This window comes from Cyprinus carpio, chromosome B6 (genome assembly GCF_018340385.1).
Source record: "Cyprinus carpio isolate SPL01 chromosome B6, ASM1834038v1, whole genome shotgun sequence".
Taxonomy (NCBI): Eukaryota; Metazoa; Chordata; class Actinopteri; order Cypriniformes; family Cyprinidae; genus Cyprinus; species Cyprinus carpio.
In genome coordinates this window covers 4293986-4438164 of record NC_056602.1, presented here as the reverse complement: position 1 = coordinate 4438164, position 144179 = coordinate 4293986, and the positions used below count along the sequence as shown (strand labels likewise).

The 144179-nt window shown below is 36.4% G+C and overlaps 5 protein-coding genes across 14 annotated transcripts; 1 reads left to right on the top strand and 4 right to left on the bottom strand.

Moving 5' to 3' along the window:
* Positions 1 to 27426: 27426 nt before the first annotated feature.
* On the bottom strand, positions 27427 to 39080 carry rbm26 (RNA binding motif protein 26). Its single transcript, XM_042725385.1, has 22 exons — positions 39016 to 39080; positions 38571 to 38689; positions 38257 to 38393; positions 37819 to 37907; positions 37453 to 37688; positions 36117 to 36380; positions 35779 to 36018; positions 35562 to 35702; positions 34532 to 34666; positions 34285 to 34396; positions 33840 to 33999; positions 33604 to 33756; positions 32669 to 32779; positions 32500 to 32565; positions 32153 to 32278; positions 31974 to 32048; positions 30710 to 30877; positions 30522 to 30626; positions 29310 to 29498; positions 29138 to 29224; positions 28954 to 29067; positions 27427 to 28208 (listed from the first exon to the last, which is right to left on the bottom strand). The coding sequence occupies exons 1-22, from the start codon at positions 39072 to 39074 to the stop codon at positions 28119 to 28121; spliced, it is 2976 nt and encodes a 991-aa protein (XP_042581319.1). The 5' UTR covers positions 39075 to 39080; the 3' UTR covers positions 27427 to 28118.
* Positions 39081 to 40382: 1302 nt separating this feature from the next.
* On the bottom strand, positions 40383 to 93313 carry nbeal1 (neurobeachin-like 1). Of its 4 annotated transcripts, XM_042725381.1 has the most exons (54): positions 92999 to 93313; positions 92040 to 92408; positions 83280 to 83371; positions 79389 to 79550; positions 78029 to 78110; positions 77673 to 77800; positions 76126 to 76208; positions 75630 to 75715; positions 74006 to 74348; positions 73818 to 73924; positions 72190 to 72273; positions 70432 to 70515; positions 69244 to 69342; positions 67746 to 68320; positions 66532 to 66664; positions 66322 to 66441; positions 65831 to 66217; positions 64664 to 64753; positions 64389 to 64563; positions 63530 to 63663; positions 63279 to 63438; positions 62180 to 62282; positions 61940 to 62096; positions 61155 to 61313; positions 60640 to 60799; positions 59609 to 59697; positions 58779 to 59315; positions 57825 to 58000; positions 57341 to 57629; positions 56288 to 56599; positions 55956 to 56105; positions 55304 to 55461; positions 55023 to 55147; positions 54803 to 54926; positions 53637 to 53785; positions 53416 to 53549; positions 52965 to 53066; positions 52785 to 52880; positions 52571 to 52695; positions 51868 to 52008; positions 51092 to 51222; positions 50096 to 50205; positions 49648 to 49765; positions 49117 to 49214; positions 48891 to 49007; positions 48718 to 48811; positions 48165 to 48270; positions 47872 to 48044; positions 47572 to 47666; positions 46554 to 46670; positions 46166 to 46327; positions 45931 to 46079; positions 44696 to 44831; positions 40383 to 42542 (listed from the first exon to the last, which is right to left on the bottom strand). In XM_042725381.1, exons 2-54 carry the CDS (start codon positions 92088 to 92090, stop codon positions 42441 to 42443), a joined length of 8169 nt encoding a protein of 2722 aa, XP_042581315.1. In that variant the 5' UTR covers positions 92091 to 92408; positions 92999 to 93313; the 3' UTR covers positions 40383 to 42440. The 4 variants fall into 4 exon arrangements, with proteins under 4 accessions (XP_042581315.1, XP_042581314.1, XP_042581318.1 ...); XM_042725380.1 differs by having other exon boundaries at positions 40383 to 44831; XM_042725384.1 differs by lacking the exon at positions 72190 to 72273.
* A 2249-nt stretch (positions 93314 to 95562) lies between these two features.
* Positions 95563 to 106885, bottom strand: stradb (STE20 related adaptor beta). The gene is given in 13 exon segments (XM_042725379.1): positions 95563 to 96252; positions 96338 to 96380; positions 98204 to 98451; positions 98542 to 98646; positions 99145 to 99316; positions 99386 to 99509; positions 99596 to 99704; positions 101043 to 101164; positions 101291 to 101387; positions 104002 to 104085; positions 105473 to 105525; positions 105660 to 105723; positions 106659 to 106885. Coding segments are annotated over 11 exon segments (1278 nt in total). The 5' UTR covers positions 105485 to 105525; positions 105660 to 105723; positions 106659 to 106885; the 3' UTR covers positions 95563 to 96090.
* Positions 106886 to 107648: 763 nt separating this feature from the next.
* trak2 (trafficking protein, kinesin binding 2) lies at positions 107649 to 129923 on the top strand. 4 transcript variants are annotated; one of them, XM_042725376.1, is made up of 17 exons: positions 107649 to 107800; positions 111252 to 111446; positions 112892 to 113050; positions 119698 to 119754; positions 120764 to 120840; positions 120931 to 121047; positions 121131 to 121340; positions 121415 to 121493; positions 122270 to 122400; positions 122879 to 122953; positions 124470 to 124607; positions 125408 to 125487; positions 125584 to 125763; positions 125841 to 126139; positions 127030 to 127515; positions 127609 to 127708; positions 128012 to 129923. In XM_042725376.1, the coding sequence occupies exons 2-17, from the start codon at positions 111392 to 111394 to the stop codon at positions 128817 to 128819; spliced, it is 3051 nt and encodes a 1016-aa protein (XP_042581310.1). In that variant the 5' UTR covers positions 107649 to 107800; positions 111252 to 111391; the 3' UTR covers positions 128820 to 129923. The 4 variants fall into 4 exon arrangements, with proteins under 4 accessions (XP_042581310.1, XP_018935880.2, XP_042581311.1 ...); XM_019080335.2 differs by lacking the exon at positions 119698 to 119754; XM_042725377.1 differs by lacking the exons at positions 107649 to 107800; positions 111252 to 111446; positions 112892 to 113050 and adding an exon at positions 114234 to 114303.
* A 460-nt stretch (positions 129924 to 130383) lies between these two features.
* Positions 130384 to 141438, bottom strand: trim25l (tripartite motif containing 25, like). 4 transcript variants are annotated; one of them, XM_042725370.1, is made up of 20 exons: positions 140668 to 141438; positions 138945 to 139040; positions 137837 to 138070; positions 137571 to 137730; positions 137416 to 137481; positions 136996 to 137034; positions 136875 to 136913; positions 136659 to 136700; positions 136476 to 136538; positions 136322 to 136402; positions 136173 to 136238; positions 135189 to 135257; positions 134975 to 135034; positions 134814 to 134888; positions 134660 to 134719; positions 134182 to 134253; positions 133579 to 133596; positions 133404 to 133469; positions 132420 to 132485; positions 130384 to 132340 (listed from the first exon to the last, which is right to left on the bottom strand). In XM_042725370.1, exons 1-20 carry the CDS (start codon positions 141319 to 141321, stop codon positions 131766 to 131768), a joined length of 2601 nt encoding a protein of 866 aa, XP_042581304.1. In that variant the 5' UTR covers positions 141322 to 141438; the 3' UTR covers positions 130384 to 131765. The 4 variants fall into 4 exon arrangements, with proteins under 4 accessions (XP_042581304.1, XP_042581305.1, XP_042581309.1 ...); XM_042725371.1 differs by having other exon boundaries at positions 136173 to 136235; XM_042725375.1 differs by having other exon boundaries at positions 136173 to 136235; positions 136322 to 136387.
* Positions 141439 to 144179: the final 2741 nt, after the last annotated feature.

Genomic DNA, 144179 nt, shown 5'->3' with positions numbered 1-144179 from the left:
TTAGGTGTCCAGATCCACTGTATGGGCATTTGCGCATGAGATGTGTCTCATCTGAAATCTTCAGATGCTGAAGTGCATTTCCATCCTCTGACATATCTATCCCTCTGTACCTTCTGCTATTTACGCTCTCTCTCTCTCTCTGACTCTCTCTTGCAAAGGAGAGCATTTGTTTCTTTTTTGAGTCTGTAGGGATGTGGTAGTGTTTGGCGAGCTGTAAGGTGAAGGGTTTAGATTGAGGGCAGATTTTGGCCAGTTCTGTGCGTGTTTGATACGGTCTGTTATCGATACCAGGCCTGGATGTAGTCCAAATTGTTTGCCAAGTTAATAGCGGTGTGATGATGTCAATGTCAGTGACCTGGGGAAAAATTGACCCCCGTGCGGCAAGAATCGCTAAAATGCCACCCGCGCAATTACGAGCTACAGGCCCCAGCGGTCCGCTGTGTTTTGTTTTATGTCCTTCAGAGACACACTCGCACATAAGCTCTTACGCATGGATAAAGACTCAATCCTTCGCCGTCTCTCTCCCACACACACACACACACACACACATGCATGCATCTCCTAACACACTTACTGCAATCAGAAACACAAATACTGGCAATGTGCATGCAGTCTGATTAAGCCATACATTTTGGGTTTGATCGGTGACCTGCATTTGAGTGTGTGCATGCAACAGAAATGAGGCAGTTACTATGACGATGAAATTTCAGGCGCATCATTTATTCATTAAGAGTAAGACAGCATTACATCACCTCGCACTCACTGTTTTCAAAATTTAGTGGCTCTTTTTCCTTTTTTCATGTCTGTTAATGTGGCTTTTGATAGGCCTGCTTGGAAACAGGAAGCTTTTTTGGTTAGAATGGGTTAAATATTGACAATCAGTGGGAGTTTTTATGATGGCGTTTTGCGGCACCTGCCTGCATTTGTAATGCTAACAAATCTTATGATCTGGAAACCACACAAACGATTCTAATGACGCTTCTAGGGTGTTTGCGAGCACATCCCTCTTCAACGTAACAGTCCAAATAGGCTTGTAGCGTATCTATTTGTTTTATCTGTGTATTGTTATTTTTTCTATCCCTTTCTGTCCTTTAAAAAGAAAAGACGGAAGCAGGAGCGGAAAGAGAAAATCCTCAGGAGGCATCTATAATTCATGGCTGGGAAAGAGCGCCATACTGCTGTTCTGAGCTTTATTTGCTGATACCCCCCTTTTCTCCACACGCTTCCACTCACTGGCTTTACACGGCCGTGGATTGAGTAAGGTCAGCACAGGTGCAGGGTTCAGGACACGCGGAAAACATTTGCATTTCCTTCTTTCTGCAGATTTTTATTCATTTGCCTGTTTGTGTTTTCTTAATCATTCTTATAAAACTGTTGTAACTAGTGAGTCAAGACCCCAAATTGGGTCACTGTTTTCTTCTGAATTGTTATAACTGATTAAAAACAATTTTTCTCCTGTTAGAGTTTGTACGATCAAAATAAAAAAAATGAAAATAACAGGACAAACATTTGAAAACTTAAACCAAATAAGCTATCCATATAAACATTTTTCATAAAAATGAATAACAAAATGTTGATTAATAAACTCTTAAGTGTCAGTGCTTGCTCAGAGAAGTCAGTTCTGTCAGTTTACTGAAATTTTGAAAGACTGACTCAATTTTTAGGAAAAATAAAAATTCAGAAAAGCTTGAATTGGAGTTTTATTTAATTTGAAGTGAATTATACATTTACATTGTTATATGCATGCAAAACTGTTTCATACAATGCAACGGGTGATCCCAGGTCTGTTTTGATCGGAGCGAAGACTAATGCTTAATGCAACTAAACATTAAAGTTAGCATAGTTAAATAAACACTTCCCACATTATGTTTTGGATACCAGTTTGAGGCAATGCATCAAACTTGATCCTGTTTTGGTGCAAATTATGTCACCCGGATAATGAAATTTTCTGTTTTCCTATTCATGGTAATAATTTTGCATATTGGTGGGAGTGTGCAGTTGAAGGTAAATGTGTTGACTTGCAAAGCTTGATTTGAAAGACATTTTTGGTTTACTTTTTATGATAAACAGCTGTGTTGGGTCACCACTTGATGTGAAGCTCTGGTTTAGTGTTCTGTTCCCTCTCTGTTTGGATTGCTGTCCTGCTGTCATGAATAATAGAGTTGAGGAGTCCCGTGCGTGTGCCATGGCATTGTTCACAGTTTGTGTCACACCAGCGCATGGTTAACTAGGCAAAACAAAAGCTTTTCAATATTTCAGTGTGTTAGGGACGCCGCTGCTGCACACGGGCCTGAGAGAGAAACTCACTCACACACACTGAGAGATGCAGAGCTTTGACAAATGAATACACTCATATACACATTAAACACATCCAGCTTTAGAATTTCGTTCTTGATTTGATTTGGATTAAGAATGAAAAGTATTTTATCAGTGTGCTTTAATTTTAAAATCCGATGGATGATCATCAAATTATAAACTATTTCTGGAAAGCTGACACTGCCATTCATTGTAGGACATAATTAGCATTTTCAGCAAAACTATGTAATGAAAGCTTAGATTAGAAAATAATATGGAATATTTTGAATATATGATACAACACATAAATTGGCTACAAAATAAATGCATTATTTGCTCAAGCATTCTGACTTGTAGCTGGTTAGTAGTGACAGAACTGAAGAAGACATTTGTTTTGATGTCAAAAAAACAAGGTTTGCATGCCAGTATCAGCATAAAATGGTGTGTCCTAAAAGCCTGATGTCTTTGTTTTGGCTCTTTAGTCTTACTGTTCATCAGGCTGGAGCTGTAGTGCTGTAATGCAGGTGTCTCTGATTCTGCATGGACCCATTGGCCATCTATGATTTCAATACTCAGTCCAGTCAGAACTCTGAAGGATGTGTTCTGTGGCTTCTCTCAGCGCTGATTATGGCTCATGTTATGCAAATGGTGCTTTGCATTATTGAGCTGAAAGACTGTCAGAGTGCAACACAGCCAAAAACTAACAAAACGTGTGGTGAAACATATAGACACACACTATAAACACACACATTCTGGAGATTTTATGTTGGTCAGTAAAGCAGAAATGTGTGTGTCAGTCAGTGCAGAGAGACAGATTCAGATCTAACCACGGGCCCTTAATGGCCCTCACAGAGCGCAGGGGCCTCCCGCTGAGTTCCCAGCTAATTACGCACTGCTTAAATGAGCCTGACTCAACATGCCTTGAATCAAACTCAACCAGATCTCATCCAATTCAAATTAAATGATGAAACTATGTGTGTTGTAAACTCTCAGAAAAAAAAAGGTACGAAACTGTTACTAGGGCGCTTCCGTTTCAAAAAGTACTAATATGTACACATTAGATACTATGTAATTGTAAAGTACTAATGATATATGTATCTTTAAGGTACTAATATCCCAGTTAACAGGAACATTTTCAGAACTGACCTTCAAACAAGGTTCTCTCAAAGTTATAAACAAACATTCCACCTGTAACTTTCATAGAGTTATCTGGTCTTTAATTCTGTTCTCAAAAAATTAGCAAAAAAACATTATTTATACATCATTCATGGAATGTTTTTTTTTTCTGAAACATTTTAGTCACATGTTCATGTAAGGTTTTTTTTTTAAATTATGCTACTTGTTTCAGATTGTTCAGTGAACATTCAAAAGTAACATTTGCAAAATGATCAAATGGAATGTTTCCTTAACATTAGCTTAAACAAGAGAAAACATTTCCAAAACATAAAAAAAAAAGTTTACATTAGTGCTGTCAAAGGATTAATCGCGAGTAATCGCATTCAAAATAAGTTTTTGTTTGCGTAATATATGAGTGTGTACTGGTACTGTGTATATTTATTATGTATATATAAATACAAAAACATGCATGTATATATTTAAGAAAATATGTTATGTTTATATATTAAATATATTTATATATAATATAATAATATAAAAAAATAAAAAAATATATACTGCATGTGTGTGACTTTATATACACCATATATGTGTGTGTATTTATATACGCATAATAAATAAACACAGTACACACACATATATTATGCAAATAAAAACTTTTTTTGTATGTGATTAATCATGATTAATCACTTGACAGCATTAGTTTACATACAACTTTATAACTTAATAGGAATATAAGCAAAATGTATTAAGAGCATACTTTTGTTAGCTGGACTGTAGCATTTAAGGGTAAATAAGGTACCTTTTTTATCTTTCTTTCTGAGAGTGTAATATATTTATTGTATTTATAACATATACTTCAGTTCTCACTGTTTTTTCCAGTGAGCGATTGTACACTAAACAGTAAGCTGTTGAAACATTTTGACATACAGTATGTTGACTGTAATAAGGCATGTTTGGAGGCTCAGGTCAGAATGACATCACCCCCTCACCCCTCATGAGATGACCATATTAAATCAATGTATGGATCCTGCCACCTACTGCCAATACTGAAAATGACATCTAAGAGCTATTAAGTGAAAAGCAATGTTATTCATCAATACACTGCATGGGCTTGAGAGATAATGAGCCAATCTACCTGAGGATTGTTGGACAGGGATTAGTTTGTGCTTTATAATACTTAAGGATTTCAAAGATATTTAATGTTTTTGTAATATTGAAGCTTACATCTTGCTTCTAAAATTTCAAACGCCAAAATTTGTTGCATATAATTTATTTTTTCAAACAGATTATTTGTAGGATACTTCATTACAGCTTAGGTTTTATAACACCTCTTTCAATGAATTTAGACGTGTTTGTGCAAAACAAATGTTAGATGACCCATTGTAAGTTTTGTGTTTTAAAACAGAATATTACTTATGATTCACTGTATAACTACAGTAAATGCTAAATAATTAAATCATTAATGAGTATTACCACAAAAAAAGATAAATGGACCTTAAATGCTTAATATTTTGTTTTAATAATGTATTATGCATGTTAATATATAATATCCTTATGATTATATAAATAAAACATTAACAAAAAAATCAAATAAACAAAAAAAAAAAAAAAATTTAAAATTCTTAAAAAACTTCAACAATAAACAAAACTGTTTCGTAAAAAGCTTGTTAATGTTTTTAAAGTCTCTTCTGCTCACCAAACCTGCATTTATTTAATAATGGAATATATCTTAAAGTGAAATTCATTCCTGTAATGGCAAAGCTGTTTTGTTTTAAGCATTTTCAACCATTACTGAAATGATTCTTATTATGATCATATCAATATCTCTGCGGAAACAGTGATTCATATTTTTTTCAGGACTGTTTGATGAATAGAAAGTTCAAAAGAACAGCATTTATTTTGTCTTTGCTGTGAATTTTGATCAATTTACTATGTTCTTGCTGAATTAAAGTATTTTTAAAAAATCTTACTAACCCCTAACTTTTGAACAGTAGTGTATTTATTAATGCTACTATTATGTTTACTGCTCATATGCACTTATACAGAGAGACTGGCCTCTATTGGACATCATCTGCTATTGCAGCTATATTCACACATGCAATGGCTATAATCTATATGATTCATATTTGTATCTCATTCAGACATTTCTAATCTGAATCCTCAATGTAAAGACACACACACTAGATCACGTGCAAAGTTCATTAGTAGCTTTGGTGACATTATTGACAGGTTTAAAAGCATACAGTCTCTCCATGTAAGATCCAGCACAGTGGGTTAACAAGCTCTTTGATCCTTAAAATCTCAATATTGCTCATGAAAGCATAAAATGTATTTCTGATCAATGTATTTGATTCATTCGGTTTGACTGTGGCCTCGTAAACCAACCAGGATTGAGCTCAGCTGCTGTACGATTGCAGAGCAGTGTTGTGTTTTTCTCTAAACAGCAGTTAATAACTGCACTCGAGAACAAAAACACACACAAGTACAACTCCACATTACACACCAGGGAACCTTTGCAGACACTTAAGTTACACTAAAGTCTCAAAATGAAAGAAACGACTAGCCGTTATTCAGTGCTAAATGATCTCATATCAGAGTGTGTGTGTGTGTGTTTGTGTTTATTTGAAATAAAGACACGGCGTTCATCCACAGGGGTTGATCTTTACGGCTCTCAAACCACACAGTTTTAGGATCCACATTTACATCCACATCCACATCCACATCTGGTTTAGCACCCAGACTTGTTATAGCAAGTGAACGTACTAGCTGCTTTTATGCTTTTGTATCAGTGGAGGTTTTGTCAGGTTTGTTGGCCATGTAGACATCCCTGAGGAACACTGTATTGCTCAGATGTTGCTCTTTCTTAGTTCAGGAGATTTAATGGAGCTCTCAGTTTTGTGTCATGTGTCAACTCTGCTTTAAATGCCTTGTAAAATTCTGTCCGGAAAATAAAAAGTGTGACAATTGTTGGTTGCTGTGAAATTAGCAAGAATGGCATAGATGAGATATGATCAGGGAGAATTTGATGTGAAATATGTGTTTATATTAAGAGCTCTCACTTTTGATAACAGAGATGGGCAAAATATGATTTAGGACATTTTTGAGGTCTCATCTGAAACTCTGAAACATCTGATAAGCAGCAGACTTCAACAAAAGTGTTGGTTTTGGTCACTTTTTATGTTTTTGCTTTCTTGGAGGAGCAATTGAAATATTAAAAAAAATCTTATTCGTGATTTTTACAAGGAATTCTCAGTTTTATTAAATGTAACTATTTATTTAGTCTCAGATGATTCTCCTGAAAAGCAAGCGTAAACAAAACTCTCCAATTCCTCTACATTAATTTTATATTTAAATACAACTTTATTTCTTAAAAACATGAGTAAATTAGTGATTTTTCTTTCTGATAGGAAGAATAAATGCTGCCCAGTATAGTTTCTTTGTCTCTGAATCTTGCTGTAGCGATTCTCTTTTTGTGTCGTCTAATAGCCAAACAAAGGCATTGAGGCGTCTCATTCAGCTCCCTGGAAACTCTTTATTGCAAGGCTTCATTCAGGTCAGCCTGTTAAGTGGCTAATTACACAAGCAAGCACAATAACGGCGGCCACAGGACACTTGTGAGGGAAGACGTTACATTTTAATAAAAGATTACGAAGACAAATATTTTTCCCGTTTTATAATACAGGCAAAATAATCATGCACATTAAGCACATAATCATGCAATAAAAATAAAAAATTTCAATAAGGGTCCATTTTAATTTCATGTTGCCTTTAAATCAATACTGCTATTAAAACTCAGTCCTTCCCTGTGTTGTGAAACTAGCCTAATCACATGACGTCCAGGAAATTTAACAGCCAAATAAAAAGTGCATTAAAACTGTCACTTCATTGTGTATCACCAGTGATATCATTGTGAATATTCATTATATCACCAGGCCCAGGATGAGAGCATTTCAACCTTACAAAATCTAAACCGATTCATTTGTCTCAGATGAAATATAACCAAATCTGAGGCGAGACACCCAGCATCCCCTACATACACAAATAGCCTACTGCCTCCAGACCACATCTGCATTAATCATAACAACGGCATGAAAACCACTGCTTATTGACACCGAGAGAGAAAGAGAGAGAGTGAAAGTGAGTGAAGTGACATTCAGCCAGGAGGACAGGAGCATCTGCAGATGGGAGAGGCTCTGGTCTGCCTGGCCATGTTCCTCTGTTGACAAAGTTGGGTAATTAGGGGCAAGAGCCCATTAAAGGAGAATATTCAAAGGGTGATAAATGGCTTTAATAAAGGAGCAGTGTATCCCTTTAACAGAGACAAATCCTCCCCATCTTTCTGGTGTGCTGATAAAACACGCCACACAGACATCTCTTTCATCTCACCTGCTCTGGACCTAAAGCGCTCCCCGTGTCCCTTCCTCTGCTGATTATGTGTGTTTCTGTTTTTTACAGTAATATCATAACCATGATGTGCTTTTCTCAGATCTTACACAGAGACATTAATTAGGTCCATAAAAGCCTCTGTTTGCCTGCTGGGTAGAAATCTGACAAGCCAAACGCTTTAAAGTTTTGTGAATCGTCTCTTGCAAATTGGGTGGAGGGGAAGCTTGCAGGTGGAGAGGAAACATCTCTCGTGTTGAGAGCGAAGAGCAGCTCTTGATGAGTCCAGCAGGTGACCGGAGTGTAATAGTACACATGCATGCTGTCCTCGTGTGTAGCATTTTCTGCATGCATGCTTTCTATATTTGTGGAAATGTGCAGTATAGAACAGAACATATTGAAAATGTAAGGTCAAGTAGTGTTCGGTGCATTAATCTATTCATTGTGCTTTCCAGTTGACTTTGGTAAATCATAATTATGACATAAAAAGTTACAATTTTAAATTGAAATGATGAGATAAAAGGTTGAAATTTCGACAAAGTTATAATTTTGCAACAAAAAGTCAATTATGAGGATGATTTTTATTATGAGATACTAAATCATAATTATTAGATAAAAGTCTAAACTTGGACAACAACTGTGAGATAAAATGAAATGATGACAATTCAAAATCATGAGATACTAAATCAGTTGCGAGATTAAAAGTTGAAAATTATGATGTGAAAAGCCAAAATGAAGGTGATTAAATTTCGAAACTATGAGACAAAGTTTGGAATTCTGATAAATCTCATAATTTCAACTTTTTTTCTAAGAAATAGGACGTCAAAATTCTAAAATAAAAATGTGCAATTATGAAATAGAAAGTCAAAATTATGAAATACTAAGTCATAAGACATTTTTGACACCGAGTCCCAATTATAAAATTAAAGTTGAAATTACGTAAGTTCAAAATTATGATAAAGCTGAAATATAAACATTAAAAATTAATTCATAAATAAAAAATAAATTACAAACCCATAAAAATTTAAATAACTAAATCAAAATAAAAAAAAAGTTGAAATAGATTTAGTTTAATAACTAAGTCATAATTCTGATAAAGTTGAAATTATGAGAGTCAAAAGGATGAGATACTAACTCATAATTATTAGATAAAAAGTCTAAACTTTGACAGTAAATTGTGAGGTAAAATTAAATTAATAGAAGTTAAAATCATGAGATACTAAATTATAATTATGAGATTTAAAAGTTGTAAATTATGATGTGAAAATTCAAAATGAAGTCAATTTCGATTTTTATTTAGTATATGAATTTCAACTTGCATCATAATTTTGACTTTTTATGTTGTAATATTGTCATTTATTTCACAATTATGATTTACTAAAGCATGATTTTTTTCCTATGTGGCAGAAGAGAGGTGAGCTGTTCTGTATTCAGTGTGTGAGGAGCAGGTGTCTGCGAGGTCTCCATCAAAGCAGCGGCCTCACACACTCTTCCACTCGGCCCTTTCTCTGCGTGTCATCCGGTGACAGCTCTCCCGTTCCTGCTCCCTCAGACCATCTCCAGGGCACGGAGGACCATGACACACCACAGAGATCACATCACCTTCCTACAAACAGACAGAGCCAATTAAAAACCTATCAAACACTAATGAACCTCCACCTCTCTCTCTCTCTGTCTATCTTCTATCCTCAGGTTCTTCTTAAAGAGTGTCAGACCCTATTGTTCAGTGATGATTGACAGGAGTTGATCTTCTCAAGGTTCAACCCATCAACTGAATGACAGCTACAGATCATAAATTATATGAAGGGTAAGATAATATGGTCTTTTTTAATCAAATTACACATGATGGCCAAGAATTGGAAACTTTTATCATTTGTTAGAACTAAAATTGTATTAAGAATCAGAGTTATTATTTTATATTATAATAATAGTTATGCTAGTTATAATACAGGTCCTTCTCAAAAAATTAGCATATTGTGAAAAAGTTCATTATTTTCCATAATGTAATGATAAAAATTAAACTTTCATATATTTTAGATTCATTGCACACCAACTGAAATATTTCAGGTCTTTTATTGTTTTAATACTGATGATTTTGGCATACAGCTCATGAAAACCCAAAATTCCTATCTCAAAAAATTAGCATATTTCATCCGACCAATAAAAGAAAAGTGTTTTTAAATACAAAAAAAGTCGACCTTCAAATAATTATGTTCAGTTATGCACTCAATACTTGGTCGGGAATCCTTTTGCAGAAATGACTGCTTCAATGCGGCGTGGCATGGAGGCAATCAGCCTGTGGCACTGCTGAGGCCCAGGATCCTTCGATAGCGGCCTTAAGCTCATCCAGAGTGTTGGGTCTTGCGTCTCTCAACTTTCTCTTCACAATATCCCACAGATTCTCTATGGGGTTCAGGTCAGGAGAGTTGGCAGGCCAATTGAGCACAGTAATACCATGGTCAGTAAACCATTTACCAGTGGTTTTGGCACTGTGAGCAGGTGCCAGGTCGTGCTGAAAAACGAAATCTTCATCTCCATAAAGCTTTTCAGCAGATGGAAGCATGAATTGCTCCAAAATCTCCTGATAGCTAGCTGCATTTACCCTGCCCTTGATAAAACACAGTGGACCAACACCAGCAGCTGACATGGCACCCCAGACCATCACTGACTGTGGGTACTTGACACTGGACTTCAGGCATTTGGCATTTCCTTCTCCCCAGTCTTCCTCCAGACTCTGGCACCTTGATTTCCGAATGACATGCAAAATTTGCTTTCATCCGAAAAAAGTACTTTGGACCACTGAGCAACAGTCCAGTGCTGCTTCTCTGTAGCCCAGGTCAGGCGCTTCTGCCGCTGTTTCTGGTTCAAAAGCACACGCCTGTGCACGGTGGCTCTGGATGTTTCTACTCCAGACTCAGTCCACTGCTTCCGCAGGTCCCCCCAAGGCCTGGAATCGGCCCTTCTCCACAATCTTCCTCAGGGTCCGGTCACCTCTTCTCGTTGTGCAGCGTTTTTTGCCACACCTTTTCCTTCCCACAGACTTCCCACTGAGGTGCCTTGATACAGCACTCTGGGAACAGCCTATTCGTTCAGAAATTTCTTTCTGTGTCTTACCCTCTCGCTTGAGGGTGTCAATGATGGCCTTCTGGACAGCAGTCAGGTCGGCAGTCTTAACCATGATTGCAGTTTTGAGTAATGAACCAGGCTGGGAGTTTTTAAAAGCCTCAGGAATCTTTTGCAGTGTGTTAAGAAGTTAATTAGTTGGATTCAGTTGATTAGGTTAATAGCTCATTTAGAGAACCTTTTCATGACATGCTAATTTTTTGAGATAGGAATTTTGGGTTTTCATGAGCTGTATGCCAAATCATCAGTATTAAAACAATAAAAGACCTGAAATATTTCAGTTGGTGTGCAATGAATCTAAAATATATGAAAGTTTAATTTTTATCATTACATTATGGAAAATAATGAACTTTTTCACAATATGCTAATTTTTTGAGAAGGACCTGTAATAATGGATATAATAATGACTATAATATCCTTATTATATAAAGGTTATTATAACTAAAACTAAAATAATACTAAACATTTTCATTACTCTAAATAAAATAAATGCTACCCAAAATAATAAGAAAAGAAAAAAAAAAAAATATATATATATTTCAGCTAGTTGCCTATGCAACATTTCTAATTTTCATTTAGTTTAATTAGACATAGTAAAAAAACTAAAACCAATAAATAAATAATAATAAAAATTCAGCATTTTTGTGTTTTTGTCATGCGATATATAAAGACAAAAACACAAAAGAGATTGAAACTTCACAAAAATTCAAATGAAAAAAGCAAAATATGAATAATAATAATAAATTATATAGACAATTAATTTACTTTAATTCAGTCATTTTTTGTTTTTGTCATGCAATATATATAAATGACATACACACACAAAATACTGAAACTTTACAAAAATTAAAATGAAAGAAGATTAATATTAATAAAAACTATAATAGTGTCCAAATAATACTAAAATAACTGTTGTAAATGCCATTTTACACAGGTCAATATTTAGTATTAAGTCCATTTATAGGTAAAATGTATGTTTTAATTAAAAGAATACATATTAAGTATTTTATAGTATTAAAATACCATTTTAACTCAAAATGTCACAGTGGTCTATAATCTTAACCTACAGCTAAAGTAGAACTGCAGGTTAACAACTGGTACATTTTGTTTTTATAATTATCAGCTCATTTGAGTGTCCTTTTGCTTCTTCCCCACCAACAGGCTGCTTCAGAATGAATAATTCAGTTTAATAATCAAGTCCCATTAGTGGCAGTAATACTTTTGGGTCTTTAAACTGTGGCCATCATGACTCCAGCGCTCCTGTGAATCACTACAGAGTGATGACTTACACAACCTTTATTAGTCAGAAACCGAGTCAGATACCTTTATGAAATGATGGCAAGCATGATAAGTGACACAGTATTATCAGGGATCCTTAATGTAGGACACTTAGCATAATGTCCCATGATTGCCTTCTAACTCTATGGCATGAAATGGTCCTCTCAATAATGACAAGAGTAATGAAACGCATCATGTTTTGAAAGCTTGCAGCATCTGTTTTCCGCATGTTAGCGACCTCCTCTTCCAGCGAGAGTCGTAATTAACCTTGCTTATAGAAAGGTTGCCTATTTGAATTACTGCGTTTTTGTTATTTAGGAAGAAAATCATTTTCTCGGCTTCATATTGGATGAAATATTGCCCGAGACATAATTTTTATTCGGAAGCAGCTCCGCGCGAGATATTATTTAAATTACCTCTCCTTGGGCTAAATTCTGCAGAAATATCTCTGGTTTGATTTATCATGCAGTCACAGTGAGAGAATGAAGCATATGAGGGTTTTATTACGAAGAGAAAAACCTCCTGCATAAAATGAGTCTGACTAAATCCTGCAGTCACATTTGGATGTGAAGTATTACAGACACAAGCATGTCCACCTGCCAATTAGAGACGCTTCATAATTCAAGCTGATTTAAATATTGTGATTTGTCTCTCTGCTCGGCTCCTCACTGCGCTGTCAGCTATAAATTTGTAGATAATGCATTTTGTTGTTGTGTTTTAAGAGGAAACCTGCACTTTATTGTCTAAAGGCTTTTATACAAATATAAATTGTAAAAAAAAAAATGTAGCAACTAAAAAGTAGCAGAAAACTAAAAAATAAATAATTAATAAAAAATAATTTAAAAAAAAAATTGTTTAACAAAATTTAAACTCTCTCTCGATTTATAATAGCTTCCCCCAAAATATGAAGCACCAAATTATAATAATAGATATTATAACAATGATAAAAATTATGTTCACAATAACACTGATAATACTTTATCTTGCAGAGCAAATCAGTATATTAGAATGATTTCTGAAGGATCATATGACTCTGAAGACTCTGGAGTAATGATGCTGAAAATTCAGCTTTAAACACAGAAATAAATTTCATTTTACAATAAATTCACATGGAAAACAGTTCTTTTAAATTGTAATAATATTTCTGTTTTTACGTTTTTTTGATCAAATAAATTTTACTTTACTGGCCCCAATTTTTTAACAATAATGTAAGTCTCCCTGTATTTCTGCTACATGAATCAGTCAAAGCTGTCTTCCTGTATCATCTTATTTTTAATCCAACTCTTAGTTGTCTATTTCAGTGCGGCGAGAATTACAACTGTATTTTACGAGCTGATAAGCAATAAGCAAACATTTCAGACTTTGTGAAAACTCAATTTCCCATTATTCAATTTTAACACGAGGCCATAAAGCAGCAGAATCCATTGTGACATGTTGCCCTTTAACGCTGTCATGTTATATTACCTTGCAGATCTTTCATGAGTGTCTCATTAAAATAAACCCAGTGTGTTTTACACGCACGCAACAGACAGATGTTGAGCTTTTAAAGTCTGATGATGTCTCAGACGCTCCTCCAGGACATGTCAGAGGACACTTGTGTCTGGACTGTCATACTCAGGGTCCAAATGAAACCAATTCACGTCGTTTGTGTTTGTCCTAATTTGCTTGTTTTAAATGATTAAATAATAGATATACTATATTCAAAATGAAGACCAAAGATGTGGTTTTGTGTTTGTTAATCATTAGTGGATCATCATTAATGGGATCCTTTACATCTGTGGACACCTGTGTGAACTGACTTCATACATTCACTAGAAATCACCATTAAGTCGAGTCAGTGATTTATATAGCGATTTACACAGTGTACATAATTTCAAAGCAGATTTACAAAAAAATAATACATTAACAATATGTTAATTCCACAGGTCACTGTTTAGCCGTTTAATTTGCAGCTTCATAGAAAAGTATACCAAGATATGCCATTATACCCCTAACTAACAACTGTAATTGTAATTATCAAAAACGATTTTTAAGTTACAATTAAGCTGAAAAAAAAAGAAATCTTAGAAGAAAAACTTAAAACTGTAAAAATGCAAATGGTAAAAACTTAAAAATTAGAAATGTTGCCTTTGTAACTACATGCAAGCACTAAGTTGAAGTACTAGAATTATTAAAACCTGGAATAAAAATAAATTAAAACTAAATAAAAATATGAAAATTACTAATAAAAAAAAGCGCATAATAAAATTACTAAAACAGACTAAAAACAAAAATGAAAACAGAGTAATTACAATAAATAGTATGAGCCACCAATGTCATAAAAAATGAACAAAGAAATAAACAATATAATTCATATAATTCACTTTTTTTCAATTAAAAACAAATTGATTGATTACTGAAGCTTTATATATATATTTATATTAAGCACAAAATTACTAAGTACAAGAAAAATTTAGTATGACAACATCATCATCATAAAAGACATCTAACAAACAAACAGCTTAATAGAAAAAAAAACAACAAACATAAAATTACTAAAACAAACTAAAAGTAATATGAAATGTAAAAAATAAAAGCAAATTCAAAATATGATTAAATACTGTAATAATATCATTAATAATGTCAAATGTGATTGGTAAGTAATAAAAAAGGTTTTTGAATAATAGTCTTTGAGCAAAAACAAAGTATAAAAAACATGAGAAAAGCTTAAGTTGCTTTTTTTTATCACTGGGTGTGATATCTCTGGTGCATTGAAATTCAAATATTTTTAAGCGTGACAAAGTGTACAAATACTTTCCGAGTTCCACCTGCCTCTCAGAAATCCAGTCAAGCCACCATAGTTTTTCCCTTCTAAAGCCCCTCCCAAAAACACAGCCGAGCAGGATATCCCGAAGCCCGGACCCTCAGCAATGAATTGATTGAGCGTGTGCTGGAGGATCTGGCATCACTGCGGTCCACACAATCAACTACAATGTGAATCCTGCTCTAATTATGACTCTCTCAGACGGCTGACAGGGGAAAATTGAGCCTGAATATTTCATAATCTGCATCTCCTCTTCAAATGAGAGATCATTATGGAATCGCATGCTAATTTTTGTCACGGCCCAGAGTTCCCAATAACAGTAATTGGAAAAGTCTCTGAAGGAGCGCTGAAAATGAGAGATGAAATAAGCGATAACGCAAACTACCAAACACCGCCACTTTACCAGCTGTTTCTACTCCATTACTGAATCGATTTCTGTTGATAAACACAGGCCTCTCAATATTTTGAGTATGTCAATAATACAAGTTAATATTCTGAGATTGGCAAATGCCTGTATATGAAAATGTTTGAAAACGGACACAAATTGTCAATTAAGTACATTTCAGAGCATATTTAGCTACTGTATAATATAATAAAATAATATTGTATGTATATTATATGGTATGTTTATATAACATCATATTAAAAAGAATTTAAATAATTTAGTCATTGATTATTTTAATTTTCATAATAATAATTTAGATAAATGATATTGTATTTATTCTTTTCATTTACTTTTTTATTTTAAATTGCATTTATTCAAATAAATCTGTTCATTGAATATATATATATATACATATATACATATATATATATACATTGTATATATTATATATATATATATATATATATACATATACACACATACATATATACATATACACACATACATATATACATATACACACATACATATATACATATACATATATACATATACACACACACATATATACATATACATATATACATATATACATACATATATATACATATATATATATATATACATATATATACATATATATATATATATATATATTTCAGTTAAAAGTATATACATATAAATTATGCAAGTATAAACATGGTTAAAATATGGTTGCTGTGAACCAAGCAATATTCAATAAGTTAAAATGTGTGATATTGGAAGAAATTGGCATTATTGATGATTCATATATAAACCTGGCTATTTTAATAGTACAACAATTGCACCTGTTTCTTACAGTTTTAATTCATGTATGACTGATGAACACATATGAATGCTGTATTTTAATAAGTTTATAATGTTAAAACTGTGTAATCACAATTTTAAATGCATTTTAAATACATTTTAAATTTAGGCTTACATATTTTTCTTAGGTTTATTGAATTTTTGTTGGAGTAACAATAACTGCAAGGATGTAGTAAGTTTTCATATTTGAATTAGTTAGAGATTGTTGAATATTCAAATGTGCTCTCAATTGAAATAACTGATTTAATAAATAATAAGTAATACTTTAAAATCAATTCAGTCTTGAATCTTTGTCATATTTGTTGGCATGTTCACAATGCATTTAGTATTTTGATACGGTTTCAAACTGTTATGACTATCAATATAATGTGATTAGATTTTTCCTTGTTGTTTTGTCAGACTAATAAAGTTATTTCCCGTCTGTTAACTGTGAGTACTGCTCTCCCCGGTGTATTGTTGTGTTTGTGATGAGAGCGAGAGGTTACAGTGAAGGTCACTGTTAAAGCTCACGGGACACCACAAATAAACCAACTGGAGCCAGAACAAGGTGCGTGTCTAAATTTTACATGTTGTGGGATGTCAAAGCCATGAATTAATAAAGATCAGATAAAACCCGTCTGTGTGTCCAGTATCTCGAGTGTGTGTGTGTGTGTGTGTGTGTGTGAGAGAGAGAGTCAGTCTTTTAACCCCAGTCAGAGATGTCAGAGCTCCTCAACAAAGTCAAGCAGCGAGGTCAGAGCGACATGAAAGATCTTCTGTTCGCAAGCAAGGATGAGTAGATTGAAAGAGGCCTTCAGATACCAGAAATCTTGTAAAAAAAAATATAGTTTACAATGTATTATTTGGAAAAAGCTTATTTGTGAATTCCTAACTATTTAACACACTTAAACCTTGTGTAAACATCAGATATTATTGTCATTATCTTAATCATTATTTTCCAAAATGTGGTTAAACGCACTACTGTTTGAAAGTCTGGTATATTATTATTATTATTATATATATATATATATATATATATATATATATATATATATATATATAATATATATATATATATATATATATATATATATATATATATATATACAAGAATATCTTAAATTATTTTTCATGTTTTTGAAAGAAGTGTCTAATGCTTACACAGCCTGTATTTATTCAATAAAAATACAGTCAAAATAATATTGTAAAATATTATTACAATTTTAAATAAAGCCTTTCTTTTGAAGAATATCTTAAAATGTAATAAATAAAATGTAATAAAAATCTTAATAAAAATATTATTTTTTAATCTTATGTGAAAATAAAAAAAAAAACAAAATAAAAACATAAATACATAATCCTAACCAACTTTTGGGGATTTTTTTTTTTTTTTTTTGACAAGAATAAGAATAAGAATAAAAACAGACAGACAGACAGATGTCTTAAATGATTTACCAGACTCAAGTTTTTTAAAAGAAAATACATACAGCCTTCACCTTCAATATTAAAACAGTTCATTTAGTGAATTTTGGTACTTTAATTTTCTTCTAAAGAACTTGAGTCTGGAGAATCATTTAAGACATCTATCTATCTGTCTGTCTGTCTGTCAGTCTGTTCTTATTCTTATTCTTGTCAAAAAATAAAAATAAAAAATCCCCAACAGTTTGGATAAGATTAAAAAATAATATTTTTATTAAGATTTTTATTACATTTTATTAACACACCAATTTATGGCTGCTGAAAATTCTGCTTTGTCATAACAGGAATATATTACATTTTAAGATATTCTTCAAAAGAAAGGCTTTATTTGTTTTACAATATTATTTTGACTCTACTAAAGCATAAAAACACCACAATATGTTTGCAGATTTTTAAGAAACACGCTAAGTTAACATACTTGTTTATCTGAAAAACAATACTCAGTCAGTTATTCTCATTTGAAAATGTGTGTTCCGGCCCAGAATGTCGGCCTTTGTTTTGGTTTGTGAAACCCACCCACTGCTAGTTTACCCAATTGTATTTCGGCACCCCGGGTTATTTCATTATTTTGAATTTGGACTGCAATACCTAGTTAAACCACTCGGTCTCAATCCTACATACAGCACCTTTAAAGTAACCACATAATAATATATTTTTTTACTTTATAATAAATATTTGAAAAATAGGAGAAATCAGTAAAGTTGTACTTTGCACTTTCCCCCAAAAAATTATTTGTGATGAACTTTTTAACATGGATACCATAGTTTGAATACTTCAAGTAGCCAAAAGCCACTAGTTGAAGATTCAATCTAATATGACTAAACACCATCACGATATAGTCTACAGACCATCTAGTGCTCGCTGACGCTCCGCTGCAGTGAGAAATGCTTCTTGATAAGAAGAGCGTGGAGCACACACTCATTCAGCATTCTCCCATCGACCTCTTCTCTCCTTCACCATGCAAATCAGACAGGAACAAATGTCCTGACTCAGTAGGGACCCTCGACCCCAAGTGTTTAACTCGGCAGCCTCCCATCTCACTCGTTCCCATCTCTTTGATGTTCTTTAAATGAGCTTTCCAACTCCACTTCAATTTTACAAGGCCATTATGGGGAGATATAATGTGAGGGTTAAATATATCGGGGCAGACATTATGTGAAAATAATTAGTGCTGATGAATAATGCACTAATTCAGCTGATGAGGGATGGTTAGCAGAGTAATGGAGTGTGGGGAAGGTGGCGGCTTGACAAATGAAATTAAAATATTTAAACACTGCTTTATGATATTACGGGAGATCATCATCATCATCGAATCCCTCTCACCTCCGGCACGGAGCGCACGGCTATTACGGCTGACGCTTCTATTCGACTGACACGCTCACGGTAATGTGATGCCCATAAGTCACACGGCCCATCCGTCAACCTGAACACAGACGGCATCAGAGCAAGGACAAAAGCTTCTGAAGACTCACAGTCACATGAACCTGCAGCAGTGCTGCCGTAGAAGAACCATGCTTGGTTCTCCAAAGAAGCTTTCAGTGATCAGATCTTAAAAGAACCATTTTTCCATTTAAACCATTTAAAAAGTCTACAGAATTTTTTTTCCACTCTAAAGAACTGCAATGAAAGTTCCATTGATGTTAAAGAGATATTCAATCCCAAATGAAAATCTTACCCCCATGTCGTTCCAAACCCGTAAAAGCTTAGTTCGTCAGATGTGCAATCTGGGTTATATGAAGCGACGGGAACACTTTTTGTAAGCGAAGAAAACAAAAATGACGACTTTATTTAATAATTCCTTTGTCAACAGTCTCCTCTGTGTCTCTCCATATCACCATATGCTCTTCTGTATCATCCGTGCAACAAGGATGCGCTATTTCTACGTGTATTTAGCTTTGATTTGAAATAAAACAGCACATCCTTGTGGCGCGGATGACACAGAAGAGCATACACAGCATATGGTGATATGGAGAGACACAGAGGAGACCGTTGCCAAAGGAATTATTGAATGAAGTCGTTATTTTTGTTTTCTTCACTTCACCTCACAAAGTGTTCCCGTCGCTTCATATAACCCAGAATTCACGTCTGATGGCAGATGGAGTATTCTGAAGATGACTTTCACACCTTTTATGGACCTTGACACTGTTATTTATTTGGCAGTCTATGGGACAGTCACAAGCCTCCCAGTTTTCATCCAAAATATCTTATATTGTGTTCCGAAGACGAACAAAGCTTTTACGGGTTTGGAACGACGTGGGGGTAAGTGATTAATGATAACATTTTCATTTTGGGGTAGAATATCACTTTAAAGGCTCTTCATGGAACCATCAATGGCAAAAAAAACAAAAAAAAAAACACAAAAAAACTTTGTTTTAAGAGTGTAGCATAGACTGGCATGAACCCATACTCCTGTAGGACGATTTATGATTTATTTATTTAAGTTGGAGGAGAAAATGTGATGGGAGTTTTTCTACATACCCTAACTGTCATTAACCAGAAAAAAACAGCTCACGTAGAGCTAGACAAGACAAGCGTTTGAGGTTTAAAAGTATTTTTTAAAAAAGTATATAAAAAAACTGTATTTTGAAAGTTCAAACTCGGGGGCACCATAGATGTCCATTATATGTAGAGAAAACCTGAAATGTTTTCCTCCAAAGACATAATTTCTTTACAACTGAAGAAAGGCAGACATGAACATCTTGGATTAAATTATCTGTAAATTTTTATTCTGGAAGTGAACTACTTCTTTAAAGCAGGTTATAGTCTGATAAGTTATGATATATTTTAGAAATAGCCCTATAGCACTTCACTTGATATGTATTTCCCCTTAGGGCTAACTTAAGCATACCTGTCTACAGTGGATCGCGACAGAGGTGAATTTGACATTAGATCTGTGTCTCTTTAAATACTCATCCGTCTCTGTACCGGAGAACAGAGTTATTTATGTCGGGACAGCGCCCCACCTCATTCCCCTCGTTACGATCACATTTTACACCCATCATCTGACAATGAAGTGGCTGCACAATAAATCCCTGCTTCACTGCCATTTCCCAGTAAATTGCCTCTACAGAATCAATATGGCGGCCGAGGCTGCCGCGTCCTGATAAATGACAAGAGTATCGATAGATGAGAGGAGACTCAGACACATCTACAGGAGCAGAGTTAAGGATACAGACAATGAACTCTGCATTACTGAAGAAAGTAAAAGGGACTTTTCTGAAAGCCTTTTATGAAAATACCTTCATTTTTAAAAATAACACTGTAGAGTTCAAAAGGTGCTACAAGAACAGGCCGATAACAGATATTTTATGGTAATTCATAGATTTTCAAAAGTTCACCAGGTCTCCTTTAACTTCCTGAACAACTCGAACTGTATCAACTAACAAATCAGTCTAACTGTATCAAACCAATTTCCATTGGGTTAGAATGAATGTGTAGTAATCAAGTGCCAATGTCTGCTACCAATATGGCTTCCGGCATTTCCAGATATATGAGCGTTGTGCTCTGATAATCTTAATATCTGGGAGATGTGGTTGGCCGTATATTAGAATGAACAATTGCAGTATATGTGAAGTCAGAAAGAATCATTACTGGCCTTGAGCTGACTTTACACTGGAGCTGATATTTCTGAGGCAGAGAGACAGAGAAAAAGACGAGGACGGAGGCAGAGGGACGGGGGAAGCATTGTCTCAGCTGGAACTTTTTATTAAGCTCATATTTTGTGACTGTCATTGGCGCTGCATTTGACTTGTAAAACAGACCTAATTACAGGCCCCAAATATGCGATTCGCACATCAAATGCTAAGCTACAGTAACGGCCTCCTCTGTCCTGGCTCTCCTCTCACTCCCGCGCCTCCTGCTGCACTAAAACCTCTGATTATGAGAGAAACATTACTGCAAAACAATTTACTCTTAATGTAGCAGTCATATCTGCACAGGGACAGGAAAAACGACTCAAATATAGCCGGATTAATAATACATGCTTTAATTAAACAGCTTGAAGGAGCCTATAACAGGGACAGGAGATGCCAAGATTGAATCTCCTCGCCACAAATAAATATGCACCCATGAGCAGTCAAAGAAATCATGAGAATCTACAAGATAAAAGTCATTCCATACATGATCTAAGAGACATGATGAAATGCCTGCGATGATTATATATCCAGGACAGGAAATGACAATTATACTGAACTGCGCTGCATGTTGCACATCAGAGTAAAGCAGAAAATCCATTTAAAAATTTTGTCTTTTAATACTTTTGCAAGAATTTACTAGCTAACCCATTAGGAGTGGTAAATATTTTCTCTCATAATAAATCCATTCTTAATTAAATACGACATTTTATAATATTAAATTGACTCAGTTTCAGTTTGTTTGTTCGAAAGCGTTAATTTTCAAATAAATGCTGAAGACACATGTAATGGAAAGAGTCAGACTGGACTTCTACAGTTGGTCAGTTTTTGTTTTTTTATACAGTATGGGTGTTTATAATGCATTAATAAACTATACAGTAAACTGCCAGATTTATATTGTCTTAATGCACTGACACTTGTTACACCCCTACTAAGCACAATGGCTGTTGTCTGTCACAATGTCATACTTGATAATGTAATTGTTTAAGAAATGAATGTGGTCCCCATCAAAAAGTTTTTAGAATCTGTCCAATTTTTTTATTCTTTTTTTTATATATATGGGTTAAAACTATGCTAACCAGGGTAAATTACTGAAGTATGTAATTAATAACTACACACACACACTCACACAAAATAGGCAGATTTTAACACTGAAGAAAACAAGTGTACTCGCTCATATTAGTGATTATATTATATTCTGGGTAAATTAAAAATAATAATAATAATAATAAAAATCTCTTTTTTGTAATGTCACAGAAATGCCATTGGATCAAATGCAAAAATTATATTGGTTATAGATTTTGTTCATCACTATAGAAGTTACTCAAATATGACAAATTACGCTTGTGAGAACCCCTGAATTGTGCAAAGGGTCCATCAGATTCACTTTGACCAGAAACACAACAATCATGGGGGTTCTGGAGGGTTAGTCAGGACAGTCCACCAAAGACTATATTATAAATTCCAATCCCTAAAAAAAACTAACAGCACACATCTCCACAACAAGCTACATGATTTGAGGTATCATTCATGTTCATCATACAAAAGTTACAGGGTTAGAGGTTTGTTCAGATCATTAATCCTATAAGAGCACCAGAAATACTGACACTTGACAAACTTTTTGTATTATAGGCACCTATAGCTTGTGAAAGAAAGATGGAAATAGAGGTCTGGTGTGTCTACCATGTGCTCACAGGTCTGTACAGTGTTTAGAAATGCTCAGAGCAGACTCTAAAACACAGGCATTAGAGCACGTCTTCTGAAATCCTTCGTCTCTAATTACTGTGTAAGGTGTGAGACTCCACACACTCGCCCTGTGTGTGTGTGCAGTTATTGCATGGGATAATAAATTGTGTGCTACATTGATAAACTAATGCAATTACAGGCAGGGTCACAAAGTCAGCTAATTTACAGATAGCAGTGTTTGGGGTGGAGGGGATGTTGAATGGCCCCTGGGGTCCTGATGCAGTCTCTTTATTTCCACTCGGAGTTTAAAGCAGACGAATGTAGCAGGATTGATCCTCTGAACTACGTCGTACTGACCGTGTCTTATAACAACACAGAGCTCTTTAACACAGGGCATTTATTTCTGCAGATAGCATCCAGACTAAAAAGAAAAACAGGCTTAGTAATCAAAGCAAGTGATTGAAATCCGTAAAAATGATTCCAAAAGGATTTTTTTTTCCACAGTGATGCCATAGAACCATCATTCGGGTTCCAAAAAGAATCTTTCAGTGAGGAGTTGCTAAAATTACCTTTATGAAGAACATTCTAAATAATCCAAAGAAGCTTTTTGTGCAATGGAAAGATTGCGTGGATGTTAAAGGTTCTCCACTGAACTACTGATGCCAATAAAGAACGTTTATTTTAAGTATGTTAACATAAGTTACCTAAATGACTTGAGATCTTTCTAATCTGCCATCTTGGCTCCAGGATGTGTTCGCAAAATAATGTGACCTTTGACCCATAATTAAATTGACATCTTTAACCTTTGTTACAGCCTGTCACATCACATCTGTGCAAATCAGAATGTCAATACATCATTGGGTTTACATTAACTGCACGACACACATGCTTAAAAGTAAAGCACACATATATAGAAGCAATATAGTTAAAAATAAAGCTTCTTTATTGACATGGAACATCCATGTAACCTTTCCTTTACACGAAAGTGTCTTTATAGTGAAAAAAAGTTCTTTATATTATGGAAATGCTCTTCACAGTGAGAAAAAAAAAATAGTACTTACGTACTGTTCACTGAAAGGTTCTTTGGGGAAACAAAACCGGTTCTTCTGTGGCATCACTGCAAAAATCCCCTTTTGGAAACTTTATTTTTAAGAGTTTATATTATGTGGTAAAGAAATTATCCTAATGTGTGATGATGGAAACACAACTACATTATATTTAACTATACAGGGGTTGGATAAAAGTAAAAGAAAAAAAACGCCAAAATCACCTCCAAAAATTTTATATTAAACTGTAAAATAGTGCAATAATAATGAAGAATTATGCAATGAGCGAGAAAGTAACTGACAAAACATCCTGGCTGAAACATCATCATACAATATATTACACACTTGTTCTAAGTCATGGTAAAATAATGATGTGCTGAATATATTTGCAGCACACTGCCATGCAGTGATCAGTCACAGAACTAGAAAAAAACAATTAAAACTGAACTGCAAAGTCATAATATTATCTAGGAAAAAATGACGTCACACACTAGCCGATACAAATAAAAAAAACGAAAGAGGGCTTTGTGTGTACATTCACACCGACAGACACTTCTGGCAGCTCCTGCTCGTGTGTTTCTTCACAGGAGTATTTTTAACACGAGTGATGGCTGGATCTGCCCGTGGTCTCGCGTCCTGTGGCACAGAGATTCGCGTTAGTATCTGGGATGATCCATTGCCCCTGGCAACACAGGGCCTATTCCCAGAAGCCCCTCTGATTTATGGAGGTAATTTTGCGGTGTTGCTGGGGAACCTGGGATTTGTGGTTCAGCTGAGGGCAGTTGTCTGCATGACAAGGCCACTGTAAAGTTCAAACAGCCAAAGCTTCTGTCAGCACCTTCACCGACGCCGCAGAGTGAGACGGATGGAGCGACTTTTGACAACTCACCCAGAGATGAAAACAACTACATCGAAAAAACAACAACTAATCGGTCATTAAAAGCGCTGTACTGAAATCCCTCATACTTTCGTTTTTTTCCTCTGTAAAATTGCAATTTATTCATCCACTTATGGTTCTCTGGAACTCAAAAACTGACTTCCAATAATATGCATGCAAATGTGGCAGACTGCAAACACAAGCTCATGCTGATTTTTTTCCAAGAAGCAGGGCTGTGTAATGTATTATAAACAGAAACCCTACAGTAGTGTGTGACAATCTACATTTTGCATGCTCAAAGTCCACAATGTGACCACTGCTTTAACATACAGAACAACATTTCCACTGTTTCGCAGTCATTTAAAGGGACAGGTCACGCAATGATGAACATTCTCTCATCGATTACTCACCCTCATGTTGCTCCAAATTCATATGGATTTCTTTTATAACCTCTTTATGAACTTGCTTAAGTGTCAACATTTTGGTGGAATGGAAATCTCTCAGGTTTTATTAAAAACAATGTTTTTGGCAGATCAACAAAAGTCTGATGGGTTTGGAAGGCCATGAGGGTGAGTCATTTATGATGCTGGGTGAAAAAACTCTTTAAGCTATAGGAAGACTATGTATTCTTGGTTATAATTTCAGTATATAATCTTATTTTTAAAAGCGATAAGGTCACGATGAGGTCACATCTGCATATGACAGATGAGACCACCATTGATCTTACTTTACTGGATCATTTTACCAAAACAAAAAATAAAAGCAAATGTAGAACAAACAAATAAAAAATAAATAAAAATTCTTCTGCTCTCTTGCAAGCAGTAAGATTTGCTCAGTCTATATTGACCGCTGCACAGCGGTATAAAACCCAGTTCAAAGAAGCCCAGTCTTCCTCTTTCTCAGATATCCAAGTAAGAAACTGTGGCCCAAGCAAAGATTCCTCCCCAGGCCTGTATTATGATGTAGAGTTAGAGATTTAGTCTCAAACTGAGCTCTGCACGTCTGGCCGAGGGGGTTTTGTTTTTAAAGGATGTCGGGGATAAACACTAAATTAATCATGTTTTGGCTGAACTTGCCGGGGACTGAAATTTGCTTATAGAGGCCTGTGATCACATAAAATATTAAAGACTTTTTCTCGGCCTTAGCAGGAGGCTACGAAAAACACCAGGCACCGTCATCATCGCAGATTTGGAGATCGTTTTAATGAAACAAACATAAATAAATCCCCATTTGGTCAAAACTGAATGTGGATTACACTGAAATTTATATAAGCAGGACGAATTATGATTTTGCATTCATTAATGACCCAAATCAGAATAAAGTGATGATGCTTGATACCAACTTAACACCTTATTTTCGATTCTAAATTTCGGAGTCAAACATCATTCACTTCACCGGTTAAGAAATAAACCCATTTATCTTACTGACACAAATTACAGATTAAAGAGTCTTTACAAATGACTGGGCCACTGTAAACGCGTTATCTGAAGCGCTCCGACATGCTCTAAACTAGTTAGCCCACGTTTTTTGCAGTAAACGCATTACGCAGTTTATTCCGCCGGAAATGCATTGGCCTCATGGACTCGCAGCTCACGATGAGTCTGAGTTTAACAAATACATCACTTCATTACGGAGTAGTCGGGCTGCAGGGGTCCCTCAGATTAAATAGGCCTATTTAAGAACCGAGATTTACATTCCTCACACACCGCGACAATCTCCATAGTAACCACACACTACCTGACCCAACAAAGCTTATTAAAATGTTATATTACACTGAGAGAGAGGTCAAAGGTGGAATTTTAACTAGGGGAGGAATGGGACAAACACACACACACACACACACACACACACGGAGGAATCGTACGAAAATACCCTAACTGAGCGTCCACTTAAAGGCCCCCTTGCTGGGCCGGGCGAGGTTTAGTTGGTGGGGGTACAGCCGAGCTTCATGGCACACTCCAAGAGCAAATCAAATTCTTCACAATTAGCTGAGCTTCCACGACAGGCACCAAGGTGAGAGAGCCACATCCCGACTGCTACAGCTCTGATTGGGTCATTCGTTCTCCACTATGCAAATGAGATGCTCAGAGGTTGTATGGGGGCCGGATGCACGTCGTCAGGATGGTGCGATGGCGTCAAGGGTCAACAAATATTGTAAAAACAGGTTTTAGTGTCCTGCGGGAAAAGAGCTGGGCGGTTTCATCACAAGTTGACGTTAACGAAAATTGGAAAAGGCCATAAAGAATGTGAATGAAGACCATACCGATTCGTAATGGGACATGTTTGGTGATCTGATGTAGTTCAAGCTTCATCCATAAACACATGACCTAATGGACAAAAATGCACAACAGTTAGTTACAGTTAATCACCTGAAAAGAAAAAACAGATGTATAAAACACGTTGCTTACCTCATTTTATGCTATTTGTGCTCCATACTTACTTGCTGGTTCTGTGTGTGCATGATGAATTTAGGAAATTTGCTCTTTTTGTGAGGATTGGGGGGGTGGGGGTTGAAATGGTCTTTATTCAGCTGTTCAGATGTTTTTGTTTTCAATGCTGCTTTTGCAGCAGAGCGCTCAATATTTTTTTTCTTTTTTTTTTTTTTTTTGCAGCTGATATTTTTTCTAGACCATTTCAATTCTTTATTTTTTTTACATTTCAAAATTAAAGCCAGGAGATGAATCCAGAAGCAAAAAATTCATACAAACCATTAAAATTGATACATAAAATATGTACACAGAAAGCTACATCCTCATCAGGCTGATTATACTAAGGAAAGCATACAACATGTCTTATAACAGTGCTTCAAAAATGCTCTACTGTTGTCTTTGAAATCCAAACATTTCCCATATTTGACTCAAACTGTAACATTTTGAAAAGAAAAGAAATTGTTGAAAAGAAATTTAGGTAAAAAAAAACAATGCAGCCAGCAAAAGTTAGTCAATGTTTTGACACGATACGAAACAAAAGGATGGCAGCGAGAAATCAAATGTTATCATGTTATCTTACATCTCAGTAATTGAAATTCACAGCCTTTTAAGTAAACTGCTCAGGTTTGATAAGTAAAATTAAAAGCCAATGAAATGTAAATCGGATTTTTAAAAACAACCCTTTCAAAAACACAGAACTCAAGATCCGATGCGCTCGAGTGGTGCAGTGCAGCAGGACTGGACACATGACTTCATCTTCATCTGCGCCATGAGCGCGGCTCGTTATCATCTTCCTCTTCATCATCGTCCTGCAGCAGTGAATCGTCCACGAGCGAACCCTCTGGAAACTGCAGCCAATCAGAAAACAGACACTCAGAATCAAACAAATGCACAATGACAGTACAAATGTTTTGTGCTAACACCATGGTACATTCAGACTGGTTTATGTTACTTATACACAACAACAAGGAAGAAACAGTAATATAAATTGGGACGTATCCAACATTAATTAAGGTATGTTATAAGACACAATGCAAAATTATTTACACTTGCTCGGCAACATCACAACAGAAAAATGAAATGTAATGTTTGCATTAGTGTGTGGCTCATTTAAATAGAACTTACAGAAAGAAATGCGATATTGCAAACTCAAATTAAGTGTTTGTTTTTAATGTAAGTGGTACATTAAGTTGTTTTAGGGTTGGTATATTTTTATATTGTTTTTGTCACTTATGCGCACCAAAGCACATATTTTTAAAATGCAATTTATTCCTATGATTCAAAGCTGAATTTTCAGCATTATCACTCCAGTCTTCAGTCACATGACCCTTCAGAACTCATTCTAATATACTGATTTAGAAATATTTCTTATTATCATTACTGAAAATAGTTTAATTTAGAAAAATAGGAATGTCAAAAAGAACAGCATTTATGTTTTGTAACAAAATGTCATTTTTGATCAATTTAATGCACACTTTCTTTTGTTCTCCAGCCAAAATAAATATATTGTAATGTCTACAAACGTTAAAATGACTTGAATACCTAATAAAAGTAGTGCAAATTGAACAGAGTAAACCGTGATGAAGGGCGTACCTCCTCATCCTCAGGTTCAACCTCATCCGGGTCTGTTGTGTTGAGGGAAGCCGTGGACTTGTGCCAGGCCAAGCGCAGCTCCTGATTATTTAACCGAACGCCGTGGACGGCCGCCTGAGGGACAGAGTTGAAGTTTAGACTCTGCATGTATGTGTCTACTGATGTTTATGGGTTATGTCAGTACCTGTTCTGCCTCTGCACGGGTTTTGTATGTAATGATGGCACTAAGACTAGAATCCTCCATCTGGCAATCTTCAATCTCCCCATATTGCTGGAGGTTAGTGGGAGAACCAGTTAGGACTCAAAGACATACCTCATAACAGTGTGATGCAACATGCGCTTTAAAAGTTACTCACTGCGAAGTGTGGCAGCAGGTCGACTCGATCCGCCTCAGTGAAACCACTGATCTCTAAAGCTCGGGTTCGATGATCCACCACAGAGTGAGTTGGGACTCCTCTCCCGCGTCCTCGGCTCCTCAGGGCCCCCCGACCCCTGCCGTGGGCCCCCCTCCCACGTCCTGGGGCCAGCAGCCCCCTTTTGGCAGCCTGAATGAAAACAGCTCATATAGGCTTACAGAGTTTAAGTAGCATTACAGTGCCACTCAGTGGAAGGACTGAGAATGAGTTTCCTGTTTCTAACCCATTCACTCCTAGAATAAAAGCTTCATTTCTCACGCTACTAGCACTGCATAATTTCTGGATTGACAATCGTATTTAAATGCGGGTAATGTGTGATGTTTTTATTTCTTGAAAGAACTCGCTTAGAGGCACCATTTTGTTTAATTATCCTTTTTTTATATATATATTTCATATTTTTATACTGGTTTAATGGTGCTTATAGGTAAATAATATTAAAAATCTCTCTTTTCGTTCATTCAGTTAAGTGGTCACTAACTATATATATACTTCCTTTTTTTTTTTTAGAGCAGTGTTATTTCAGCATAATCGAGATACTAGTACAGTTTTTATTAATATTTTGAATGTTTTGTTACATTTAACTTTAGCTAAATTTTAGAAATTTTGTTGTGTGCTTTTGTAAATTATATTATATAATTTTTTTAATGTATTTATTATAAATTTATTTTAGCTTTAGTTGGTTATTTTAGAAATATTGCCTCAGCAACTAGCTGAAATAAGTATTTTATGTATTATTTTTTATTTATTTTTTGGTTTTAATTTTAGTTTCATTCAGATAACTATAATGTTTTGTAGTAAACAATTGTACAGAATTTACTTTGTAACAATAGCTTTTCTTTCCAGTCCATTATATATATATATATAAATAAATGTGCCATATTCTAGCAATAAGAAATAAAGTAAAAGCAAAAAAAAAAAAAAAAAAAAAAAAAAAAAAAAAAAATATAATAATAATAATAATAATAATAATAATAATAATAATAATATATATATATATATATATATATATATATATATATATATATATATATATATATATATATATATATATATATATATATATATAAATGTGCCATATTCTAGCAATAAGAAATAAAGTAAAAGCAAAAATGTGCTCAAGAACAGAGCTTTTTGTCTCTTTGTGAAATATACCTCCAACTGCAGCTGAGTGTATTTGATCTTGAGTTCAGCAGTGTCCTCTCCTGCCTGCATTTTCTTATAAAGGTCCAACTCTGTGTCCAGGAGCTCCTTTTGAGCCTGAAAACGGAGAGGCATCATATAGGCTACACATGCAGAAAAATTCATTTGTTGATTATGGTGCTTTGGGACTGTGTGTGTACCTGAGCTTTGCTCTTGAGTGTGGTCCTGAGGGCATTAGCACCGGACAGTCCTTTCATCTCCTCCTGCAGTTTGGTGATGCTGTTGGTGAAGGTGGTGAGGGTCTGCATGATCAGAGCTTTATCCTCCGCCTTCATGGACCTGTTCTTCTCCAGCTTAGATATCAGCAGCTGAAGACACACACAGGTCTGTCACCTTATGTACAAAGTCATTCATTTCTCTATCCCTAAATCAAACCCTCACAGAAGCCTGCTGATATCAGAAGTAAAGTGAAACTTTGATTTATGAGCTTGTCACACAGCACAGATCAATGAATGTGCTCTCACAAGACTGACTACCAAATACTTGTTTCTATCACTAGTTAGCAAGCTGTGATAACAACAAAAAGCTATTTTTCTAGACTTTTTATAACCAAGTTCATGCACAATTTTAAACATTTTATCTAGTGCTGTCAAATGATTAATCGCGATTAATCGCATCCAAAATAACAGTTTTTGTTTACATAATATATGTATGTGTACTGTCTATATTTATTATGTAAAAGACAAACACATAACACATATTTTGAAAATATTTACATGTATATATTTATATTCATATAAATTATATCATACATAAATATATTTAATATATAAACATAACATATTTTTTCTTAAATATATACATACATGTGTGTGTATTTACATATCCATAATAAATATATACAGTACACACACATATTATGTAAACAAAAAAAATTGTGATTAATTGTTTAGCAAAACACTAATTTTATCACACTTTTGAGGTAATGCAGTCAGTGCCAGCCTAGTACTATGTTGCAGCTACATATAAAATACATAAAAACATATACATTTTTACTAGTACTTGAGATAAATTTATTCTCTATTTGAATATATTTCTTGTTTGTAACAATCTTTTTAATACGAGGAATAGGTGCTTAAAATAAACTTTATATAAACAGTTGTGCTGCTTCACATTTTTTGGAAGCAGTTGAACTTTTTTTTTCAGGATTCTTTGATAAATAGAAAATCCAAAAGAATAGCATTTTTCCGCAAAAGAAATCTTTTGCAACATTATAAATGTCTTGACTGAATAAAAGCTTTATTTTTTTAAAATCCCAAACGTTTAAACGGTAGTGTACTTTTTAACTTTAACTCATTCAAATACACCTGGTTACCAGATAGCGTCACCTAGGAAACAACGAGCATCTTTCTAATTAACATAAAATATATGAACAAGACAAAAGGACAACAATTAATGCCGCACCTTCTGAGTCTGAATGTGCTTCTCCAAAATCTCCTGCTTCTTTTTCCGAACGTCCTGCTGAAGCTTCAGCGCCTCCTGGTGGAGAATGACAGGACCACATTTACAGTAGTTCAACACTGCTAACACCAGCATAAAATGTGTGACTTCCAGGTTGCTTTTTCCAGCATATTAACACAAACCTGTTTCCTTTTCAGGACATCTTCTGCGCTGACAGTGGCGCTCCCAAATGGCGCTCCCTTCTGGCCAGCTTTCAGTGCAGCTGGGTTATAAACAGTCTTAGTCAGGCCAGTAGATGTGGAAAAGACCTATAAAAAAAAAAAAGTAACGATTTTACATTATGTATTAATGTAAAAGGGTCTCAAAAGAAGCCAGTGGGCCACAACAAGACGGCACTACTGAACGCATACTCTACACAAACAAGTAATTAGGCCCTTAAAGTGGAAGTGGGAGGTTTATAAGCTGCAACATGGACTAGACTTTCTGATAACGGTATAATGGCTCACTATGCAAAAGCATGAAAACCAACCTTTCCTCCAAGGCCAGCTGGTTTAGAGAGGCCCAGACGCTCCTTCACTGAAGCCTTGACTGTATTCTGTAGAGAACAGAAACCCCGAGACATGCTGAGATCTGAGACGAAAAGACAAAGCACAAATACAAGCACACATGAGCAGGAAGAGTTCGAGCCACACATTCACCTGTGGAGCGCCGCCGGGGTTGTGTGAGGGTTCAGGGTGGGCTGTGGGCAGGGGTCCGAGCCGGTCTTTCACTGACTGTTTCGGTGTGGTCACCGCAGGCTCCTGGGCTGACTCCATACAAACAACAAAAAAAACACAGACAATAAAATCATACATCTACAACCATAACCATCTGATATATGAAACTGTTTATGCACTGATCATGATGTTTGCTTAATACACTCAGCAGTCAGATCATGCACAATAAAATGACTCAATATTGTAAGAATTTGCCCTAAAAAGGAATGTGCACTGAATGTGTATCAGCCAAGGTTGATTAACAAGTGAACTGTTCATTGTAGTGTTCAATTTGTTTTCTGTTCATGAGTGATTACATTTTTTATTTCTAAAACATTATAAAAGGAGCACAGAACAATTTATAAATTAATTTTCAAATGAATTATTTTAATGTTATATAAAATAAATATGAATTGTATTGCTGTGACCGCATTGTGCATGTGAAATAAAAAAATTATAAATCTGTTATCTATTATATACTAAATTATGATAAGCAATGGGATGAATGTTAGTTGAAATTAAAGTGTTAATATAAACATTTTGATAAGTTTATAATTACATTAAATTGATTAACACAATAGTGATAAATATAAAAATGTATTATTTTATATAAAAAATGGATTTAATCTTATAATATTAAATCGTGATAAATCGATAAAAACAGTGATGTTATTTTATTTAAAAAAACATCTTATTTACCATCTTTAAATTGTAATAAATGTGTTAAAAAAAAACAAAAAATAAAAAAAAATACAAAAAAATACAATATAATATGTATTTAACCACAATTAAATTTTAATATACATTTTTAGTGCCATCGGCCACTAAGAAAATATTGTTTGACCGCTATTTGTTCAGTTTCCTGGAGGATTTGATACCGGATGTGGAGTGGTGTGTGTGTCCTCTCTGTGCCAGTGTACTCTGATGAAGCGGTTGTTGAGCACTGCCTCTGTGCTCTGCATGGCCCGTCTGGCTTCTTCAGGAGAGGCAAACTGGATCAGCGCCCCCTCTGGGTCATTATTATACGCCACCTAAAACAGAGGAAATGTGCTCATAAGATCTTTACTATCACAAACATCATATCACAAATGTTGACTTTCAAGCATCACAGTACCTGTAGATTGACGATGGTGCCAAACTTGCTGAAGTGCTCGTTGAGTTTGCTGATGTTGTTGAGTTCAGGAGGAATCTGACGGATGGCCAGTTTGGTGTTTGCTGAACAGTAGGGCACTTTCCTGTGAAAGCCGTGGTGGTTGGGTTTGTTGAAGTTTGGTCTGTAGAGAGAACAGATACATGGACATTGAGGTCAAGTGTAAGTAATGAAACAAGCAAAGGCATGTGGCACCAAATAAAGGATTACTTTGTTTATGTGCACTCAAGCATTTGAAAAGATAGTTTTATTTTATATAGAACATTTCAATAAACCTCTTTAGAAAGACTGCATTCATATTCAACTATATGCACCCTCTTATGTATCCATTTCACCAGAAAATTATAATTAAATATAATTTTATTTCTAAATTTCGTAATTTTAAAATATTTGAATGACTCTGTCTTACTTGTCAAACCAGGGTTTCTTTGCAGGAATCGCTCCATCATGCAGTCCTGCTCCTCTCTTCCTGGAGTCCGATTCTAAAACGATCCGAGCGCTGTTGCTGTTCGACATTTTCTCTAAAAGAATTACACACACACAAAGGGAAGTAAAGGACAAGAAAATGTGTTAATGATGTATTTCGATTCCACAGGAAGACAAAAAGGCAAATGCATAAAGAGCTGGTTTAGCAGGAGGCCAGAGCTCATGGTTACCTCTAGGGGGCAGATCCACTTCTCCCATGGTCAGACCAATCAGATTGGGCCGCTGAGCGTTGACTCGGTGTCTGTACATGGGCCGTGAGGTCATGCTGGGGGCTTCAGGATTATACACCTCTGGCTCAAACGAATCTATATATTACAAAAACAATGACAGTTGTAATTCCATAATTATAAAAATTAATAGCAGCATTTTTATTTGGTATATATACTAGCATTCAAAAATTTCAGAATGGGGTTAGAATGATTTTTTGTTTTAAAGAAAGAAATGTATACTTTTATTCACCTAGGACGCATTAAATTGATCAAAAGTTGAGTATAAAGACAATTATGATGTTACAAAATATATCTATTTCAAATAAATGCTGTTCTTTTGCACTTTGTATTCATTAAAGATTCCTGAATCATGGCTTCAACAAAACATGTAATAGCACAACTGTTTTCATTATTAGAAATGTTTCTAAACCAGAAATCCAAATGATTTCTGAAGGATCATGTGACACTGAAGATGCTGAAAATTTTGTTTTGTCATCACAGGAATAAATTACATTTTTAAATATATTCGAATAGAAAACTTATTTTAAATTGTAATAACATTTCCCAGTTATTATTGTTAATTTTGATCAAATAAATTCAGTCTCAGTGAGCATAAGAGACTTCTTTCTGAATCCATTTAGAAAAATCTTATCAACCCCAAATCTTTGAACCTTAGTGTAGTTGTGTAATAAGTGAGATCATTAATGCAAAATAAATCCCTAAAGTATGCAATAAGTCCTATTCACCAGAATGTATTTTAAGACCTTTGCTGGTAGATTGTACATTGTTCCCTGACATATTCCACACTTTTTTAATGCTTTGATTTCCCCTATTCACTTGTGTAATCAAAAGCTCTTGCACCAAAACTAGTCATAATTTACATGAATCCTCACATGAGTCAGTTAGAATATGTCCAGGTTCGAGATATGACAGTCCAGTTGAGTCATCGCTACAATACTGTATTAGACGTGATGCATTCATAAGCACTTACCTGAAGTGAAGAGAGGTGGTGGAGGCTGGGTGATCGGAGGCCGGACACCTGACGTCACTATAGTGGGCACAGAGCTGGTGATGGAGTTGGGTGGAGCATCCATACCAGAGGGCTGCAGAGCAGGAAGTGGAGGAGGAGGACCTGAAAGAGAGAGGAACAGAGCATTTATAACATTTAAACGAAAAAAGTCTAGACCTAGGAAATATGCTTTTCATACCTGCTACAGGTGGCAGGCTGGGTGGCATGGTGCCCGGTGGGGGCACAGGTGGTCTGAGGTTCACTGGAGGAGTCAGGAGTGAGTGGGGGGGCGGCAGGCCCGGAGGAGGTGGGCAGTCTACTCCAGGAAGAGGCGGTGGCTGGAAAGGAAGTATGCTGGGAAGATTAACGTCCTCCACCACCACTGGATCACTTCCGTGATCGAAAGGGCACATGTCTCCTCGCATACAGAAGCCTTTTTCTGTCAAGACAACCAAATCAGGACGTTACCGACTTAAAGATTAAAGGTTAGTCTGTAACATACATTGTTCACTGATTAGAGAGTGAAACATTCTGTACCATCATAGTCACGACAGCGTTTCCTCGGTGGGCCGCCTCTGCCGAAGGGCGTGTGGTCCTGTGGGAATTCTGACCAGCTCTCACTGGTGTTGTTCCCATGGTGGGTGGGGGCGATGACAGTGATGGTGCTACTGAGGGTGGGCACAGGGAACAGAGCAGAGGAGCTGCCGGGTGTGAGAGGCGTAGCGGTGTAGCCATCAGTGGTCACAGCCTCCTGACGTTCTGGACGACTGTGCTCGTACTTTGGCTTTCCAGAATCTCGCTCTAGGATGGCAAAAAAAGCATTCAGCAGGAGCATGACAAAGTGAGCACTGTTAATGTTTGTGAAAATGTGCGGGGCTTTTTTTATTTCAATGCAAGTAAGTATACTACAGTTAAAAAGGGGTCATTAGTTTTTTGGTACAATTAACACTTTTATTTAGCAAGGATGCTTTATACCGATCAAAAGTGACAAACACATTTACAATGTTACAAAAGATTTACATTTAAAATAAATACTTTTTTTTTTATTATTTCTTTAAAGAATACTGTAAATAATTTCTGTTTCCACGAAAATACTAAGCATATGTTCAACATATGAGAATGATTTCAGAAGAATCATGTGACTGAATAAATTACATTTCAAATTTATAAAATAAAAAATATGAATAAATTAACATTTATTTTACAGCATTACTGTTTTAATATGTGTCCCTGGACAACTGATGTAGGGTTTGTGAGGATAAGACAATATTTGGCCGAGATACAACTATTTGAAAATCTTGAATCTGAGGGTGCACAAAAAAAAAATCTAAATATTGAGAAAATCGTCTTAAAGTCCTTAGCAATGCATATCACTAATCAAAAATGAAGTTTTGATATATTTAAAGTAGGAAATTTACAAAATATCTTCATGGAACATGATCTTAATATCCTAATAATTTTTTGGCATAAAAGAAAAATCTATAATTTTGACTCATACAATGTATTTTTGGCTATTGCTACAAATATAACTGTACTACTTATGACTGCTTTTGTGCTCCAGGGTCACATATATTTTCGATCAAATAAATGCAGCCTTGTTGAATATGAGACACTTCTTTCAAAAAAAAAATAAAAAATCCTACATTCCTCAAATTTTTTTTTTACTTAAAAATGAAAGAATGAAAACTACTAGTTTTGGCTGAAGTATGTTAGGTAGAAATATTTCATGCTGTCTCTAATAATAATAAGTTATGAGCACTTACATAAATCTGTTTTAGACAAAGCATAGCAAAAAGTATTTCATGTCAGCTTACACGCATAAAAATTCAAATATGTGAATAAAGCACATCACTAAAGTAAAGTGGCGTCTCACCTCTGCTTCTGCTTCTAGAGCGACTGCGTGTGCGAGACCGTGATCGTGTGCGGTCCCGCTCTCTGTCCCGCTCTCGGTCTCTGTCCCGGTCACGAGCGCGCTCCTTACTCCAGCTGCGACTGCGGCTGCGTTCTCTCCTGCGGTTATACCGTTCCCTGTACGAGTCCCTTCTGGGAGGGTTTCGGTCATACTCTCGCTTCCTGGAGCGGTCATCTTTCTTGTGGTCGTCTACTCTCCTGTAATTTCATTCGAATAGAAGAGAAAATACGAGGATCGTTAACAAGGTGGCTTAAGAGATGTGTGTATGTGGCATTTTGGGAAAGTTAAAAAATAATAATCTTATGCTATGTTTAATGTTCTGCTCACCTGCTGTCTCGGCTGTATCTGGAGCTAGACGGAGGACTGTGGTTTATTCTCCTGGAGAATTTCTTTTCCCGATCCTCGTCTCGGCTGGGCTGCTTATGCAAAACCAACCACAGAAATCATTACTCCATTACTCCAGTCTTCAGTGTCACGTGATCCTTCAGAAATCATTCTAATATGCAGATTCGCTTCTCAAGAAACATGCTTTATTATTATCATGTTGTGCTGCTTGACATGAAAATAAACTCCAAAAGAACAGCATTTCTTTAAAATAGAAATCATATTTTAGCATTATAAATGTCTTTAGTGTCACTTTTGATCATTTTAATGTGCACTCGCTGCAGAAGAGCATTAATTTCTTTATTAATACGGACCTCACATGTGTAAACGGTAGTGTAGGATTATTCAAAAGGCTGCTCTTATGTGCTCGTTTTGTGTTACCTCCTCTCTCTTTGCTTCATCTTTCTCCGTGCGCTGGTGAGTTTCAGCTCTGTTTGCGGGAGTCGCCTGCTCCGGTTGAGGTAGGTAACTCTTTGCGTTCACAGCTTCAAAAAGTTTGTCCACAAATGTCTGCGTTTCTGCAAGCAAAAGCACTGGATTGTGAACAGCTTCAGAGATTCGGTTCTGACAGCGTAGCAATACATGCATATATGAACCAGCTGTTATGCAAATCACGTCTAAAATCATCCTACAAGTTAGTGACCTTCATGTGGTTTGTGGCATATATTCAGAGCATTAATAGAATTGAATTATACCTTTCTGAAGGAATACATCCAGCTGGTCAATGCATAGTGCTTTCAGCTCCTTCTCGGATTTATCTTTCTTCACCAATGCAACCACATATTTCGCCAGAGCAGAAGGGTCAGCATCACATCTGCAGGACAGACATAAACACTTCAGACACATTAAACCCAAATGATGTTCAGCCAGACGTAAGGATCTGTTCTCAAACCCACAACATCTGTACAGCGAGATTAGATCATCTGTATAATAGATACAACTGGTAACTCCTGATTACTAAGATAACTAAGTACAAGCAGCATTATAGTCAATAGAATATAAAACCAATATACAAAAAGAGTAAATTCATTTGTTAATAATAATAAAGTCGTATGAAACTAAAGCCATTGATATTCAGGGAGCTCTGAATCAGTTTGCTAGCATCATCTCAACGCACTGGGCAGCAGCAGAAACACTTACATGGGTTCAAGAGTCTTTGAGAGCCACGTCTTCAAGGCATCGATGTTTTCAATCATCATTTTTCAGAGGAGGGGTGTCTGTTCTGCAGTTATGCCCCTGTGAGAGACCAACAGCAGTGAGTTTACAGTCTGCTCAGGACGGAACGGAACGTAACTGTCAGGCCTCAATCACTCAATCACTCACTCACCGCCCTCATAAACTCCGACTGGAGTATCACATCTAATTGTACACCGGCCAGGGAAGAAGCAGATAACGGGAAGCTGGGATGTGGTCTTTACTTTAGGAGTTGTCGGGGATGGTTTCTGTGCGCATGTGAACGAACCGTCCGCCACACTTCCAGCTCTTTCTTACTTTCGAGAAATGGCGACTGTTTACTCTCGCGGGCAAATCTCGCGAGAGTCCGCCGATGAACACAGTCACTTCCAGAGAGTTTCTTAAAGCGCCCGCTGCGGTATGAAGGCAGCATCATCATCACATTTGACAAAACTGATACTATATGACCCTGGAGCACAAGAGCAGTCATAAGGAGCACAGCTATAGTTGTAGCAATAGGGTCAAAATGATCGATTTTTCTTTTATGCCAAAAATCATTAGGATATTAAGATAATGTTTCATGATATTTTGTAAATTTCTTACAATACATAAATAAAATCTTCATTTTTGCTTAGTAATATGCATTGCTAAGGGCTTCATTTGGACAACTTTAAAGGTGATTTTCTTAGTATTTAGATTTTTTTGCACCCTCAGATTCCAGATTTTTAAATAGTTGTATCTCTTGAAAAATTGACACTTAACTGGTTTTGTTCATAAAGGTTTAGCGTTTGGAGTGTAAGAAAGGTGCATTACAAATAAAATGTATTATTATTATTTTGTGGTCCATGCATGGTCAGTTGTGTTTTATTTTTTTAAAAAAAAATCAACTTTTGAGTTAATTTAATATATTCGATCATTACATTTGCTTGAAATATATATTGACAAATAACAAAACTGAGCAATACTAACACACTATTTGCTTCCTAATTTCTTTTATAATGTAATTAGTCTAATTTTTCATGGCATATACCTTCGTAGTTTTCTAATGTTCTTTATTAATTTTACTATTGTCTGTTATTTTACAAAATACAAATAAATACTTCATATCATGGATTTGTATCAGACATGGTTCTGTTTCACACTAAAATATATTTGTCATATTTTTTTTTAATTAAAACAAATCTAACGATGCACACAGATGCATACACTGACTCCTAAATAAAATGATACATGATAGTGTAAATATTCACTGATTTATTTGAATGTTATAACATTACACATTTTTATTGATTTATTTAGTTGAAAAACAGACAAACAACTTAAACACGTCACTGTGACTTTTCAACAGGGCTTTATTAATGATAAATTTTCACGTATAACAAATCAGTTTCTCTGTACAGATCAAGGAGACATTTAAAACAATCTCTTACAATTTGTCGTACCTGGAAAGTGCAAAAAAATACAATTCATAAACAGAAATAAAAATCATGCTGTACATTTCATACTGGATTCATAAATAAGCACAGATATACACACACATCCATTAGTGACGACTAAATCAAAAGCAGCTCAGTAAGTCACAGGTCTGATATGACGGAGGAGTCGCTGCTGAAGTTTGTCTGGCTGTCCACAGGGGTCACGAAAGGTCACGCTGTAGAGTTCAGATCACGGAGACTAATTTGCATGACGACAGAATAAAAAAGGCACTCCATTCATTTAATTAAAGGAAGAAAAACACATACATACAAACAGACATGTGAATAAAAACAGCCACTTCAGACATTACTTGGACAGTCTAAAAAATAGAATAAATGCAAAGAAATCAAAGCATTCATTGAGATCTCTTGGTATAACTTATTTCCAAAGCAACCAGCAGATGCAGGGAGCACTTAGGAAATGAACATAACTCATAACCCCGATTCAGACTTCAAATCTAAACTTCAGCACCAAAGCAAACTAAAGCACATATATGGAAGAACACACAACACACAAAACATCTTGATGAAGACATCAGCATTTTGGTATGAGTATCTTCACTAACATCTTCATATCGCTTATAAGTTTCCAAACAACCGTCCTTTAGTAAAGGAGTGAATGACATTAGTGTAAGAAAATGAGGATTAAAACAAATGCAAACTAAATCCTGGTAATTATAGTTTCCACCAAAATACCAGTTATTATCACTATACTAAGTCTAGTGATTTAGTACAGACAAATGCAAAAACTTTTTTTCACACACTTTCTTATATTTTGCTGGAAACTATGATTACTATGGTACATTCTTGTAAAGGAAACGCATACATCGCCAGCCTACGGTGAAGAAATTAAATCTGCATATGATGGAGCAGAATTCAGATGTCGATCAGTAACTGTGAATTCTTTAGAAGGCCTGCTGCATAGTAAACGAAGACTGCATGGCTTAGAAATATAAAAGAGGAGGGGAAACAGCGTCTCACCTGACTATCACATTATGCTGCATTGGTTCTAGCTGTTCCACAAGTACCTCCTCTCTCTATGTAGTGCTCGGTTTGGATACTAGGAAGACTGCGGAGCATCGGTTAGCCAGTGGAATGATTCAGAGGGATGAACTGTATTGCTTATTATCGTGTCTCACAAAGCCCTTCGAAACATCTCCCCCTTTGTATCTGTAGTGTTTCAGATGCAACAAATCTATAAATCAAACTAGAATGGTTATAAAACTATTTGCATGTACATCCACGACAGCATTAAATCTTGCATTCTTCATTGAAATAACTACATCACAATTCAAGTAATGAATGACAACATTCAACATTCAGCGTTCGCACCCACAGATGTCAGTTTTGCTATAAAATGTGTTGGTCTATTGAAATATGTCATGCGTATTTTGAATTATACTGGTGTACAATATCATCCACTTTTCGAGGTCTGTGCAAGAGCAAGACTGTGCAAATAAATAATGCCTGTGTCCACTAATGAAACAACCTATGAATTATGACAAGGCCACTAAAGAAACAAATAACCGGACACGTACTCGACACGTAAAACCTGATGCATATGTGAATGCAGACATGACAAAAACATGTTGTAGTGATGCTGATGATGATACTAAATGGGCGTGGCACATGTGGTGGAAAACGACAGAGAGGGAGGAGTCAGGAGGGTCAACATTAGGGTTTTCACAGAATTCAGACACATGTAGTTAGATGGTGCCTGCACCAGTCCAACTGCACGAGGGAGCACGCATCCGTTTGGCTCAACACACACACAGATTTGCATACAGGTGCTAAAAAAAGTCCTTCATATTGTCTCAGCAAGAGGAGAGACCCATCCTCCCATTTGAAACAATGGATTTGGGTGATTGACAGGGCAGTGGGCCAATCAGACAGGAGGGCTGTGATTTGGGGGCGGGGTCAGGGCTGCTCTTGGGTGTGATACTCTGTTTCTCCAGACGAGATCTGAGTGAGACGCTTACTGGAGCCCCAGAGTTTCCTCGTAATCTGGCCAGAACGCATCTGAGGAGCGGAGAGGAGAGGGAAGTGAAGGATAAAAGTAAAGAGGAGGTGAACAGTGGGGGGAAAAAAGATGATTGATGAGTGCATGAGAGATCATCTGTGCTGGATTCATTTTGAGGTTAGTGCAAAATCAAAAATGTGCATTTCAAGTGAGGTAACTCAAAAAAAGAAGATAATGATAACACCGTCCTGCATCTTAATTGCTGAATGAAATCCAATACTAAGACGTTTCTCTTACTAACTGGGCTGCTGATTCCAGTAACAGTGCCTGTTTTGCTTAAGCACGTCACTTTGCATTTTGACAACCATTTGTAAGGTGAAGAAGTCTTGTATTATCCCTTAAAAATGCCACAAAGACATGATAAGATCTTCCTTTGAGCCAGGTTATGACTATCTGTTCAATTCTCAGCCAATTTTCTCATGTATGAATGATTCTGAAGGCATTATTTTATGCCAGATCCTGATTTCAAGATATAGTAAATGTAACCTATGGGTGTTATACTACATCCACAAAGTGGAAGAAAAGTACACATTTTGTGAAGAAAGCTTATTTTGTAAAGTTCTTTGACATTAAATGGAGTATTATGTTAAATGAAACATTTTGAATAGGTTTTGTCATTAAATCCGAAACCTTTGACACTTTGAGCATTATTTTGATAATGTATTAAAGCTGATAAATGCATAATTTGAAAAATTATCACTCTTATTTTGTGGAAAAACTGTACATGATAGAAAGTTGTTATTGATGTTTTTGAACTCAGCATAATCCAATCACATAATATTATGCCTTTTTTGCAATTAAAGATGCAGGGCTGTGTAATTGTACTGTATGTAATGACTGTAAAGTCTGAACTGATATTTTATGTCAGAAACATACTCTACACAAGCATGCAAAACACAGATTGCTTGGAAAAACGCATTGTAAGCTCGTGGTCCCATTGCAGAAATGTGTGGAAGGTTGAAATCAGCAAACTGAGTCAGTGTTTTCCATTCTTCCATCAGAGGCAGAGACTACGTTCACTTTAACTAATCTCAGAACTCAAGGGGGCGATAGAGGTCACATCAAACAATGTGTGATAATTTAAGGAATTAGCTACATTACAGCACCCCTTATGGCAATGTGGTGAATGAAAAATACAGTATGTTCTCTGAGTAAATGTATCGCAATATACTGGTACTGACAATAACCATGATATTTTAAAAATGAAATACTGATATAATATCAATAGCATCAGTTACTATTTTGCAAAACACTGATGTGTAATATTGAGTTTCTGTAGCTGGAAGCGTGTTCACATACTCATGTAGAGTATTTTTCATGCTGTGGTTTCCATATTAATTCATCTAATGTAGAAACCCAAATGTTGCTATGCAAGCTAGTGATATTTAGGAAAAAATCCTTGAGAACATTTGTTGCACTGTTTGGAATATAAAAAAATAGCTTCAGTGTTTGGCATGAATACCTGTGCATTCAGTCACATCGATTTTTTATTTTTTTTTTTAAACCATCAAAACCCTCTAACGATTTCACAGTTTTACAATTATTCTAGAATGAGTGTAACACTACGAGTTTATTTTATTCTATTATTACTATCGTTATTATACTATCGTTATATCGTATTATTACTAGCGTTGTTAGTAGTATCATGAGGGTTTGCTTAGGTTACAACTCCAACTGCTAAGAGAAAACTGAAACCAACAGCAAACTTATTTAAAAACATTTACACTTCACACAATCACCACTGATCACACCACAGATGCTCAAGATAAAAATGCATTGTTATGTCATTACTGTGTTCATGAGTGTACTGTTTATTATGTTTACGTTTATGTTATTGACTGACTGATAGTTTGGGGACAAAATTGATGAAAAGTGTCCTCAGAAGTTAGCTTAATCTGATAATACCACTTTGGGCTTGTCTTCAAAAAATAAATGATTAATAAATAAATAAAGTGTTTTTTTAGGGGAAGAGTTATGGTTTTGGGTTTGGATAGTCCCCAACGTGTGTGTATTTCTTTCAGATGATGTCGGGGCTGAACGTGTTCTGGTCTCTGAGATGCAGCAGGCGTGCGGGCGATCGCACACGCAGCGTGTTCATCAGAGGCGAGCCCTCCATCCTCTGGGTGATGTAGTTCCTGAAGGAGTTTTTTACCTCGGCGGGTTTCCCGACGCCCACCACGATCAGCTTGCCGTCATCGAGGCCCACCAGAACGTGAGACTGCTCCTTGGTCACGGACACGCACCGGATGGGCACCCGCATCGCCATCGGCGACACGCACAGAGCCAGGCTGCCATGGTAACCAAGAGAGAGGGCGTGTTAGGATCAAGCTCAAGGAACAGACATTCTAACAATCCGACCCAAGAAGATATTCTGAAGAATGACCAAACAGTTTCAGGTCCCCAATGACTTCCACAGTATTTATTTATTTTTTTCCATTACCAACATTCTTCAAAGTATCGTCGTTTGTGATCAGCATGCTTTTGTTAAGGCCATCAGCCCACATTATTCAACTTATTGTTTAAATAACTGTGTTTAACAGTGGAATTCCTGGTGAGATTCCAATTCTGCAAGGAAATCTTCACCAATCAGAATCACAACAAGCAAATTGCATCAAAACTCACAAAAATCAGCACATTAGAATGATTTCTGAAGAATCATGTGATACTGAAGACTGGAGTAATGATGCTGAAAATTCAGCTTTGCATTCATTGAATAATATACATTTTAAAATACATTCTAATAGAAAATTATTTTAAATATAAAAAACATAACAAAATAATAAAAAACTAAAAAAATTAATAAAAACTCAAAAACAGCTTTGATGAGCAGAAGAGACTAAAAACATAAAAAAACACTGTTTCCAAACTTTTGATAAGTACTTTATGTATGTACTGTATATATATGTTTTGCAATAAATACAAAATATATTGTTTGTATATATGTAATCGAAAGAAAACACTTTAGTGCCAATGAAGCACAGTAAATCATGCTCTAATCATACTTAAACAACTATGTATTATGCAATTAATAAATTAGATTGTTTCAGCATTTAATCAGTAGTTTTTAAATTAGATTAATTGATTCCTCTCACAGCTGGTTGGTTTAGTTCATGGCGCAAAGCATTTAAATGAAGACTATTTAAAATCCTAACAGGAGTAATTCATGGAAAAAAACACTTCCGGAACCAAAGCAGCTGGGAAAAGTTAGTACTGCTGCAATATCTAGATATGACTCGGTTACCTCAGTGCATGCGTGCTCTTTCAAACGTTTCATCATTCACCAGTCACACATTGTAATAATGACACTCAAGAATTTAACTGCAGAAACTATTGTTTCTATGCGTGTTAAAATATGAGAAAGCAGCAGATTATGGTTTACAGGTTTACCTGTACAGGTCTCTGACAGACAGGAACCCCTGCTCGCTGCCGATGACCACATGTTCTCCTGAAACACACATATCTGTCACCTGCTCCTTCAGAGGAGCGCTGCACAGGTGCTTCCCGTTCACAGAGTACAGGTGCAGGGCGTTCTTATCCTGAACACACAAAACACACACAGAGGATCGGTTTACACAGGCACAGAAACATGTGGAGAAGGGGATCTGAACTGTGTGTTTGATACCTTCAGTGTGGATTTGCCCTCTATACAGGTGTGCACCACTAGATGTCCCTCCCAGGACACAGCCAGGTGCATGATGGACACGGGCAGAGAGCTCTCACACGGCGGCCGCAGAGAGCGCATGTACTGACCCCTCCGAACAGTGTGAATGATCACCGTCCCATCCTGTGGCACACACAAACTGCTATTTACATTTTTGCAAAACCTCTTACCCTCCATGAAATCCACCCAGTTCAATCTTTAAAAATTCATTATGTGAATGAGCTACATTATGATTGGCTAACCTTTTTGTATTTGAAATAAGGCACAATGCCAGTGTGAAGTTGCTGAATACAGTAGTATTGAGTAGTAGACAGTGTTTTTGAGTGATTTTGAGAGAGGCGATTCTCACCCGTGATCCAGAAACCGCCATGTCCAGCTCTGTACTGATAGACACACTCACAACTTCATCTGTGTGTCCGTACAATACCTGCACTGGCTTATGGGACAGACCCACCGGAGCACCACCCTACAAAAACAGACCAAGTTTAAACTCCAGCACTGTGTTGGAAATAAAAACCTCCTCTTTATATGAGTAGAGAATAAAAACTTTATTCATTTTATTATTTCAAAGTGCAGTACGAGATCTTTAACAAGCGATGAGGTAGTAAAAAAAAAAAAAAAAACAATTAAAAAAAACATTACCAATTAAAACTAAATTCCTAAGAATTATAAATTAAGGAAGAAACTTCTGAAATATTTATTTTAAAATTCCCAACTTATAAGAAATATCCACTCAACCTATTATACTAATGCAATCTATATCTTTAAATCTTGAATTTTATTCTTAATGCAAATGAATGAGTCATCAAATATACATACAGAAACTCTGGGGTCAGTAAGTTTTTTTTTTTTTTTTTTTGCATTAAATGCATTACATTGGTCACATACATTTCAAATAAATGCTGTTCTTTTGAATTTTTAACTCAAAGAATCCTGAAAATCACAGTTTCTACAAAAATATGAAGCAGCACAACTGTTTTAAACATTGATAATCAGCATATTAGAATGATTTCTGAAGGATCATGTGACACTGAATACTGGAGTAATGATGCTGAAAATACAGCTTTGATTACAGGAATAAATTACATTTAAAAAAAAAAAAAATTTGTTTTAAATTGCAATAACATTTCATAATATTACTGTTTTGACTATATTAAATAAATGCAGCCTTGGTGAGCATAAGACACTTCTTTCAAAAACATTTTTAACAGTATCTTTAACATTTTTTTGAACAGTAATGTATCATTATACACAATAAACACGATTAAGACAATAAAATACTTCATATTTAAGAATGAAGGTTCTATAGGAAGTCATTTGAAGATGGCTGATCGTGTGGCTTTTTCCAAGAGAACAGAACATACTACCTGCTGAAGCACCTGCCACACCATACAGGTGGTGTCTCTAGAGCCTGAGATCAGGTGAATCCCAAAGTGATCTGTGGCCAGGCACGTTACGATGTCTGCCGGGACAGAAAAATATAGACACACACACACACACACACACACACACACACACACACATTTCCAAAGTTAGCAGATTTGTTTCCTGCAATTCAAGGTTAAAGTTAGAACATACAGTACACTCTGGATGTGCCTATTCATGAGAAAGAATGAAGGAAAAAAAACAGCAGAGGAAGAGAAGTCAAGAGAAGCAGTTTCCATTACCCATGTGGCGGATGTGCTGCCCCACTGTTTTGCCCTTTACGAGTGACGTCACTCTCAGGCTGTTGTCCCAGTGGCCCCCACTGAAGAGCAGCTTCCCGTCATGAGACACAACAAACAGGTGAGCTGTGACTTCAACCCCTGGAGAGAACGGCCCTGCTAGAAACCTCTGAGTCCTACAGAGAGAGAGAGAGAGAGAGAGTGTTGGTTGCTGATGTGTTGGTTATTTTCAAGAAAGTGCAGGGCAGCTACAGTACAAACAGGACGTGAGGACGTTAACCGTCAGAGAGACTCACTTTACACCGGCTACGGTGGGGTCTTTGATGAAGGTGAAATAGTTGGATATGTTCTTGTCGTAGGGCAGCCAGCCGTGAGTTCCCATCAAGCAGTTCTGGCTCAGAGTTACTGATAACCCAAAAACACATTATTTTTGAGGGTATCAAAGATTTCATAACCAAAACTTCAGAAGGCATTAAAGACAATATCGAATGGCATGTGTATTTATAATGCATTTATTTATAATTTAAGTCATAAAAATAAACTCTGTTAGGGTGATCTTAAAATAATTTGAGTCAAAATTATTTTAAATTTATATAAACATTATTATTTTATATTTATGTGTTTCATTAGACTGTGCACATTAAGACCAGTGTCTTAAGAAAAGAAAGAAAAAAATATATTTATTTATCTAAATATTATTTTATAGAATTTTATCACAATTTACACTGATTGATTTTGCACAGTAAGGGACCAGGTACATTAGTAGTAATAATAAAAAAAACAAATAAATAAATAAAATAGAACCTATTCTGATGTCACGTGTTTAAACCTAGTTAATCAAGCCCAGACTTACCAGAGTATCTGGACTCCCCTGTGAGATAAAAGAATGTGATTGGTTCTTAGGGACAACAGCTTTAACCAGTGGCACATTATCACTGATGCCCTAAAACACAGAGATGAAACTCCATCAGTCCACAGAACAACATCTACACAAACACATAAAGCACTGCTAATCCAGTCACCTCAATGAAGAAGGATTTGAGTTCAGTGAGGTGCTCGAATATGTTGAGAGGACAGGAGTCCAGACGGGTTCTCCTCTTCTCCAGCTCCTCCAGAGAGAGACGCATGGGATGGGGCTCCTAAAAGCACATTAACACACACACCGTCATGTTAATGCCATCTTATGATCTCCACTGAAGCTTCTTTTAATACTGTCTGTTTGTGTGCAGAAGCATTAGAGTGCCGTACCTTCAGTAACTGGCACGGTGTCTGTCCAAAATTACTGATCATGCCTTCTAGAGCCTTCCTCTCCTTCTCATCTGTGATGGCATCCAGATCAACAGCCCCTAAAACAACCACAGACAGTTTGATTTTAATGTATACAAAAAAAAACATTAAAAACTAATATACAATTTATAAACAACATACCAAATACAGTCTAAATAAACTCCAACAGGGTGACAAAAAATACTGATTTCAGATGAAATTTTCATTATGGGAGAACAAAGAGAGATCACAAAAACTGCATGAATGCATATGTATGAATGCATACATGCTTAAAACAGCCTTATAGCCTTATTATTGTATTTATACAAATTTTTGGCTTTATTATTATATTTATATCACTTTTTTACAATGAAAACACAGTTTAATTATTGTCAATTATTAATAAGTCTCAGTAATAAAATGAAGTCTTCATAAAAGAACAACATATCCACCAAAACACCTAATTAATGTTTGAAGTATGGTAGCAAAGGATATCAGCCACATCATGACTACCTTCATATGTGCAGTAGTAGAAGACATTAAGGGCCTCCACTGCAGCCGGGCCCCTCTGTTTATAGCCGAAGATCAGATCGATCCATTCATGCAGGTGGGCCGACACATACTCAGATTCCTGAGCACAGACAAATATCATCCACATCAACAAAATGGTCACATGATATGCTTCCAAACCTGCATTTCTCTAAGGATAGACCCGAGGCCATCAGTCATAATGAGAGGAATCTGCCAGGAGGAGACTGTGCTGTTCTAGTTTTGTAACCTTTCACGAAGCCATTTCTCACTGCTTCAGGCTTTAATAGGACAGAAGTGGCAAAGGAATTGAGAAGAAGTACAGAAACAGATACTGAGAGCGGGCCGTATTCAATTACACATCCCTCCCTGGAGGCTCTCTATTGAGGTCAGCGGGGAAGAGCTGTGATGAGGTCATCAGAAATGGGCTCACCAAGGCTTTGCGGTGCTTGTAGATGAAATCCTCGGGGGATTTGGCCCATTTAGGCAGGATGACATCATTTACCCTCTCTTTAGAGATCTGTAAGCGACCCAGGTCAAACCCTACAACAGTGAGAGAGAGAACGAGATGATACGATATAAAGGAGTCTGAGTGGAAGGGAATGTTACACTTTGTTGGTTCAAATGAAGTTTTTAAACATGAAGTGTCACATTCGATTTTCAACTGTTTGAAACAGTGGCCAAGCGATTTCTTTCTACTTGAAATTTAAGGTCATGAGTGTGCCTGCAAAGTTTTGACACATTAGTGTTTTAGAACAACTGTATAAATTGTTACAACTTTTGTGTGGGACATATTGACTCCCCCCATTGGTTTCTGTGCAATCTGCCAAAAATCAACACTTTGAAAAACAGCAAAGAATCAGGTGAGGAAAAACTGTAGCTTGTTAAAAACTAAAATATGAAATATATGAGAACTGGTTTGATTTTAAAACCCAAAGTTTACTAAAAAAGACGACTCGAGTTCTGACTTACCAAAGGAAAATTCACTGTTAATTTGTCAAAACTCAAACTCAAAGGATGTTAATGGTTTATGTGAACCCTCACAAGGGTTTGAGAGCCAGATGACAAAAAGCAGAGCAATTTACAAATAGCAATAAATACTACTTACACCAAGCACAAATAATGTTAGATAATATGTATACGTGCATGTGGTTATTTGCACCTTTGTGTGCAAATAGTCATTACAAGTAGTCTTGACCAAAGAGAGAGAGAATTTTTTTTTCATATCTGTCCCGCTCATTTTAAACATAAAATATGTGGGTCAAATTGACCCCTAACACAATAGAAATTAATGGAAATTATTCAGTTTCTCACATATTTTATATTTGTTTGTCTCTGAAAAGCTAAAATAGATGTTTTCACAACACAAAAGCTGTACCCAGTTTTTAAAACTGGCAATACTAGCTCAACTTATCTTTCATTTACTCACCGTCCTGGTTCTCCAAGAACTCTGGGAAGTAAAAGAATTCTGGGATGAGCTCTTTGACATCGTTGGGATTGTCCATGAGGGTTTGCCAGGTAGCAGGAATAGAGTGAAACTGACGGTCAGCACAGTCAAACCTGCCACACACAGTCAGAGCAACTTTATCCATTTAATGAAAACCCTAAATATATTCAAATATGATGGACCCATTTCACAAGACTATCATCAGCATCATAAATCCTCAAAAGTGTTTTTTTTTTTAATGTATATACATTTATAACACTGTTCTTTGTATTATATTACCTTTGCATCAAATTATAAAAAAACTCGTTTATACTAATTTTGACTGCGGTATCAGTCTCTCTCAATTGTTTTCATTTTATTAAAAGTCATAAAAAACACTATTGTGGAGAGTGTTTCTTTTGCAATTCGAGCAAATGGGAAATGCAAAAAAATATATTTGTGGCGTACTCTCCCATTCACTGTTCTTCAAGTTAACCCAACTATGACGACTTCCGCTGCTGAGAAACCCAGAAATGTGAAAAAAGTCCTTTGCCTTTGTTTAAATATCAATCAGTCAAAAGCCAATCATAACAGAGACCATTTATTTGAAGAATCTGTAAAGGTACATTAGCAAAAGCAGGCTGTTTAATTCTAAGGGACAGACTGTAAAAACTGTAATAATCCTGGCCTTTATATGAATTTTTGAGAACAATTGTTAGTTGGTTGATAAAAAAAGGACAGAATTTTAAGGCAAAAAGACAAAACCAGACGAGCAGTACCTGCCGCTCTGCAGCTGGATGTGCAGGGATGTGAAGGGTTCGACTCGAATGAGGTAATGCATGACTCCAGCGGCGTTCGAGTAGTGCGTGCCGTAGTGGAAACGGTCTATGGTGCCCGTGGGGTCCTCAAAACTCTCATATCTGCAAAATATGCATCATTTACAATCAGCTGCATTCACTGCCGTCACGAAATCAATTCAAATGTTTAAAACATTTGCTCTGTTCCTAAACCTAGTGAACTGCTTCACTGTTAAACAGGAAGCTACCTTCTAAGGGAACACCTCAAGGTGGAACCTGATAAGTGACAGAGATCACCACAGTTTTTCAGTTTTACAAGTAAAATTAAAAATGGGCTTTTGGTAAATGAAAAAAAAATTAATAAAATATATATATATATTTTAATCAGAGGTTAATGAAACTTTTCAGTGATGAACAAAGTTTGCTTATTTACAAAACTCTTCATGTTCTTCACAATGCATTCTGGGATGGTGTTATGTGTGACGGATGTATTTAGTCAATACAAGGTATTTTATAAAACTGAAATTTCACAGCCTACTATTTGGTAAATCCTTCAGATGACTAAAAATGTTGCCTAGGTGTTGTTATAGGTAACTAAAACTTACTGTACTAGCTATAATGTGTTTTTTTCTGAAGTGGAATAAAACTAAAAGGACTGAGAGAACCAGAAGAGACAGAAACACACTTCTCTCTGACGGCTTTGGCGTTCCTCTCGTTCAGCACGGCCACAGGTTTGGAGAGATCTCTGAACACCCGCGGATCGGACAGATCCAGCTCCTCGGACGTATAATCCGACAGGATCCAGGGGAACTAAAATCAGCAGAGAAAGTCAGAGAATGAGCGCTGATGTGTGGCCACATTCAAACAGAGCTCAGAGCGGCTGTGGAAGCGTCACTCACCACAGGATACTGAGCCAGGTCATTATACGTCCGTCCTGCTATGGTGTTCAACTGCATCAGGTAGTCGAAGTTCGAGATCTCCCTGTTCACCCATTTCTGATGACAGAGAGAAGGAAAAGTCAGCTCTGAACCGTCAGTGATGTACTCTATGAAACAGAGATGCTTCGTGTGTGCAGTGACCTGTGTGAGTCCAGAGGCTTTGAGCAGCTCCTGCGGTGAGTGAATGGCATGAAGAGAGAGAGAACGCAGCAGCAGCATCCGGCTGTAGACGGTGTTACGCACCTGTCAATCAAACAGAAACAACCAATCATGAGAGACTGAACAAAAGAAGGAGGGAAAGTTCAAAAATAACAACCGTGTGTATGCACAAATTTTTGTATGAAATCCACGGTTATTATAGTTGACCAAAAGCATAAAACTATTTTTGCTACTTGTTATTTTATTTCAGCTAGTTGCCAAAGCATTCAATTCAATTGATTCCTTCAGTTATTAGTGAATGAGACTCAGTGAGTGTGTTTACAAAAAACAAATATCAGCTCATTATGAAGCAGTTTTAAGAGTATGCATGCAGCATTACGTTCATATAGGAAAGAGAAAAAGAAGAAGAGAAACATGCTGTAAGATTCCTGACCTCCTTCTTGAAGTTCAGGAAGTAGTTGGTCTGGTCGATGAGAAAGATCTCCAGAGCCGAGCGCCGGAGGTTGTACCTGCGCAGGTGAATCTCTCTGATCTGAGACAGAGGCCATTTAAAGTCCTGACCTACACCTGAAAATTCAGAACATCAGTCTCAACTCTATCCTCATACATATGACCTTCACACTGCTAAATTTTACTGCACCACTTTCTCCTCACCTTCCTCTTTCTCTGTGCTGCTGTCGTAGAAGTAGATGTGTTGTGTGGTGAGCTCCAGACGACCCGGATAGACGTCTACCACCGTGACCAGCTCACAGTCCTCTGAGATCACCAGCTTCTCCTTCTGACCCGCCTCTTCAGAATCAGCCTTAGAGAACCACAGCGAGTGTTTACATATTACAAATTAATACTTTTATTCAGTGAAGATGCATTGAATTGATCAAAAGTGGCATTAAAGAGATTTAGAATTTTACAAAAAAAAATATTACATTTATACTTTCTATTCATCAAAGAATCCTGAAAAATCGTGGTTTACACAAAACTATTAAGCAGCACAACTTTTTCAATATTGATAATAATCAGAAATGTTACTTGAGCATTTCTGAAGGATCACGTAACACTAAAGACTGGAGTAATGATGCTGAACCTTCAGCTTGGATTACAGGATTTTTGGATTATTTAGAAATATATTCATATAGAAAACAGTTACTTTAAACTGCAATAATATTTCACAATATTACTGTTTTTAATGTAGTTTTCATAAAAAAAATTAAACCTATTAAATCAAAAGAAGTTTTCATGTTCTTAAAAAATATCTTACTGACCTTAAACTTTTTTTAAAACATGAAAATTGATAATGCAAAAAAAAAAAAAAACACAAACAAACAAACCAATTTAAAAATCCAAAAAAACCAACACATTTAAACAGCCATGAAATCAATAAAATTAGGGCTGGGCGATATATCTAACGATATGATCATGCGCATCTAATCAGTAAATCTGTTTCCTTGATTAGCGCTAAATCGCCATCACCTGCTTTCAAATGGAGCGGCATTTAATAGACAGAGCAGTAGTTCACTGACAAGGTTCGCAATATCGCGTTGATTATCGAAGGCGATTCATCTGGGATATGGGATAATGAACGTAAAACATTATCAAATCATCAAAATAAAACCCAAACCCCAATGGACTTTATATGTAATGAAGAAATTACAGGCGTGAATTATCATCAAATCTTTGAACTAAAATCTAATCTTTAATGGATAAAAGAACATTATTCAAGGCGTTTCAAAGAGTTTACACATCCAGTTATTAAGTAAAAGTGTGTTTCTGTATTCAGCTCCAGTGATTGGTCACTGTTCCTGTCCGTCCAAACTGAGACTCACTGATTGGCTGATGCAGGATCCTCCTCCAGGAGCTCCAGGATGTCATCCTCCAGATCACTGACCTTCACCTGCTTCACCGCCTCTAACAACAGCGACTCTGCGTTTACCTGCTGGTGCTGCACACCTGAAGTAACACACACAAAGCCAGTTATTTCCTGAAATGCCCACTACAAGATTTATAAAAGTTACAAGTGACCATTTGTAAGCGTGCATATCTTACCTAGGTTGTCTCTCAAGGCACTGGCTTCTCTATGGGGATCAAAGTTGTAATTCCGCACCAGTTTGAGTCGCATACGGGAGTAGTTCTCAGCGCTAGAGAGCTTCCAGTGCATGTCCTTCTGCTGCCTGCCAAACACAAACAGACCACATTAATTAGCACAATTCTCTCTTTGATTATATTATACATGATTTACTGGTTACTGTAGATGTATATACCTCCACCTGCACAAACAGTATCCACTCCTGGTCTCAGTGACATTTACAGACAGAAACAACACTCACTTGTCCACCCAGGGTCCTCTCTCACAGAAGAGTCCTCTGCGGGCCGCCCTCCACTGCCGGAGGATGGCGCTGTTCTGCGTGTGGATTTGTTTCAGCATGCTGTTGTACCTCAGGTTCTCCTGACGCCCTCGGCGACTGAACGGTTCCACAAACTGCTCCTGAGGGTTTTTGAGGGAAACAAAATTGTTTGTAAATTCTTCATTCAATTTGAACACTGCAGTTCAAAAGTTTTTGAAAATAAGTCTCATCTTCTAACCAAGGCTGCAGTTATTCGATAAAAAAAAAATAGAGTAAAAACTGTAATATTGTGAGATATTATTCCAAATTAAAATTTTAGCATTTTCTATTTGAACATATTTTAAAATGTGATTTATTTCTGTGATCAAAGCTGATTTTTCAGCATCATTAATCACATGATCTTCAGAAATCATTCTAATATGCTGATTTGCAGCTCAAGAAACATTTCTGATTATTATCAACGTTGAAAACTGTTGTGCTGCTTCATATTTTTGTGAAAAAAAAAAAATCTAGAAATCATTTTTTAGGATTCCTGGATGAATACAAAGTTCAGCACATCAATTTCTTTCAAAAAACATGTTACTAACCCTAAACTTTTGAACGGTGGTGTGTGTGAGTGTAGATGTTTTTGCACCTGAAAGCGTATCTTGCTCTCTCCTCTCTCTCGGTCCCTGCGGTGCAGTTTGAGCATGAACGCCTCGTAACAGTCCTTCCAGTAGAGAGCCATGTTCTCATGACCCTGACTGAACGTCTCGATCTCATATTGCTTCATGTAGGGAATAATCTGATAAAACAGATGCCCAAAATTCAGATTTACTAACTACAGTGTGCAACGAAGAGCAGAACCAACCAACCAACTACTACAATGTATTAATAGTTAAACATATCAAAAATAGAACATACGTCAGACTTCGCCCAGCTTAAAATCACAACTGTCCCCATTTAGTGTATTAATACAGGTCTTACATATTTATCCAAATAGACCCTCCACTCCGGAGAGCTGCAGTACAGCTGGAAGTCCTCAAAGAAAGACGGGCTTCCGTTGGTGTCGGGGAGGGAAGGGAGGTGCAGCTCCATGTACAGGAGTTTGTGGACTTTAGACAGGAGCGTACGGAGGAGAGGCACTAAAAACGAGTAGGTCTCCTCTGTCCGCTCCTCGCTCACAGAGCGCCTGAGGATCCCCTCCACACGACCCAGAAGATAACAGGCCTCGTCCGGAGAGTCCACCGTCTTCGTCTGCAAGATGCCATTCAATTTGGCCGTAGCCATGGCACACACCTGCCAGAACGAGGAACAATGTGAATGAACTGAAGATCTGAGTACGTTTATCATTATTACTGTAGTTCAAAAGTTTGGGGTTGGTAAGATTTTCTTAATGTTTTAAAAAGAATGCTCACCATGGCTGCTTTTATTTGATAATAAAAAAAAAAACACTGTAATACTTTCAATTTATTCCTGTAATGCAAAGCTGCATTTTAGTGTCACATGATCCTTCAGAAATCATTCTAATATGCTGATTTGCTGCTCAAGAAACATTTCTGATTATTATAAAAGTTGAGAATAGTTATCACTAAATTTCTTTGTGGAAACCACAAGATTCAAGATTCTCTGATGAACAAAGAACAGCAGTTATTTGAAATATAAAACAGTTGTGACATTACTTTACTGTCACTTTTGATAAATTTAATGCATCCTTGCTAAAACTGGCCCTAAACGGTCCTGTATATCAATACCTAATATGTGACCCTGGAGCACAAAACCATACACAAGCAACACATTTAAATTTACAAAAATATACAACAATATGAAAAGATTTTTCTTTCATGCCAAAAATCATTAGGATATTAAGCAAAGATCATGTTTTATGAAGATATTTTGCAAATTTCCTACTGTAAATATATCAAAACGTAATATGCATTGCTAAGATCTTCACTTGGACAACTTTAAAGGCGATGTATAAATCTCAATTTGAAAAAAAGTCAACCCTTATGACCCACATATGACCTTATGACCTCTCACCTGTGGGTCTTCCTGTGCCATGAACCCGAGCAGCAGCCGTAGTCCCACCTGAGACAGCTGGAGCCACTGCGTCCCGGAGGCGTACCAGACCATCAGTCCGTCCATCAGAGTCACCATCTCGTCCAGAACCTTCTCAGTCCACAGAGCGGGATTCACCAGCCCCTCAGCCTGCAGGAAGTCCTGCACCATGTGCAGAAGACGCACCGCGTTCTCCGTGTGCTGCGGCAGCGTGGCCGTCGTCGCCTCTCGGTTATCCGTTACGGCAAATTCCAGCATCCTCTCCATCAGGCTGTGGAGAAAGACATTAGAAGATGCATGAACAACTAGCTGTTCAAATCGATTCTGATGACTCAAATTTCAGCAACCAAAAGTTTGAAGCTGAAAATTAAGCTGATGCTGCATTTTGACTGTGAAAAAAGTATTTTGTGCATCACTAGTATTGAGCAGCAGTTCCACAGAAAGCACAGTGTGGATGTAGTCTGACCTGAGTTTGATGTGGTCGACGGGCAGCAGCAGCTCGTTGGCAGTGCCCAGTTTGGTGAGAGCGGAGAACACCTGACCTCTCTCCAGCCAGGCAGCATCATCTGACCCCTCCACCCCTCTCCACATCACACACAACACAATCTCCAACAGCAGACGCGAGAACTCCTCCTCCGCACGCTGGGCGGCAAGACAAGACAGAAGCTTAAATCAACAAATCACTTCAAAAGACTGACTACAAATGAATAGATATTGGCTCTGGATAATAATAGTATTTTTGAGGTAACTAAATACTATTAGTAATATATAAACTATAACATATATAAACTATTATATTCAAAACAATGGTATTTTGGTGGAAACTAAATACTATATTATACCTACTTGCATGGGACACAATTATAAATATATTAGTAAAATATAAACTATTATATTCAGTGCTATAGACACTACCTTTAAAACTGTTTGGGGATGGAATGATTTTTTCTTTTTAAATAAAACTCTGATATGCTCACCAAGGGCTGCATTGATCTGATCAAAATACAGCAAAAGCTGTGATTTTTTTATAAAGCTTTTCTAAAATGGTTACAGTAGCAATATGATAACAACAACAACAATATTTCATAAAACAATATTTTAACAACTAAAATATTTTTAATAAAACATGAAGTGAATTAATATTAATAAATCAAAATACACAACTATTCCGGCAAGTAAATTAGTCAATTACCACTTAAAAACTGGCATTAAAAAAGCCACATTAATACTGGTCACAGATAATAAGCATTTTACAACACATATAATAAGCATCATACAAAAACTCTAAATTAAACCCATCTATAAATTCTATTTTAAACCTTCATTATAGTACTATATATAGTAGAAAATAATTAGTACGAGGAAGTGATAAATGTCACTGCCTGTTCCACTGAAACACACATCAGATCTTCGGTCTCACCTCACTGTTAAAAGACTCTCCCAGGGACACATTGTCACTAAACAGGAAGCTGTCATCATTCAGAGAGGAAGCTCCTGGGAAGGGCTTTGCATTCTCCAGAGGAGACGGTGTGCTCGGCATGCTGCCCGGAGTCTGACTGCCGCTGTCCCCGTGATCAGACAGGTCCAAACTCAAGACCCCAGCTTTCCCCAGGTTCCCGCCCCAGACTTTGGGTGTCGGCGCGTCCCCTGGTGTTTCGGAGAGAGACATCAGCTCTCCGTTGTCCAGGCTGTCTATGGACCTGCTGTCTGAGGCACTGTCTCGCTCCTCAAGCCTGTCTCCCAGAGTCCTGCGCTCCAGAGGAGGCTCCAGGCGGTTTCCTCCGCTGCTGCGGCTCAGCTCGAAACTCCCCAGGCTACCCGCGTCACCACGGCCCGAACCAGAACCTCCGTCGCTCCCGGGGCTCCGGACAAACAGACTCATTAGAGTGCCCTGCCAACACGTCTGCCTGGAGATCTGCAGCGCTGCTAACTGCTGAGACTGCAGCAGCGCATACAGCTGCAGGGAATAAGAGAAGGATATATAGGCTGAAAACATGACAGCACATAATTTCATTTAGTGCACAGTTAAGGGTTTTTTTTTTTTTTTTTGCAAACACTATTTTATATTAATTAAAGAGAAAGTTCATCCAAAATTGAAAATTATGTCTCATGTATGCAAGATATGAAAAAAAATTTAATAATAAAAGTGACACTTTTCCTTTCTGAGCTACTCCTTAAAAAATATGTTTTACCAAGATTTTTTTGTTAGCACTAATAACTGTGGTGTATTCGTGTGATAAATGCTCTCACCCTCTTGCATACAGTCAGGCGAATGCTGGGTCCGGCTTTATGGGTCAGCAGAACCACAGCCATCAGATCTTTATAGTTTATGACAGTATCTAGAGGACAAAGAGATTACAAAAAGGAGGGTTTATGGAAAAACATTCACAAATTCAGCGTGGCCTCATCAATGAATGGTGTTTTAATATATGCTTAATTAAAACTAAATAATTTTTGTTACCTGAAATAAAATAAAATAAAATAAAATATAAAAAACATACAATATAAATATTATACTAACGTAATAAAAAAACAACAACATTTATTTAGATTTAGATTAATTTAAATTTTCAAGGCCACATTTTTTTTACTCTTGATGTACTAAAATACCTGAAACTGAAATAAAATTAATAAAAACTACATTAAAAAAAGAATAAAAATAACAAAAATTCACAAACTACATAGAAATAAAAAACAATTCAAATACTAATAAAATTTTATAAAAACTAGTATCTTAATGATACTGAAATTACATGTGTTTTTTTTCAGCTGATATTCTACATTTTGCATTTGTTTTGAAAATATGTAATTTTTATTCTACATTTTGCATTTGTTTTGAAAATATGTAATTTTTTTCATATTTTTTATATATATATATATATGTGTGTGTGTGTTTTTTTTCAGCTGATATTCTACATTTTGCATTTGTTTTGAAAATATGTAATTTTTTTCATATTTTTTTCCACCATTTTGATTTCCACCAAAATCCTTATAAATATATCATTATATATATTATATAAAATTCTCACTCAAAACTCAGTTGGTAAGCAAACAGTTTCGGCTCCCCTTGACTTCTATTGTACGGACAAAAAAATAAAATGGAAGTCAGTGGAAACATGAAATTGTTTGGTTACCAACATACTTCAAAAAAATTCTTATTTTATGTTCCCCAGAAGAGAGCAACTCATACACGTTTGAATAAATGATAACAGAATTTTCATATTTGGCGGGACTCTGCCTTTAACAGTGTACTGTATGTGCTGAGTTCTCATCAGACTGACCAGTAGACAGCACTTGGTGAAGGAGGCACTTGATGAGGGTGGAGGTGAGGTGCAGGTCTGAGAACAGCAGACTGAGGCCAGAGTACCCCACGTCCCTCAAGCGCAACCTCTGCTTGCTCTTCTCATACACACGGTCACACTTCAGCATCCGCTCAAACAGCTGCAGGAACACACAACAACATTCAGTCTAATAACACATGCATTTGACAAAGATTCGACATTTCATTTCATTTCAATCCAGTGGTGTGGATTATTGTAATGTTTTTAATCAGCTGTTTGGACTCTCGTTCTGAAGGCACCCATTCACGACAGAGGATCCATTGGTGAGCAAGTGATGCAATGCTATATTCTCCAAATCTGTCCCCATGAAGAAACAAACTCATCTACATCTTGAATGTCCCGAGGGTGAGGACATTTTCAGCAAATTCTAATTTTTATGCAAACGATTCCTTAAAGTTCAGATCTCTATCTGACGGAGGTTGCTTTAGAGAAGCTGCTCAGAGTATGAAGTGCACCTTGAAGACGAGCTCTCGGAGTCGGTCGGAGTGTTTGTTGTTGAGCAGCAGAGCGTAGCAGGAGTCGGCCGCTCCCGGTTCAAACAGCAGCAGGAAGAGCTGGTCCCGCGCCACGCTGGTCTGCAGCAGAGTCAGCAGCAGCTCCAGGATCCCACACAGCTGCAACAGCACAGGCACTGACTTCAATTCCATGTTTAGTTACAGTAAGGTTTATTGCTAATAAGTGATAAGAGCAGGAGAAACCGGAAGAGACTGCGATTAAATGAATTGGCAGGGCAGTAAATCCAGTTTGCGGTTAAGCGCATTGAGGTTTAGGAATAATTAAAATGAAGAAAGACAGAGGATGTTTGCTCTACTGATTAGAAAGGGCAAATCAATAGCAATAAAGGAGAGTGCTTCTTTCCTAGACACACACACACACACACTCAGTGTTACCTTATCACCATACAGAATGTGCAAAATGGCACGTTTTCAAAAAATAAAAATAAAAATAAACCAGGACAGTAATCTTTCTTTCGTATAATGTTACAAAATATTTATATTTCTAATACAGGTCAATCAAACAAACCTTAAAACTGTATCAAGGTTTCCAAAAAATAACAAATATAAAAAAATGATGCCGCACTGTTTTCAACACTGATAATAATCAGAAATGTTTCTTGAGCAGCAAATCAGCATATTAAGATCATTACTGAAGAATCATGTGACACTAAAGACTGGAGCAATGATGCTGAAAAAAAATTCACAGCAGTAAATTATGAGAAACTGCATATTCCTCTTCTCACCTGTTCCTCGTCTCCAATGGCAGCGATGTATCCCAGAATGCTCTGGATCTCCTCTTGGGTGGTTCCCTTGCTGACGTAATACTTCAGAAGGCCACAGAGAGAAGCTCTGATTGTCTTGATGTCGTCCTCACTCAGATCTGCATCTTTACTTCCAGAACTAGAAAGGACAGAGAGAACAGATTTGATGGAGACTGACTTGATGGAGAGAGAACAGCTGTGAGGTGATAAATGTAGTCTTACCCATAGTAAAGGCGAACTGTGTCCAGCAGGAACTGCACTCCATATTTCTTCCTGAACTGCTTCCTGCTGTCTTTGATGACGGTGGACATGTACTGGATGTGACCCACCATGAAAAACACATCAAGATCAGAGCAAAAGTGTTAGAGTCCCAAAAAACTGGGAGAGTGAACAGAGCACTCTGGAAGGATTTTTCCCATTTATTTTCTTCACAGGGATTTCAGAGTTTGGAAATCTGTCTTCCAGATTATGCGTGGTCCAGAGATTTACATGATTAAAAAAAAATTAATAATAATAATAATTTGAAATAACTTGATGTTTCTACAAAATAATATATTTGTATTTTCTTTAATATAATATAATATAATATAATATAATATAATATAATATAATATAATATAATATAATATAATATAATATAATATATAGCAACCCCAGAGCTAATGGTTATGGAGGACTAGGAGTGACACTTAAAAATAAAATTACTTATTTAACATTTTAAATTATTATTTTATAATAATGTAATTTAGTTATCAATTATCAATTATGAGTAATCAATTTAATAATTCAAACATTAAAATTAAAAAAGTTAAATAAAATTATTGCATGAACAAATTAACAGACCATTAAAACTTTAACTTAATTTATTTTTTTAAATGTAGTTAAAATAATGAAACTATACATTAAAGAAATAACTGAAATTTAAAAAAAGACATGTACACATAAATACTGCATAAAACACTACTCGATGTGTTTTAAAACGTAAATTAATAAAACCATAAAGAAAATTATTAAATCATTTTTATATGCACAAATAAAAAACAAATTTGCTTATTTATTCATTTGTCAATCGAATAATATTAAATAAATAAATACAATTTTGCTATGTAGAAAATGAATGAGATTTTTACTTCCACAACCCAACTGTTGCTCTCTACAATCAGAAACCATTCAAACATTCAACAGAAATAATGACAATCGGTTTGTGTAACAAAAGCATGCATGAACAAAACTGTTTGCTTGTTTAAATAAACATAAATGCAGCATGAATAAATCTTCCAAGCACACACACACACACACACACACACACGCGCAGACTGACCGATGCGCAGTGGGAAATCTCCTTGGTTCCAGATGCTGAAGTTGAAGAGCAGGTGTGTGTGGAGCTGCTGCAGGAGCTGCGAGTTCTTCTCATACGTCATCTGCTCAGTCAACAGCTGAACCGCCACCAGCACGCTCACGTCCACCAGGAACGCTGGCAGCTGCACACACACACACACACAGAAACCCACAGCGAATCAAGACATACACAGTGAAGGACTGAGGAACCAAAGGAAAGAGAACTATGGGTACCTTCTGCAGCAGAGCTCCTAACGTGGCCACAGCGTGGGAGTGCAGAAGGGTTTCCTGGTTTATGGGATGCCTCTGCAGGAAATGCTTGATCACCAGCAAGAACGTCGCCACCAGATTCTTCTCCAGTCTGGCCTCTGATTAATAAATGTTCACAAACATCATATCGCAACATTATTAAGCCATAAAGAGGCAGGCAGGGACATCTTTAAGATGCAAAAGATCAGTCACACAACAAGCAAATAACATGGCTATTGTAGCATTATTGATATATTATTTATTCATATTTTTAATTAGCTATTACATTTATATTTTGACTTTTCATATTAATTTTAGTTTTAGTAATTTTATGTGCTTTTGTCTTTTTTACTATTTACATATTTACTATGTTTCTACTTCAATTATATTTATTTCCGTTTTACTAACGTTAATACTTTATAAAGTAATAATAATTTAAACCTTTTAAAAATTTTTTAGAGTTTGACATTTAATTTTTTTTATTTTAGCTTTATTTCTATTCATGCAAATAATTTTAAGTCATAAAATGAATCATAAATACAGAAAAGGAGCAGACGATGAGACCCTTGAGATGCAAAAGTTTTCTATATCTTTTTATATTTTAAATTTTTTCGCTTTTGTTATGTGCTTTTGTCATTTTTACTATTTTTATATTTCTGTTTCACTTTAATTTATATTTATTTTAGTTTTAGTGACTTCAGTAATGAAACTTTTTTAGTGATTAAATTTAAATTTAAAAAATAAAAAAGATTTTTTTATAATATTTCTTTTTTATGTAATATTAATATTTTATTTCAGCATTATTTCTATCTGTTTTAGTTACTTATCGAGAGCGTGTGCTCACCTGACGCTCTGTTTGAGGGCAGTATGACCCAGTCTCCATCAGCGGGTGTGGCTGAGTCAGGGGTGATGAACTCTGACCCCGAGGGGTCCACGTGATGCAAATCAGGGGTTAACAAAGTCAACTGTTCCAAGATTGGAAGCAACACAGGAAGCCCTCCAACACAGTTGATCATGTCCTACAAATGATGAGAGAGCTTGTCAGCAGATGTTTAAGGAGAAGAAGAAGAACTGAAAACACACTTGGACGGATTACAACAGTCAGGAGGGGAAACATACTTTGATATCCCAGTTGACCACTTTATTTCCCGTCAGTCGACCGTGGAGCATATTAGGGGACAAATCCAGACAAATTGGGTTCCTACATGCCTGTACATGCAAAAGGACAGTGATCAGTCATGTACATGTTAAAAAAAGTTATTTTGCAAATTTATGATGTTACAGAGAAAATACATAAATGATGTTTATTTTTAATTTCGGCCACTTGTGTGTCTCAGTAGTTGATTTTTATTCAAACAAACAGACAACAACTTTTTAGCATGCCTTAATCATTTACATACAACACCGTTTAAAAGTTTGGGGTCGGTAAAATGTTTTAATGTTTTTAGAAGAAGTCTCTTCTGCTCACCAAGGCTACATTTATTTGATCAAAATACAGTAAAAACCATAAATATTGTGAAATATTATTACAACTAAAAATTATTATTTTCTATTTGACTAGATTTTTTAAATGTAATTTATTTCTGTGACCAAAGTTGAATTTTCAGCATCATTACTCCAGTCTTCAGTGTCACATGATCTTCAGAAATCATTCTAATTTGCTGATTTGCTGCTCAAGAAATATTTCTTATTATTATCAATGTTCAAAATAGTTGTGCTGCTTTTTTAAACGATCCTTAGATGAATGGAAAGTTTAAAAGAACAGCACTGATTTGAAACAGAAAACTTTCGTAACAATACAAATAAATTTATATTTTAACATTTTAATGCATCTTTGCTGAATAAGTATGAATTACAGACATCAAACTTTTAAATGGTACTATATTCTACTTTTTAAAAGCCTTATGCATAGAAAATCTAACATAAACATCTGAATTATTACATGTAGAACTATAAACATGACAAAATAATCTGAAATAATCACAATCTATTTCATATTAATTGTAAAATATTAGTCATATGTTGATTGAAATGTTGCTTTATCACTCAATTGTGGTGTCAAGTTTCAAGTTATTGTTTTTTCCACAAGTAATTAACTAAGGCAACAGTGATATGAGACAAGATGTCAAAAGAAGGTTGAGAAAAAAAAAAAAAAAAATATATAAATATAAATATATATATATATATATATATATATAAAAATATATAAAAATATCTATATATAATATATAAATCCATTAAGGTAAATATAAGATTATTGTGCATGATTTCATATAGGCAGCTCACCTTTGGAGAATAGTGTAGCAGAAGTTTGGGCGCCAGGTCTCCGAGTTCAGCCTCTTGACTTTTAAAGGGAGAAATACAGTTTGGTCCTGTGCTACAGAGGGCTTTGACGTGACTGGCTTGGAGGGGCTCGTGGAAGACCATGACACTTCCCAGCTGGCCTTGCAGTGAGGTGGGACTCCCCCACTCGCTGTCCTGAGTCCCGGCAGAAATCAGTTTGGTGACAGACTCAGGTTTGGTCCCTAGCAGGCCTCCCCAGCCCGGGAGGATAGCGCCAAATGACGAGCGTCCGGAGGGATTGCCACCGGAAAACGGAGGATCTGGGATCTGAGAGGGAGGAGGCGTCGTGGTGCGGTGACCCGCTGAACCGATACAGCATGACGTGAAGGCCTGAGAGAGAGAGATACACACAACACACATAAAAGACTTGACCGGACTGACACAGGGAGCTTTGGGTGGGTTTTAAGGTGCATATAAAGGGTTGTTTCTCTCACCTCAGTCATGGTCGGGTATTTTAAAGGTGCTGATAGTTTCTGCTGTCCATCCACAAAGATGTAGACCAGACTCTGGCCAAACGGCCTCTTCCCCGGCACGTGAACCACACCAATACTGTGCTAAAGGTCAAACACAAACCAGACATCAATTCATCCATGGTATAGAAATACAAGTACAAGTACGAACTCTTCTTTGGTCATGTGACTCACCCAGAGCGAATCGCAGAAGCAGTAGTCAGGCAGCATGACAGTGACGTATTCTTTCTTAGTGCACACGGCAACCACAAGCACTCCGGCTGAACTGATAAAGGCCTCGAACCCGGTGCCGCCCGGGGTGAAAAAACTACACAAAAACACACAAAACAATAAACCAGTCCTCATAGCCATCATAGTACAAATAAATTATATACTACAACTAGAAGGTGGACACACACACACAATGGACACCAAAAATTAAAAACACTTTTTTTTAAATAAAAATAAATAAAAAATGTTTAAGAAGCTAGAAAAATAAAAAAATAAACAACATCAAGAATAAATCAAACAACTAAAAACAAAATAATCCAAAAACACAAACAGATGAATAAATAAAAAATAGGGCACACAAAACACACAAACTTGTGCTTTTAAAAATTCACCCCTATTCTTCATATCAAAAAATATATTATACAAAATTTAAAAAATATTTGTAATGATTGTATTGTATAAATTTTTTTCTCAAATGTACTTACATTCATTAAAAAAATGTTAAAATAATTAAAAAAAAACATATCTTGGTGCTAAAATACTACCATTCACAAGTAAATTGATACTTTTATTCAGAAAGGCTACATTACAACTGATCATCAGTGATGGTAAAGACACAATATTTCTATTTTAAATTAATAAATATAATTTTTAAACTTTCTATTCATTAAATATTGTATTTGTGTGTATTATGGTTTTCACAAAAAACTAAAGTTTTCAAAAACTGTTTTCAATACTGATAATAATAATGTTTTTTTCAGCAGCAAATCATCATATTAGAATGATTTCTGAAGATCATGTGACACTGAAGACTGGAGTAATGATGCTTAAAATACAGCTTTGCATCACAGGTTTCAAATTCATTTTACAAAATAAAAATATAAAACATTTATTACAAAAATATTACTGTAATATAAATATAGCCTTGGTGAGCACAAGACACTTCATAAACAAACATTATTGAAAAAAAATATTAAAAGACTGAATAAAAGCCTGAAAAACTGATTTTAACAAAACTTGCGGTTGTGTATATAATTAAAATATAAAAGCCTGAAAAACTGATTTTTTTCCTCCCTCCTTTACCACAGTGAATAAAAGCCTGAAAAACTGATTTTTTTCCTTCATCCTTTCCCACCAAAAATCACCTTCACACCAATCTCTTTTATTTCCATTCTCACCTATACAGCTGCTTCCTCTTCTCTCCTTTACTGGGTGGGCCCAGCTGATCTTGGTCCAATGACAGCCAAGCAAAGAAGCTGAAGGCGGAGCCTGGCCAACGGAGGATAGTCGGCACGGCGATGCCAGCCATGGGCGGTGACAGATCAAAGTACTGCATGGCGCTCTCCAGGCCCTGTTTGCGCACCATCCCCAGGAGCGCCCGCAGCACCGGTCCCACATACGGGTGAGCGCCGCCCGGCTCGTCCTGACGCAGGAGTCTCAGCAGATTCTGGAGCTCAGAGGAACTCAGCGACTGGCTGCCTAAAGATCCCAGCAGGCCCACCAGACTCTCGGCACAGGCCCGGTGCAGCCGCTCGTGTCTCTCCAGAGCCGACAGCACTCTGGCAGTCATGCAGGAGTTGACGCAGGTGGCTCGCGTGTGCCGGTTCAGACCGCAGATGCGCCGGAGCCAGTCGGCAGTGAAGATCTGCAGCTCGGCAGAGTCCAGCTCTGGAAGCCACTGGATCAGGAGCAGGAGAGGCTCCACGTTACTGATGCCCAGGAGACCCACAGACGAATGCTCACCCTCAACAGCCTGCAGGAAGACAGCGATGAAAAGAGAGAAAGTGAGACAGCTCTGTTCCAAACATAGTGCACTGCCCACATAGGTCAGAGAGAATTTAAAGTTAGGTCAGATCACTCAAGACAGATGTGAATACTAAGTGTAAGCATCGATTGTCTTCTTTTTAACTGCATCAAACAACAACAGCTATTGAATTCAACTGAAACGACACTGAACTGACTTGAGATGAGTAATGACACTTTTTAGAGCAGAATTTGAACTTGTCTTATATTTATGGAAGCCCGTTTCCGCCACTGAATAAAAAAAATTAAAAAAAAGGTAATTGCGACTTTTTTCCTCACAAGCGCGAGTTTAAATCTCAGAATTGCATCCTATAAAATCACAATTCTGACTTTTTTTTGGAATTGTGAGATACAGTATAATCTCACAATTGCGAGTTATGAAGTTAGAAATGCAAGATATAGAAGTCAGAACTGCGTTGATAGGCTATAAATTTTGCAACTGCGAGAAAGTCAGAATCGCAGGATATAAACTCACAATTCTGACTTTTTTTCTCATAATTGCAAGTTTATATCTCACAATTCTGACTTTATAACTGGAAACTGTGATTTCATTTCATGCAATTCTGAGAAAAAAGTCAGAATTGCGAGATGTAAACTCACAATTGTGAGAAAAAAAGTCAGAACTGTGAGATAAAAAGACGCAATTACCTTTTTTATTCTTTTATTCAGTGGTGGAAATGGGCTTCCATACATATTTGATGCACTCTGCATCATGTGATTCAGTTTTTTTTACTGTTTTGTTTTTAACGTTGAAGCTGATTTGAAACAATCTGTATGTATAAAGCGATATAGAAAAAAAAGGGGTGTTGACTTGAGAAAAAAAATGGGGAAGATACCATCATGTGACTGACTCACAGGAAGTGTTCAACTCACCATGTTCATGAGTTCCTTCAGCAGGTGTCTGGACGGTTGACCCAGTGACACCAACACCTCATACAGGTGAGTGTAGCCAATCCGCTCCTTAAACACTTCCTACAAGGGAACGAGGCCGTTTTATTTACTATAAATAGTTCAATTACTAGTTCAAGAGCTCTATCACTAGTCTCATGTACTAAAAGAATTAGCATTAAAACATGCATTGGAAATATGATTTGAAATAAAGCAAAAATAATTGGAGTATGCTTTAAAAGTAAATTCAATTTCAGGCTTTCTACTCCAAAATGTCACATTTAATTCAATCAAATTATTGTGAAATTAATTGTGAAATTTGCCAGCAATTTCTGAGTGAAAATTCTAAAGTTTCTTAAATCATTTCTGTCATAATTTGGAACCAATCAGAAAAGATTCTACTGGTTATTAAAAATATATATATTACATGAATTTTCAATGATTTTTCCAGGCCTAAAAATTATTTTAAAATTCTCTTATATTTCCATGTTTTCCAATGGAAATTATTTCCTAAAGGTCCCTTTTGTTCTACAGCCAATTATAACAGTCTGATGAGAAGTATGTACAACCACACTACCATTCAAAAGTTTGGGAGAAGTAAGATTTTAATTATTTTTTTGAAAGAAATTAATACTTGCATTAAATTGATCCAAAATCAAAAGGGACAGTAACAACATTTATAATGTTACATATGATTTGTGTCAAACATATTATGTTTTTTTTATTCATCAAAAAATCCTGAATAAAATATGATTTCACAAAAAAATTAATCAGAACAATTGTTTTCAACATTGATAAAAAGAATAAATATTTCTTGAGCAGCAAATCAGTATATTAAAATGATTTCTAAAGGATCATGTGTCACTGAAGACTGGAGTAATGATGCTGAAAATTCAGCTTTGCATCACAGGAATAAATTACATTTTAAAATATATTACAATAGAAACTTTATATTTGACAATATTACTGTTTTTAATGTATTTTGATCAAATTAATGCAGCCTTGGCTAGCAGAACAGACTAAAACATTAAAAAATGTAGTGAACTTTTGAATGATAATCTATATGTTTATTTTTTTATGTAATAATCCTATTATAAAACTTCACTTTAGGCCCATTTCAGATAGGGACCCTGTACACAAACTCTAATGATGGATCCTTTGATTATAACAAACCTTTGCAGCAGGCGACTTGTGCATCACTGTCGTGAGAGTTTTGATCGTTGCCACGGCAAGAGAGTCAAGCCTCCCTTGGAACACCTGATTGGAGGAAAACACAGTCAATCAAGAGATCCAGCCAATGGCTGAAGACTCAGAAGTACAGCATGAGGCCTGTTCTATTCCTGCCCTATCTGTTCACTTTGCCATGCAAATGATGAGTGATAAGCCATGACTAATGGCAAATATTTTACAACAGAACCATGCATACATGAAAAGGCAGGAATAGAATCAGACACTGGGTGAAAAAAAAGGTTTAAAAAAAGCTGATTAACAGAGCGAAACTGCCTCTGATATACACAATACCAAAACAAAAAACCCAACACCAAAAACCAAAAAAACAAAAACAACACCAACCAATACACAGAATACACACACTTCATATACACACACAGAGAACGTATACCCTCCACAACCCCAAAAATCTGTCCAGCCACACCGTGTCATGAGTCTCCTGACTGCGAAAATCACATAACATTCAATCTGCCATTGCAACTGACTAGTTCATTAGGTATAAGAATACGACAAAGACTGGCTGGAGAGTGACGCAGCAAATAAACAGAATAAGACATGAAATCAAGGAGGTACTTCTGTACAGCGTAAAGCACACAGCTACGGGCTGCTGAAGTCACAGCATTCCAACCCTGTTACCAAAGCACCAGAGGACAGGCGGAGGGGGAACGGGAGGGAAACAAGCAAAGCAAAATAGATCAAATGAGATGATTATTGAAAGCATGAGTGAGGAAATAAACTAATGACCACTCCATTACAAGCTTCTACATTCACAGCACTTTACATGAAGAAATGGAGCGATAACTTTTCTGCTTCTGCAACGAGGAAGCATTGAATGGCTCATGAAACAGGGCTGGTCACTTATGGTGTCAGTTTATTTGGATATGATACTCTGTGCTGTCACGGTGCAAATGCAAATGCATGCAAGTATGAGTGGGTTATATAAGCAAAAATGAACCATTTTAAATACTGTATGACATTTATTATATATTGTTAAATATCGTTGTCAGTGAGTCAATATAAATGTTATGGAAAATTGACCTAAAAAAAATAAATAAATTTAAATGTGAAACTAGTGATAGGCCAATATTTTAGCCAATATTAGACTATAATGAGAATATCAGTATATGCCAATATCCATATTCGGTTGGTTGATTAACATAACAGGAAAACATTAAAAAAAATATTTCAAAAATTCTAATTAAGTTTAATTTCAACAAATTCATGTACGCTATTTTCCATTATTATATTGAATTTTTTATGTTTTATTATTTGTTATATTAGTACTTTATAATATATTCATTATTATCTAAATTTATATAATAAATGGAATGTTCAATATATATTATTGCATGTATGCATATTATTCACTTATTACTTCATATATATATATATATATTTTACTTAAAATTTAAATGTATGTATTATTACTGTTATATATTTTATATATATTTGTCTCATTATTATTATAATATTTACATTATATTGGCTCACTGTAGATATCGCTATCAGTCATTATTAAACAAAAAATAACATTTCATCTGCTCGTATGTGACTCATAGTGGCCCTGAGAGAGAGAGAGAGAGAGAGAGAGAGAGAGAGAGAGAGAGAGAGAGAGAGGACTGTGATCTTGTCCTGGAGTGGTCATGTGGTCGGCCGGGGGGGGGGGGGGGGTGGGGGGGGACAGGCACAGGTGGGCGGTACCTGAATCTCACTCTCTCCTGTCAGTAACCTGTTGGTTAAATCTTTCTGGTCCTTGTCTGCGGCTGTGCATCTAGCGTTAACCAGCTGCCGGATCGAGCCGACCGCAGCAAGCACAGATGGGCAGATGAGAGGAAAGTGCAAAGGGTTAAGGTTAAAAGGTAGGAGGTCAAAGGTCATGACCCTAAGTGCCTAGGTGTTCCGTCGCTAAAGGACAGAAACATGCATGGATAGAAGGCAGTGCTGCAGTTCTGATACGTGTACATGCTGTAAGATGATAACTATAAAAGAAAATATACACAAAACATAAACATAATTAATAAAAAAAAGAAAATATTCACAAAAAATACAATTCAAAAAAGGCAAAGATTTAAAAAAAAAAAAAAGACTGACTGGTGAGACAAATTCTGTAATGCATAAACACACAAGGAAAATCCTGCAACTGAACACACAGTCAGTTAAACGACAATAAACGAGTCTTTAGATTCAGGATCTAAAACAAACAGATATACCTGTCAAACACTACAATGTATAAGGCAAGAGGTCATTAACAACCTGTAAGAGTCACTGAGTGTCAACAGAGCTCAACTTCAATTCAGTTAAATCTGCATATCTTTTAGAGATAACATCTATCTTTCATAAGAGACCTACCATGATTTTAAAGCTGCCAAATTCTGAAGAAGTCAACGTCATTTGACTACATTATTAAAGAATCACAATTAACTGCTGAATATTGGTATGTTAGGGCCATATGTGCCCTTAGGGAACTAATTTGCACTTAAAAATATGATATAGATAATTGTATATTTATAAGGATAATAAATAATTATATCGCATCTTGTTTCACAGGCTAATGAAGGCAAAATAATCTATCGTTCAAAAGTTCAGTAAGGGCTCAGTAAGATCATTTCATGTTTTCGAAAGAGTCTCTTATTATCACCAAAGCTGCATTTATTTCATCAAAAATAGTTAAGACAGTAACACTTTGAAATATTATTACAATTTAAAATAACTGTTTTTCTAAATAACCATTTGAATATATTTTAAAATGCAATTTATTCCTGTGAAGCAAAGCTGAATTTTCTTCAGTGTCACATGATCCTTCAGAAATCATCAAACAACAACAGTTGTTTCATATTTCCGTGGATACAATGGATTATTTCAGGATTCTCTGATTAATAAAAAGTTTAAAAGCACTGAAACAGAAATCTTTTGTAACATTCCGAATGTCTTTACTGTCCCTTTTGATCAAATTAATTCATCTTTGCTGAATAAAAGTATTAATTTCCTTTTTTAAATTCCAGCATAAAAGACAGCAGTGGTATTGTGGTATTAATAAGAAAATACAGTATTATCTGTGTTTTTGTTTCTTCTTAAAGGTTTATGGGAAGAGTAGTGCATTCATTCCCTCAAAAGAGACATAAAATCTTTTCAAATGCTTTTTTCCTGTGAATCAAATATTGATTCATCTCGGAGAGGTTCAGAAGACTTTCTTTGAAAGGAAAAATTCTCTGAATGTTCCCAAAACAAAGGGACCTGACAAAGTGATTGTTGAGCTCTATTTTGACTCAGAACTGAATAAACCCGAATGCATGATGGTCAGGAAATGTGTTGTCTGTAGAGGAGCTCACCTTACTGTTCTGCAGGAGTCGGGTCAGATGCTCAAAGCAGTTACTGTTGAGGAAGATGGCCTGCAGGACGGGGCGGTCGCTGCACTCAAACATGTCCTGAATGGTTTCTGAGTGAAACGGAGAACAGGATTCAGAACAGGAAAGCGGTCAAGATTAGCAAACACGACACGAGAGACAGATCAACTCACCGAGCATGTTCACTTGTAACGCCACAAAGCGGCTCTCCCAGTGCCGAGAGCGGGGCGGCGACGGGCGACCTTTGACCTGCGCTGTGGCGGCGGGGTCTGAGTTGAGCAGTTTGAAGTAGCTCTCCAGCACAGAGCTGATCTCCACCTGTCTCTGATCGGAGCTGCTGGCCAGGAGCCGGTGCACCACCTCCCGCAAACAGCCCAGAGTCAACAGCGACTTCCTGTCAGGAGCCTCGCTGTCCCAGTCCTCTCCATCTCCACCTCCGCTCAGACACTCGCCGGCACCCAACACTCCCAGCAGCACCTCCATCGTTGCCGGAGAGATGGCCAGCAGGGCGTTACGCTGTTGAGAGGGATGACGATGTGAAAAGACCCATCAAAAAGAGCAGTGCAGTACATCATCTTGAACCTAAACCACTTCACATACAAATTCCACGGAAATGTTTGTAGATGATTTTCGTGGTGCGTTCACACCTTTCAAAACAGCTAAAATGGATCTAAATCAATCAGGAATTAGTACTTTATAGACATGTTTTAGAAAAAATGCTTAAGAACTATAACTTAAAAATGTGCGTTCATGCTGCGAGACACTGAAAACAAAAAACAGCAAAGACATGAGCATGTTTACACTGACGAACAATTAAAAACTAGAGCTGTCAAACGATTCATCGCCATTAATCGCATCCAAAATAAACATTTTTATTTACATAATCTATGTATGTGTACTCTGTATATTTATTCTGGATATATAAATACACATACATGCATATTTAAGAAAAATATATTATGCTTATATATTAAATATATTTATATATATAATACAAATTATATGAATATAAATATATTTATGTAAATATTTACAAAATGTATAGATTTGTATACACAAATATACACAGTACACACTCATGTAAACAAAACCTTTGGATGCAATTAATCACAATTAATCATTTGACAGCACTATTAAAAACGAAAGATTTACATAAATGTTTAGCATGTTAAAATGTAACAGTCACGGCATCAATGACATATTTGCATATTTGGGCTTCACTCTTGCATTTATTTGCATACTTAATGCGACTGGTCTTGTTTTTTGCAATTATTTGCATGCTGTATTGCAATTGGTCTTCTTTCTTGCAGTTATTTGCATACCAAATTGCAAGTGGTCTTATATTTGTACACTTAATTGTGACTTGTCTTCTTTCTTGCAATTATTTGTATACTGAATTGCAATTGGTTGTCTTATACGCATTTATTTGCATACTAAATCCTGATTTGTCCTCTTTCTTGCAAATGTTTGTATAAAGAATTGCAATTGGTTTTCTTTTATGTATTTATTTGTATACTAAATTGCGATTGGTCCTCTTTCTTGCAATTATCCGCATACCGAATTCCAACTGGTCTTTTATATATTTAATTGCATACTAAATTGCAATTGGTCTTCTTTCTTGCTATTATATGCATACAGAATTGCATTTTTTGTATGTGTATAATTTTTTATACTACATTGCAATTAGTCTTTATTGCATTCTGAATTGTGATTGGTGGAAATGTAATTTCACCAGTTAACACACCATTTTATCTAAAACTTCAGCACTATTCTTTTGCTGCTGTGGCATGATCTCACCTGTCCGCCCGCAACAATGGCTCCGAACAGGTGCAAAAGGCAACATTTAAGACTGTCCTTCAGGTGCTCACTCTCCTGAAAACATTCTGAGACATACACACACACACAAATGAATGAAGAGGTGTCTGTTTTTATGCAAATAACATGGCAACAAAAACATGCTGAATTATTTTCTTGCATTCTTCCTGTAACTCTTTACTGTGCCGTCTCTACAGAGACCCCCAGAGGTTTTTCATTATAGACTCAGACAACAGAAAGTGAAATATTGACAGCATTAACGCGCAGGTACACTCAGAAACAGAGTGACACTTCATGTCTGTGACACACAGATAAGCGGTGTGAGTTTCTAACCACAGGAACACTGAGGCTGCTTTGTTTAGCGAGCGCTAGTTATGTGCCATCGCTGAAGGCCAAATGATAAACAGCAGATCTGATCAGTAAATAAACACACCACATGCCCCACAGGGTTCATCCAGAGAAAGAGAGAGAGGCTTACGGTAGAAGAAGGGCACGAACTCTACAGTGAGCGCTGCAGCTTTAAACTTCTGTCTGCTTCTCTCCACAGTACTGAGCTGCTGTCTGCAAGAACAAACAAACCACATAAACAGACCCATTACTCACACTTCAATACAATATCTCACAATCCTGGATCACGCCACAGAGCAGGGATTCCTAAACCTTCTTGTCACTCAAACCCATTTGACCTAATATCTTTACTTGATGTACTCCCCAAGATTTTAAGTCAATATTTCAATAATTTAACAAAACACATTTGCATGTTCACGGTTCTCTGATGTCAGGTAATGGTCACATGGCATGCAGGAAAACAACTAAAAGATTTCATCAGTTTTTTTTTTTTCATCTTTTATTTAGCTTTTATTTTGATTGTTTTCATTTTAGAAACATTCATATTAATTTTGTTATTATTTTCATTAATTAAATACTTATTTGCATCAAATAAATAAATAAATAAATAAATATAAATAAACACATAAATAAATAAATAAATAAATAGTGAATGCATTAACCATAATATATTCATTTAAATAATAAAAAATATAAAGTACTAGATAACAATGAAAAACAAACCTATTGAGGAGCCTTTTTACCCCAATATGTTATTATTTTCAGTGGCATTTGTGCCACAAGCCCAGGTTATTTTCTCCAGCCATGTTACCTGCCCTCAAATAACCTTTGAAACACACACACACACACACACACACACACAGTGGAAAGACGAACAGCTCTTCACAGAACTTGTAGAACCAGACTACAAGTGTTTATTGGTCATACACAGCTGTGTTTTTCACTGTATATGTGTGTGTTTGCCTCATTTGACAGTGTGTATCTGTGCGGCTCATGTTACTGAATAACAGGGAACTGCACTGGATTGAGCGCTTTGGCTTAGCAACACCTATACCATAACTTGTAACATAAACCTTCACATACAGATTCACTGGCCGGTCATTATTATGGTGCCGAATAACTAAAGCAGCATTTACAAAGCATTTCACTGCAGACAACGTATTTTATTTCTCAGCAAAGTTAAAAAGTTAAAACATGATAAAAGATTTATCTTTTTGATAAAAGATTATGAAAGCAAACATTTTTTTCTTTAAAATAACACACTGACGAATCATTCACAAGAAGACCAGGAGTATTTATTAAGAAAGTAAATGATTTACTTTTTCAGTAAATGGTTTTGATTTACCGTTGACTCTGCACCGCTATTTTAAACAGAGCAGCTCTCCAAACAACACCGGTTTATTCTACAGATTAGCAGCCTAAGAATGCCCTGTTCACTGTGGAAACGTCTGGATTAGTACATGCTCGTACAAAGTGATTAACAAATGAGGCTGTGATGTCCTCTTACTGAAGCATGACTGGCATTTGACAGGTGTGATGTTTACATACAATGCATTTTTTGCATGCGAGACATGTTACCCGTTAGACAATTGGGTGAAAGTGTGTCATCAGAGAGAAATATTTCAGTTATTTCTGAAAAGCTTCAGCTGTGGGTTCGGCATTGGTTGCATTTCTCACCCGTGAATGCCATGCCTCCAGTTGTGATAGGGATCATACAGACTCTCACAGAAGGCCAGAGCGTGACGGACAAACTCCTCCGCTTGTGTCTGATCAGCCAGCTCCTTCTCTTTCGTTTTACTCTTCAGCTAAACAGAGAGAAAAAGAGTCGATTTGCTTTAATACTGAGGAAATACTGAGAGGGGGAAAAAACGAAAGGACAATAAAGAGGAGAGAAAACGCAAGAGGGGGGAGAAGAGGGAAGAGGGAAAAGAAGAGGGAAAAACAGGACAGTTTGACCACCATTAAACAATGGGGACAGAAAGTTACAAATAAATGGAAAAACAGAAAACTTGATTTTGAAGCGAGTTTCAGACCTGTTGGATGTAAAGCGTTGTCATGGTGATGATGTGGTTTATGTAGGAACAGGCGCCGATCTCTTCTACATTTGACAGGTTCCTGTCAGACAAATCACACAGCTGTCAGTGTGGAGAAACTCTGTGTGTGTGTGTGTGTGTGTGTGTGTGTGTGTGTGTGTGTGTGTGTGTGATTCCCCTCCCACCCCTGTGAAAGTATGTGTGTGTGTGTGTGTGTGTAGCTGTATTGGACAGACTGCCGTGTGACAGCACCATTAGTTCTAGCTGTCAGAGAGATTCCCCTGCCACCCCTATGATCATAAATCACACACTGACTGCTGCTGAAGCAGGACATCCAGCTGACGCTACAGAGTCTGTGAGTGGACAAATTACAACATCTTACCGAGTGCACATGCATGTGAAATATATGTTCACAGAAGAAGACAATATCGTCCCAGGAGCTACAGTAAAGTTTGGGGTCAGTTGGATGTTTTAAAGAAAAACAAAAAATCTCACCAAGGCTGCATTTATTTGATTCAAAATACAGTAACAATAATGACATTGTGAAATATTATTACAATTTAAAATAACATTTTACTAACATTTCAAACTGTAATTTATTCCTGCTTGTGATTTTCAGCATCATTACTCCAGTCTTCAGTGTCACATGATCTTCAGAACTCATTCTAATATGCTGATTTGCTGCTCAGGAAACATTTCTGATTAATATTTTTGTGGAAAACAATGATTTTACTATATTTTGAATAAAAAGTTCAAATGAACAGCCATTATTTAAATAATATATCTTTTGTAACATTTTTTAAAAATGTCTATACTGGCACTTTTGATCAATTTAATGCATCCTTGAATAAAACTATGCTGAATAAAACGATTTATTTCTTAAACATTACTGACCCCAAACTTAAAAAAAGTAGTCTATATCAAAAAACCATAAAGTAAGTGTATTAACATTATGTTTAAGAGTTTGACTAGAGTCATGTTAAACAACCTTAAATAAAGTAGTCTATAACACACCACAACAAATTCTGTGTGTGTGTGCTCAGTTGAGAGCAGCTGCCATTCGAGTAATAGCACTTTCAGACCCTTAAAAGTCTCGATGTGTCGCTGAAAGTGGAAACCACGCATGAACCCTCGACAGCAGGTGCTCGGAGAACTCTTGAAACATTCAGCAGGATCACAGGTGTCCAGTTTCTGTTTTACTGAAATTCAGTTCACTTCATATTTTCATAAGAGACTCTATATGCAAACAGTGCTTTTACTTGAGTAAGTTTGTGCATTAAGCTCGAATACTAATCTGTTTCTGCAATGTTTTTTCTTAGTCATAAAGTGCTTCTCTCCCATCAGTCCCTTAGGGTCTGACCTGCAGATGACGATGAGGAACTTGAGGAGCAGGAGGGCCAACGTCTGCTGCTCGGGCTCCAGTCCCTCAGACGCTTTCTGCATACACTGCAGCAGCTGCAGACGCAAGACCTGCAGGATGTTATCAGGTAACAGCGTCATGACGGGCGGCGTATCCTCCAACCTGCAGCACAAATGCAAAATCACCAGAAATTAGGGCTGGGTATTGACACAAATTTTACAATTCAATTCGATTCACAATTCACTAATTTGCGATTCAGTTCAAAAGCTTGCAATTCGGATCGCAAACTTGTGATTCACAATTCACAAACCTGCGATTTGATTCACAATTCACAAATTCGTGATTCTATTCACAATTCACAAATTCGTGATTCTATTCACAATTCACAAATTCGTGATTCTATTCACAATTCACAAATTGGGTGCAATTCACAATTCACAAACTCGCGATTTGATTCACAAATCACAAACTCGGGTTCGATTCACAATTCACAAATTCGTGATTCTATTCACAATTCACAAACTCGCGAGCAATTCACAAACTCGCGATTTGATTCACAAATCACAAACTCGGGTTCGATTCACAATACACAAACTCGCGATTCGATTCACAATTCACAATTCGATTTACAATTCACAAACTCGCGATTCGATTCACAATTCACAAACTCGAGATTCGATTCTCAATTCACAAACTCGCGATTCCATTCAAAATTCACAATTCACAAACTCGCAATTCCATTCACAATCCACAAAACTCGTGATTCGATTCACAAGTCACAAACTCGCGATTCCATTCACAATCCACAAACTCGCGATTCCATTCACAATCCACAAACTCGCAATTCCATTCACAATCCACAAACTTGAGATTCCATTCACAATCCACAAACTCGCAATTCCATTCACAATCCACAAACTCGCGATTCGATTCACAATCCACCAACTCGCGATTCCATTCACAATCCACCAACTCGCGATTCCATTCACAATCCACCAACTCGCGATTCCATTCACAATCCACCAACTCGCGATTCCATTCACAATCCACCAACTCGCGATTCCATTCACAATCCACCAACTCGCGATTCCATTCACAATCCACCAAACTCGCGATTCCATTCACAATCCACCAACTCGCGATTAAATTCACAATCCACAAACTCGCGATTCCATTCACAATCCACAAACTCGCGATTCCATTCACAATCCACAAAACTCGCGATTCGATTCACAATCCACAATCTCGCGATTCGATTCACAATTCACAAACTCGCAATTAAATTCAAAATTCACAATTCACAAACTCGCAATTCCATTCACAATTCACAAACTCGCGATTCGATTCACAATTCACAAACTCGAGATTCGATTCTCAATTCACAAACTCGCAATTCCATTCAAAATTCACAATTCACAAACTCGCAATTCCATTCAAAATTCACAATTCACAAACTCGCAATTCCATTCAAAATTCACAATTCACAAACTCGCAATTCCATTCACAATCCACAAACTCGCGATTCGATTCACAATCCACAAACTCACGATTCGATTCACAATCCACAAACTCACAATTCGATTCAATTCCGATCTCAATTGGTTATAGTAGCATTATAATAAATTTTAAAAGATATAATTAAATTTCTACACTAGATTGTTTAAAATATAAACATTTGTTCAAACATACATGAAATATGAAAGAAAAGTTTAAGGAAAAATAATATGTAATATATTGCATATATTTAGCAATTCTTGGAATCAATATCGATTAAACATTCCTTTTTCAACAAAGCCCTATTAGAAATGCAAAACCATTATAAAATGGTCCATATATATTGATTATGCTACTTAAATGGAGCTTTTGTGATGCTTGAATCCCCTGGGGACTAATTGCATTGAGAATGAAGACCAACATATGGGGTTTGAAGGCATAATTGATGACAGAACTGTCATTTTTGGGTGAATTACTCCTTTACAGCACCTCTGGGATTTGTAATTCTGCAGTCCTGACTGTGAAGGCAAATACTTTGCACTACAAGAGTGTTTTTTTTTCTCTCCAGCATCTAAAAGAGTGAGAGAACTGTGCAGTAATGAAGCAGATCTGTGTGAGAAGAACAGCACAGCTGTAAAGGAGAGAGACCAATAAACCCATGACAATCCCATCTCTCTCTCCGTCTGTCGGTTCCTGGCTCTCCTCTCGCGCCGCATTACGTAATGTCATCTGACAGCCTAAGCACTTCATGATCACATGACCACAGCTGGGAAAGCCAGAGTGATTTTCTCATGCCACATACTCTGCACTACCACCGCATAAATCCTTCAGCACTGTCCTTCAGCCTCTGTAATGGTCTTATTTCCCACTTTTATCTAGTTCTAGCCTCTTCAATTTATTTTCCATGCACAGACACACACACACGCACACACACACACACACACACACACACACACACACACACACACACACAGAGAGACTGGGCTGGCTGTATTTTCTCTGTATTGCCGCTCACTTGCATCAGAACATGACCTTGATGGCAGGGCGTCCGTTAAATATGTCTGTGGATAATGAGCCATGCATGTACACAAACAGACACATAACCAAAACAATCATGTGATGTGTCTCTAATATTACATTAAATTTAGCTTATTAAGTTTAACAGAGGTTAGCAGTTAAAAAAGGCGTACTTCCTGTCTAGTGTCAGTCTCATATTACACACCAACAAACTACTCAAAGACAGTCTTAAGGACTATTGTCATTAATTAAAACTAAAAAGTGTTACTTACACTTTAAGGCAACACTTTACATTTCCATTTAGTTTAACCTTAACAAGTACTAACATTACAAAAACAAAAAAAATCTAGTAAACCAGCAAAAACACAACAAAATTATTAAAACTTATTAATAAAATCTCATTCAAAATATTAACAAACACTATCCACCATTTTTCCCGTAAGAGTGGCCATGGACATGCTTTTGTTAGACTTAAAAAAACAGCCATAATTATAAACACAATATTTCAAACCACAAAACACAACAATATTATTTACTGTTTACTGCAAAACAATAAACACACTGGTTTGTAGCACAAACAGTTTTACTGTTTACAGTACTTTGTTATTCTTCCCGTTATTTCCCTACAGCAGAGAATGAATCAGAAGTCTCACACATTCAAAGAAAATGGCTTACTTCAGCGATGAAAGATAAGGTGGATAGTAGTATATCAATAATACTAAAATAACACTGGACATAGTACACAAAAATGGTCAAATATCACAAATCTCACAATCTAATTGGCTTGCTTTTATACCAGCAAGTCACTTTAGTCTGCAGCCTTTCATATGATTGTGCCTTTAAGCTCAAATTCTCAGGGTAGTCGGGCTAATTCATATGTGCATTCTTAAGTAAATAAAAATATTATTTGTCTCTTTTAACTGCAAGATGGGACTTTTATTTCTACAGCTGCGGTATTGTATGTAATGTTGCCTCTAACAAAAAGGTGATTGGCTCTTTTAACTGTAGACAGGACTACAGCCGCCATATTGAGCATTATGTTTACACCCATTCACATACAGGTATGTAGTGTACTGGAAGGCCGACCTCCATTTCTACACAGTTCTACACAGGGAGTGACTCAGGATACAGAACTACATATTTTCAAAAACTGACTGAATAAGCTCCAAGGTGGACCAGACTTGATACTAACTGTTGAAAGACTGGCTATGCAAGACTTTAGCGTATACTTTAGTCCAGAAAAAACTGAAAAGATGCGACAAGGAACTGTGAACTTAATTTTATTCTTTTAAGCAATTATTCACTTGATAATGAAGGTTTAAGTGCATCTCAGATGGTTAGATTGATGGATGAATGTAGCTGGACTGCATTAAAGTCTACCTGGTTGGTGGTTTCTCGAAATCCACATCCAGGCATCTCTCATAGGAGTTGATGAAGATCTCCAACCAGAGTTTCAGGTAGTCCGGGTCCTTCTACGGGTTTCAGGGAACAGGAAAACAACAAAGAAAAAGGACAGTGTTAATCATGGAGAGAATTAGTCATGGAAAAGCAATCTACTGCTAGGTGAGCCTTTATGCTAATGGCAGATGCTTTTATACAAAGTGACCTGAGTTGCATTCAGGTATACTGTATTATCAGTTCACACACTCCCTAGGAATCGAAACCATGACCTTGTCATTGAGCTACAGGAATGCTTTCAGTTAAATAGGTATCTTTCTAAGGTGTGTCCAAATGTTTTAGGTTTAACAAGTGGATAATATCAGGTGCGACACGAGACACCTGACAACTAACAAAACTGGCCTGACCACATTCCTACAGGAATCACCAACCAGATACCCACTCCAGCATTCCTGAAGACAGACGAGTTTGACCTAGAACAACGCTCCTTAGAAATATCCACACACAAACCCTTTCACCCAGATTACCACGTGCAGAATTAAATCTCGATCGATAGCAATCTGATGAGCTGGCAGTGCGAGTTCATGAAGCATGTGACGCTGTAATTGACGTGGCTGGAGTGCATCACGACTCAATGCGGTCGTTTGTGTGGTCAATGTTTAAGCTGTGCTACGCTCAGAAATCCAGAACAGGAAATCATGCTCAAAAATTCCTCTCGGTGAGCTCATCAGAACAGAGCCACAACAAAACACAACTGACTACTAGAAGATATGGACAACACAACACCAAAAAGAGAGTGTTTTGAACTTTTCCAAACACAAAAAAAAAAAAAAAAACAAGCAGAATGTGTTCATGCATGTGTGGAAAAGAAAGGGCCCATTCATTTGGGATCCAGCGGCAAGACACATGTCTATTGAGGTCTAGATCTGGCTAAAGGTGACACACCCTGTTTATTTAGAGCTCACGCCACAGAGCGGGCACTGCCTTGCTCCTGATGCCGTTTCCAGTGGAAGGGTGTGGGGCGAGTCGGTCACATCCACCTACTCATGCATGTCAAGCTCCCAGTTAAACCATTAAGAGGTTCTTCTCCTAAAACTGGTATACATTAACTTTAAGTAGCCTTTTTTATATTGGACACCCTGGGGGAAATTATTTTGTTGTAGCCTGCACACCTGCATGACTCCTGCATAATAATTTAGTAACTTGTTTTGTTTGTTCATGTCAAATTGGCGTGGCTTTTGTGTGGGATTTAAGTATCGGATAAATGACTAAAGTACTAACAGTACTATTCTGAGGGTTTATTTCAGAAATGGTTATGTATGGAAAGAAAACTATCTGAGATTGGCTAATGCGAAGCATCGCTAATGCCGGGCGTATGACCTACAGCCACAACACTGAGCTCACTCTTATCACATGGGCAAGACATTCTGTCTATTAGACACGCCATAATGATCTGCCTTCAGGTATGCAGCATATTCTCTCTCCTGCGATCATTTCCAAATCTGTTATCCTCTCTTTCAAGAAACAGGCTACTGCTGGTTAAATGTAACTTAAGCTTGGGATGTTCTCAGTCTCCACAGAGAATAACGCTGCCTTTCCCATTGATTTGTAAAAAACAAATGAAACATGCATTTACAAGCCAAGCCGACAAGTATTTAAACTTGTCTTGCTGTCTACACAGGCAGAGCCTTCTAAGGCAGTGTTGTGTTAGCATGGTTGCTAAGCTAACAACATGATACTTTAATAGTCCTAAAACTCAGAAACATTTTTGAACTTCTGGTTCCATCGTCCCAAAATAAATGCTTTTTTTTATGAACGGATTTCAACATAACTGCCTTAAATATGGTCAGTGGTTAAAACAAGCTCAAAATAATGTTTTATTGTATGACATGAAATACATCATTAATACTCCATTCATGTTTTTCTAAGCTTTTTGTGTCTTGAAAAAGATGGTTGCTGGGGACATTAAACAGCATCACACTAAACACATACAGTAAAGTCACTCACTCACTAACTGTGTGAATAACACATTCTTGCAAACTATTTTAACTCAAACTTTCCAGGTTGTAGATTTTTAATAAAAACTGAAAGAGTTGTTGGACGCTTAATGGTGGTGACACTGAAGTCACATGACAGTGCTGTAGTTCATTTATGGCCTTTTTAGCTTTTTACTTCCAGCGAATGCTCAAAAGTTTACATACTCCTTTCAGATTATACAAAATGTTAATAATTTTAACAAAATAAGAGGGATCAGGAAAATTGCATATTATTTTTTATTTACTACTGCCCTTTATAAGTAATTTCACATAACAGATGTTTACATTTATTCCGCAAGAAAAAATAACAACTGAATTCATAAAATGTATTTGATCGAAAGTTTACATACCCTTGAATCTTAATACTGTGTGTCGTTACCTGGATGATCCTTGACAGTTTTTACATTTTATGATAGTTGTTTATGAGTCCTGAGACGTTGATCTGCCAACTTTTCCAGAAAAATCCTCCAGGTCCCACACATTCTTTGGTTTTCCAGCATCTTCTGCATATTTGACCCCATTCCAACGATGACTGTACAACTGTACATCTTTTCACACTCTGAGGACAACTGAGGAGCTCATACACAACTTCTTCAAAAGGTGAAAACATTTACTGAGGCAACCTGATGCATTAAGAGCCAGTATGAAGATTCAAGGGTATGTAAACTTTTGAATGGTGTTATATGGAGTTATTACTTTGTCTTGTGGAGTAAATGTAAACATCTGTTATGTGAAATAGCTTATTCAGGAAGGGACTAAATAATAAAAAATAAAAAAATACCATGCAGTTTTCATGATCCTTCTTATTTTGTTAAAATTATTGACATTGATTATTGAGGTATGTAAAAATTAAGCTGTTTAGTTGTGTTCATAAAAGTTTATCTTGATGAAAAAAAAAAAACATGTAAGAATCATAAACTTTTGTTGGTGATAGAACTTATTCTATAATAATTCAAAAGCTAAAGGAAAATAGTACTGGCTTTTAGTTGAGGGAACCAGGATGAACTTTTAGGTTGGCCAACAAAATAACATCATCAGGTAGAAATCTAAAAAAATAGCTACATATTGAACACAAATGTTGGTTAAGACAGTCTGAACATTTATGATGCTTACTGCTTACAGCCTTCATGTCGAGGATGTGCCCATGATGCCTTAAAATGCAGTCTTGGTGGGCAGTGCAATGGGATCTGGAACAAAGCTACTATTTCAAAGTATAAGCATAACACCTACATATCAACCTCCATGTTTAGCATGAGACGAGAACCTACTGTATGCTTCCTATCCATAGATATATCCTATAACAAATTCACAGGAATTACATAGGCAATGCATAACTTGCACAAAATGAATAACACTTAAATAAAAATAAAAGCTGTTTTTATACTCTGAAAGATGAGAAATTATTTTCTGTAGCAATCAACAGCGTGCCAGTACACAAACATATCTGCCTTAATATCACTTGAACAGACGGTGTCTGTGTTTATTCTCTCTCTCATCTAATATCAGAGTTGTGCATCTCAGTAGTCAAATAATCCTTCACAACATGAACTTGAGTTCCTGCGAGGATCGGATAGGGACTGTTACCATGGTGAGGAAAGCGGGTATTTGTGAGTGAGACGGCACAGGCCTGCACAGCACTTTCCAGTCGCTCGCTCTCTCTCACTTTAACACATTTTCCTCTTTCTCACCCCACGATCTCGGTTTTCTCAGTTTACCAGACATTGCCAAACCCTTAAAAAAAACGAGCTTTAACAACAAAGCGATGAACACTGAACATTGTGTTGCAATGCAGCACAGCTAAACCCAATTGTTAGTTTTAATAGCTTGCAGTACTTTCTGTACTGATTTCCCAGAATGTACAGCACTAGACACAGCCAATTTCATTTGCACAGTGCACCTGTCAGTATATGACAGAATATAAACAGAGCGTGGATTACACTCACAAACAGAGGATTTCCCTTATTGTCCCTCTTTAAACAGGACTAATGGAGGAGTACTGTACGAGTGTGCACATGTAGAAATAGCACACAGCCCTGTAAAAGCTGTTTATAGCCATCACTGAAGGACGAGCCCTGATAATCACTGGTCTTAACCGGGTCAAAGGTCAACGCACAAGTAGCTCCGTCCCATTCACAAGACAACTGCTTCTGTCACACATGTGTGAACAGTGACTCTGTGCAGTCTATCATTATCTCAGAGGGTGTGTGTGTGTGTGTGTGTTTGAGACCACGACTGTAACCAGGAAACACAACGCGGAGCATCTATTAAACTGCTTGAGTAAACAGACCTCATAAAAAGAAAGCACTTTCATCACGAACACCTCGTTCAATCCATCCGGTTCTTCCTTCAGTCATTTTCAACTCATCTGCCATTTTTGTCATTCAGAAAGACAGCAAAGACGTCACACTTGGTGGGTGTTTCCATCTCAAAAACACATGAAATGCACCACAAAGATCATCTAAACCAATATGAACAATTGTTTTTATGGCGTTGTAATGTCATTTAATTATTTACAGGTGCTATTTGCCAGTTTCATTACTGTCTGACGTTTTTCTCTCACAACTCAAAAGAAAATGACCATCAGATACTGTTTGAATTCCCTGCTGGTTTCTGACAAACAGGATCTAATTTATTTCCTGTCTGATCTATGCATTTACATGGAGGAAGCAATGCAAAGAGAAACCACTGCTAAATGCAGTAAGTTTTCGACACTTTTGCCACATAAGGTACTTGCTAATAGTATGCCAAGTCAAATAACTGTTGCTCATTACACTACTGTTCAAAAATTGGGGCTCAGTAAGTAATACATTTAATTTTTTAGGAAATTAATACTTTTTATTAAACAAAGATGCACTGAACTGATCGAAAGTAACAGTAAAGAAATTTTTAAAGGGATACTCCACCCCAAAATGAAAATTTTGTCATTAATCACTTACCAAATGTATATGTTATATGTTTTTATGTTCCAAACCCATAAAAGCTTAGTTTGTCTACGGAACACTTTACGCAGCATACACTGATAATGAGAGACACAGAGGAGACTGTTGACAAAGGAATTGTTGAATAAAGTCGTTATTTTAGTTTTCTTCGCTTACAAAAAGTGTTCCCGTCGCTTCATATAACCCAGATTGCGCATCTGATGGCAGATGGAGTATCCTGAAGATGACTTTCATACATTTTATGGACCTTGACACTTTTATTTATTTGGCAGTCTATGGGACAGTCACAAGCCTCCCGGTTTTCATCCAAAATATCTTAAATTGTGTTCCGAAGATGAACGAAGCTTTTACGGGTTTGGAACGAGACGGGGGTAAGTTATTAATGATAACATTTCCATTTTGAGGTGGAGTATCCCTTTAATTCTACAAAAGATTTCTATTTTTAAATAAATGCTGTTCTTCTAAACTTTCTGTTCGTCAAATAATTGTTATTTTAAGCAGCACAACTGCTTTCAACATTGATAATATAAAGAAATGCTTCTTGACTATAACATTTTCAAATTACCAGCTATTTAAATCGTATTAATATTTCACAATATTCCTCCTTTTACTGTATTATTTGTCAAATAAGACACTTCTTTTAAAAAGTGCACATGAAACTGGAGCGTTCTGAAACTTTAGAGTTAGAAACAGCTTTTACTAGTCAGAAACTTAATTTAACTAATTCTACCATAACATGAGCACACTATTAAGTTAGAAAGAGGGGCCTGAGTCATGAATAGAAACCAGTAAAAAGATGACCCTACAAACCATTAGAGCACACTTGAAATGCCTGTTTCCTAATGCATTAAAAATTTTACACTTGCTTTTTAAAAGAACTGAAATGAACTATATATATAACACTGGCCTTCATGGTGCATGAGATGGCAGAATGTCCCTGTAAATTAATTTCCATCATGCTTTTTGTTTTGTGTCCTTGAGATATAATATGTGTCTGAACAGGGCTCGTCTTATTCCTCATGATCTGATGGAAGCAAGCAAGCAAGTGGGATATGTTATTACTGAATGGACAAAACCTACTTCAGATACTGCGGAGCAGGAAACAGAAGTGGACAGAGGTCAAAGTTTTGCTGTGGCAACTTAATACACTTTTAAACAGGAAAACATCACTCAGAATCAAATATGAGCTCTCAGTACAAGGCATGAAGGTTCCCAGAACAATATTTCTCCAGTATTTGATTTGATTTCCTCCGTGGCTATGTTCTCTATGTTTTGCGAACAGGTAAACAGAACACACAGAGGCTGAGAAGGTTGGGAAATCATTTGGTCCCAGGAAACACAAAGCCCAAGTAAACGCTGTGATGATTAGACTACATTAGCATGCTGAGGAGGAAATGAAGATCACAAACTGGTTAATGTATGAGCACAGAAACCATAAACAAAAGCAAAGTTCATACTTGCAGCAAACAGCGACTATCAGCTCATGACGGAAATTATGTCAAGGACGAGCTGGCAGGTTGAACGTTTCACTGTGAGGGAATCAAGACTTGATTATTAACTGAAATAAAACTACATCACACCACTTCATGATGCTCTTTTATCATTTAAAACCTGACTGATCAGTACATTTTGTGCACATGTTTAAGTCTTCTATTCCTTTTAGACCTAAATCTTACGTTTTCTGCCACAACCCAAGGCTGATGTACAGATTTGGCAGTCTTATTTTATCTGGCAGGTCATCTGGATCAGATCTGCGTCCCTCTGAGGGGCTCACGCTCTAATCGCTGTATCACGCTGACATAACAGACCCACGAGACACTGCTGACACTCGGGCTCTTGACCAAGCAGAGTATTCTCTCTTGTAGAAAGGACAACAGTCTGGAGAATGTGTTATTAGATTTGTTCTGGCTCATGATTATGGAGAATGATTTGGTGTTAAATGTCCTGAACCCATCACAGCCTGATGATCACAATAGACTCAACAAGGACCTGAGTACACCAGCGTGAGGGCAACCTAGCAGTTAAAGATCTGTACTGGCAACACAAAACACAAAGACAGGGGGTTTAAAGGAGTGTGAAGTGTGTTGTTGTGTTAAACTACTCACTAAAGATCAATCTGCAGCTAAACAGTGTAACAAAAACTTACAAATGGTAACACTGTATAATTTTTTTTTTTTTTTTTAGAAAATAGGTTTTCTAAGTGAATAAAACAGTATTTATTACAAGAAAATGCTATTTCAGTTTTTTAATTTAAAATTTCATGTTTAATTGAATGCTACTTGCCATTTCTTTGTAATTCTTTGTGAAATTTACTACAAAAAGTGTTTTTATTTTTTTTAAGTAAATAATACACTTTTTTTTGTGTGTGTAACTGAAATAAATTAAAATATAGATATTAGATGAAACACCAATGAAAACTGGAAATGCCGCCTTTGTAACTAATGGATAAAATAATGATTACATAATTTTATTAAATAGTTCATTAAAAAATGAAAGCATTGAAATACCAAAAATAACTGAAAGAACAGTACATTATAACTATTTAAAAAAAGTTTATACATTTTTTTTTATTAAAAATAACTAAATCAAAAAATAACTAAAACATAAAAAATATTAATATATATATATAATATATATATATATATATATATATATATATATATATATTATATATATATATATATATATATATATATATATATATATAATAAAAATAAAAGCAAAGCATTAATTAATAGTATATAGATAATACCAAAACAACGCTGCAGCTATATTACAAACACAATCTCTAGGGTGAAAAAAATAGATGGGACATAAATTCAAAATTTTAGAGGGGACATAAATTAAAAACACATTTTACTTCCATAATTTGATTTATTTATATTTCAGGAATTGATAAGAAAATAATTTCTATATGACAGCTTCTTGGGGTGAAAACTAAAAGATCTCTGCAACAAAATCCATTTCAGAGAAAGTCCCAATTAAAGAACCTAAACCTAAAGACATATAAGGCTCTTTAAAGCTCTTTAAAATGTGTCATTTCTGCACCACTAGCAAAAACTGAACTGCAAAAAGAATGTTTTCAAACAGATTTCCTTAACAATCCCCCGATCTGCCATTGGTCGGCCAAACAGTTAGCTCCACCCCAAACTCCCACTATTGGTTGAGTCAATGTTGCACAAACAAACGGAGAAATGCTTACACTTTTTGGGGAAACTGACATCTAAAGGTGTACTTATAGTTGTTCCCACGTCTCGAACTGGAATAAGAAAGTTTTTAACATTTAAAAAAAAAAAAAGACATGCTTCTCCTTTAAGACTTTTTTTTTTTTTTTGGAAATCAGCATTATTTTCTCTTCATGAGATCTTTATGGGAAAACTCTTAAGCAGCCAAACGCATCTGTGGTCAATGGGGAAGTATAAACAAGAGACAAGCTGTCACTGTGCGCTGAATTATCTCGGGTTGATTATCTTAAGTCTGATTACGTGATGTCACAGTTGGGGGTCGGTAGCATCTACAATCCCTCACCAATGAACACAACTGGACACTGACAGCCACCTGAGCTCAGCGGATCTCTCCAGAGGGCATCTCGACATGCGTGCACATGTAGAACACAGTGTACCAGCCCCATGCACTGCACAAGAAATAAATAAATAAACCTGCACTCCTCCTCATGTGCAAGGAGATTATTTGGCTCTGCTCAGTGATGCAATGTGCATCTGCATGAGAAATTAAATGCATTAACTCTAATCTATAACGATGTTTACCTTATTGCAGTATAGCATCCAAACCTCATACAGTCTCTCGGTCGATGCCATTCTGCACTGCAAGCTGTGAGCATGTAGGCAGAAATCTTCCTGATTATATTATGGTCAGTGTTCCCAAGCCTTCATGGTGTCAACATCCTGCCAAAAGGAGTTTGCCCAAATGCCACGTTCATTCGTGTATAACAATCCCACCAATGGGTGAATCGTGTTAATCCAGGGTGACAGATCGTGTCATTTCCTCCATGCACTGTGAAATCACATCCATCATGTGAACGATACGAATCCCAGATGACTTGGACTTGTGCGTTTCCGGCAGTTTTCCACCAGCAGCTTTTTAATATTCCAAAAATGCCTGCGTTCTTCCAAGCCCTGTCGACAAATTCAGCACACGTTAAAAACAGCCCTGGATTTCGATGCTGCATGAATGCATTGCTAAAAACACATTTCCATGCCACAGATAACAGTCAACGTGCAATGCATGACTTTAAGAGAAAGAAAAAAAACTGTCCAAAATAAACAGAGACCCATGACATCATCCCAGGCCAGCTCAACACGTTCACAGAGCATACATTATATTCCAGTCTTGAAATAGCATGTAAATTATATTTTAACTTGACAACATCAGTTTAAATATTTTCTGTGCATGTATTATTTATAGACTTGCACATAGTAAGAGTTGATCTAGAACTATGGGTGTTTTTCTAAGCTATACACACAAAACAAAAACGACTGATTCTAGATTTAGATAGAAACTTACATCACAAGATAAAAAAAAACCGTACAATTTATACCAACAGCATTATTTTGACTAAAATATTTACTTCTGAATTAGACGTAACTCTTACGAATACACCATAACATCAACACTTGTCATATTATAACTATCAGATCATAATAACAACATGATATCACTAATATTCTGCATGAATAGATCAGCTCTCTCTCGCTGAGAAACTCACCTGCCTCAACAGAAGCAGCCGTCGAAACTCTCGAGCAAAAGCTTGTGTTCTGGTGAAGAATCCAGGAATGCTGCATGAACTGAAAGCGCCACTGACATTTAAACCAGGTCGGTTTCAACCACCCAAACTAGCTTTTGACTCATTTTGTAACCAGATAAGCCTGACAGCCCGGATGCATATGACGAATACCATCGCATTGGACTGGGACTGCTCGTTACAAAGCCACGGCACGGGCTCGAGTCGCTTGAAGGCGTGTGTGTGAGCTTTTGTGTGTGTGTGCGTGTGTGTGTGTGTTTTCTTCCCTGGATGTTTTACGACAGGCCGCACTCCTTTACGTTGCCTATGTGGAGCTCATGTGCGTCGCAAAGGCGTGGCTGAAACTAGCGAAACGACCAATCCCACAAAGGCTTGGCCTAATGAATATTAATTACATCATGCTTACGTTGCTACGTATGCTTCCTTGAGATGTTTTTTTTTTTTTTGAGTCATATTTTATCATTTATATTTTAGTTGGTTTGTTTTTAGGCTTTTCATTTTAATTAATAAAAATCTAATAATGTATTTAAAAGATTAACTTCAAAGTCAATAAGGCCTAAACTAAGTTTTATACACTTTTCGAGCTGAAGACATACTGAAAATATTTTTGTTTTTACATACGCGTTTATCATGCAGTCAGGAAGGGATGTTCTGTTACGTAATCTAATTAATATTCATAAACAAACCAGCAAAATGACTAGCGTTCATGTGCTAACATATGCCGATCAGATAAACATGTATAAAAAAATCACTGTATAAACATGACCTTGTCTAATTAATATTAATAAGATGCCGTCAACATGGTAAGTTTACTAAATCAAGCCTAAATAATTCGGTCGTCGCTATTTTTAAATCTACAATTCCTGTACTTTTGTAAAGATTAAGTTACCTTGACATGAAATATATTGGTTTTTGCACGCATGATGTGTTAAAAAAAATGCAGGATTTTTTATGATGATTTTATGGAGTATTTTGACAATATATGACCGCCCCCTGCTGGCCAGAGAGCGCACATACAGAAATACTTTGGTGCAGTATACTGTATAAAAAGTTTGTCAAATGCAACACAAATTCCTGGAAATTAAATGTTCTTGAGAGTTTAAAAGTAAAATTCACAGAATTAAATAAGCTCGTAAAATTACAAGGGAAATAAGCTTAGAAATATTATAAATAATTATATGCATAATTATTTAATTGGCAGGAACTTTCAGAATTTCACTTTGAATCTACTGCATTAAGAAATGGCACAAGGCTAAAAAAAAAAAAAAAAAAAAAAAAAAAGGACAGGACCCCAGAGTTATGAAACAGAGTAAGAATATATTTATCATGTCTAAATATCTTATACAGCTAACATGTTTATAAAAAAAAAATCAGTAAATATCAGTCACAGTTACAGCTGCTCAGTCCGTCAGTTTCGTCTCGATTGGGTTGAGGCAGTGTTGAACAGCACAGCATTGATGTTTTGGTTTGTTTCTTCACAGGATTAAAACGTGCAGTTTCTTCATTCAGAGCAAGAGGAGGCTTGTGGGTATCTGAACACAGAGATACACGCAAACACATGTACTGTACACACACCCACATGTTCACTGGCACAGGTCGAGTGGGTGATGCACTACACACACACACACACACACACAACATGATATCTGGCTCCTGCATTCATGGCTCAGTTTGATGACCTCACTCATCAGAGTTGGTTCAAATCCAGTGATTTGCAGTTAGTTCATGATGTGATTGGCTGCTGGGAACATCAAACAGGAAGCTCTGATCACACACTGACATGGTTTATATATAGAATAGCATACTAACAGTTTGTATGGCAGTATGCATGGAATACTTGGGTGACCTACTACACTGGCCAAAATGTGCAGCATACTTATGAGCACACGGCATGGAATAAGACACTAGTCACAGAGTGTCAATCAAATGGCTTGACAGTGCAGTTTCTTCCTGTATTTTACAGAAAGTTGGGTGGGACACATAAAAAAGAATATTGTTTAAAAATAGCTAATAGTAGGGCTGCATGGTTGGGAAAAATTACGATTAAAACCCCCCAGGTTTGCTGTGCTTGTGTATAGGGCTGCACAATTTGGCCAAGAATTTTGTTATTATATATAAATATAAATATAATATACATAATTTATTATTATTATTATTATTATTATTATTATTATTATTATATACTATTTAAACAAATAAGAAAAAATAGCATTGCAAAATTTTACTGTAAAATTAAAAGTAAAAATAATTAATAATAATAAAATATTAAACAAAAATAAGAATTATTAGTTTTGTAATATTTCACAGTAAAGTTAAGATAAGAGTATTTAAGGAAAACATTATTATTTGTATTGAGAAATAAAAATAGCAATTTTTTAATTCTATAGTGAAATAAAAACTATTTTTAAATTGAATAATTTTATTTTTCAATAATAATAATATTTCACAGTAAAATTAAAATAGTGTTTAAGAAAAACAATATTATTATTATTATTATTATTATCATGATTATTTATTAATAACAATTATTCAAATAAGAAATATTAGTATTGTCATATTTACTGTAAAATTAAACATATCAAGTATTTAAGATATAGAAGATATATAAATTTAATAAATTCAATAAAAGCAGTCTTTGAGATTTAATAAACAGACTGTATCACAAATTCAGTTTTTTTTTGATGAATCGTGCAGCCCAAGCTAATAGGCTTTTAGATTAAGTCACAGTTTTTACTTGCTCTAGCTAGTCAGGAAATGTCTAGGCAGCTGGTATGTTCTCGTTCTAGAGAGCAGTTGATTGGCTAAAAATGTAGATATGCCCATGAGTGCAAGATGATGTCATCAATACGTTGGTCCATATAGAGATGGGATTTAGTGAGATTTCATTGCGGTTGGGGCTACCGTAGTATGAGTTGACAAATACAAACCAAGTGAACAGCAAAATGACTTAATCTAGCAGCTGGTTAGGACGGATTAATACAGAATATACTTATAGAGAAATGGGCGAGAAATGGACAAGAAACAGACGAGATGGAGACAGACACAGGCGGTGAGGTTTAGGAGAAGTCCCACATGCCGTCCTCGGGCTCGGGGTCGGTGGGTGACGGGGTGTTGCAGGTCTGGGTGGGTGTTCCGGACGGAGGTGTGTCTGGAGGACAGGACACTGGCACGGCTGGATACATCAAACTGAGGAAAGAGTCCCTTGTGTGTTTCTTCACCTGGAAGATCAATACATGAATGACTTTAGGCTACACTGTAAGACAGGATCAAGTTTATGACCGCTTGATGAAAGGCTGAATGTACCTGTCTGAAGAAGGGATGAGTGAGGAGAGCTGTCGCAGACGGCCTGAACGACAAACACACACATAATACACAGGGTTCAATAAAGATACAAATGTTTATTTTTATAATTTTTTTATATTTTAGACATTTTTATCAGCTTTGGACGGGGTGCAAAATGTACATTTTATAATTTTATGTATATACGTATGTATATATATAACTCTCGCATCCCCTTTAAAACGTTTTCCTCCCTCCTTTGTCCTCCCCCTTCTTCATCAACTCTAACAGCTGACGACTTCACCACGTTCTTCATTAATACAATTAAAACCATCAGTGCACAATTTTCCACAGCTTAATCTGTCAAGCACATCTTACCAGCAAACATACACTCGTTCACATCCTTCTCTTCACTCTCTGAGGAAGAAAACCCTTAACTCATCCTTTCAAATTATCCTACTACTTGTCCGCTTGATCCTATTCCATCTCATCTCCTTCAAGCCATTTCTCCTGCAGTTGTAGCTGCACTCACTCACATCATTAACATATCCCTCCACACTGGTGTTTTCCCCTCAGCAATTAGACAGGCTCATATAACCCCACTACTTAAGAAACCCACCCTTAACCCATCTCTTTTAGAGAACTACAGACCAGTTTCTTCCTTTCATTGCAAAACCCTTTTTCTTTCCCTTCTTCCGTTCATTGCAAAAACACTTGAACGAGCTGTGTTTAACCAAGTCTCTGCCTTTCTCACACAGAACAACCTCCTGGACAGCAACCAGACTGGTTTCAGAAGTGGACATTCGACCAAGACTGTGTTGCTCTCAGTTGTTGAAGCCCTAAAACTGGCAAGAGCAGAATCCAAATCTTTAGTACTTATCTTGCTGGATCTGTCCGCTGCTTTTGACACTGTTAACCACCAGATCCTCCTGTCAATCCTATTGGTAAAGGGCATCTCAGGAACCATGCTTCAGTGGTGTGAGGCTTACCTATCAGATAGGTCCTTCAAAGTATCTTGGAGAGGTGAGGTGTCCAAGTCGCAACATCTAACTTCTGGGGTGCCTCAGGGCTCTGTTCTTGGACTACTTCTCTTCTCTGTCTACATGGTATCACTAGGTTCTGTCATTCAGAAACATGGCTTTTCATATCACTGCTATGCTGATGACACTCAATTCTACCTCTCATTCCATCCTATAGCTGCTCACATCTCATCTTGTCTAACAGACATTTCTTGCTGGATGAAGGACCATCAACTTCAATTCAACCTTGCCAAAACAGAACTGCTTGTGGTTCCAGCAAACCCATCGTTTCATCACAATTCCATCATCCAGTTAGGCACATCAACCATAACTCCTTCAATAACAACCAGAAACCTTGGAGTTATGACTGATGATCAGCTGACTTTCTCAGACCACATTGCTAAAACTGTCCGGTCCAGCAGATTTGCTTTATTCAAGAAGATCAGGCCCTTCCTTTCGGAACATGCTTCACAACTCCTTGTTCAAGCTCTTGTTCTGTCCAGACTGGACTATTGCAATGCTCTCTTGGCAGGTCTTCCAGCAAGTTCTATCAAACCTTTACAATTAATCCAGAATGGGGCAACAAGTTAAATTTTTAATGAGCCAAAAATAATGCACGTCGCAACTCTGTTTATCAAATTTGCACTGGCGACCAATAGCTGCTCACATAAAATTCAAAGCATTAATGTTTGCCTATAAAACTACCACTGGCTCTGCACCCCTTTACCTAAATGAATAACATCAGAAATATTCTCTGCGTGTGTACCTTCACTTACGTTCTGCAAGTGAACGTCGCTTTATAGTGCCATCCCAAAGACTGTTAATTGTTAATTCTGAGCTGTAACATTTGTAAGGGTCTGTGTGTGTGTACCTGCGCTCAGGCTGCTGCTGCAGGCACAGTTGGACCAGGTTGTGCAGTGTGGCCGAGTGGTTTTTGGGGGAGGGGCTTTGAGGTCTCTCTGCTGTGGCAGTACGGGTCAGACTTCCGGTCGCAACACTTTCACCGATCCCCGAATCCACACCGGAGCGGGACACCTTGAGCGCACCCATGTCTCCGAGCGGGTAAGGAGGGACGTCGAGGAGACAGCAGTGAGAACCCCGCAGCTTCTGAAGCAGCATCTGTAGGAGAAGAAACAGGAAGTGAGTGTTCAGTAATCAGGGTTTCATGCTCACAGGTGCAGTAGATGCACAGGTGAAGAACTGCAGTACCAGAGTGGGCGGCATGTCCTGGAACGGCACTCTGCCACTGACCAGCTCACACACCACGATTCCCAGACTGTAGATGTCTGACTTCACTCCATAGCCATGAAGATCCTTCATCACAGAAAGAGAGACACAAAAAACCCAGCATAATTTCTCATGAAGAATTCATGAGAAAAAAGTAATATTGTAAAATATTATTACAATTTAAAACTGTTTTCTATTTCAATATATATTTTTAAATGCAATTTATTCCTATGAGATGGCATTTTAAACATAATTACTCCGGAAATCTTTTGTCACATTAATAATTCATTTCAGTTTTGATCAATTTAATGTGTCCTTGCTAAACAAGCAAGCTTTTTTTTAAAAAACAAAAAATAATGGTAGCGTGTATATGAGATAGTTTTGGATATTTAGTTGTGCATGCTCATTTTTTACATTTAGAATACCTGTGCCACAATCTAATCTAAGATCATTTTTTTAATTTGTAATATTTTTTTAAATAATTTTTAAAAGTTGCCTTGCTGTTTATACATTGTTTACTGTTATAAACAGTTTATAACGCTACTGTTGGGAACAGCTTTCATGTGGAGGGTGTGTGAATGTCACCTGTCGCAGCAGCTCTGGACTCAGCCAGGGCAGCAGAGACGGACTGTGTTGAGGCATGTCAAACACGGCTCTCATCCTCTTGCCGTCCTTCATCAGACTGTACACACTCTGCAGCCCCGACAAACACACACGGCCTTCAGCTGACAGCAGCACATGACTCGCCTTCACACCCCTGCAGGACACACGAGATGAGGAGACCAGATTGATTCAGGTCTCTGTGAAACAGTCATCGTGTGCTCACCTGTGCACGTAACCCATGTGATGCAGGTACTCCAGCGCTCGGAGCACCCCGTACAGCAGGTACGCTATCAGAGACTCGCTCATTCCGTCCGGAAAACACGACCTGAGCAGAGAGTCTGCAGAACCTGAATGAGACGCGTGCGGAGAGGATGAAATAAGGGAAGGATGGGAAAAGAAAGAGGATGTTCTGTGAATTCCAGGCGACTCTTACCGTAGCTCATGAGAGGAGACAGCACCCAGAGCTGACAGCACGAGCTGAACACCAGTCTGGACGTCAGCAGGTTTGGGTGACGGAACAGTCTGGACAGCAGAACCTCGTTCTGCAAATAATACACACATAACTATAAATACACCAGCATTTTTGTCTAAATAAGACTTGTGTGTATGCTTCTAAAATTCTGAAAATGTCCCACAAATACAGTCAATCCTCTTAAAGCAATAGTTTAATCATCATTACAGGGGCAAATAATGACAGAATGTAAATTTTTGGGAGAACTATCGCTTTAAGGCACTGAAGCATTAGCTCTTTATTTCATTATTTACTCCCTCTCATATTGTTGCAAACCTAATTGCTGTAATATTTGCTTCGAATAATGACATTGTTGTCAATCTGTTTCATGGAATGGCTTTAAAAAAAAAAAAAATAAATAAAATGTAAGTCTTATAGGCTACTTTTTATTATTTCTTTATTCTCTTTTTTGACATTTTTGGAAGTTTACTCCATTCATCAACAGTTACTATGAATACAGTTCCATGTTACAATAAAAATGATCATTAAACTAAAAATGGTTACTCATTTTACTACTTGCAAATGGGATATATATATATATTCATTCCTTCTTTCCTTCCTTCTTTTTATTTTAGACCATTTTATACATATGTGTCCCTGGAACACAAAGCCACTCTTAAGTCGCTGGGGTATATTTGTAGCAATAGCCAAAAATCATTAGGAAATTAAGTAAAGATCATGTTGCATGAACATATTTTGTAAATTTCCTACTGTAAATATAACAAAACTTAATTTTTGATTAGTAATATGCATTGCTAATAACTTCATTTGGACAACTTTAAATGCGATTTTCTCAATTTTTTGATTATTTTTTTTTGCATCCTCAGATTTCCAGATTTTCAAATAGTTGTATCTCTTGCCAAATATTGTCTTATCCTAACAAACCATAGGCTACATCAATGGAAATCTTATTTATTCAGCTTTCATATGATGTAAAAATCTCAATTTCAGAAAACTGACCCTTGTATTATACAAATTATAAATGTATTATATTTATAGTATACAGTACAATATATAAATTACATATTTATATTTTTTATTTTATAATAATGATGTTGCACACACACAATTATAATAAATGAGCATTTCAAAATTAAATAAATAAAAACATAAATCAACATAAATTGTAAAACATAAATCAACATAAATTGTAAATGCAATTCCATAAAAGCTTGATGTATCAAATATGAATACATCAAGCTTTCCCCAAAAAAAAAAGTTATTTATATTTAGTCAAAGTTTCAATAGACCATTTGATTAAAAAAAAATAATAATAATTTGACTGTAATTTTATATGCCAAGCTTTATTATAAAGCTTAATATCAAAATAGTAGAAATCAGCGTGATGTTCTCATACGCATGTACACACCATCAGCTGCAGCAGCTCATCTTCTGTACACTCATCCAGGTTAGTGTTTTTCACCACCACCAGCCGGCCAGACGGTGTGTGTCGAGCCATGCTCACCTGACTGAGGTTATTAAAGCCTCGGCCTGCACACACACACACACACACATAAACGACACAGACAGAGGACGAAACACAGCGATATAAACACATGATATAGACATGACATATACACGTATCATATAATGTATAAAGTAGGTCACGGTCATTACCCAGTTGTGAGAGCAGCTGATAGTGGGCGGGGTCAGTGGAAAGCTCTGTGATGTCATCTTCATCCGTCAACACAGAACACGGAGAGACTCAACTCCCCTTCAAAAACACAACACACCACACAAACACCACACAAACCTGGTCATGTTTACTGAGTTATTCTAGGGAAGAATCAAATATAAACAGAACATCATAAGACACCTACAAACAAACAGAACTCTACAGACAATGTCCTGTGTAACACTATGTTTATGCTAGAGGACTGTTATCCAGAGACTAGGGAAGAATCATGGATGAAGTGGCCTCAGTGTAATCATAAATGAAAACTGACTGAAAAAAGTGTTGCCTTGAAATAGATAAAAGCTAAAAAAAATAAAAAAAATAAAAAAACAAAAAAAATTAAAAAATTGGAAATAGATAAAAGCTAAATAAATTAAACTAAATAAATAAACACACACCATTAATTAATAAAAAATTTAATTAATTATTTAAAAGAAATACAAATTAAAACTTAGAATATAAAAATAAAAGGTAATTCAAAATATTGGTCAAAACTATAATAGTATAATACTAAAATAACACTAGTGAGAAGCACGGATCTTTTGCAGATCAGAATATTTGTAGTTAAGATTGTAGAATATTTCAAGGTATCAGTGAAATTAGGGAATAACATAAAAAGCATTTCAGAAATGGCATATAGATTTTACGTTCATGCATTCCCTGCGAATCAAACACAACCTTGGTGCTGCTAGTGCCACTGAACTACAGTAGTAGTGTTTCCAAATAAGAAAAAATTAGATTAAACATAGAAATGAATTACATAATCCATAATGCTTTATTAGAGCTCATTCAATCCTTCATAAGTACAAGTCTTGAACCTCCAGGTTTTTTGCTTTGAATAATTTTGTAATATTGCAATTCGTCAGTGCATCAAATGCAGTCGCACAACTTGACATGCATTACATAACTGAGAATACCAGGGGGTGATAGAGTTATATTCAAATCACTGTGCCATTGAACCAGATTTGTAATTATTCACTAAACGTCAACATTTTAGACTTTAACTAAGTTCATAAGTCTATAACTTTTATTGAAGCGTTTTTGGAAAGAATGGAAACATGGCCCAGATCACTGCAGTCAAAAAACAAATATTTCTGCCACAGGACGGGAAATCTAAAGACAACCCACATATGTATCCTTCAGCCAAAAACACAGGACAACAGCACAAGAGAGCTTTCATCCAGAACGATGGAACAGAAACACTGCTTTGTGATGCCCAATACAATGGATCCCCTCAGACACACTTGAGCACAAAAACAATCTGAAGCTCACTGGAGTCTGTGATTATGCGATGATGTTTCACTGGCGTGACTATGCCCTCTCATATCCTACAGGGCTTTTCACACTGACAGCTATTTGCAGTGACAAAGCAAACGGAAGTCATTCGTTTCAAATCAGAGTCTGTTTGTGATTTGAGACGATGTGGGCAACAGCGGCCGACAGCAATGGGACAACCTATGATGCAGCAACTACCAAAGTGAGCACAGATCTACTGATACAGTCTCATACAGCAGACAAATACAAACAACTAATGGAACAAATACTCAAATAAGTGTCATTCAGAGTGTTTCGATTTCTGAATCTGAATCGAGTCATTAAACAGGACAATTTTTAATTTGAATTCATAGAAGAAAAAAAAACAAAAAAACAGAAAACTCCAAAATAACCAAAATAATATAATTTATAAATTCAAAAAATACAAATAAAACATTGAAAACATTTTCCCAGAACTTACTCAAGATTTTAATTATAATTATTATTATTATTTTAATAGAACTACCTCAAAACAATTCAATAAACATTTTGTACATTTAGCAAAAAAAAAAAAAAGAAAGAAAGAAAGAAAAAAAAATTTTTTCAATATTTATTTATCACTCAGTATTAATTAATTATTTATTTTTGTTGCCATACAGTATAATCATCAAAATCTGTATTCTTAGAAAGAAATAAAAAAAAATTAAGAAATAAATATAACAAAACATCAAATATACAATAAAACAAAAAAAAGTGGAAAAAATATATTTCAAATAAATGCTATCCTTCTGACCTTTCTATTTATAATTGTTGATCCTTCAACAATAATAGTATGCAGAACAACTGTATTTAACATTGATAATAATCAGAAATCTTTCTTGAGCAGCAAATCAGCATATTAGAATAAATTATAAAAATAATTAGACTCACATGGATAAAATAATTATGCAATAAATAACACTTTAAATAAAACAATATTTCACAAATTATAATAATATTTCACAATATAACTGCTTTAACTGCACCATAAAACACATCAATTAAACCCTGGTGAGCATAAAAGGCTTCTTTCAAATTAAAAATAAAAAAAATAAAAAAATACTATAATCCCAAAACCCTTTGAACATAACATTCTGATATATCAATTGATATCAACAAACTATTTCAACACAACAAATTCAATTAAAAATCCAACCCAAACACTAACCACCTCAAAAATAACCAACTCCTAAATCCCAAACCCTTTCTCAATCCCACTAATGACACATACAGTAGTAGTGCAGTAATTGAATCGGTGTCAGTGTGAATCTCTTGAACGGCTCGTCTAAAGAGGACAAAAGTCGATGTCTGTTGTCTTCAAACACACTGAGGCCGTGCTCTATTGTTAGACTCTACTGACCGAGCACTGATGGCTGACGTCTTCATACTGCTCCTCTATGCTGATGGACTGGACTTGTGAGTGGGAGGAGATACAGGTGCAGTCCTGAGGGGAAGAGGGGAGGAGACATGAGACACACCCCCACCCCACAAATGAATATGGAGATGAATATGACTATATCCACAGTATGAATATGCATGACTTGAGCAAGGGTGGGCTGAAGGGCAAAAAGAGGAGATGATTATGGAAATGCTGCGGTGCAGAGTCAGCCTTGCCATGTGCGATTAAGTCATGGTTAAAGGAATTTTCTGTATTCGATGCAAAACATGAAACAATTTTTCTTTGTTTTTACAAACTGAACCCGGAACATTTCTTTACGACCTTAAAGAAATAGTCCAACCAAAAAAAATTAAACTTTGCTGAAAATTTACTCACAATCAGGCTATTCAAGATATAGATGAGTATGTTTCTTTATGGGAAGAGATTTGGAGAAATGTAGCATTGCATCACTTGCTCACTAATGGATGCACTGCAGTGAATGGGTGCCGTCAGAATGAGAGTCCAAACAGCTGATAAAAACATTACAATAATCCACAAGTAATCCTACTATTCATTTAACTGACTGAATTGATTTGTATTAATTATATTTATTTATCAACCATCTGAACTCAAATCCCAACCTCACCCAACCAATTCACAGCATACAATACATTAGCAAAAAAGTGATGCAATGCTACATTTCTCCAAATCTGTTCCTGTGAAGAAACATCTCATGCATCTTGGATGCTCTGAGGGTGAGTAAACTCTCAGCAAATTTTCATTTTTGGGTGAAATATTCATTTAACAGACACATTACGATATTAATAGTGGTTGAATTGTTACTTACAGAAATTAGTATTAAATTGATGTATATTTGATTATAACAAATAATTGTGAAAAAACACTAATTTCCAAGAATTTTACCCAGATTTGATATCTAAATGTTCTTTTATTAAATTACTTATAAGCAATGCAAAATGAACATGCTTTTTAATGGCTGTTAATCATTTTGGCAATATTTATTTATTTATGTATTAACGAGTGACACAAGAAACTGCAAACACAACTTTCATTTGTTTCATGCTTAAAGAACCTTTATTAAATCCAGAACATGTCTTTATGAGTGAGACATTGACATGAGCCTCCTGGATTAAGAGGTGAGGTGGAGGATTGGTGGATATTAATGAGGACGTTTATTATTAAATGTGCTGATATCTAGGGATTAGAGAACAATCAGGCCATGGATATTGTTCAGCGAACATCTTCAGCCCATAAAAACATCCCTAAAGCACTACAACTATACTGAACACTAAACCCAGAATCAAAACCTTCATGCAAACACATTTCTGATACCCAGAATGAAGAACTGCAGAAATAAACACAGAAAGCATGAAATACAGAATGCACTGAGCTTTGCACAAACAAGCTGGGGATGAAAAGATTTGACTCTCACCAGAAACGACATGAGGCTGAGCTGATGCTTCACTGGAGTTCATTTATCTGATTCTGAAGACAGTGAATAACAATCAGTCCATCTGCAAAAACACTCCAGCAGTGGTTTTCTGGCTGCTTCCAGTGTGCCACGCTGCATTTCTTGTTGTAAGATAATATGCCTGAAAAGCAAAATGTTTTTCGCTTACCTGGCTTTGCTCGGATTTCACTGCGTAAAAGACAGACTTCATCTCACGCGGCTCCATTAGAGTCCTATGAAGCAAACCATCAGCGGAGACGCTTTCAGGCACATACCAAATTTTCAGGGCTAAAATGGCATTATGATCCAGATCCCAGATCAGATAAGAACTGTTTTAATAGCCTGATTTCAAATGCATCTTGTCTGAAAATCAGCATCCATATTCTGGTCTGTAGCAGAGGCTGTGTCCACGAACAGAGCAGCCGGAATCAGTGTCTGCCACCGCTTGACCGACTGCATGAGTCTGACCTCTTCTCTATTCTAAACATTATCATCATCATCTTCAGTTATATCACTTGATAGGATGTCATATCTGTCTGGGTGCATCAGCTCTGATATCGCCGCAGGTGACATTAGGAAACACTGTCCATTTTGTGTTGTTATGTAATTAATATTTGCGGCATCAAAATAAATTCATGCTTGCCTGATTACACTTTATATTCTTAAGAAGATTATTGAATGCATATAGCTCAATATTAGGTCTCTGCTTAAACTGCAATTTTAAAAAAAAATAAATAATACTGCATATTGGCTCACAATACAGCAAACAAATAGATATGCATAAGCATGCATGCCCAAATGTTATTAATATTAATCATGTAATTATCAGAGCAACTGACAGCTGGTGTCCTTCCCAGTCCTTGACAGTGATTGCATGTAGGTTAACAGGGTTAAGAAAAAAAAACCTTCAACGAAGAGCAATAGTGCACTAGAAGCGTCTAAAATAAGCTGGACTTCAATATTAAATCCTGTTTCATATTAATTATGTTTAATGTTGCATTAACGCATTTTGTGATTGTAATAGAGAATTTTGACATGATTTAACATTAATAATGCACGATTAATATTATTCGCAGGAGCTACAAAAACTATTATTTTCTAATATCATGCATGCCAAAATTTTCTGAGACTGATGAGAAGCTCAAAGCCAGATATGACAAAAACTCACCATTGTTATGCATGTGCATGGAGGTTCTCCTGTAAACTGATTCTGAGCCCTTAATGTTGACGGCGAACGTCAGTTCTGGGCAGTTACAGTTACTTCGGTCACATCACAGTTTTATTGAAGGAGGAAAAATCACGCAGCGCCTCTCACATTTACCAATAACATTTGTAAGTTGACTTGCCAAAGCTTTTCTTCACAGTCCCGGCTGATATTTACATAATAAAAGTCTCCCAAACACGCCGTGAATGACGTAGCAGAGGAATGTCCACAATAAAAGTCCTTTGATCACGCGACTAAACCTAAACTAGAAGGGTATACATAATAAAAGCACCTAACCTATACAAGCATTTCGCCTCTCTATCATTTAAATAATCATTTAAGATTGTTTTCCTGAAATGATAGGAAGTGATCTAAAAACAGTGGCAAGCTTAAATTAAACTGCACGTTTAAAATCCCTAGAATAACTGTACACAAACTGTTCTTTATTTTCGTAAAAGGGAACTATAATACGTAAGTACTGAAGATTTTCATCTTCTCTCCACGTCCTTTACTTGGACACTCAAAATTAAATCTTACTTTATTAATTCAATTCAAGTTTTTATATTATATTTAGGATTATCTCATCAGATTATGTCAAGGTTATGTCATTATGGCAGAAATGTACAGTAAATTGTAAGTTGACTTGCCAAATCTTTTAATAATACAGAAACAGAAAGGATGTTATTAACTAACATCTTGGAAATAATTTGATCAATCATCCCGTCTATTTTTCACAGTTTATCCTTTCTCTTTCTGTACTATTTATGTATTCATTCATTTGTTTGCTTGATGGTTTATTAATGGTGTTGTTGTTGTTGTTATGTCTGTGTAATATTAGCTAGTTATTACAAATTCAATATGCATTGTAATTGACATCCATTAATAAATAAAGATATCTATCAGGGACTTTTATCATGAAATAAATGTCGCGGACTATATGACGTAATTGTAGTTCACCGACGCTAGATTTGCCCTCAACGCTTGCCCAAATACCCCTCCCTCCCTCCTCGCGCCCTGCGCTTTTTGTCTCAAACGCTCGAAGTGACAGGAGCCACATGCAGCAGCAGCGCTCAGAGGAAAAATAACGGGTTTTAAGTGAACTGAAGGTAAGAGCGCGAGGTTATATGAGTCGTGTGTGTGTGTATGTGTGTGTGTGTCGGGTGAGGGCACGAGTTTGACGGGTCACGCTGGTGTGAAATCACTGGCTCTTGTGCGTCGGGATGCAGATCAATGCATCTAACGTTAGTTAAACGCGTTTGTATTCCGTGTATGTTTTGAAATGTGTGATTATCGGATGTGTTGATGTGTTTTCTGATTGTTAGAACTCTGTCTGTTTTAAAGATCGGGATAATCTGATGTGCCATCTGCGGGATTATGAAATCTGTTGCATCAGATCAAATGCCTTGTTTTTTTTTCCTAACACTGCATTATATCGAGCATCTCTGTGCTGCCTTTGTCCACCTATTTCCGCTCAGAATCTCAATATTGACGCTTATATTTGTTTTTATCTGAGCCTCATATGTCATTGAAAATAAATAGAATCATCTAATAGTGTTAAATTACAGGAATGTTGTGATTAATATTCTTACAGAATTAATATGCCCTTCCCTGACATCTGATATATGAATTTCATAATTCTTAATTCATAATTCTTACTTTCAGTCAACAAATCTTAAAACGTTTCTTTTTATATGATCTTTATTTATTTATTTATTAAGTCCTTTTAAAAAGAGAATACATTATTTGTAAAGACAACCTGCTCTAACAATTTGAATATTAAGAGTATTAAAAAAATAAAAAAACATTTTGATAAATAAATATATACGTTTCTAATAGTGCTGTCAACCGGTTAATCGCGATTAATCGCATCCAAAATAAAAGTCTTTGTTTAAAAGTAAATACATGTTTAAAAAAACTTCAAAATATATTCTGTATGTGTGTTTATTTATATATACATAATAAATATACACAGTACACACACACATATATTATGTAAACAAAACTTTTATTTTGGATGTGATTAATTGTTTGACAGCACTAATAGTTACACTGTTAAACCTAACTAGACTAAATATACACCTATAGCTCTGACTTATCAACTAAAACTTTAAAGTTTAAATTAAATAAAATGTGCTAATGTGAACTTTATGATGCTGTTAATTGCGAGAATTGTGCATTTGACTCATATATATATATATATATATATTTCTTTTTTGACATATAGATATATATATATATATATATATATATATATTTTTTTTTTTTTATATTATTATAAATAATACTATTTTGTTTAATTTCATACTCCATTTTTTGACCATTGAAATAAGTCTGGTTTGTTCACGGTCATGTTTCAGAATGAAACTCGAGTCCTCTGAATCTTGTCACATGTCGTTTGTTTTGTTGTAGTTTGTAACGGTTGGATAATTGCAGACAGCTTGCTGGAGAGTATCTGTGGGTCACAGGGAAGATTGATGAACAGATGACATGACATGCTGCTAATGGAGGTGTATTGACGCTTCTCCTTGGCCTTAAGCAAAACGGGAGGCTGAGAATATATGGGACGAGTGTAATGTATCTCAGGTGTCACTCAGATCGAGCCTGCTGGTATAATCACAGCGGCAGGCAGCTGTCATGAGCTCTGCATTACCGTCTGGATCAGACACAGGGCTGCTGGAAGAACAGCCTCACACACATATCCCTTTACTTTTGGGATGCGTCTGACAGTGCTGCATGATGTGTCAATAATAAAATACAGCCGGATGTTTGGATGTGCTTGTTCTCTCGATCCGTGATGGTGATGTTGCATCTTCTGGTTTAGATATCATTGCTTTGACCCTGTGATTGTCTGACTGATGAAGAGTTTCCTGTAAGGGCTTGGACACACTTCGTGGGCGTGAGGCTCGATATTAAAAGAACAGGTTGTCATCACAAGCTTTGCACTTCCCAAAAAAAGTAATAACCTCTTGAAGAAAGACAAAAAGAGGAAGAATGTCTTCCTTCTGAGAGTAAGGAGAATAAAGTTTTTCAGGTTCAGTGAATAATGGAGCTGTAAAGGAGGGACAGCACAATGAAGTGAGGATTAAGAGCAGAGGATCTTGTTCTGAGGATTAGTTAGAAACGAAGGCAGGGAGTTGCACTATAATTCTTTTCTTTCTGAAACTGCTATTTCATTTGGAATTAATTTATATATATTAAATTGTTCCCAACATTATATGCAATGTGTTACAATTCTAACTTCACTTTCACTTTTGTTTCTGGTACAGGAGGTGTGTTTGGATCTCTCTGTGCACAAAACCCACATCCACACCCTTCTGAGTTTGACAAACACACTCAAGGAAGGTGAAACCGCTTCACTTTCAAACTGTGGCACCTTATGTAAAAGTTTACTAACCTTAAAAAAATAACCTTAATCAACAAATTAAACAGAAAATTAAATTTAAAATAATAATTTCATATAAAAATATAATTCAATAATAAAATAAAACTTTCTATTCAATCAATCCTGAAAATGATATCAGTTTCCACAAAAAGTATTAGGCAGCACAACTGTGTAATAATAATGATTTCATGAGCAGCAAATCAGTATATTAGAATGATTTCTGAAGATCATAAAACTGAAGACTGGAGCAATGATGCAGAAAACTGGAATAAATTACATTTTAAAATATATAATAGAAAACTGCTTTTTTTTTTTACTTTTTTGTCTTTTTTTTAATTGTATTTAAAACTATTCACAATGTCTGTTCACAAAACACTAAATGTAGCTTCTCTGTTATCCTACTATTTGTTTAATTATTTATTTCTTATTTTTTTTTTTTTTTTTGTGCAGAGTGATTATTATAGTAGATTTTTGTAAAGGAAATTTTGGCCTTCAGCTTTCATCCATTATAAAGCCAACCCATGTTTCCCAAATGAATATCATACTCCGTAAACATCATGATGTACAGTACAGAGGGATTTTCTTCACCTCCAGAACTCAAAACAGGAAACTCATGTCTGCTCCTTTAAATCACGCTGGAGCCGAACAGTTTCTGAACAGGAAGTGCCCCTCACTCCTCCCTCGAAGACAGCTGCGACGTGGCCTGAAGAAAACAGTCACGCTTTAGAGACCGCGGCCTGAGAACTATTTGGACACTGAGCTGCTGATATTTTGTATTAGTATTATTCATTCTGTATATGTTTTTATTATTATTATTAAAGTCTAATTAATGTTTAGTTATTTTTGTAATTATTCTAAAGTAACACTAATAAGAAATGGATTTTGGGTAGTGCGCACTGAAACATAAAAATGAAAGGTATCAGTCATATATAATATATATATATTTGGAAATAATCAACTGAAAACTTCTTTCACATAAGTCTCTGGCTCAGTCACATACACACTTAATCTGCCAACAGCTGGAGGAGACACACTCAACCAGAACTGAAATGTGGGAGTGATCACAAACATAAACACACACACACACACACAAACACACAGCCATCAACACACACACACACACACACACACATGGTTATTAATGTCATGGTATTTTTATTTTCTCTGACTTTCAGGTATAGGCTGGAGTCTGTGCATCTCTGTGGTGTTTTGATACAGAACAGGATGTGACATCAGCGGCCTTCACGTCTTCTGCTCGTGCGGATTGGGCATGAGTGAGGAGCCCCGCCCTCATTTGCCCAGCTGACCAATCAGAATGTTTGAGGTGAAGCCCATGAGCGTGGAGAAGAAAGACACAGCTGCGGGAACAGGTGTGTGCGCGCGCGTGTGTGTGTGTGTGTGTGTGCGTGTGTGCTTTCTCCTGCAGTGAGTTCCTACAGTAAAGCGCTCCACTGAACCAGATATTCACCCGACCAGATCAACTCCAGCCTACATGTCACATTTGCATTGATAAATAACTTTACAGAGAAAGAAGTGAAGATAGGGAAATTAAACTCAATTTTATTTTCATGGATTGAGGTCTGCTGGTTGACATTTATTGTTGTATTGTGTTGTTCAGACTGCATGTGTCTATAAATGTTTGAATGTTTATTACTACTGTCGTTTAAAGTGTGTGTCTCGTAATTGCAATGTGTATTGTATATTTCAGGATAAATTTCGCATCAGGGATTGATTTAGGAGTTAATTACAGCTTAAGCTCAGGGTGTTGATCACCACAGAATATATTTTCAGTTTGAAAGCATGAGTGAAAAACATTTATATTATGATGTCATTTTGTCCCACCTCTAAAGGATGATTTAGACATATCTGCAGCTCAAATGCAAGCTTGAAGACGACATAGAGGCGTTTTAACAGAAATACGTTGTTTAAGCAATAATTAAATATAATTATTAATAATGTTATTATAAATTAACTTTTATCGTCATGTATTAATTTTGTTTTACAGTTTACTCACAAATAGCAATTTATACCTAATCAATTATTGAAGTGCATGACACAACTAGAAATAAAATATGCATAATAAAAATGTCAATAACTTGAAATTTAATTAATTTCTATGAATTTCCCAGGTCTTAAAATCACACATTTAAAGTTCCCTTATTTATACAGGTTTAACAAGACTAAACAAATTGAAATAAGATCATCTTGCATCTTGATTTATGGCTGTTTTTGCTTTTTTAAACTTGTTTTGTCTTCTTTTTCAGTTCATTTTAAGTCATCTTGTGGCCCCTGGTTGCTCTAGATTGATTGCATGCTAGACTGTGCATATAAATTTGCTTTTCAACAAACCAGTGGACAATGTAAAATAATTCTCTGCGGTAATTAATCTGAAATCATATTATAACTTTAGCTGAGGTGCTAAAACACAAGGTTTGGAGAACTTTTACACACACACGTTCACCAAACTGTTCAAAACAAGTTTCTGATCACCAGATTGGCATCACTGACATGTAAGCGTGGATGGTCATGTGCTGATGCATCTGTGTGACATGTCGGGATCGGTCAGGGTGATTCATTTATCGCGCCTTTGAAAAACTAATTATACAATGATTTCTCATCAGGCAGTAATGACTAGTTGCAGATGTTACAAACTATCTGTTTATGGAGTTTTAAGCTCTGAAAGTGATTTATTGTACTCTTATATCAAGAAAATAATGTGTCTGGACTTAAATGAACAGCAGATGGCGTGCAACACTGTCTCTTCTGACCTGAGGACTCAGCCACTGATGCTGAGTGATGTGTGTTTGTTCTGTAGATGAGGGCAGTAAGGTGTGTGACGGGGGTGTCGGCGGTTGCGGAGGGGATTCGCTGTATCTTTACGAGGGTCAGGACTGGGTCATCTCCCCCTCCTGCTCTCCGGAGGAACCCAGCGCCATCTCACCTGTGCTGGCCGAGGAAACCTTCCGCTACATGAGTAAGTGTGTGTGTGTGTATGTGTGTGTAACCATACACGTGTACACAAATGTTAGCTTGCTATTGCCATTGTTGGGGAAGCTACTTTAAAACTGCAGCTTCCTGAAACACAAGCTACTCATAATTCAAAGAGTTCAACTACAGTCAGGTTGCTTTTGACTTTAGCTTGAGTTTTTTGTAATAAGTCTCTAACAGGCAAGATTCCCTTGGTCATTTAAAACCTGAAAATATCAGGGGTTTTAAAAACTTGAATTTTACATTAACATGTTATGGACATTTCTTTGGTAAATGTTCTAATTATCTAGTTGCAAAATGCTTGTTTTACTCCCATCTTTATAAAAAATGTATTTTTCAAAATCCTTATCTAGTCTTATTGTCTCACCAGAGGATTTATGAAATTAAAAGTTTTTTTAAATCATATTTTGGAAATGTATACATTGATTAATCATTCCCATTACGATCAATGACATGCATTTAGAAAACACATTTACATTTCACGCCAACTTTGAACTTGAACTGGTAAATTAAAAAAAAGCTTATTTTTTTTCCCAAAATATTTAGATTTTTATTCTGTCATTTTTATTTTTATATTTTTCATTATAGTACAGTTTGCATTTTCCAGGGTGCATAAAAACAGTAATAGATGAATAAATAATGTTTTTTTGTTATAGGTTAATCTACATACTGTCAGAATGAACAGATTCATTCAAATCAATCAATCTTTCCAATGTTGCATAAGGGAGAGAGGGGATTTTCAGACAGCATGTTTGTATTTCACCTCAGTTTGCTCTGCAGCAGAGCTGCATGTGTAGTACAGTGTGACAAAAATATATTAACTATAATTATTTTGTATCATTAGAAAAGTTTCATATTATTTTTGTAAATAATAAATTTAGTTTCAAGACACTGGGGAAAAGTGGCTTGTTACTAGCAAATCTACATTATTTTGGAAACTGCTGAGCTTCTCTCACGCCATTGAAACATGTAGTAAAGCTACTAGCATTGCTGATGTTGCTCTACACTGGTGTGTGTGTGTGTGTGTGTGTGTGTGTGTGTGCCCGTCCCTGGCAAGGGCACAGGAATTCAGTGGTCAGGTCTCTTTAAGTGCAGCTGACAGCAGAGGCGGCTGGGCGTCACGGGGCGGGAGGGAGAGGGACAGATGGATGGATGGATAGAGAGAGGAGAGGAGAAGAGTAGTCATGCCGGTACTAAACATACAGAATGAGGAGCTTTATGACCAGTATGCTGCAGAAGGTGAGACCATGTTGAGATTCGTACATGCACTGAGCATTAGGATGTGTGTGTGAGCGTGTTGTTTTATTTTTACGTTTCTGCACGTGTGTATGCACTGCAGTATGTATTGTGTGCATCTGTTTGCGTCATGCATGATGGCATTGTTGAGCGTTTCCTTTGAGTTGTTGTGGCAGTTTTGTTGAGGGCGTGAGCTGCTCATTTCTGCAGTGAACGGGAAGTGGAGGCTCGCGTTTCTCTGTCTCTGGGATCAAGCACTTGTGCTGAGGTCACCTGTGACAGCTCTTGTTGTGCCGTCTGTCAGTGCTGACTATCATGGCATATGCCATGTGCCTAGCGTGTTTCCTGCAGGATAATCTCTGGTCCATACTACACACTAAAGCAGTTCCAGTCCGTTTCCAAACCTAGTGAGCTGCCTACTGCCCACACAGACAAATTCCTAACCGCCATGAAGCCTCATAAGTAGCTGACAATGAAAATGCATGGGAGACTCAACTTTTTAAGTCAAAATTATTTGTGTGGAGCTTTTCGCAGCACACATTGTTTAATGATGTTAATATTAATAATGTCTTAATATCACTGCAACACAGTCGCATTTAGCAGATTACAGCTGGATGATAGTATAGTTCATATTTTGCAATGATACAAGCAATCAAGCAGTTAAAATTAGCTGTATAGGATATTGCTTTATATAGGCCTGCTTTGCTTTATATTTATATATTGCTTTATAGACGTATTCCTAAATGCAAATAAATTTCCATACTCTTCATAATTTAATGGCATATGCATTTATTTTTTTAAATCGTTTAACACTTTGTCTGCCATCTTTGACTTTTTTTTTTTCACTGAACGTGTTGCAGTAAATATCCTCTCCATAAATGATACATGCAATGTCAAATAAACACATCTGAATTTGGCTGAATCAGCCTCTTGACGAGACGCGCCTCGTCAGTGGGCTCCGAAGAAATTTGTTAGATGACTCAAATATTTGATCATTAGTCCTTTTGAATGTTTCATTAATCGATTTGGACTATAAGAGTCATTTGTTCATGAATCAGTTTTGTTATATTTTGATTTATTATTGTCTAGTCAGGGGCCATCAGGGGTCAGAGTGGACAGGCTTTCATGTGTACGTGCTGGACCACTAATGAGCGAGGAGGGTATTTAGGGTAGCTCTGAAAAGAGGGGAACACAGCCAGAGACATGCTGAGACTTTTTGCCCTAGTTTTACCCAGTTGGATGATGATGTGTTGCTAAAAATAACCTGAGAGGCATAGAGGGGGCAGATGGAGGCTATTTCAGGCTTATAATCGGAGGGACATGAACATGAGAGTCCATGAACAAGAGCACAATGTCATAATATATGAAGAGAGAGGCATAATAGAAGATCCCCAGTGCACAATTTACCAGCTTGTTGATGCATAATGCAAATTCAACATATTTCATAAGTCCTGTTCACACCAAGAACGATAACCATAAAGATGATGATATTAGTGTCCACACCAGCGAACGATATCGTCTGTTTATTCTAAGCACACGCGCGTCTGTCACTTTAAACTCTCAAGCTCATCACAGCAGGATGGATTCTGATTGGCTGTCAGTGTTTTTATCCTTCATCAGCTGGAAAAAAAAATGGCTCCTCATTAATTTATGTAAGTTTAAATTCAGCTAGCTTTTTTCCATAAAAATGCCATTACAGACCATTTTTGTATGTGAAATCAATTAATAGTCAGTTATTTAGTGTTTTACATTCAAGTGAATCTAATTTAATTAATTACATTTAAAGTCAAATTGGATCAGATTAGTTGCATTTATCAGATTAGAGCTGGCCGATCAGTTAATAATATTAATATAGAGTTTTCTATGCAGTTACAGCTAATCTAATTAAATCATTTTTTATAAAATAAGATTATTTTTATATCTGTAATAGGCAGTGTTATTTTACTATTATTTATAAAGTCTTAATTCCTATTTTTAATTGGCTATAATTTCAGTTTTTAGGGTTTTTTATATATATACTTTTATTTTATATATATATATATATATATATATATATACACACACACACACACACACACACACACACACACACACACACACACATATATATATATATATATATATATATATATATATTAATATTTTTTTTTTTTTTTTAACACAAACTTAAATGTTAAAAATATTGTCTCTCCAGTAACTGCATTATATAAGTTAAAATTTTTCATCCAATATTTGTATTTTATTTCTGTTTGTAAAAATGATCTTTAATAGTTTTAATTGTATTTTAATTAACAGTAACAGCACTGGCAGTAGGATTGTGGGTCAAGATATCAGATCAAACATCCCTGCTGCAGTGTCATTAACTATGCAAAATCCCAGCTCTCTCATTTGGTCTGTTTTAGAAATGTGCGGCAAACTGTTTTGCAAGGGTCACTGTGATATCAGAAGTGAACTGACCGTACTGACACCAGCTGATGTTTTACTGGAGCTCAAAGGTCTCTGCATGTCTGTGATTACGAATGCGTCACTTATTGCTGTGTTAGTATATATGTGGACGTCTGATCTAGATGGAGCGGATCAGACATCTGCAGCTGGACAGCAGAGTCATGAGTGTTTTTGAGGATTGTGCTTCAGTTCCTGTGCTTTCTGTGGTAATGAAGGTTCAGACGCTGTGTTTTTGGGTCTGGATAGAGAAATGTTTTAATGTCAGAGACAAAGTGCTGTGATTGTCAGGATGCTTCAGTTGAGTGAAGAGCTCCCAGCTCACCATCTCGCCTCAGGTAAGGACAGGTGTGTGTGTGTGTGTGTGTGTGTGTGTGTGTGTGTGTGTGTGTGTGTGTGTGTGTGTGTGTGTGTGTGTTAGAGAGAGCTGGGGAATGAGAATTGATCATTTGAGTGATTGTATTTGGGATTTGTATGATATGGGAATCTAGCATATAAAGACAAGATGTACACTTCTATTCAAAAGTTAGATTTGTTTTTCTTTTTTTTGAAGAAGAAATTAATACTTTTAATCAGCAAGGAAGCATTACATTGAAGTGACAGTAAAATGCATTTATAATGTTACAAAGGATTTCTATTTCAAATAAACACTCTTCTTTTGAACTCTCTATTCATCAAATAATCCTAGACTAAAATGTATTAGTTTCCACAAAAATGTAAAGCAGCTCAACTGTTTTCAACATTGATAATAATGTTTCTTGAGCAGCAAATCAGCATATTACAATGATTTCTGAAGATCATGTGACACTGAAGACTGGAGTAATGATGCTGAAAATTCAGCTTTGACCACAAAATAAATTACATTTTACAATATATTCGCATAGAAAACAGTTATTTTAAATTGTAATAATATTTCATATGATTGCTGTTTTTGCTGCATTTTTTATCATATAAATGCAGCCTTGATGAGCATAAGAGAATTCTCAAAACTCAAAAAAAAAAAAAAAAAAAAAAAATCCTCTCTGACCCCAACCTTTTGAATGGAAGTGTACATTTACAATTTTCATGTTTATTTGTACTTATTTTTTTATTTTATTTTTTCAGGCTGATGGGTTAGATATTAAGATAATTAGAGTTAGGTTAGAGTTTGGGTATTTACAGCAGGTTAAATATTTACCTGTCAGTGTTTACAAGGCTGTAGTTTGGAGACAGATCAAGTCAAGTGTTGGTCATAAACCAGATAAGCCCTTAATCAGTGTTTCAATCTAAATAATCTGGTGGTGGCTCTGATTACAGGATAATATTCTCTATAATATAGCCATAAACTATTAGCATACATTCCAGTTGCTGTTAACAAAGTCATCATCATGAAGTGCATTAGCATCTGAGGTTTATTACTGTAACAGATCATGAGGACATTGGCAGCAGCGATAAACTTCAGTGAATAAGAATGGATTGGTTTCAACGTTCAGTACCTCGCTGGAGTTCACATGAACTCTACCCTAGATACTTTTCAAGAAGAACTTTTCAAGACTTCAGTGTGGTTTGCTGGTGCAGAATTCATAAAACATTTACACTAAAGGAACTGATCCACAGCAAAAGCTATAGTGTATCCTTAATAGACGTGCCGATATTCGGTAATGCGATATACCGCGGTAACGAATATGCACGATATTGTTATCGTGGGCACTTCTAAATACTGTGAATAATTAAATATTACAAATTATTCATAATTTGGAATGCATTTTAAGAATACTTTTCCCATCAACTGGTCAAAATGCACAACACTGCTGTATGCTGCTTTAAAGACACGTGTGCGCTCTTATGTAAACAAACACGCATGAGGAGCACATGGAGGAACACGTGAGAGACGCGCTGAATGAAAGCACATTCACTCTCTGACAGCAGATGGCGCTAAACTGCAGAAAATGCAGCCCTTACCCTGGAAACCCCATTAATAAAAGCAGCTGCTACTTTCTAAACATTTAAATAATATAAAATAATATTTATATATTTCCATAAAATTTTTCCATTTTAATCTGGACTACAACATGCCCTAGATATTGTTTGAAAGTGATTTGATCCTTTATTGTTCATTCACACTTTACATTATGGCTTCATTAGTTAACATAAACTGCCAATGAAAAATTCTTCTGAACATTCATTAATCTTAGGTATTCCAATATTTAATAACACATTGTTAAAATCAAAAGTTGCAACTTTGTTATTTAATGAGCTAACATGAGCTAAGACTTGTATTTTTTAACAAAGATTAATAACTTCTGTAGTAAATGTAGCTATTGCTTGTTGTGAATGTTAATGCATTAACTAATGTTAACTAATGAGGTCTTATTGTAAAGTGATACCTATGGGTCTTTAAAGTTCTTTTGCACTTTAATCGGTGTAAAACTTTTAATTTTAAACATATTTTTTTGTATTGTTTATTGTATTTAAATGCTCAGTTAATTTTGTTATAAGAAAAAAGTTATTTAACCTGTTTTACTGTATTATGACCACTTTTTTGAAACTTAATTTCAATACAGTGATAATACAGCATACCGTGACAAAACATTATCAATTAATTGCAACAGGAAAATTTGATACCGGCATATCCCTAATCCTTAAGCATCTAGGTAAACCTGTGTGTGTGTGTGTGTGTGTGTGTGTGTGTGTGTGTGTGTGTGTGTGTTTAAATCTAATTGCATTTATTTTAATCCAGGAGTGCTCACGGGACAGTGACTGCTGTCAGGTGCTTCTTTACTCCTCTCTCTCTCTCTCTCTCTCTCTCTCTCTCTCTCTCTCTCTCTCTCTCTCTCTCTCTCTCTCTCTCTCTATGCTGGTGATGGTGTTTTTCATTTTCTCCTTTCACATGGTCTTTACCACAGTTCCTCAGCATCTATTATTTCTCTCTCTCTTCCTTGTCTTCTTCTGTCCTCTCTCTCATTCCCTCTGCAGCATTTCTAGCTGTTGGTTCCTCTTATCCCCATAATGGCTCTAACAGCCTCCCTAAAGGTAACACGTGGTCTGTCTGATGCTTTATCTGGCTATTTTCCGCTCATCTGTCTTACAGTATGCCTGTCCTTCCTAGTTTCTGCTTCTATTTTTGAGCTAGTATTTGACCTGAGGCAAACAGCATGTGTAGTCAGGAGTGTTTACTGTGCTGCAGTGTCCTACAGCGACCTGAAACTCACATTAAAGGGGTCATATCAAGGAAAACAGAGTTTGATATACGGATATATGAACTGGAAAATATGACCTCTTTAAAGTTGTAGTGTTTATGTGCAGTAGAGGAAACTGACTTTAGAATTAGATCCATGTACATTATCATTAAATAGTTTGGGATCAGTTTTAAAAGAAGTCCCTTCTGCTCACAAAGCTGCATTAATTTGATCAAAAAATATAGTAAAAACACAAACAGTAATATTGTGAAATATTATTACAATGCAAATCAACTGTTTTCTATTTGAATAAATTTATTAAATATTACATTTATTCCTGTGATCAAAGCTGAATTTTCAGCATCATTACTCCAGTCTTCAGTGTCACATGATCTTCAGAAATCATTATAAGATGCTAAATTTGCTGCTCAAGAAAGAATTTTTGTGAAAACTGATACTTTTTTTTTTCAAGATTCTCTGATGAATAAAAAAGTTAAAAAGAACAGAATTTATTTGACATTATAAATGAGATTACTGTCATTTTCGATCAATTAAATGCAGCCTTGCTGAATAAAAGTGTTAATAAATAAATAATACATTTTAAATATATATATATATATATCTTTTGACCCCAAACTTTTGAACAGTAGTTAATGTAGTGCATGCAATTAATAGTGAAGCTGAAAACATGTGTTTTTGAATGCACTGTGGGTTTGTGCATGATATTATTGCAGTGTTAGGAGGTGTGTGTGTGTGTGTTGCATGTGTAGGGCTTGCTATATGGCATGTGGGAGTTTTAGCACATTCGTTTTTGTTTTTTTACAGCATTCACATTTATTTCATGTCTGTCTCTCTCCCCGTAGTCCTCAGCGCTGACCGGGTGGAGCAGATGACCAAGACCTACAATGACATTGACATGGTCACACACCTCCTGGCTGAAGTGAGTGATTGAAAGTGCTTTGTCTAGTTTGTTTTTGTTAGTAACAGCTCTTGATTGGCTGTCTGTCTGCATTGCGCTGTCGTCCCGCAGAGGGACCGCGACCTAGAATTGGCCGCTCGGATCGGTCAGTCTCTCCTACAGAGGAACCACGTGCTGCAGGAGCGAAACGAATCTCTGGAGGAGCAGCTAGCGCAGGCCTTAGATCAGGTTCAACATGCTTTGACAAGAAAAAATAGTTGGTAAATGTGTATAAGCTGGTCGCAAAGTCTTACATGTAACCGCTCTATCAGGTTCATCAGCTTCATCATGAGTTGACGAAGAAGGATGAACTCCTCCGTATGGTGGCGAGCGCCAGCGAGGAGAGCGAGACCGACTCCAGCTGCTCCACGCCGCTACGTCACCCCGCGCCAGCAGGGGCCGCTCTCGCCCTCAGCCAGCTGGAGGCCCTCCAGTCCAAACTCCAGGAGCTGGAGGAGGAGAACCTGTCCCTCAGATCAGAGGTGCGTCATGGGCTCTGGATGATGTTTCTGGAGCGTAAGGGTTTTATGAAAGCGTGACCTCTGATGTTCTACAGGCCTGTCACCTGAAGAAGGAGACCAGCACTTATGAGGAGAAAGAACAGCAGCTGGTGAACGACTGCGTTAAAGAGCTACGTGAGTATCTGCATCGACTTTCAAGCTCCAAATCAAGTTAAACCGAGTCTGTGTGCTGTCTACATGGGCGCCTTCCTTTGAAAGCAGCATCACAAACCAAATTAAACCTCATTAATTTTGTCCTTCACAAATGTACTGTAATGGACCCTTTTTGTCTGTCAGTACAGTCTGTGATTCCATGAAAAATGCATGTAACTGCTGTTGGTTTTGGCCAATGTGCAATTTTGGAAGGCCTTTCAGTTTGAAAAACACCTGTGATGCCTAAAAATGTTGGATGGGTGGCTCTTTAGGGTTTGAAACAGAGCCTCAGGAAAAACACATCAGCTGTGGTTATATGCAGCTAAATTAAAATTAAATTAAATTAAATTTATGCATTTAGCAGACGCTTTTATCCAAAGCGACTTACAGTGCATTCAGGCTATCAATTTTTACCTACAATGCTCTACCAGTTAATCTAAACAAAAACCAAAAAAATTTAACGCAATGCTCTACCACTTGAGCTACAGGAGCACTATACAGCTAAATAAGCAAACTGATGGCTCAGTCGGAATGGAAAGCTCTGGTGACATTATCAGGTTCTGAACGTGACATCTGGCCTCTGCACATTTGCTGTAGTTTTGTATGGAATGCATGTTATGCACATGTAAACTGTTATGTGAATCAATTGCGTTAGGGTTCATATGAACAGAACCTTTAGAATGAGAAACCGGATTGGATTGATTCGGATTCACACTGAGTGAATGTGATGTAGGTTTATTTCTGTGTTTGTTTAACAGGAGAGTCCAACAGTCAGATGGTGTCACTGACGGATGAGCTCTCCCAGAAGAACGAGGATTTAATGAGACATCAGGAGGAGATCGCACAGCTCCTCTCACAGATCGTCGAGCTCCAGCAAAGAGTCAAAGAGGTCAGGATACATGCCATATTTAATACTTTTAAAATGATCATAATGTTGAAAAAGAGTTCTATTTCAAATTCATTAGAACTTTCTATTCATCAAAGAATCCTAAAAAAAATTTATCATGGTTTGCACGAAAATATTTTCTTGAAAAGCAAATCGGCATATTAGAATGATTTCTGAAGGATCATGTGACACTGAAGACTGGAGAAAGTATGCTGAAAATTCAGCTTTGATCACAGGAATAAATTACATTTTAAAATATATTCAAATAGAAATCAGATATTTCAAATTGTATTAATATTTCACAATATTATTGTTTTTTGATCAAATAAATACAACCTTGCTGAGCCTGAAAGACATTCAAAAACATTGAAAAAAAACCTTGAATTGTTCTGCATATTGATATATAATAATATACTGTATATGTCTGTGTTTTTGGCAAATACTTGGCGAATGTCACGACTTTCACTTGTTTGTTTCTCAGTTGGCACTAGAGAAAGAAGAGCTGAGAATTCACCTTCAAGCCTCAAAGGAAGCACAGCGGCAGCTCACAGCAGAGGTAAAACTCCACATACTAGGGATGTAATGATTAACCGTGAGCCGGTTGAAAATTAATTCAAATATGTGATGATTCAGATCGGTTAAAATGCTAAACAAATTGCGATTCATTTAGGGTTAGGAGTTTATATGAATGCATGTCTGAGGGGAACTTACTGTCTTTAGAAAAGTTTAGATGGTATTTTTAATTTTCATCTTGCCTCTGTATAATGCATATTAAAGTTTATAATTAGTGCAAGTTTAAAGCGTTTCCTTGGTTTCTGCTGTAAGCGCCACCTGCTGGCAGAGAGTGAATCTGCATCTCGTTCAGCTCGTCTGCTGTTTCTGTTTCATGCAGATATTTTAATGCATAGTTTCACAAAACGGAATCAAAAAACATTCTGTTTTTGCTTCAGATTTCGAAATTATACAATCTAACTTTGATTAAAAACTGCTCATGTTGCATGTTTGCAGCATCTTTGTTTGGGTCATGATTAAAATGCAGTGGTTGCCTCTAATTTTAAATGGAAAGAGCACAGACAAAGCCTTATTTTGTTTATATGAAGAGATTTATTTGATTTGTGTTACTTATTTATTTGATTTGGGGCTTGTAAAATTTAAAATTACAATTTATATTTACAATTAACATTTACAATATTTAAAGCAGATGCTTGTATCCAAAGCTACTTACAAATGAGCTACTTACAAAACCAACATAAGAGCAATAATATGCAAGTGCTATATTAGTATATTATTATAGTGTTATATTTCAATTTCACAAAGAAAAGTGCAGCATTTTGTCCAAGCAATTAAAAGGACACATTTAATTTTTTAATTTGTCTTAAATCTCATTTTGTAAAAAAAAAAAAAAAAAATTGTGAATCGAATCGTGAGTTGAGTGAATTGTTACATCCCTACCACATACTGTACATACTGCAGCTCAAACAGCTCTGCGCCTGCAAATCTGGATTAAGACTGATCAGTCTGATTACAAGCAGCCCTGTTTTAGTTAAATGGAGTGTTAGGATTAATCCGCTTAGAACTTTAAAATTGATGTTTAAAATGCTTTAAGACAAAGCAGCTTAGTCACTGTGACTTCGAAAAGGCTGTAAACTCATGTAACATCATTCATGTGGTGTGTTCGTCTTATGATTGCACTTCTGCTGAACTTATGTAATGCATCCATAAAGGCTGGAGTGTTATAACACTTTACAGGACAGAGCTGGTTAATGAATGCTGTGACCATACAGTGACCTGGAAGTGTTGTGGTGATCATGTCTGTCATCTCATGTAGATCAGGACATTGAATTCTCTCTGCTGGCATGATAACACATTTTTCGGGACAATAGATCGCCCCAGAAGTAACTGCAATAAACAACATTGTTGTCATTTTAAGACCTTTTTATGAAACGCATGTAAGCACACTGGGAAAAATAAAAATGATCAAGGTCATCGATAAAGTAATACAGGCCTGCTCTGCTGTATTCTGACACACACCAGCAGCCTGTTGAATATAAACTTCTCTGTGTGTGTTTTAGCTGAAGGAGCTGTCAGACAGGAATGCCGAGTGTGTGGGAATGTTGCACGAGTCTCAGGAGGAGATTAAGGAGCTGCGCAGTAAGAGCACGCCGTCTGCAGGCCTGCGCAGACACCCGTCGTATGGACTCTATCCTATGGTGAAAAACGCAGATCTCTCATACACATCTGTTTGTTAAAATTATATTTTTTCAATCACATCTGTTCTTAATACAAGCCATTTCAGTAATCTGCACACGTAATGCATTATTAGATATTGTTAATGCATTATTATTCAAATTGCAATCTAGTAAATATTTTCATAAATAATTTTAACCATTATACTTTTATAATAGTGCATGGAATTTGGTGACGGTCATGTGTTTTAATGGGTGGCTATTGTAATTTGGGCTATAATTAAGCATGTAAAAATAAATGGATGTATATATGACTGTTTTATTCTAATCTAGAGTTATCTGCAAGAACATACAATACATTATATATAGTATAGACATGTGTATATATAATACATTATATAGACATGAAGCTGCTCCCACATCTCCCCAGCATTTATGACAGCAAGTTTTACATTGAAAAGCACTGACACATTTTATTACAGTTTTGTTGTTGTTGTTTGGTTTATTTCATTTTATTTGTTTATTTAATTTGTTTTGTCATTCTATTTCAAGTTGTTTATTTCACTAATTCAATCAGTTTTATTATTTATATCTTTTTTTATTTCATTTTTAGTTTTTAGTGTTACTGAATTTTTTATTTATTTTTTTGCTTTGTTTTTTTTTGTTGTTTTTTTTTTTCTGTTATTAAATTTTTTTGTTTTTTATGTCTTATTTCATTTCATTTTTTTCTTTTAATAACACACTTATTCATGCATGGACCTGTCTCTGTCTCTCTGTGTTTCCAGGTATTTATAACCATTGCTCATTTTTGTTATGTCCTTCAGGATTCTTTGGCAGCTGAGATTGAAGGTAGTATGAGAAGAGAGCTGAGTGTAGAAGAGGAAATCGCCTTCGAGGACCAGAGGTGATGTTCACTATTGTCCATCACGCAGTTACGTTCATAATAGTCATTTTTCCTTCAGCGGTACTAACCTTTGACCCCTGTCTGCTCCATCTGAAGGTCGACCCACAAGCGTGTGTTCCAGACGGTGCGGTCTGTCAATCAGTCGGTGATGAGAGCGGCTGCCGCAGTGCCTCCGATCCCTGGCTCCGCCCGCAGCGGCGTGGTCATGACCCCAGTGCCCTATCAAGCACACACACCCAACACAGAGGAGCAAGCTGGAGACGTGGACACCACAAAGTGAGTGTGACTGCACAATGTGGTAATACCCACAATGCTTTTGTGTGTTTCCAACACGCATCTTGTGTGTGCTGCAGAGAGAACTCTCGTCTGGGTCAGCCCGGCTCTCCCGGAGGAAACGACCTCACGTCAGCCCTGAACCGCCTCTCCCTGCGGAGGCAGAACTTCCTGTGCGAGCGACAGTTCTTCCAGGCCGAGAGAGAGCGGAAGCTGCAGGAGCTGGCGGCTGCGGAGTCTGAAGGGGGCGGGAGCAGCTGCAGTTCACCAATGGGAAGCACCGTCTCATCTATCACAAACCTGTCAGAGTTCTCCATCTCCTCCAGCTGTTTCAAGACATTTCTCCCTGAAAAACTGCAGATTGTTAAACCAATGGAAGGTGAGTCGACGGTAGTGTGCCAACAATAAAAAAACAAAAAAATAATATTATTATAAAAATATTATAAATATATTATTGTTCATGTTTGTTCATAATAGAATTATGTTTAATTAACTTAGTTAAAACTGTTAAAAATGTGTTCATATTAGGGCTGTCAGTCAATTAAAATTTGTAATCTAATTAATTACAGGGTGCTGGGATTAATTAATCTAATTAAGTAAATTTGGCTGTGAAAATACGAAAGATGATTTAAAGCTATTATTGTGTTAAATGTTTAGGCTACAATTGCCTAACGTAAAGTATAGAACATGAAAGAAGATAATTCAAGAAACATCTCAGTATTTCTTGTTCATGCAAATATTTTAATCGCATTATTTTTTCATAACTAATTAAGTTAACGTGTTAAACTGACAGCCCTAATTAGTATACACTACCATTCAAAAGGGTTTTTTGTTTTGTTTTTAAAAGAAGCCTCATACTCACCAATTATTTAATATAAAATACAGTAAAAATAGTCATATTGTGAAATATTATTTAAAATAGCTGTTTTCTATGTGAATATATTTTAAAACGTAATTTATTTTTGTAATGCAAAGCTGTATTTCCAGCATCATTACTCCAGTCTTCAGTGTCACATGATCCTTTAGAAATCATTCTAATATGCTGATTTGCTGCTCAAACTTTTTTAAAATTATTAAGAATTTTCTTATCACCAATGACCCCATACATTTGAACAATGGTGTATATATAGAAATAAGCTTTTAAACATGGATGAATGAATTCAGTATTGATCATTGTTTGTTGATGATGCCTGAAGGTAAAGAGTAGCACATTATTGTAGTGTGTCACCCTGTTTCTTGAGTATTTGTTCCTGTTGGTTTGATCTTCAGGTTCTCTGACTCTTCATCACTGGCAGCAGCTCGCTAAACCTCACCTGGGCACTATTCTAGACCCCCATCCGGGCGTTGTTACCAAAGGCTTCCGCCCTCTCCCTCAGGACAATGTTTACCATCTGACTGACCTCGAAGAGGACGAAAACCAGGAGAAACTACCGTGGGAACATAAGAGAAAAGAGGAGGAGCCTCAGGATGCAACGATAAAAGAGGAAGACGAGGAGGAGGAAGGAATCACATTCAACGTGCACTCATCATCCACTCCGGAAGAGACGAGAGAGAGGAGGTGTATCCAAAGCCCAGCTAATGTCCCGCCCCTTCCTGCATCCCTCAGGAATTTCCCTGTGCCCATAGCAACGGCCGTTTCCTTAGCAACAGCAGTTAACCTGACAGCCAGCGCTGCTCCTGCAGTTAGTTCTGGAATCTCCGGATCAGCGGCTCCACACTTTGAGCTGAATCTCGGATCTAAAGCGCCCTCTACAGGTAAACGGCTGTCACTACAAACACCATTGCCTGTTTGTTTTCCGGTTTCTGTATAAGATGCATGTTTGTTGATCACTTTTTGTTTGTGTTTAGCTATAAATCCTGGGAAATATCAGAGCTCCACTTTTTCCACATACACCTTCACTACCTGCCGGATCCTGCATCCCAGTGACAGCACACAGGTTACACCCAGGTACAACACAATTTCAGCAAAATGGACTAGCCTGCTGCATAATTCTTTCACTTTGATTTTCGGGGTGTCTTTGAATTCAGCCCTCTGTAGGTTGATGATTTTCATTTCCATCAAACGATGTGGCATCACCCAGTTCATATCTGTACAGATATCCAGCATGATATTTTCCCCATTTAGATCTGATGTGTTTTCAAAGTGTTTCTTTCATTTTTTTTTTGAGCAGGGTATATACAATATATTGTATTAATATATATATCACTACTATATTCTTATGCATGGACCTGTTTTCTCTCTGTTTATCAGCTCTGCCTGCAGTCCTTCTGTGAGTGATTACACGCCGAGTTCTCTCCGGACCGGTCCCAGTACTCCAGTCACACCCTGCAGGTTGAGTCTGGGCGATTCTTTCCCCGTTCGCCGTCCTGCAGCGCCCCCTGGTGGTCTCGCCAAGCTCCTGCTGGAGAAAGGCATCTCTTCTCAGGGTCGCGCTGCTGTGCCGGCACCCAAAAAGCCTCTTTCTCTACGTCTTCTTCCAAGCACTCCTCCAAACTCCCCCTCCCACTCCCCATGCCCCTCTCCTGTGCCCTTCGACTCCCGATCCACCTCTTCGGACAACTTCCTAGCATCCCGTCCCGCCGAGCTCTTCCTGCAAGACGTCTACGGGCTGAAACTTGGCCGCGCCCCGCGACCGGATCTCCTGAGCCCTGATCGATCTCCTCATGGACCGTCGACCAAACCCGACTGCCCCGCCGTCAACCTCGTGGAGCATCTTCGCAAGCTAGGCTTGGATAAAAAAGTCCTGCAAGGGTCAGACACCGAAGGCGCCCATCCACAGGAATCTGCCACCTTCCTAGCAACAGGAGGAGGCAGCTTATTGGATGGGCTTCGTCGAAATCAAAGTCTCCCTGTCATGGTTGGCCGCCGTAGCACATCCGTCTCCAGTCCGTCCTTTCCTGTCCCGCCCCCTCACCCTACTTCCCTGGCCCTTCCCACTCCATCATGGGGGAACCTAAACGAACCACGACGCACACGTAGACACGCCTCCCTTTCTCAGGCCCGCCCCACCTGCATAATTCATAAGGCTGTGGGCGTGGTCTCCGACCAGCAGAAGTGACTTTATATCTATCCCTCATATCCTTGATAAAGAAACTAAAAGACATTTAAGATTGTTTTTAAAGCACAAAAATGAAGTTAAAGTGTCTTGTTGCCATGTTTATGTTAAAATGAAGATTTTTAAAGGCCTTATACCACTTAAGAGGAAACTTTAGGCTTCTAATCCCATTGAAATTTCTTTTTTTCTTTATTGTTCATCTATGTCCCTTTATCCTTTATTTACTTTGATTAACAAGTCATCGCACTTTTTTTTTTCTCCATTAACACGTGAGGCTGTGGAGTTGTGAAGTGTTGGATAGATCAGGAAGGGATGTGTACTTGTGGAGGGTGGTTGAATGTTGAATCGATGGAAGGAAGTTTAAAGGGATGCTGTAAAGAACTGGAAATATGAAGGTTCCTGTAGGTTTAAAGTGAATTTACTATCACTTTGATTCATCCTAGTGAATCATATAAACAAGATTGAGGTGATGAACACAAACAAGAATGGAATATGGCAAGTGATATAGATGGTAGCATCTCCACAGCTTCATTTTAGGGGTTTGTCTTGATTCATTCAGCAGTTAATGTGAGTTCCTCTGTGCAGTGGGTCAGTCCGTCCTGCGCTGTAGATAGCTAGAGCCTTTTAGACATTTAGTAGAACATCTACCTGCCATATTGTGTATTTCTGCAACACTACAGGTGCAGGTGGAAGGTCTAAGCGAGCATTGCTGGTGTATCTGGACATAAGCTCCTCTTATTTCTTTGCACTGAATTGGTTATTGGGAAGTTTTGTCACTATAGAACAGATCTAGATTGCTGAGGATATATTTGGGTTTGTACAGGCACTTGTTCTGCTACATGTAACTGGTGTGTGTTATTTGAAATAATATTTCAGGGACTGTGTATTTAAGGGAAATGAGTGATTTGTTCATATATACACTCGAAGGGCATCACTGCAGACTGTACTTTAAGTTTGGCTTGAAATGATTCTGCTACTCAAACCTGAAGACAAGGGAGTTTGATTCTTTTGGTCATTTTTGCTCCAGGTTTCCATCTTCAGTAGAGTAGGACATATTTTATCTATTCGCATTCTGTTTGCATTTACACCCCTTAATTATAAAGCATACAAATTGTATTTTTAGTGAATATAGAAACCTTTCTGAAGTTGCCCTAAAGATGTCAACCACTGATTTACATGGTTTTGACACTTGGACCCCTGAATGAATTCCTTCGTGACACCGATTGTGCTTCCTTGTCATCTTCACTTACGTCCCTACTTTCCTCATTGTATGCACTTTTCATTTTTAACCCACTTGAATTGTGTTTTTATTAAATAGGCATTACATGTGTTATCTAACAGTAAGGTAAGACTAGAGTACGTTAATACACTTAACCATAGATAAAACTAATAACAAACACTAAACCTACAAATATAAATATAATACAAATACATTTCATGTTTTTGGTGGAGTTTGAGAAGGGACTCAAGTTTCAAAGACCTTTTTGGGTTTAAACCAAAATTATTTTTCTTTCTTGCCTGAATTGTAATTTTATAAGCTAAAACGTATGTGGACGTGTTTGTTTTAGTGGTAAACTGACCTTTTGTGCTTTCTAGTAAATGGCATAATGACAGCACAGGGAAAACCATCAGTTTGGTTCAGAAACTGTTACAGGAAAGACATTTAATAAGCTTTTGTCAGCTTTGCCAAGAACACAATCTACACTTGGTCAAATGAATCGCATCCTTCAGAACAATACCAGCATGCTTGCTGCATCTATACATCACTAGCTTTATCTCTAATCCCAGCTGAAGTGTATGGTACTAAACGCATGGTTTGATTTCTGTATCAAAGTGTCCTTATTTACATCCTGCTGTTGATGTCATCAAGCTCTGCTGCCATTGAGGTCAAAGGTCAATGCTAGAAGATGATGCCACAAGTTGTGACATCAAGCACCAGGTGATTTCTTTTGTGCTGCTGACATAGTAACCACAGCCTTGGTGTGTTTTTCTGTGTTTAGCTGTCAGAACCCTGTATTAGTATCATTATGTTGTGGTTGTTTTTATATATATACATATAATAAAAAACAAATAATGTCAGTGTTCCTGTAATTTCATTCAGGAGTTTGAGAACTATACACAGGAGCTAAAAATTATTTTTTTATTCAAGTTTATTTTACATTTACAAACATTTTTGGTATATTATAGTGAAAGTACAAATGATTTCCCTTATGCACAAGTTATTTTGTTAATATTTTGCCATAACCAAACAATTTTTATTCCTTAAAGGGTGGACAAACATGTCTAAAAGAGAAAAATAAATTACATTTTGCATAAAAAAAAAATTAAACACAGCTTTAGAATTAAAGCCACATTTTTTAATTTATTGTAATATTATCATTGTTATTACTATAAATAAAATATTAGGTTTTTGCAGATTTACAAATCTTGCTGTACTGCCAAAATTAAAATCATAATTGAATAATGAGAATTACAAACAAATGTTGAGTTATAAGCTATGAAAGTGAAAATATGCTTATCTTTTATTATTATTGAATTTATGTAATTTCATTTAATAATAATTGTAATAATTTATATTAGTAATTATTTGCCATAACCATTCAATCCTGATCCCAAAAACGGTTAGGAAAAACATGCAATTTTTATGACAATTAATCATAATTATATCTCACTTCTCATTACTATAATTTTTATATATATGCATTTTATTTTTGCAGATTTAAAAAAATATATATCTTGTATTGCAGAAATGAAAATCATAATTGTACAAAAATGTTACAAGAAACATGGTAATATAAATTTGGAGGGGAAGTACTGAATCTTTATGAAAAATTATTTTGGTCTTACCAATAGGCTTCATTTTCTTGCAAAATATAATTCACTCTTTTCTTCCTTTTGATTTTGGGGTGAAAAATGACCTGCATATTATTTTTGTGAGATTCACTCAGTTCACAAGGTACAGATCTTAATGCTGTCTGACGTGGAGCTGAACTGTCCCATGGCAAAATCCAGCCCCACGCCGACCCCACAGCCCACCCCGAACGCAGCGTACAGCGGTGGTGGGAATGACCCTTGAAAAGCATGGAGAGGAACCAACTCGTCATCCACGCTATAGAAAGTCAGAGTCCCTGCGGTCCTGTCCAGAAACACCCCGACTCGAGGGCTGTAGGTCACAGGGATCTCCACCTTCTGATTGGCGTGCATGGCTGCGCAGCACATGTCTGACAGCTCCAAGCTCCACGATTGGCTGTTATACCCAAGCCCCGCCCCTGAATCCGCCCCTTTGCGGGACATGGATCCACTGACCACACCCAGAGAGGAGCCACGCCCCCTCCACTCCACCTCCCAGTAGCAGCGGTCGGAGGAGAGGGGCTGGAGACAGAGCACCTGCGTCCAGCCGTCGAAGCGCTGCGGGAGGTCGGGGTACGGCTGAGACGTCTGCTGAAGCGTGGCCACGGTGTCTCCATCAGACAAGACCAGACGCCGGTGGGCCGTGTTTGGATCCAGGGTCAAATCACAAGCATCTAATATAGAGAAAGAGAGAAACAGATGAGAAAATAAAAAACAGAATAAAAAGACAAGATGTGTGAGAAATGAACTCACATTCCAGGAACTCGTCTCTGGTTCTGGGCTCGGGGGCCTGAATACTGTCAATGTTAATTTCTCTCACTGTAAAAAACAAACAAACAAAAAGAATCAGACAAAAGCTTCAGGCTGTAAGGAAATATGGAAATTTACATCTAAAAAAGAACACGGTTTTGAATATTCATATTCATATGGTGGTGAACAGTTTATTAGATAATCTGTCTTTATATCTATCTGTCTATCTTTCTATCCATCCATCCATGTATCTATCTATCTATCTATCTATCTATCTATCTATCCACCCATCTATCTATCTATCTTTATCTATCTATCTATCTATCTATCCATCTATCTATCCATATATCTACCCATCTATCTATCTATCTATCTATATCTATATATTCACCCATCCATCCATCTACACATCTATCTGTCTGTCTGTCTATCTGTCTGTTTCTATCCATCCATCCACCCATCTATCTATCTATCTATCTATCTATCTATCTATCTATCTATCTATCTATCTATCTATCTATCTATCCACCCATCTATCTATCTATCCACCCATCTATCTATCTATCTATCTATCTATCTATCTATCTATCTATCTATCTATCTATCCACCCATCTATCCACCCATCTATCTATCTATCCACCCATCTATCTATCTATCTATCTATCTATCTATCTATCTATCTATCTATCTATCCACCCATCTATCCACCCATCTATCCATCTATCTATCCATCTATCTATCTATCTATCCACCCATCTATCCACCCATCTATCTATCTATCCACCCATCTATCTATCTATCTATCTATCTATCTATCTATCTATCTATCTATCCACCCATCCATCTTGCATCCATCTATCCATCCATATATCTATCCATCCACTCATTCATTCTTCCATCCATATATCTATCCACCCATCTCTTCATCCGTTTGTCTTTCATAATATGATGTGTGTAGTGCAAAAGATATTGTTGTAAATGCTGACGTGTGGGAAAAGCAGGATTGACGCCTGGCCTGTCAGTAGGTGAGTCCAGGAACAGCCCAGGATTCACTGGACAGAGAGAAAGACAGAAACAGTGATCAGTCTGTCCCCTACATGTAATCAGTTTAACTACATTTTAACTACTGTAGCTGCAAACAAACAAAAACATTAATATTACCTTCTGTTGGCTCTCCCCCTACAGAGAGAAGAGACATACAGTCAATATTAGTTTTTAGATATTCAACAATTACAATGATTTTCTGTTTTTAGAGCTAAGGCAAATGTGTGGGTTGGTAGTATTTTTGAGTAAAAACAAGAATATTAATAATTAATAAAAATATTTTTGTATTATTATATTTTATTACTGTGATGCAAAGCTGAATCATTACTCCAGTCTTCAGTGTCACATGATCCTTCAGAAATCATTCTAATATGCTGACATTTTTTTCAGAATTCTTTGCTGAATTGAGAATTCAAGAACAGCATTTATTGGAAATACAAATCTGTATTTGTAACATTAATGTCTTTACTGTCACTTGACAAATTAATGCAGATTGCTAAATATTAAAACTAATTGTTTCATTGAAAATTTAAAAGTTTTATTATTTAAACATAATTTAGTTTTTCATGACCATTTTCATCCTCTCATTGTTATTTGTATTTGAATGTATACATTTATAAATGATGTAGATGGCAAATCTCATGAATTTATAAATGTAAATTATTTTGTTTAAAATGTAATGTATATTTTTCAATCGTCAGTGTACAGTGAGTGACTTACAAGCACTGGCACGGGAGAGGCTACGAGGTCTCACTGACCCCGCCTCCTGGATAGTGGGTGTGGCCTCTTTCACTGTGAGGGATTGAAATGTGACACATGACATCATGTTTCATGAAATAATTTTTTTAATACGTAATGATGACTGACGACAAAACATTTCATTTAAAAGGTTTATAAAATCTAAAAATAATGTACACATTTAGCTCTTGTTGTTGGAAACGCAGCAAATACAGACAAAAAATAAAAAGGACATTTTGAGGTACTTGATAATATATTCTTTAACCACAGTTCACATGAGCAGGAAATGCTAGACAAACCAGAATGACTAGTAAAGATTTCTTAACAAGCCCACACTTGGTTTCATTGTGTGAGGGTTTATGTGAGCATATTTCAGGTACATATTTTGTCCCCTAAAGTTAGTTAGTTGTACATAAAAGCAACAGAAGTTTATCAAAGGACTGTGTGTTCTTTGGCTCACCTGTGTCCTGTCTCTTCTTCCTGTTTCTAGGTAAGAGAGAGCTCAGACTCCATCTGTCCGCTGATGAAGAACAGAATGAGGAAATGTATGAATAGGATTAGAAACACAAAGTCTTGATTTGATTGTAGTGTATGTCTGAGCTGCTGTCGCTCACATTGTCTGGCCGGCTGCTGTCTGTCCACAGCGCTTGATCTCTGCTGTGAGGGACCAGGCTGAGCTTCTCCATTGACTGAGACACAAACAGACACAAACATGATGCAGTTCTTAAAAGCATCTGTGTTAAATTTCAGTAATCAGACATGAATCAAGCGTCACCTTGTTCTCTATCCTCTCTCCTCAGTCTCGGTCTGATTGAACTCAAACTCCAGCGGTCCGCTGACAATTAAAAGTAAAACAGCTTTAAAACACTGTGCACTTGGTTTAGAAAGAATGCAAAGTTGGGTTCAAGTCGGGGACAGTATCTGGAATCTTTCCTTTAAACCAAAATGACAGTGTGCTGGTAAGAATGTGCTTGTGTGTGTCGTCTCACCTTGTTCTTCATCAAGTGTGTTTCTGCTCTGTGTGCTTTGACGTCTTTGAGAGGCCTGGTTTTCTCTTTCTATACAGAGATCATAGAAAATGACAAATAAATTGACACAATGGTGAATGTCAGGATACATTTAAGTCATATTTCACCTCAGAATTAAATAGTGAAAAAAAGAAACTTTGCTTAAAGACAATATGGCCCAATTCCTAGCCCCATCTAAATTTTTTACTATGCATTTAGTGCATTTATATGATTTTAAAGTAGGGATGCACAATATAATCGGACCAATATCGGAATCGGACGATAATGGCTTTAAATGTAATTATCGGCCCGATATGAAAAATTATGCCAATATATCTTGCCGATAAATGTGTAATCTTAAGTAATGTCAATATAAAAAAACACTCTTAAAAAAAAAAAATGCAAAACTGTTATATAAAAAAAAAAAACATTTATATTTTAAAAAAAATAAAAAAAACCACAATCAAAAATATATATATCTCATAATTAATAATTAATAATGCATTAGCTAAGGTTAACTAATGAGATCATATTGTAAAGTGATAATTATTTGCCTTTATAATTCTTTTGCACTTTAATCTGTGTGAATTTTTTTTACTTTAATTTATTTATATAAATTATCAGTTTTTTTTGTTATAAAAAAGTTTAGCATGTATGTTTTATGTTCAGTTCTTTTTGTATAAATAAAACATGATAATACTGTATACTGTGATAATTATTATTTAATTATTATTTAATGTCATAAAAAGTAATGCAAAATTTGTAACTAAATTTCAATACCGTGATTTGCAATTAATTAGATTATTTAATTATTTAATTATTATTTAATTATTATTTAATGTCATAAAAAGTAATGCAAAATTATCTTTATGGTTCTAAAAATAGGCTTCATTTATTTTCTGTATTTTTTTTTTTTTCCAGTCTTTGATTATAGGATATGGACATCTTTCACCCATTAAAACTCACCCTGATCTCTGTCTTCTCCTCTCGGTCTCCCTCTTGATCTAACAGAACTTAAACTCCAGGTGTCTGCTGAGAAATCGAATAAACAATGAGCAAAACTACACCAGACAGATGCTTGTCTTCATATCTTTATGAATATGTCTCATTCTCACCATTGTTTTCTCTTTCCTCTCTCCTTTGTGTTTCTCTTGGTCTCAGTGAACTGCGACTCCTGTCAGCTGCAGAGTGAAAAACTAAACTATGAATGACAAACTACAGATGATTACAAACATACATGAGTAAAAGTGTGCGAGACGCATGTCTTACTGTCATCTCTCTCCTCTCTCGGGGATCTGGCTTGTCTTGGGGAGTTTGTAACACCTCTGTTAACTGATATAAACAAATATTGATATACAAACTATTCAAAATCCTACATACAGCTGCACAAACTCATTGTAAAAACACATTTAAAAAGTTAAATCAAATCACTTTTTCAGCAAACAGTCTCACCTCTTGGCTCATTGTTTCTGACAGCTTGTGCACGCGTGTTCACTGAAGAAAGAAAAATACTTATAGCACAACTGATATTTGATTTGCTAAAATGAAATGAAATGAAATGAAATGAAATGAAATGAAATGAAATGAAATGAAATTAAATTAAATTAAATTAAATTAAATTAAATTAAATTAAATTAAATTAAATTAAATTAAATTAAATTAAATTACCTGCTCCTCGTGTGCTTACTGAAGGCAGTGGTGGGGGTCCTGAAAACATTCACATACATTAGAAACTCTAATAAATAAAATAAAATAAAATAAAAAATAGTTTTATTCATTGATTTCATACCTTGTGCACGAGTGGCTCTGGCTCCTTTTCCAGAAAACACTGTGATGCAAAAAAAATTCTATTAATTTAATTTTGTTTGTATATATATATATATATATATCTATATATATATATATATACATATATATATATATATATATATACATCCAAAAATTTTCCACAAAATATATTAAAATAATTTGACATTTTGTATTTATTTTTATAATTTATTTTTAGATTAAAATTGTATTATTTTATAATAAGATTAGATTAGATTTTATAATAATTTATCTATTCTTCAAATGATCTTTTTTCCATGTGTCTAGTCTCTGTTGTCAATGATATCTTTGCATTGGCAATACTGTGTATAAAACATTCATTCCACTTTGAATTTGACAAATGTGACATTTTTTGTCACCAAATGAACTGTAGTTGACTTACGTTTCATTATGCCTCCTGTTTTCTGTCCGTTGCGGTCTGCAACTGTGAACGCTGTGGTGTTGTACACTGAGGAGAGACACATATAATGATCCTGTGGTGACCCTGTACATGACAGCAGCTCAGTGTGTGATTGTGAGACCTGTGTGTGTTTGTACCTGTCTTGTTGATCTTGTCCAGCTCCTGGTCACACATCTCCTCCACCTTCTCCCTCAGCTGGACGACGACGCTCCTGACAGGATCAAACGTGGCTTCAGGGTTCGCGGTCACAGCTCCCAGATCTCCTCCTTCCAGCGGGCAGCACAGAGACTGATACGTCTGTGGAGACCAGGTATGAAAAGATCATTCATGTGCTCTCTGTGACATCAGCTGTCAGTTTTGGAAACCCCACGTCACCAAATCTGATGAAACCATCTGATCTAACCTTCAGGAAGTAGATACTGTCCTGGCAGTTGATGAGCTCTTTCAGTTCTCCGTCTTTTTTCTTCAGCTGTTTGACTTCGGCCTCCAGTTTGGTCACCACTTCCTGGGCCTCGTTGAGTTTCTCCTGCGCAGTGGAGACCATCACGTCCTGCAGCAGCTCCAGCATCCGCTGCACTGACTCCTGGAGCTCCGACAGGACCATGTCTGCCTCGTCCCGCACTGTTTCTGAGGACCTCTGCACACACACACACACACACAGAGAGGATGCTCAGACCTTACAGGGATAGTTCAGCAAAAAATGTCATTTACTCATCCTCATGTCATTCCAAACTCATAAGACTTTGGTTAGTCTTCATAACACATTTTAAAATATTTCTAATGAAGCCTGAGAGGTTTGTCTTTCCGTTGAGAGTACAGATCCAAAACTATAAAGGTTTTGTTTAAAAAAAAAAAAATCCCTTTATAAAAAACCAAAATATACTGAATAGATATGTTTTGAAGCATGGCTGCTGGTTTGAGTTGGTTTAAACTGGTCCTGAGCAGGAGCTAGTTGCTTAAGACCAGCTTAGGACCAACACATGACCAGCTTAAACCAGCTCAAACCAGCAGCCATGCTTCGAAGCATACATAACCAGCATATGCTGGATTTTTCAACAGGGTTGTGTGACGAACAGATTTATTTCAGGCTTTTATTTGCATATATTAACACATACATGTACGGTAAACACTGAAGCTTGTGTGTTTGTCATTGGTTCTCATGCATGAATCATACATGCACATTTGAGCTTCCATGTTTACCATACTGTATGTGACGTGCTTATACATGTACTGTATGTACCGATCATTGTTTAGATGTAAGTAAAAGGCTTAGTTAAATCTGTTCATCATGCAAAGCCATTGTATCTCTTTAGAAGTCTTAAATTAAACCACAACACACATTTATGACCTTTTTGGATCTTTTAACCAAAGTCTTATGAGTAAATGATGACAGAATTTTTATTTTTGGGTGAACTTTCCCTTTAAAGATCATGATTGTGTGAGATGCGACAGAATAGACTTCAATAATGTTAATTTTTCATTTTATTTTATTGGGTGTAATAAATATTTACCGTGAGTGTGTCTAAGACTTTCTTCATGTCTTTCAGTTCTCTCTCTCTGTCCTGGAGTCGCTGATGGTTCTCAGACAGAACTGCACCCAGCTCTTTCTAATTCAATGACAAAGATTAAGACACAAAACAAGGGTTCAGAATAGACTGGAATGTGGACTGGAATGAGTGCGAGTGGAACAAGACTAGTTCATCGATACTAAAACAGGCTGATACAGTAATACAACACGTCAGGCAAAAGCTAAAGGTGAGTAAGGCTGTTTAAACAGTGAAAGAGCATTTTTCTGAATGATGTCATTGCCTTGCATGCATGATCATTTTCCAGGCTCACTGACGTTATGACAGACGTCAAAAATAAAGATTCCTCAAAGCAGTTGTCATGGAAAAGGAAGAAGCTGAGCATTTGTGCATCTTATTGAAATTCACTTTAATATATACTATGATACTTGAAGGTCATGGAATTTATTTACCATAATTACATTGAAGTATACTACTGAATTATAATAGGGATCTATTTATTTCAGTATAATAGGGAACTACAATAGGGATGCACTGACATTCAAATTTTTGCCAATAATTATTTTTGTTACAATAAATAGCCATAATTAAAATTCTGCAATATTTGATCTAAATGAATAAAAAACTGCATTTATGCATCACAGTATAAAGGGATATTTATTATAATATAATTTATTATAACATACAGTATAAAGGGATATTTATTTTGAGAGTTGTTAAAATTTGCATTTAACAGTATTTTTAAATGATCCCATATCAGCTGATATAGCTCCAATATAATTTATGCTACAGATACAAATAAAACACATTTAATATTGGACCATAACCAATGCGGCACCAATTGTGCATCCATAATTATAATGCTGCTAAAAATATTATGATTATACCATGTTAAGGTAATGGGTTTGTTCAACTCTCAAGTACCAAATTGTAACATGTTTAAAGCTACACTATGTATTTTTTGGCATCGTTACCACCATCATAAACATTGTTTTGTGAACCTAGTCAATGAACAGCAAATGTGCTGCAATGCAAACTATGTTGATTTGTGTTTTATTAAGCACTGTCATTTTCCTTTCTTGCTTGCAAACTCTTTTTACTTCATGTTCATTTATTATTACCCTAACATTATACTCACCATTTATGGATATGATATGAACACAATATTAACCGACAAGATTTCCCAGGAAATCCGGAAATTTTCAGACCACATAACCAGTCATAAGTAGCATGGGTATATTTGTAACAACAGCCAACAATACATTGTATGGGTCAAAAAAAATTCTTTTATGCCAAAAATCATTAGGATATTAAGTAAAGATCATGTTCCATGAAGATATTTTGCTAATTTCCTACAATAAATATATCAAAACATAATTTTTCATTAGTAATATGCATTGCTAAGAACTTCATTTGGACAACTTTAAAGGTGAATTTCTATTTTTTTTTTTTTTTTTTTTGCACCCTCGGATTCCAGATATTCAAATAGTTGTATATCACCCAAAAATATTTATTATTATCGTTATGACTGATTTTGTGTTCCAGGGTCACATTTATACAAATGTGATGTATAAATCTAAATTTTTTAAAAAAAATTGACCCTTATGACAGGTTTAGTGGTCCAGGGACACAGTTATGAACCTTGTGTGGAGACGCTCTCGTGGCCCTTGTGCTGGTTACTGGTGCACAGCCAGCACACGTACATCACCTGCTTCTCGTTTCTCTCAGCCTGTGTGGAGACGCTCTCGTGGCCCTTGTGCTGGTTACTGGTGCACAGCCAGCACACGTACATGTGACAGGAGCGGCAGAAGAACTCCTGCAGGTACTTGTGCTCGGGGCAGATCTTCTGACTCAGGTCACCGGTGGGCGCGATCAGCTCGTGGTTCTTCAGCTTCTCCTGCGTGTTGTGAGGCTTCAGGTGAGTCTCGCAGAACGATGCCATGCACACCAAACACGTCTTCACTGCCGCTCTGGGCTCCGGGCAGCGGTCACAGGGCACCGCCGAACCTGGCAGCTTTTTGGAGGCCCCTTTGCTCCGTGTGCGCGCACGCTCAGACGCGGAGGACGCGGCGCTCCGGGCGCTCTTGATGGACTCTCGCCCCGTGGAGCTGAGGGCCCCTCGGCGGAGCTGCTCCACGGCTTCGGCCAGCATGGTGTTCCTGCAGAGAGTGGGACGAGGGTTGAAGTTCTGCCGGCACTCCGGACAGCTGTAGGTGCCGTTTTTCCTGCCTTCATTGTCCCAGTAATCTGCGATGCAGGCCATGCAGTAACTGTGACCACACGGGATGGTCACGGGGTCAGAGGGCAGATCCAGACAGACGGGGCAGTTAAACTGCTCCTCCGTCCATAGACGAGCACTCATTCTGAGAATTAAATTAAGAATGCAGTAATAAAATAAAGTCCAGTGTATTCCACACGCACCTGGGACAGAGTCGGTGTAAATGCTCGAGCTGTGAGTGTGTGTGTGTGTGTGTGTGTGTGTCTCCGGTCTGACTAGATGAGGGTGTGAGACACTCACTGAGCAGGTTTGGGGAGAAAATCAGGCCCGCGTTTGCATTCCTCTTCATTTGCAGATTGCACTACATGTGTAGGAAGTAAATGAAAGAATCGAGTAAAATAAAGTGAAATACAAATAATAGATTTTCTGAGGAAAAGCTGGGTGCCTGTGCAAAATTTAGCACCATAACACTAGACAAAGGGCATGGTAATGGTTTTAAAAAAAAATGAGATGAAGGGAAAATATATATATAAATATATATACATACTAACGATAAACTCTAAAATATATAGCTAAGTATATATATATATTAATGTTTTTGCTTTCTCCCGAGAAACTTTGCGTTCCGACTGAACTTATAAAAAATATATATATTTTGGTGCTTTTATGATTTATTTATGAAATGTGTAATGCATACTTTTTAAGAAATAGTAACAATGTTCAAATACTATTAATAAATTGCAATAAAGTTTCTCAGACACAAATTCATGTTATTAATTGTTTAAAATGTTGCCTATGCAAGCAGTTTATTTGTCCTGGTTCTTCATTAGTTTCTCCTTGATCCTGTTTTCTGTCTTTAGTATTCTGTTCAATCGTTTACTCTTGTCTGGCCAGAATAACAATCAATTAATCGTTTCAGAAACGGGACAGTATCACTGTATGTGAATGTTGACAGCAGAGGGAGGTGTTGAGCTGCTCATGTGGCCTAAAATCCGTAATCCGTGCTTGAAATCTCTCATGAATGATTTCATTTTCATATCGGTCATCACCCACCGGACCTGAGTGGAGACAGTATTAATGGCTCATATGACCCCTGTTAGAGCTTAACAGAAAACAAGCAACATGAATACTGGAAAAGGAATTATCCAGGACCTGATTCTGATTAGGAGAACTATGTTCTATGCACCTCACATGACTTTTTACTGTATGTTTAACATCCAGATGTACTGGTTATGAACCATAGGGTGAATGGTAGGGTGAATGGTAGGGTGTAAACTGGGCAACTTTTCTACCATTCAGCACAATGACAAAAAGCGTCTCTGACTACCTAAATCCAGCCTGCTCCTCTTGTGCTGCAGAAGATCCGAGGCCTAAACACACACTCTCTTTGTGTTTATGTGTGTGATGATAAATGATGAGCAGCGCTTCTGATCGGCCCTGCAGTAAGTCTAAATGGAGTTCCAAAGCAATTAATAAAGTGCTCGGAAATGTATCCCATCCATTTACTCTTTTAACAAACTACAAATGAAAACAAATGAATCAGTAAATAATCCGACATGTTAACGAGGCCGTATGTCTCTGTTCAGTAGAAGAGTCAATAGTCTGCGCGCAGAGATCCTTCATTCCAGCAGTGTTTGTGTTTGGGACTCTGTGAGCATGTTTTTCACTCAAAGATATCAAAACACTCACTACCATCACTTGTGTGTGTGTGTGTATTGAGTGAGTTTATTACATATTCACAAAACAATTCAATCTTAATATTTTTGCGTGTGTGTGTGTGTGTGTGTGTGTGTGTGTGTATTGAGTGAGTTTATTACATCTGTAGAAATCAAGGCAATCTTAATATTTTGGCAATGCAAGCATCACTTCTTAGAATCTGCATGATGTTCTTGAGAAGTTTCTTCTTCGAGTGAGTGTGGTGTTTGGGGCGGCTGTGGCTCCAGAACTTCTCATCTGTGTTCAATCATCAACACGTCCTTGACCATCGCAGCTGATTTCTACATAACAGGCTCCAAAAATCCAGCCTCACCCCTCAGATATCAAGAACTGGCCGGTATTTCTTCTCACTTTCATGTGAAATGTACATGATTTTACCATTTTAATTGAGCTCCTCATCATCTCCAGATCTCTACATCTGCAGAAGGTCACAGTCATTGACTCCTGGGCAAAAAGCCAGAGAAGCTTCTTATATGATGAATTGACCTTGGACTGGATAGCAGCTGTAGCTCGTATGAAGTGTGCTTTTTACTAAAAGACAGTTATCCTGCTCTCTTGAGAACGCATCACAAGCACAATCTATTGCACTATTCTACAAGTCGACCATGTTAAAGTGAGTCCACCCCAAAATAAACATTAATTATTAAATTTGGGAGTTGACATAAAAAGTAAAAGTTGGGAGCTTGCATCAAAGCATAGCTTAGTACATGTTAGATACATAAATGTAGTTTCATTCGTCTGTGTACAAGGTTTTATTGTTTTTAATTTTGCACCGTTTTTTCCCATTTCTCAAAAATAAGTCATCTCAAGTCATTCCAAACATATTTTTCCTTTTATTCTTATTTTATTAAATAAATAATCTAATATTGCAATTGCAGTATAATAAACTATACCTAATTGAAAAATTACTTATTTTACTGTTTTACCATTTACATAGTAAAACATTATTTAACATTACTGATAATCTAATCACAATCGGGAATAATGAGACTTACAAAAAGATCAAAAGTCTTAATGCATTATGGTAATAATAAGTATTTTAGCGAAAATGTACTTAATGTAAAACAACAATGCAAAAAAAAAGAATGTATTTCTTTTAATTTTTTGGTGAAGACAGCTTTTTTTTCTTTTCCTTGCACACTGTCAGAAAAAAAAGAATTGCAAAAAAAAATAAAAAATTGTAGGGGTACAACAGCTTTTCACTAGGGCTGTGCCTCAAAAGGACATATTCGCAACCCCTAAAGCAACCCTCTTTACCCCTTAAGGGTGCATATTGGTACATAAAG

Excerpts from the sequence above, each read along its gene's own strand:
- rbm26 (XM_042725385.1), bottom strand. The coding sequence starts at position 39,074 with ATGATGATTGAAAACATCGATGCCTTGAAGACGTGGCTCTCAAAGACT. Across the intron at positions 35,703-35,778 it reads CAGCCTGCCACCTGTAGCAG|GTCCTCCTCCTCCACTTCCT; the intron begins GTATGAAAAGCA and ends TCTCTCTTTCAG. Across the intron at positions 34,667-35,561 it reads ACCACCTCTCTTCACTTCAG|ATTCGTTTGAGCCAGAGGTG; the intron begins GTAAGTGCTTAT and ends TGTAATATATAG.
- nbeal1 (XM_042725380.1), bottom strand. The coding sequence starts at position 92,090 with ATGGCATCGACCGAGAGACTGTATGAGGTTTGGATGCTATACTGCAAT. Across the intron at positions 77,801-78,028 it reads CAACGCTTTACATCCAACAG|CTGAAGAGTAAAACGAAAGA; the intron begins GTCTGAAACTCG and ends CTCTCTGTTTAG. Across the intron at positions 52,009-52,570 it reads GCCAAAGCCGTCAGAGAGAA|ATATGAGAGTTTTGAGGACC; the intron begins GTGTGTTTCTGT and ends CATATTTTGCAG.
- trak2 (XM_042725376.1), top strand. The coding sequence starts at position 111,392 with ATGTTTGAGGTGAAGCCCATGAGCGTGGAGAAGAAAGACACAGCTGCG. Across the intron at positions 111,447-112,891 it reads AGACACAGCTGCGGGAACAG|ATGAGGGCAGTAAGGTGTGT; the intron begins GTGTGTGCGCGC and ends TTTGTTCTGTAG. Across the intron at positions 121,341-121,414 it reads ACCTGTCCCTCAGATCAGAG|GCCTGTCACCTGAAGAAGGA; the intron begins GTGCGTCATGGG and ends GATGTTCTACAG.
- trim25l (XM_042725370.1), bottom strand. The coding sequence starts at position 141,321 with ATGAGTGCTCGTCTATGGACGGAGGAGCAGTTTAACTGCCCCGTCTGT. Across the intron at positions 136,914-136,995 it reads CAGAGCCACTCGTGCACAAG|GACCCCCACCACTGCCTTCA; the intron begins GTATGAAATCAA and ends GAATGTTTTCAG. Across the intron at positions 132,486-133,403 it reads CAATCCTGCTTTTCCCACAC|TGAGAGAAATTAACATTGAC; the intron begins GTCAGCATTTAC and ends TGTTTTTTACAG.